The following is a 107,162-nucleotide window of genomic DNA, read 5'->3' on the forward strand; positions in this document are numbered from 1 at the left end:
AAGGGTAGCTATTGCAAGCAAAAGATCAAGATCCCTCCCATCTTTACTACAAAGATGACCTCCCTGCCTGGCCTGTGCACCATGCAGGAGTTATCTGTTATCTTCCTCACTCTTCCAGCACCCTGAGTGCTTTCCTGGGGTTTATGCACCCCATACTGCTGTACCCACAAGCACGACAGCAGCTGGTCCTGTGTGCTGCTGCTCTCTGCTGAAGAGCACTTACCTGAATGCCATGCTCCTGAAGGCCAGTGCACAGCATGGCCAGGTGCTCTTTGGCAGACTGTGGTTGCAGAGCTCCCCATCTCTCCTTCTGCACCTGAAATAAAGAGCAGCTGGGCTAATTTCATCCCTGCACTTACTCTGTGGGGCAGCCTCAGGAGGCTGTTTAGTCCTCCCTCGCTGAGATTGGATTCAGCACTCTAGATCCTTCCTGACTTACTTCTAATTTCTTCCCTCACAGCTCCATCAATGGCACCCTACAGCTTACTGCTGCTCCGGGGGGGGCAGATGGCTCAAACTCAACTTGTCTTTAACACCCTAGTGAACACAGAGGGTCATTACTCCTCCTTTTTTCATAACAGCCATCCATATGAGTAAGATTTTGCCCTCTCGCCTTTTCCTTTTGTGCTAGACTAAGCAAACCCTTGTTTTACTGTCTCTAGTCAAGGCTGTCTGTACAAGGGTGTATCCACAGTGTGGATGGGGAGTGTCTGAGCATAACTGCTTCCACTTGTGCCTCTCCATCACTCCAGAGTCTGTGTCCTTTCTGTGCCCCGCAAAGATGCTGGGATCCCCCACCATCCTCCCCATTTTAGGAAGTGTCACCAAGGGCTCTTGGAGATGTCAGTGAAAAAGTTTCCCATTTGCTGTACAGTTGAAAACCCAGAGGTTAGGCAGCATTTGTAAAACTGACCAGAGAAGGCAGGATGTCACGTTCCTCTTCTTTATGGGCATGGAGGCATTAAAAGTTTCTGAGCTCTGCTGAGGACAAGTTAGATGAAGTCTACAGCATGTTCATAAACGGCTGCACCATTGCCCTCATGTGCATGCGTTACCTGTAGCAACTCAATACTTTGCAGAGGGCTTTGGGAAGTGTAAGAATGAAACAGACTCTTTTTAATCTGCTTTATTTCCTCAGGCCATCTGGATTGAGTAAACACTCAAGACATCTGACAGGACAAAGTTGAACCTTAGCACTAACAGGTTCATATGTGTGTTAAGAGCCAGGACTGCTTGCATTCGGAATGCTGGCTCCAGCGCTGGCTCAGAATGAAACCTTAATAGCTTTTCTGCAGCTTATGTGTCTTAAAGTAGGGCCAGCTATGACTTCTTGCCTCATGGGGTGTTGTGAATGTTTATGACTTATTGCTGAGAGCGGACAGCATTACTAAAAGAAGCTATTGGTCTTATTTAAGGCTCATTAAGATCTTGCAAATTTGGCTTGTACAAAGTCATCCTCAGGAATTACCCACTGAAGTCACTTTACACTTTCTTGTGTAAGAATAGCAGAGCCGAGCCTTTAAAATGCTTTTCAAATGAATCTGCTCTCAACGTGGTCAGGAGAATCTTACAACTGGCTACAGTGGAAGCATGGGATATGGTCCAAAGTAAAAGAATCGACACTCTGGGAGTTTGAATGAAATCTAGTAACTAATAAATGAAAAGTACTTTTGTTTATCCTTGCTGGCAGGCAGCCTGTCCGTAGTGGGAACACCAGTGCCCAAGTATGTTCTTTATCCATTTGGATTTATACGATGCTAAAATGGGAGCCTGGCCAAATCATGAGGTGCCCTTGCCACAAAAAGCAAGGACAAAACAGGAGCTCAGCTCTGAGAGCTGTTCATGAAATCCATGTGAAACAGCTAACTCCATGAAATCCCTCCCTTCACAGCAGCATATAACCATAGCGCTATGTGTATCGTCCCTGTTTGCGTCTGTTCTGCACAGGGTTCCATTAAAGATGCTGCTAAGTTGCTGGCCCCTGTGCAATGCTGAGAGTATGGTGGTTGTATTCAGGCATAAATTGTACCAAATGCAAGTTAGAGGCCTGAATGTTTTATGTTTTAGTCCTTCATGTCCCTGCACATGGAGGACTTTCACATGGTTTAGCCAGCTCTTTTACTGCCTTGAAGTAGGACCAAGCGCCCAAGCCACTGGCACTTGAGTGACCACCTGCCTCTGTACTCACTGGTGTCAGGAAGGGGATGAGTAAACCATAAGTCTTCTTTCTAGGGTTTAAAAAGAAAGGTTTTATCCTTAATTTATTTTGGTGGGATGGTCACAAAAGGAAGGTTAAAGAGCTGTTCTGCCAGTATTGCCAAGCTGTCCAATGCTCACCCTCATCTATAGCCCTGCTGTGAGTCCTGTGTACTTTTATCGAGGTTTCTATTGGTGGTCTGTGTCTATGAGAAGGGAGTATTCCTATTTATTGTTCCTAATCCAGAAAACTAAGAATCTACTTAGTTTTCAGAAGGTATTTTAATATTGGGCATTGGAGTAAGAGCCAGCTGTTAGATATGGTGCTTTTTCCTGAGCTTTTACACTCAAGATACAGGGTACATTGGTAAAATCTTGTCTGATTGTTGTGTGGATGCAAAGCTGCTGGAGGGAATTTAGAGGAATCTTTCCACTGAGCCACACCTTAAATATTTGCTTAATTTTTCTGTGTAAATATCTTTCTTTAATATGAAACCCTTCACAACTAAAACCTGTGAAAGACATTTTATTCAAATCAGGCCTATAATAATGAATGATACAGCATAACGCAGTGTAACAATAAGACAATCTCTAGCAGCAGCTTCATGGAGCGGCTTTTTAAACCACAGTCCAAATAACCTCACCTATCACTAAGCATCTTGGTGGGCTGGTTCATGCCTTCCGCTGGAGGGGGGGAGTGTGTGGTTTCATCTAGCCTGGTAAATCTGAACCCCTGTTTGACACCACTGCAGCCTGAGGTTGAGCCATTTGAATTTCACCCGTATGCAAAATGATTGGGATGGAAGGTGTGGGGGAAAGAGGCTTTTAGCTAGTTAGAGCTTTACACTGTTCATGGTATGATGCCTCCTGATGGGAAGCAGTCTAATAAAGCTTCCATTTTCAACTTGAGATAAAAGCATTACCTATCCAATAGATCTGTGTGTAGACACTAATGCCTCTCTGCTTTGTTTTCACGTATTATACGTACAACTGGCATTAATTGTTGCATTTTTCTTATGTTTTTCCAGTATGTTTTTAATCTCTGCAGGCTGTATTGATTTTTTTCCTCTGTTGCTTCTGCACTTGCCACCAGGACCTCCTTGTAGATAAGGTGTTTCAATTCAGTGTGTGATATTTCTTGGGAAAACACTCTAAAACACTTTTTTTTTTATGTGTTAGTTTTTTCTTCTTTCCCCCCCTTTTGCGATGTATTAAAAGGAAGATGCTGGAAAAGAATTCAGAGCACAAAGCAGGGACTTGCAGTGCCCTTTCTCTTTCAGCAAACTCTTTTATTCTACTGTGAGGAATGAAATGCTTCTGTTACAGCAAACACAGACTTGTGTTTTACAGCAAAAGCCGTTTAAAAGGTTATACACAGGCTGTACACAGGGTTGAGCTTGGTAGCGAGAGTCTTTCTGTGTTGCTAATATTGAGAAGAAGAGACCACTTATTCTGAAGTCACAGTTGTTACAGAAGGACCCTTCTTTTTAGTGCTGTTGTCATGTCTTTAATTCAAAGCTGAAGGGATGCTTTCTGGAGAGCTAAGAGTTAAGGAGAAATATTAAGCTGCCACAGAATTAGGCTTGGTGACTAAGAAGAGGGTGTCCTTGGCCATTCCTCTAGCATGATGGATGATGACAGGGAGTAACAAAATTTGACATGGGGTGGGCAAATCCAGTGACTGCAGATAGATAAATCACAATATTTTTGAGGTTGATAAGGCTTATGATGCATTCCTTTAAAATAACAAATATTATAATTCTTCATTATCTCAGCATGTGCAAACACCATAGAGCAGTCTGAAAATACTGGGGAGGTGGGCTCAGCCACCACCTCCAGGCAAGCAGTGCTGCCAGAGATGACTTGCAGTATATAGTGATCACTAGTGTTGTGCAGATGTGATTTATGTCCCTGTCGCTCACCTCCCACCATACCACTATCCCACCATGCCAGGTGCTGTAAGTGGTTCTGCCAGAAGGCAGCTTTGCTCCCCATCATATCTGCTGCCAGCCTCTACGTATGCCTTCGCCTCTCTAACCATAAGCTCAGTTGCTGAAACGTGATGTGAGCACAATTAATGTTGGCTCATCAACCTCTTAACTTTTGGCACATCCAGATTTGTACCATAAACTCTAACCACAAACCAGCCCTGGCCATGGAGGTCAGACAGAAGGGGAAAGGTGTTCCTGTTCCCCCACTGTGGCTTTGGCAAGCAGCTGCTGTGGCAGCTCTGGTCCAGGGGAATAAGATCTGCAGTTGTTAAGTGACAGGTCTTGCAGAATCCAAGCCACTGCCAAGCCCTCTTCAATTAGTCATAAATGGAGTGCTTTCACTTAGCTTGAGAGGCAGAGCCTTTTCCTGCCCTGTGCCTTCCCTTGACCACACTGGACATGCAGTGTTGCTGCCTTCTCTCTTTTCCCAGTGTGGACCTTGTGAACCTGCTGCCCAGAGTGTGTCCTGCTGGCTCCTGGATATGCCACAAACACACAAACCCACGTTTAGCAGCTAACAAACGGCACTCGGGGATCATGCTGGGCACTTCCCACAGCCTGTGTGTATGATGTGCGAGCTGGCAGCATTGTCTGCCTCAGCCACGCATCATTATCTGGACCTTTCATATCCACTGCTGCTCATTAGGTACCTTTCTATATTACAGCAATGTCCGTTTGTGCACCCCCAGAAGTGTCAGGGCTGATGTTGCTGGGGTGATGACACTCATGCACAACCACTGCTTGCCAGAGACAACTTTGGCAGACTGCTAGCTGCTAGTTCAGCCTCACGTTGATGCTGCTCTTGGGAATGGAGGACAGGGAAAGACAAGCTCCTCTTGTTTGAGTCCTTAATGCGCCTGGTAACATGCTTCTCTTCTATTCCTCTGCTCTTTGACCTGTTTGGGTGTGTTTGGCTGCTTACAGACCCTGCCATCAACAAGTGATGGGGTGATCACACTGCATCCCTCACTCTTCCCACTATTTAAGTGGTGGGGTGGCTGATTTGGCTCAGACCTTGCATCAAGCTGGAGCAGAAGCATCTTTCTTTTAAAGCTCAGAATTCAAAACCAGCCCAGTATCTCCCATAGCATTTTATTGCCTGAGAAGCCTTCTCTTAGCTGTGCCTATGTACCATCAACCTGGGATGCTCCAGCACCCAGCCTCCCCTGAGCAGGGAGAGGTGGAGGAGATGAACCTCTCATTGAGGATAAGGGAAAGAGCAGCAGCCTGAGCATCTCCCAGCACATGCAATGTAAGAAAATGCCACGAGTAGGTCAAAGAGTCTGTTGTCACAGGCTGTACCTCAGGCAAAACACAGCTGAAGGAAAAATCTGAAACCTTCCAACCTAGTTAACTTGGATCCTAAGCAGAGTGAGCAACGCTAGAGCAGGACTATCCACTTCCATCTGATGTCCCTAAGCGAAACAGCGATCAATTCAAAGAAGAATTTAATATTAAAGATTCAGCCACCTTAATCAGAAATAAGCCCTGATTCAACACAGATGTACAAGAAAGAAATGTTTTGAATTTCAGGTCTACACCCCAGCCCCAGAGAGCTGAACGCTGAATAGTCACCGCTCTGCAATGCACGCTGTCTCTCGGAAAGTTCTGCAAAAGGTGAAATGTGCTGCGGCTTGTTTTGCTTCCAGACTGATCTAACTAACTGTTCAGGCTTTCAAAGGCACTGTGTAGGAGGCTGACATTTAAAAGAGGGAGGAAAAAAGGAGGGGAGAAAGAGTAATATTCCCATAGAATTTGAACGTGTATTTCCCCCCCTTTTCCCTGACGGAAAGCATGCATCTCGAGTGCTGCTGGGCTGGTGTTTGCTCCCTGCAGGCAGAATATTGCTGCGTGTGTTTCCCAGTGGTGCCAAAGGAAAGTGTGTGTAGATGGGTGTGCTGACTTCAGGTTTGCTTCCCTGGGTCATGCAGTGGGAGGAAATCAGTCAAGAGACGAGCTCTACCTGCACCGTGAGGTACAATAAGAAATACTTGCAAAAGGCTTTCATGGGCTGGGGGGAAGATTTAAGGATGGAAAATACCGAGTGTGCCACAGATCGGTCATCTGCCCAGGAGGCAGAGAAATCTCTGCTCTTCTTACTGTAACCAGGAATTTACCAAACTAAACTGGGATGCAGTTTCAGTGTGTTTTTCCCCCTCTGCAGCAGGCAGGATTTCCATGCATGCACATACACATGCAGATATAGAACAGAATCGTATAGAATACACTGTTCTAATACATGCAAGCATTTCCCTTATATGTTTATGTATTTTGAGATACACTGTGGATGCGAATCAGCTCCATGGGAGCACAAGAAATAAATTTCCACATCATACACTGAAGCCACAAAGATGTGTCCCCAGTGTGGTTTTGTCTTGGTATGAGCTTTCTGAAATATAGCACAAACCAGGGCAAAACCTACTTTTTCCTTGGAAAAACATCACCAGGCAATACAGATTCTTAGAGGATTTTTTTCCCCTACCATACTGGCACACACACACACACACACTCACATAAGTGATCTGGGCTTAGATGTTACTAAAAACCCAAGGTCTAAAGGTCTGACAAACAAATGGCAAAACTCCCTGTAATCCCACTGAGAGTGTCTGAGTTACTCAGTGCAAGCTTCACTCCCAGGGCCCTTGCAGATGCTAAGGGAAGCTGCAGGTCTATGCTGAGTGCTAGAACGATGCTCTTATAGTCGGGAAGGATTTAGCTCTCAGAAGTCGAAATAAATGCCTCTTTCAGGCTGAATGTGGTGGATGTTACTGAGGCTCGTGGTAGCAAGATGTGGAAGTAACCCATTAGCTTATTGCCAGCATCGGATGTGGACTGCTGTCCTGCGAAACCTTGTTCACAAATTGTTCTTACTTATGTGATGCTTCCTACTGAAGTAAAACCCAGCTTCGATGCTGTTCCTTCCTCTGAGTTTCCCTCTATGTCCTGTCTCTTTTCTTTCTAACAGAGATGCAAGCTCTTTGGGATAAGGGATTTCAGCACTGATTTTTACACTGTAGATGGTGTCATATAGGTGAGATGACAGACAACGAATATCAGAGGTTTAAAAATATATATCTGCAGGGATTTCAGTAAAAAATGCACTCATAGGAGAGCATTAATTGATATAACTATCTGCAGAACTTGTGTTTTCACTATGTTAACATACTGGCATTTTTGGACAAATGCAAATCAAAATCTCTTTTGTAATAATTTTAATTTTAACATTTTTCTTTCATACAAGAAAGCTGTGAATTTCTTGTTTTTTGGGTTGTTTTTTTTTCCTCCTGGTTTTATAGTAAGGTGAGCTAAGAATGCTTAACATAAATTTTGAAAGAAACTTAGTTTACATGAAGTAAAAGAAAATATGTTCTGTAAAAAAAAAAAAAGACAGTAACGGGTCCTCTTTTCACTCCTTTTTTTTTATGAGGTTGTCTCTTATAAATTTTAAAGGCATATTTTATTAAAATTATTTCAGTATTTGCATCTTGCATATTCCAGTATCATTTTAATATATATTATATCACTGGTGCATTTTCAGTTCTGAAGACTGACAGTCTTTCAGTGCCGCACGTTTTTCATGTTGGGGGTTTCTTACATCTGGTTTATAGTTTAAAGGAAAAAAGAAACCCTGTGAACTGATTTGCACTAAATTCCCTCATAACAGTGAGAGTTTATGGTAAAATGGATTGTGAAAGTGAGGGGGAAGCAGGGAAGAATGAAAAATAATGGCAGAATAATTCTTGTAATCACTCAGGATAGGATAAGCATGAAATGCAGCTATAATATGAATGATAATCTGAAGGGGGAAGTAACAGCTGAAAGACTTCCAATTAAAATATACTAAGCTTAACTGATTGTGCAGATAAAGCACACTGATACCGCAATGATGGACACTACACAAATGCCAATGCAGATTCCTAGAGCCCAGCAAACAGTTTAATTAAAAATGAATTTCAATACAATTATTGTTGTAGCCTCACAAACAACTACAACAGAAAGTCGCATTTTGTCGCGTGAGCTCCCGACGCATGAAGCATTTCATTGTAGGGTATTTATGAGCCCCAGTTTCGTTTCAGACCTCATAATGGGCAGTTGAAACACGCAGCAATGAATCTATCCTTGTATCGGTCCTTTGTTCTGGCATTTTATCCGAAGCTCTGATAGAGGATGGGGGGACAGGCGGGAGCCCCCTGCTCAGCACATTGCAGCGCTTGGGTTGTGTTTCAGTGCCCTCTCGTGGCTCGCACGCTGCGGGGACATGGGGGACAGCCAGCCCCATGCAAGGACTTCATACTCGGGGGTGCTCCCATGTAGTTATATCTTACCCCATCACACCCTGCATTGCCTTCCCGTGCTTCCAGCGGTGTCAGCCCCATACACAACCCCATGTGGGCATTGCTACCCAGGAGCAGAGGTGTCCTTTGGGGCCACACAGGCTGATGGGGGTGAGCCAGGGCCACCTGTGCTGGCAGGGACAAGTCTCACTGTCACCTGTACCCTGGGAGGAAGCACAGACTGCCATCACAGTCAGCAGGGGATGGATGCTTGATGCTTGCTACTGACCCCATTTCTGGACCAGGTCTGACCTGTCCGGTCCCTTGCTGTGTGATGATTCACACTTTTGTCATGTATCTGGACATCAAGGGATGCTGCAACCTGAGCAGTTCCTGCCTGCGTGGGTTTCTGTAGCAGTCAGGGGTTATGGAGTGTGCAATGGCCACTTCAATACTTAATCATGCATTTCAGAGTTCCCCTGTGATCTACATGTGCACACTACTTAAAACGTCTATCTGGTTTGTTCTTCTAACATTTTATTTCACCAGCTGCTTCTGTCTGCCCCTTCCTTTCCTCCCAAATCAAGCAGTGCTTCACAAAGCGCAGCTCTCAAAGCTGGTGCAAGGGGCTACAGGCTGACGCATAGGCAGGTTACAGGCATCTGCCCAGGGAGCATTCCACACACATCACTGTCTACAGCTTTCTGCCTGAAAAAGTGTTTTACTCCCTTATTCCTTTTCCCCTATTATTGTTTTCTTACTATTCCCTTATTGTTATTGTTTATTCCCTTTATTCAATTTCCCTTTATTCCCTTACTATTATTATCTTCTTCCCTTATTATTATTGTTTTTTTCCTGATTGTTTTTCCTTATTCCCTTATTATTATTGTTTTCTCTTACTCCCCCAAATGGTCACACTCATTGGTACCAAATGGTGCAGTACACGTGTTCTGGTACATAAAGCCCCATCTAATTCTAAATCAAAGTAACTTATCTAAGCCTGGATAGGCATCAAGCTGTGACCATTCCATTCAGATCATTTATGACACAAACCAGATTTAAACACCTATCTCCAGATGCATAAACCTATGTCTTCTGACTTTACTACAGTTTTAGGTGATGGTAAAAGTCAAAACCACCACCATAATTACCCATCAATTTCTCATTGTGTTTTCTGTAGTGCCCATCACTGTAAAACTTAGGATATGATGTTTGGAAGTTAAATAAATAATGTGAAACTTAGATCTTTGTTTCAGCTAGGTGCTTTTTACAGCATCAGGACTGAGCGCAGGCTGTAAGTCTTGTCTGTGCACCGTGTCTTTTATTGCTTCCTTGCTTGTACAGTGCAGCTTGGGAATTATAAGACAGAAGACGGTGTATAAACTACACAGCCCTGCACTGCAGATGAAACTGATCCCTGCTGAAAGTAGGAGAGCTGCAACTGAGAAGGACTTTTGCTCAGTGTTTTGTACAACCATTTCACCAAGCAGTGAGTTGCCCAGCTCCTGAAGCCATCTGCTGGGAAAGAGACAGTGGGTGGAGAACACTGGTTGGCTTTTAGAAACATTTAACTGAGCAAGAATCATCTTTCCTTTCTCTGTTTTTCAGGTCTTTGTGAGACTGTGCAGACATTGCTTTTCATTTTGAGGGACACAGCAAATCAAAGCCAAACCAGGCTCAGTTAGAGTCTTTCGTCCGTTACTGTTGTCTTCCAAAGGTGGGGGAATTTCTCCATAAGATGCTGTTGTATCACTGATATAACATGATAAAACATGGTTTTATCTTCCAATGTTCCTGGTATGGGGAGGTTTCTTATAAAGGAGTTGTAAAGAGGAGGAGAGGTATCAGGACTCTCTATGTCTGTACTGGCTCCTACTGGCCAGGGATTATAAAGCCTCAGTAGAACTGAGGCAGGGTTTGAGGCGTTCTTGCATGGTACTGACAGCAGCAGTGATTTGTAGGTAGCTGCCACATCTGCTGGCCAACAAGCTTGGCCAGACAACTGTGCTGCAACCATTAATAATAGTATTGTGCACACACAGTTCTCAATCCTGTGTTTTGTGAATCATGAAGCAGGGAGATACCCATCTGTGTACGTACGAGGTTACCTTCTTTTCAGACCTCAATATTTCACATCTCTAGTGCTGAGTGTGAAGTCTATGTGGCTGGAGAGAGGAGTTACTTCCCTGCTTTGTGAATAAAATCCCAAAGGACCAAAGGCTAAGAGATGCTGAGCACCTTCCTGGCACAGGCCAGACCAACATGCAGGTCATGCCACTTGAATGTCAAGTATGTGCCCAGTGGTGGGAAGAGCAGAGCGACCTTGTGGCCACAGCCCAGTCCTGTGGCTGTGGGTTGAAGTGCAGATGTACCATTGCTCTGGCAGTCCCTGTGCATCCCCCATCACACAGATCAAGCCAGTGAGACAGAGCTTCTTTGTTTGCCCAGACTGGAGTGAAGTCTGTGTTGCCATGACCTTGCTTTTCTGTGACTCCTATTCTAGTGAGCCCTATCTTGTTGCTCACTGACATTTCCTTGAATGCAACTGTTATTTGCAGAACAAGAGGTGAATGCTCAGAAATGTTTCTGGAAGCCAGCAGCAAAGGCCAGGTTAATGGTTACTTGTGTGCTAACACAGACTCTGACCCACGCGGTGCAGCCAGAGTGGTGGAGAGCGTTGCTATCATCTGCTCACACAGCGCAGGATGGCACAGCACAGAGATGACCTAGAGCAGAGCTGTCTCCTCACTTTGCCTCATCTCTCATTAGCAGCAGCCTCTACAGCAAGAGATGCTTCTTTTGGAACTTAAAAAGTGAGCATTGAATGCTGTTCAAAAGCCTGCTTGTTAGAAGACTAGAAGCGAGTGGCAGCCTGAGCTGCAGAGATATGGAAGACTTAAAATGCATATATATGAATCATATATACCAACCTATAAGCCAGGGTGTATAGAAACTGACCTTTCTGTTTCATCACTGCAGAGTAAACAAACTGCATAATTTGCGCTGTCCCACAAGTACTTGCCCCCTCTCTGCATTTGGCAGCCTCACTCACTCCCTCTTCCCTTTTCTGTCTTCACTGTTACTTCACCAAAAGTGTGGCCAGGTTCATTTGGGTGTAGGGATGAGTCCTGATCGATTGGGCAGAGGCAGTGCAGATGGTGAACAGGGCTACCTTGTTTTTACTGTATGATACAATTTAGGCAGCTGGATGCTTATATAAAAAGGAAGAGTTCCTGCTATTGGGGGAGGAAAACAAAGCTGTGTCTGAGTAGAGAGATGAATGCAAAGGTCTGCCTCTCAAAAAAATGCATAAGAATGGAGCTCAGACGTGGGCTAATGCGTGTTCAAGTACTCAGCTTTGAGTTCAGACTCAACGTCATTCCATTTTCATGGTCTTTTCTCCGTATGTGTCTGCTCCAGCTTGAAGGAAGTCCTCGAGTACATATTTTTACATTTGTTAGCTAAATTGCACAAAAAGTTAATGCTCTCCGAGCTGAAGATCTGCATTTAGTTTGTCCTTGAGGTAGGCAGTGTCCATCAGAAAATGTGTATTCTTCATTTGCTGAAGCAAACAACTGTGCTACATGAAGTTGATGTATAAAATAAGCTAAGAAAGCACTCTCTTGTGAGTGCAGCAAGCTGTTCAAAGTCCCAGCTAAGCAGCACTAGAAATCTATTACTTCATGGAAATGATTTGCTTAATATTTTTATCCCAGTTGGCATTTTTTCTCCAACCTCTTTCACATTTGAACACGTTTCATGTAAATTTTTTTCAATAGTGATTATATAGAAACAGTGTGGTAAAGGAAGAGGGAAATTTAAGAGGAGCATGTGAGACTGGCAGAGCTGGAACTGGGACCTATCATATAATACCAACTCTGCAGCCTGATATCCTTTGGCTCTCTGGTGGGTTTCTGCACTGAAAGACTTTAAAGTTCCCCTGTGTACAAATAAACCTGATATCCCCTGGGCTGCACGCACATACTTCATATATAATAGCAACACACAGTCCATCTCAATGCGTTTAGCTAGGAGCCCTCTCCCCCTGTGGTAGGTACATGTCCCGGAGACACGGACCTCAGTGGTACTTCTGAGCATCAACCCCATGATGCCTTTTGTGGCTTAACTCTGAAGGGCCCAGGTACCACTTAGTATAGCTGACTTCGATGTAAAACTGAGACCTAGTCATAAAACAGGAGTATGAGCTCTTTATTTGGGCTTGACTGCTTACTTCAGGCATTCACTGAGGAATTGCCATCCTTCTCAGACATCCTGAAAATTGCATAGATTTTTTATCCACCTTTTTCTCATTGTTCCAGAAGACATTTTTCCCTATAAGTTTCCAGGTAAAGGTGAAACCATGGCCACTGAGAATTACATATTATAGTAAGGTCAACCTGCAGGAACACTCTCACCTGCATGCTCTGAATCCTATGCAAAGAATTTCTCAAGCTTAAAGAGCAGGAAGGACAGTCAAGACTCGTTCTAATGGAAATTTTGAACATGTACTAAACGATCAGGTACAAAGAGAGCTTTAGGTGATGGGACTGAGGAAAAGCATCATATCTATGTCATAAGTAGAAAAGTCATCCATGTCCCTTCTTTTACATTTAAGTCTGGCATTATGGCATTGCAGCAAGACAGGTGCTAGACGAGGCTGTGCCAGGAGGCTGCAGCATCTCTGCCATGAAAGGTCTATGAGCTAGATAGAGATGGCTAGAGGAGATGCTGGCAGTGCTAGGGCAGGGGACAGATTGGTGAAAACCATGTGAATTTGTGTGATATTTGCTGATTTCTGAATTCCAATTACCTTCACTTCTCTGCCTTCCTGCACTGCTCATTTGATGGAGGTTATGTGACCTGGCATCCTTTATTCATGAAAGAAGCCGTGTAATATATGTACATTTGCCCTATGTTCATGGGGTTAATTCAGTTTTGGCAAAAAGTGCAGGGAATCAGCCTTGAAGGCAGAAATCCTCTATTTCCCTTCCCCAAAAAGGATGATGTCATTCATGCTGCAGTCACTGGCCTGCATGCTTGCCTCCTGCTTCTCCTTGAACAGCACAGGCTCTTTCAACCTGCTGGTCCTTGTCCTTACTAGATCGGTATAACGCTGCCAGCCCAGTAGTAGACTTTACAGCTTCTTTTACCTCCTTCTAGCTATAAATTTGTCTGGGAGAACCACAGTTATCTCTGGGGAACCACAGAACATCACAAGTTGGTGGCTCATGTCCTCCCCTTCTTGCTGCCAAGCTGTATTACATGGGTAGGGGACTTGCTGGCTTCAGTATGAAACTAAAGGTCATTTAAAAACTGGTTATCTATCCCTCTTATAGAGAGAACTATTTAATTGTGTTTAATTGTGAAACTTAACACCATCAGAAAATTCCTGTTTATCCCCCTTGAGCTATTATGCAACTTCTCAGAAACAAACCACATTTGCCACTGGGGAATAATAAGTCTTATTTATAGAGTAGCCCATGCATGAAATCCTCTGGGCAACCAACAAAATACAGTCTGGCTTTAAAAAGAAAGAAGTCTGAAAAAAGCATCTCCATGTAGTCCAATAAAAGCCAAGAGGGGTGAAATAGTTTCTTAATGGTTTTAGACCAAACGTGGTCAGCGGTAAATGAACGTCAAAGGGATTTTTAACAGATGTTTTCTGGAGCTCCAAACAGTTGGTAGCTGTGTGGGATGATCAGAAAAAGAAGAGAGAATACAGTTGAAGAGGTGACTATGCCTTGACCCTCAGCTCACCAGAGCACCCCTTCTGCCTCTGAGAAGCTTTCATCTAAAACTACTGAAAAAACTAATATGGAGGTGGCTGTGTAGAGCACCAAGTGACATTAATTCTGCTCTCAGATGCAGCAAATTAAGAGAAAAGGCCTCCTGTTTAAAAATAGTTCCTGTTGAGGCCTCGAGGTACCATCCCAAGGGAGGACCTTTTGGTTTACCCCTCCAACCCATGTGAGTAGGGCAGTCTCCCTCCTCTGGAGAGGCTGAAGATACAACGGGACCTGAGAGCTGCTGTGCCACCCTGGAAGATCCATTGGTTCCCTGTGTCAAGGGTGGATGTTGTTGAGTATTAATGAGACATAGCAGTGGGGAGAAAGTATGAAGAAGGACAATAATATCCATGTCCTTTTTTGCCCCCCTGGCAGAAATATGTGTTAAGTCCAGAGAGGAGACTTGGGACCAAAACCAGGGTTGGTCTCCATGCCAAGGCTCTCATCCGTACTTGCATTTTTAAGAGTGAATTCAGGCTGCTATTGAAAACCAGCTGATAATTTATGCAGGTACAATGGATCTCTTAATATCTTCCTTCCAACTACATTTCCTGTATGTTGCAGCTTTTATTTTAATTATTGCATTCCAAATGACTTGCCTTTCAGTCAGCAAGACTGAAAGATCTTGAAAGACCCCAGAAGTAATTTATGAGCAATTATCTGATTTTCATTTTTAGCAGTCTGCACTGTCCCCATTTCTGTCACCTTGGAATATTCTTCGCCACAGTCTGGATAATTTAACTAATAGGAAGGACACTCATTTTAAAAGGGGGCTTTCTAATGACAGGCCCTGCTGAGCCTGCTGACACTGGTGAGGGTAGTTGGAATTATTATGGTGATTCTCAGCATTTTCATTAATCTCTTCTGCATTCTCTGGGGTTTCTGAGCTGAAATTTGCCAGGCAAGGTCTTAGAAAAGTAACATTTTTTATTCTCTTTCCTTAGGGTCTTTTTTTTTCCTATTGTGAAAGTCTGTTAAATAAGTTAAAAGTAGTTCACAAAACTACAAATGAAGATGGTGACAACAGGCTTAAGGCATGTATAAGGAGCGCAATGACTGTCCGCTGGAGTGGTGAATTCCCTTTTTCTCATTCCTTCCACCTGAACATCAGGGTCCAGCAGGGAAAGACAGGGTAATTTTGGGTGCTGAGCCACTCCTTGCTTAGGATTATGGGTTTCCTGAGGATTGCTCTCCTGGCTCCATGGAAAGGTGGTGGCCACCAGAAGGTAAACGCAAAAAGGTCCCTTGGCCATATCCCCATGTGTGGCTTGTGTCATTGTCTGACAACAACCATGCTTACCTCTGGGGTCCGCAGAGGCAGAGGGAAGGAATGGAGCAGCAGTGCATGGGAAGAGAGGAATGGAACACATGCAAAATGCCATGTTGAGGTCCCATCAGCTGTGGGACCCACCCCACAGAACATGATACAAAGCACAATCCTTTCTTCTGTGCTTGCCCAGGCACAGCTGAAGAGTCTTCCAATATGTGTGGGAGAGCAGGGAGTAACAGACTGCTGTGTGGATTGACACAGCCAAATGACCATCCTTTTTTCCCCTCTCTCTCTATCCATTATGCAAATTGTCCAGTTTGACTGTGCTTGATCTCACAGAAGAGCTGGTAGAACCAAAGTTCTTGCATTCCTGCAGTACAAGGTCTCCAAAGTGGTTCCCTCAGAGGTTGTAGGACCCAAATATCTCTTGTCACCCTAACACCGTATGGGGAAAGGGTGCCTATAGTTCATTTTTGTGTGGAACGTTTGGGCTCTACCACCGTCTAAATCACAAATGTCATTTTTGTGTTTATATTCTCTTCCCTTTCATCTCTCCCCCACTATGATTGCTGATAGATTCAGCTAGCTTAGAAACAAATATATATTGCAGCTATGCTCTTCCATAAATAGCAGTTGCGGGCTTTTAATCACAGCAACTCTTATTCCAGCATGTAAGTGGGAGTGAAGGGAAAGGAAAGCAAAACCATTCAGAAAGGCACAGGATGTGGGCATTGCATGTGTCCCAGTCCTCTGCGCTACAGTGTGTGGAGCTGAGCACAAAAATGACTGCTGCTCTCAGCAAACATCAGAGTCTTTAGACATTTAAACATTCAGCATGCAGAGGAAGAAAAGGTATGGCAGCTACCAGTTAACTGGGAGGTTTTGTTTTATTTCTCTCTCTATTCCTCTTGAATGCACTTAGAGGGGATGGCTCAGAGGATCCAAACTTCATCACTTGCTTGGGGGGGGCTGCAGGGGGAGAATCATCCCAGCTTTGGGAACCCAACTTCTCTACCCAAGAGGCAAGTCACGGGTGTAGCACATCAGTGGGTAAGAGAAATGCTCACCTTGCCCCCACCCCAACACCTCAGAAGTGAAACCTGGGTCAAATCTTTTCATGTGTTGCTCATAGCTTCTTTAAAATAGTGCTTCCACTGATGCACGCCAACGTGATGAACATTTTTCATGTATTATTAATGCACTTCTTTGTACCATGCTCCAAAAAAAAAAAAAGTTTTGATTTATTCCACACCTTAAACCCGATGTGACAAACCAGTGAGATGGCAGCGGGCTGCCTCTTTCTTTCCCTAAGATTTGAAAACTGAACTTAAAAGTCTGGAATTATACTCAGATGCATTCCACTCTTGTAATATTAACATTTTTTTTATTACCTGAACTATTTTCCCTGTCTCCCTTGACTCCCACAGCAGGGACTCTCACATTATTTCCTGCAGTGTTCCACCCCCACTTTCAGAGACCTGGATTTGAGGAGCTGCCCTACCGTTTATCAAAGCTTTTCCCTTGGTCATCAGAGAGAGTCTTGTCTGGTTTGGGCTCTATGAAATTGTCTGCTTCTACTTTTTTCCTTGCTTTTTCTTCCTCTTCTTTGTATCGAGTTATCTGTTCACAGCTGAGTAATCTCAGTAGAACTGCGGGGATGGAGATCTTCTTGCCTCACGTCAAAGATACAGAACCTTTTTCAGCTGAGCCAGGGATTGGTGATACGGACGGGTATTTATAAGTGCACACACAAAGTAGGAATGAGGTGTCCACTGTGGCGATTCCTGTACAATATTGTATTGATCGTCTATACCTCTGACCTCTCTCTCTCTGCCCTCTAACCATACAGCTCACCTCCACCAAGACTAACAACTTCCAGCCGCCTTTACTGCTCAGTGCCTCTCGAGCAGCAACCATCTTTCTGGGAAAAGCAAAACCAAAGCAAAGAAACTCCTCACCAATCAGAAAAGCAAAGTCTTTGTTTCTTTTCTTCTAGATGTTGGATTTTCTCCCAAACCAGACCTGTAGAATTTGTAATATCTGTTCTTAGATGAGCTGACATGTTTAAAGCTCCATAGACTGTAAAGCAGGTTAAATCATTACTATATTTATCCAACAGAGATTTGGGAATCATTTGTTTGAGAAGAGAGAAAAACTCGGTTTTAACCTTGGGATAGGCTGTGAGATAATAGACTTCAAATTGTCAGTGTTGTTGCACAGAGAAAAAATCACAGATCCTTTCTCAGTGAATCCCCTGATACCAGATTTCTGGACTGATTCTATGATCAGCAGATACTTGAATTATATGGTACTAATACAACTGCAGAGTGGAGTGATACAACTCTAAGTAAACGTTTTGGTTGGACTTGCTTGGGGATTAAATTCTTTGTGCTTTCAGCCGTCCAATAGTGCTTTTTTCCTGACAATACGAAGCTTCTATCCTGCCTGTGCTTTACTTCATAAGCTCTTTAATAACATTTCTCTCTGCAATCCTTTTTGCAGCACTGTTCACATATGCAGAGACTGTCACATGTTCCTAATCTCTGTCCATTTGTGTGATGGTCCTCTGCGTAATAACCTCTTGGAATGGGACTGAGTTTCTCATTCCTGAGAGTTGGGAAATCACCTAGTCCAAATCAACATCTATGATAAAGATGCTGACACCAGTGTTGTGGACAGCTATTATTTGTTTATGTTATTATAACTGGGTAACGGAGTTCTCTTACCTGACATCAATAGAAATACCTTTTTACAGCAACGTTATAAGTAAAAATGATGTGGAGGTTTTAAACTTCACTAATCAGTTCCATGGTTGTTTGCTTGAACAGCAATCTAGATCTACTTTCTCTGTATTTATTTTTCAGTTATTCTGGGGGGTGAAATCAAATTTTTTTCCAAACATCATTTCCTCACTTTCCTTCCAAAAAAGTGTGTGAGAGAAGACCCCTCTTCTGCTGTATTTCTATGTTTCAGCCCTTTCTAAACATATGCACTTGTGCTAATCACTTTCTGTAGCTACTGTAGCTGACAACTGCAATCACAAAAACATTGATGTCTGCTTAAGATCCAAAGCTATGCACAGAAAGCAAATTTTGAATGTTAAAGTGAATGCAAGGAAATGAAATCTCATTCTAAGTGTCAACAATCAGCTGATCAGGCAGTGAAAAGGAAAGCAATGAGCTCTATACACCAAACCAAGACTTACCAACCCAGCTTAATCCATCCTTACCAGAGGGCTGTGGGAGAATGTTTTGTTAATGGCTGCAGGATACAAAAGCTGTAAGCTATTAATGCAGATTTTGCAAACAGGAAAAATGGGCAAATTTATAGAATAAATTGCATATAATTTTCCCCCTCTTCTTTTGCCTGCCAGCATAACTATGCCCATAGTGTGCTGAAAAAACATTTTCACAGATTTGTGATGTTAACTGTTGAATCTATATTTATGAGTTTCCATGATGTTTCTGTAATAATAAGATTATTAACATCTTTTTTACTTAGTATGAGGCACTAGGGCAATCAATGCATGAAACTCACCTGCCTGTAACAGTAGCTGGCTCATTAGCAGGGAATGCTGTAAAGACTGTGGTGAACATTAAGGAACATGCATTCATTTTTAGCAGGTACTCTATTCTGTGCAATCCAGCATGGGAAATGGGGAAGGAATTTGTAAACTTCTCACTGGCAAAAAAAACCCTTCCCAGAACGGTGTTGCTCATACCTTTTTATACCTTTTCTGTCTAGTCCTGCACCCTAAGGTGCCATTGGAAAAACATGAGTAGCACAAGTATTAAGGCAGACCCAGAGAGGAGTTGCTGGTCATACTGGTCCTCTATTTTGAGTGCTGTCCTGACTGTGGTTCTGCCGACAGTTGTGTCCATGTAATATTTTAGAATCATAGAATAGTTAGGGTTGGAAAGAACCTTAAGATCATCAAGTTCCAACCCCCCTGCCATGGGCAGGGACACCTCACACTAAACCATGTCACCCAAGGCCTCGTCCAACCTGGCCTTGAACACTGCCAGGGATGGAGCATTCACAACCTCCCTGGGCAACCCATTCCAGTGCCTCACCACCCTCACAGTAAAGAACTTCTTCCTTATATCCAATCTAAACTTCCACTGTTTAAGTTTTATCACTTGTCCTATCACTACAGTCCCTAATGAAGAGTCCATCCTTATCTAGTTCCTGTTGTCACAATCAGCTCATGAGAATATCATGTGCTAATGTTATTTTCTTTCAAAAGCCTCATACCATCTTCAGACATACCCTGTGCATGTTGAATTCTGCTCCATCTTCAGTATCTTTTTCTTTCAAGAGAGACCAGGACAGATAGGGAGACAGCCCTTGACATGACTGGCAGAACCTAGATCTTGCAACCTTTTGAGAATCACCAAATTTGGTGGCACCCATATCCTTTGTTGGGGAATTGGTTGCTTTACCATTGATGCATGGTCAAAGAGGCTGACTTCAGCACTCAAATGACACCTTAGCACTGTGAGGAGCAGTTGCACACTGATGACATGGTGCTGAATGCATCGTTTTGACTAGGACAGAATTCGAACTTATGTCAGTTGTTAAACTTTAGTTGGATTGCAAATCTCCATGCTCAACTGAAGAGCTTGCAACAGCATGTGAAAGTGACAGCTAGAGAAAATGCCATCATTAGGAGTATTTCCATAATGTCTATAGCTCTTCATCAGCAAGCAGATGTGCTGAAGTGATGCACACAGTGCTTTCTTATTAATATGAAGTGTGTATGAGTGGCCTTTGTAAGTTAGCTGTGTATTCAGGGGAAGTTCAGACTTGAGCATCTGACCTGAATTTGGAATTGAGTGGTCCCTTCAGTGAAGTAAAAGCTCATTTTTCATGACAAGAATTCATTTATTAGATGAACCAAAAACCCCATAAGCAGGCAGTTTTAGGATTTCAAAGTGCCTTCATACAGGTTCTAGGAAACAACTTGCAAAACATGCAGGAATTTATACGGAGATGTTTAATAAATCAAAGAGACACTTACAACAATGAACATCACTCAGTTTAGGTGATTAGTTCTTTACAGTCATTAGGATTGGAGACCAGAGTGTGTGGACTAGTCTCTTTTTATAGATGATTGATGGGATGAGAGAGATCAGAAACAATATTGTAGACAACAGATGAACAGAGAATATTAAAAAAGCAATGGGGGGAGGATTGAAGCCCTGCTGAAAGATTAAAGAATAGAAAGAAGTACAAATGAGCAAATCAATTATTGTGTGAAGATTTCTAGGATGTTGTTTAATTCATATTGGCCTGTTCTATATTTAGTTTCCCCACAGTTTCTTTTTTTATTGATGTTTCTTATAGTTCCCTCTCCGGAATCTAAGATGCATCATTGAATGATCTTTTGAGGGGAAATGTTACAAAATGAGACCCAATCTAGCAAACATTTTCTGACATGAGCCGTCTTGCCTTAACTAAGCAAAATTCAATGATGCTGTTTCTGTGTATGAAAATCACTGGAGGAAAAGTTTGCAAATGCGGGCCATAAAGTGGGCACCTCTGCTTGTGGAGGGATGGGTAAAGGAGGAAAGGGAAGGGGTAACTTCACACATGCTTCTTCCTTACCTGGGAATTTATTTTGGCACCAAGTATATGGGGCGGGCTGCTGGAGGGACAGTCCCAAAGCCACGCAGAATGAAGGGGGTTTATGTGCAATGTCTAGCTGTCAGACCCCTTGATGGACGTGACACCAGGAGTTGGGCAGCTCTCCCATGGGAACCTCAGCTTCAGGGGCCAGGATAGCTGGGTTTTCCACCTTCTCCCACTGCTAGGATCCTCTTTTCTCAGAACAGCCTGTGCATGGCTTTTCCATCATGGGGGTCACTTGCTTGGACTTTTTGTGTCCCACTTGATTAAGTGCACAAGTGAGCACTGGTACGGGCTACAACAATACATGACAGGCTTCCTCTGGGAACTGGAGAAGTGAACTGAAGCTGTTGTTTCCACTTAGTCATTCCTCAAGCTATCCCAGCAAACCAGGCAGGTTCAGGTCAGTGTGTGACAATGCCAAGTTAAACATGACATAAGTGCTAGATATCTTACATGTTTCATCACCTCCAGGTGAGGCAGTGGCTACAACTGTGTGCTGCTTTGGTTGAGCATCCTCTCAGCTGGCCATTCAGATGGCTAACTCTGTGTGTAGTAATGAACATTAGTAAATAAATGAAAATTGAAAATCTTTTATGTGTTCTCTTTCATAGCTTACACAAGGAAAAGTAAAGATTTAAAGAGAGTAAAGTAGTTGTACAGTTCCTATTCAAGTAAGAGTTGCTGGCTCTATCAGAACTGCAGAGCTGTACTTACATTTGTGAATCAATACGCTTGAAGTGATTTGTCTCTGTTATTTGAGTCATTTAGACAATTCATTTATTATTCATTTATTAAATTATTCTGCCAAAAATCACCAGATATCTAGTATATGTATTACTGTATGATCTCCTGTTTGATTTTCCTCCTGGAAACAGATGATATCTCACTGTCCCCCTGAACAGTGTGTGACTCCTCTTCAAAATAAAAACACTACAGTGAACAGAGAAAAAAAAATCATCAAAATTTACATTAATTTTTTTAAATGGCATATTTTGGAATCAAGGTTTTTTTAAAAAAACACATTTCCTAGTTTGCACTTTCCTCTAAATGCGTACAGAATAGCATAGGGGTCAGACATCATTATGGTTTTGCTTCTTCAACAGGAAAAAAGTAGTTACTGCAATGTTCATTGCATTCAGCTTGTTTTGGGATTGTAAAGATAAATTAGTAAGGAGGGTGGTGTCCTCTACACTGCAGTGTGAGAGGAATAATGAGACATGGATGCTGGCTGAAGTGGCAGCAGGCTATGTTGGCTTTCCAGTTGCTATGCGATGCCTGGTCCACCAGCTCAGGGTAGGTCCATGCACCTCTGTGCAAGCTGCTGCCTGCTGAGGCTGGCTACCCCACTGTGCTGCTGCTGCTCCTCATCCTCTAGTGAACAAAATCCTCATGGGTGCAGTGCCAGACCTTAGCATTAGGCTCTTTCAGTTCCAGCAGCACCACTTGGTCTGCTTTTACAGCATCTCCTTTCCTTCCTGCTCTCTTATTGCTGCCATCAGGTTAAAAGCCAAATGTTGCACCCTCCCTAAACCCTATCTTTTCCCGCAGAGCATCAGGATAGTACTGTCAGCTACCACCAGCTCTCTTCTGAGAGCTGCTGCCTGCTCCCACCTCTAGCTAACTCCCCCATCAGAGTACCTTATGGGGTTACAGCTTGTATGTTTTCCCTCTGAATAATATTCCCTGCTCTGCACTTTGTCTGGAGAAGGACAAACAGAGCCTGTGGAGGATGCGTTTGGTAACTGGAACAGAGAGACTATATTAGCTCTACCTTTGCAATGTAAAAACATATCTGGTTTAGGATGATTGGACACAATTTGTCCCTTGGGATTTATAGCCTAGGCAGGTTAAGTGAGAGCCGTGCACATTAAATGCAGACTTTGAGGTAGGCCGTTGCATCTTTCCCAAAATGATGTTACCCTACGGTCAGATTTTGTTTGTTTTTAATACTCTGTAAATTTAATACAGGGGCTTTGATGCATGTTTTTCAGCTTGAAAGCAAAACTGTCTTCCTTTGTCCAGCACTTTACAATTTTAATGCTTTTAGCAGGCAGCTCCAAGACACAAAACCGGGCTCAGGAAGCTGCACAGCTAACAAGAATATCTGGAGCGGTTATAGGAAAGATTTAAAAGAACACCCAAGAGGCCAGGAGGGGACAGAAGCCTTTTGGCCAGGGCATACATCAGTCTTTGACTGAGGACAGGAACAAAGCTGCACCATGGCAGGTTGTTCTTCAAGGGCTCAGTGGTGTTTATGCACCTTCAGAGGAAAAGTCTGGTATCAAATCAGCGTCAGAGAGAGGTTGCTGGCCCTGGTGTGTACTGCTGGAGCGGGATTGCCTCCCTCCCTAACTAGCTGAGCCTCTTCTTGCACCAGCTTTGAGCTTGCATAAAGCCTTTGAAGAGTTACTTCTGGGTTATAGCGGTGGGGACGAGGGAAAAGCCCTTTTGCACGTCCAACAGAACTTTCTGCTGCTGCACTTACTCTAGTTTTTGTTTGTTTGCTTGTCTAAATTTTTACTGTGCTTTTGATCTGAGCCCAGGAATTGAAACCATCGCTGGGAATGTGCTGCTAGAGAGAATTATGAAACAAAACGCAACCGCAACACTTTAAATGTTGTTTTAAGTGGTGTCTAGACCTCATGCTGGCTTTATGCACCAAGATGAATTTCACAAAGAGAATAACTCTCCTCCTTGCCCCCTCCCTTCCCCCCATTTATATTAAAAGTCAATTCCCTATATTCTCACTCAACTCCTGTCCTTCTGTATAAAGAGGAATAATAGGGCTTCTGCTTTCTTATTTTCATTTGCCATTTGTAAAAGGCTCGTGTTTAATGGAAGAGGAGGGAACACTAAAAAGGAAGCATGAACATGTATAGGGCTTTTGAGTTATTAGATTCATTAAAAAAAGCCACAAAATGGTAGCAGTGGAAAAGGCCGAAGTCAAGCATCAATCTTTGCATATTCTATGGCATTGCTCTGGAGTCTGAGGAAAGATGCGCTGACCCTTGAAGAAGCTGGCTCATGCTCTTGTGAGCACGCTGCTGTTGGTTGATGATAGCAAGTATTTCTAGAACTACTGGCTGCGTTAAATTTGCATAATAGATAGTTTTGGTTTTATTTTAGCTAAGGAATTTTCTCTCTTTACTCACAGCTGTGGTGATTTGTTTCTTCTGGTGTTAATAACTAGATCTGCTGTTAGTTTATCTGACACCGTAATAATCCACACACACTGGACACACATAGGTAAGACTGAGCACAGAATATTCATTAGTGTTGGAGGATGGAGAAGAGTTATCAGCCAGGATGGGCTTGAAATGCTTTCTGGTGTTGTGCACAGGGGCAGAAAAATGCCCAAGGGAAATATTTTTTCTCTGGAAATTCCCATTCAGGTTAAAAGGACAAAATAACGTTTCCACTGTTTATTTTGGCAACCAAAACTACTTGAGCGTTACAGAGAACAACACTTAGTAATAATCCCAAATAAATCATTGAGATTATGGTCATTTAGGTTATTCTTTTCTTTCTTTTATAGTAGACATCACAGCTACAACAGGGCAACTCTTGTGCCTGGAGCTGCTCATTAATACAGGAAAAAATACTGAGAAGAGCTTATTATCTAAACAGGCAACACATAGTGAAAGATGGGAAGTTACTAGCCACACTCTTCAGGTGGGAATAAAGAAATATTGAGAGTAAATAATTCGTTCAAGGCAGCATAGATGGCTATGCAGAACCCACCCCGTCCACCACAGTTCTGATCCATTTGTTTTCATCTATTCATCCACAATTTAAAAAGAGTTGCTGGTTCTTACCTACTTTTTCCTATATAATTATTATTTGAAGGCACCTGTACTGTCATAGAGAAGTGCTTCATATCTGATGAGCAAGCCGTCATCACTAGGATGGGCTTGGAGATGTAGGGATTGGGTTCATTCCCAAAAAAAGGAATGTCTGCACCCACATTCTACACCACCTTTGCTGTACACAACAGTACACTTAATGTTGGGCATTGCATCCTTGAAAGGCTTGGACGTATCCTGATGAACAAGGAAAGCAAGAAGGTATATATTGGCTCACAACTAATAAGACTCAAAATGGCTCCAAAGATTCTTTTCAGTTTCTTGAAGCTCTCTTCTGGCAACACGTTTCTATGTATATGGAAGAGGAAGGACTTTTACTTACTTAAATTTTAGTCCATCTTCTGAAATCAGCAGAAATTGCAAGCAGCTTTGCTGTTCCACAGGGTCTGACATGAGGACTTTTTTGCCACAAACGCAGGGGCAGAATGAAATGGATCCACAAAACATTCTCACTGGTCAAAATTCTTCTGGGTAAAAAGAGGGAACAGCAATCTTATTGCTTGTGTCTAATCATGTAGATTTATGTGACACAAAAAGGTACGAGCTTTGTGTTGCCTCTCTGCACATGGTGAGATTTCACTTAGCAGCTTGAGAAGGTAAATTAAGTGTTAAACAGCACCCAGGATAAGAGGGCAAGATGACTATGTGCCGTGTAACACTTTTTACATATCATGAGCTGTGCACAAGGGCATATCTAAATAAAATGCATAGGAAATAGCATCACACAAATATGATCTACATTTTTTTTTTCCTGATCAAAGAGGCTGAGGGGAAAAAATAATTAAAAAGTAAAAGCCTTATGCAATGAGATTTAAAAGAAAACTTTGGAGGCTGACAAGACGCATCTGGCACAACTTCAAAGTCCTTCAAAGTACATATAATCAATGTTTGTCAATAGCAGTTTTGCATCCTTTAATTTATCTTTCATGGATATAAAGCATGATGTTATTAGGATCCAGTCCATACCTTAATTCTGTTTGAGATTTGATGAATCAGGGCTCTATTAAAATTCAGTGCAAATCAGCTTACTCAAGGACACGTTACATAAAGTCGTGTGTTATCTAACTCCTTTTATCTTGCTGTCTTTCTAACTCCTTAAAGAATCTGGAATCTCTTATACTTGTATGTGTGGCCACCAACATACTAAATTTCAAACACATTTTGCTTGTAGGCACCTGCTTCAGTTATGCACGTGTGGCATAATTTGTATACTTAAATTCTTTGTGTATTTTGTGATGTATGAAATCCCTTAGGATGTTCAGGCTCCAAAGTGAGGAATTATCAGAAGTGAGGTTCCCTGGCATCCAAATTTCAGCACTTGTTACAGAGTCTGTGCTGAAGTGCTCACATCTATCTTCTTCACATGAATATCGCGGTCTGGATAGGAAACGAGGAAGCCCTTCTGATTTCACTGTTTTCTTCCTCATATTTCACCATGCGGACACCCCGCCCATCCATTTTATTCACTGTACACTATTTAGGTCCTCCTTAGCAGACAACCCTATTCATTTTTCTCCTGGTGGTGTTTAATGTGCTTAGCACTATCCTATTTAACTGTTTTATAACCACAGAGAAAGCATATTGCTAGGGAGTTCCATGTGAATTTGGGCTGTGATGTGAGAACACTGTGTTTCTATCACTCTCCTCCTTCTTCTACTTGGGCTCTAAACTATTTGGGGGAAAGAATGTCTTTTCACTTGTTTTCGTAACATGTAGCACAAACAAGATCTGGTCAGTAAAAGTGTGTCAGCATTTCTGCAATAAAGAGCTGCTTATACTTGCAATAATATTGTGATCTCCTCAACTCCTACTGTTGTTACAAATGCTTCAGCTTCTGGAGACTGGGAGTTACTCAAGAATATCAGCTTTTGCTGAAAAGAGATTCCAGGTTCTCACATCTGTGAACAAATGCTTGAGAGCATGAGCATCAGTATCTGAAATACAGAAAATAATAAAACCCACACTTTTTAAAACCTTATATTTTTTAGCTGGATCTCAATTTTTTTTTTCAGTTAAAGTTAGTCTAATTCATGCTTTTTTCAACTGACAATAATAGTAAAATTTATTCTATTACAAGGAAAATACTTTGGTTTATTGTCAATTTATGCTATTATCATAGAATCATGAAATAGTTAGGGTTGGAAAGGACCTTAAGATCATCTAGTTCCAACCCCCCTGATTTGAAGCACTTACCAGCGGTTAATGCAGTGACTATCTACTCAGGCTGCACTTATTTGATCAGGGTAATCTGTTGAACATTAAACAGTATTTGAAGCACGGTTAATTATTTGCACTGAATTAGCTCACCCTTGAATGGCTGTGGTTTGCCTGAAAGAGACATAGGCGAGAAGAAAAGGCGAGTTTCAAGAAAGAAACGAGCAATAAGGATGGTTAACAGTGCTCTGACCCTTCATGTTCTTCCACTGGTCATTCTCCTGGGGAACACACATTTGTGCGTGAGTATGTTTCTGAATTACTTTTCTTGCTGTATGCCAGCTATGTTTCTTGCTGACCCCGTCCTGGGCAGCTGGAGCATTTGTCTGTGTATTGGTATTGCAGGATACTGGGGTGCCCAAGTAAAGGCTGCACAAGAGAGAAGCCCCATGGTTTTTAGGAGCAGATATCTACATTGACAAGGAATATCCTGTCCAGGTGTGTTCGGTGGACACCCTGCACCCAGGGGTGTGCAGTGGCGAATGCTATTGCTTCCCCAGTCTTGGGCAGTGAAAGATGCTCCAAGCTGCTGGGCTGCTCATCTTCAAGCTGAAGGGACTTGAGATGAGATTAAACAGGTCAGGGTATGTGTTGACTTGGAAGTTTTGCAAGCTATTTTGTCCAAGGTAAAATTTACCACAGCCATAAGTTTTGGATGGTTGAATTATCATTGCTACTGACATGGAAGAAAGGTTAACAGCTAAATACTCAACACAGCTAGAGATGGCCTTTATATGCTTTCCCAAGCCTATTCATCTCTATTTTAGAGAAGACTGAAAGAATGACTTGCAACCAAAACAAAGTTAAAACCCAGTTTTCAAAACATTTCTTTTGTTCTTCCAAGCACTGCAATCAAGTAGGTTTTCCCACAAAGGAATCTGAGGTTCTTTCAAACTCTTCTTTCTTAATGACAGTCTGTATGTGTGCAGGTTTGTATTTGCTGAAATGCAGGGCAAAATTTCAGATGTTGGTATTTTTAAGTTGAGTTCTTTGGGAAAAATGTGTAGTGAGGGGGTTTAAAATGTTATAAGTCTTTTTTTAAGAACTCAGTGAATTTTTGATAAGGGATTTTTCAAAACACAATAGGGTATTTATTAATAATCATTTTACTAATTAATCAGGTCTATCTCTCTGCTGACAGCAGTGGATATGGCACACTTAATCCACCAGTACATATGGCCATTTACTGAGGGGATCAGCCCTAGGTAGTTCAGTGCCAGTTTTACAGACATTGTGGGAACCCAATCTAATATAAATAAGCTCATAATGAGCTGGTTGTGTTAATTCACACTCAGTGAGGAAGATGCAGGTGCAGTCTTAGACAACACAAAGTCTTGCACAGATTTTTCCTAACTATACCTAAGAGTGAGATTGATTCATTAGCTTTGACAATCCTAATCTGACTTTGCTCTAAATATTGCTGTGGAAAATGTAGAGCATATCCCCCCCTCCACCTCACCCCTGAAAATTCATTAACATTGCTAAAATGCAAAAGCAATTCTGCTGTCACTGAAAAGCAGCATGGCAGAATATTCAGCAGGCTAGTTTTTAATAAAACATGGTTTTTCTTCATAATTAATATAACAAGGTTTTCTGGCTTAGCACTTGGAGTGGATCCCAGGAATAAAAAAAAAGAGGGGAATGAGTAGCCATGATGTGACCATTTCATGACAAACATGTTATAAGAGGACGGTTTTGCCTTAATGATCTGTTCCAAAGAAAAAGTTTACTCTGAAATAGTTTGAATGAAAAAAGAACAGATTTGCACTTTGCTGAAACCATGGAAAACACCCTTAAATTCTTATTTCCATCCTTTCCCAGAACTACGCATCTTCATCATTGTCATTTTTATCTGAATCTGGTTTAGGGAGTTCTCATAAGTAACACTGGTTATTAATAAATGTTATTGGAGAAATACAGCACAAGTTGAACATAGACGCAGGTGATAGCTCCTATCAAGTCAGACAAACTAGAACAGGAAAGCACTTGGATGTTCATGGATCTGGCAGGTCTGAAGCAGGACCCTAAGGCAAATCTTTCTGTTTGATTCTTTTGTATTACCTGAAGAGAAACTGATTTCACCTGCATGAATCTGGACTATCTCCATAAAAGACATAAAGCTGCATGATGGGTGCTAATGAGAACAAATTTTGGTCCTATATTTATCATATATGATGCAACTGTGCCAAAGATTGTCTTCAGACATGACAGGTCTTCTCAGGTTGGGTTAGGTTATTTCCTGCTTTTAATTACAATTCTGCTTAGTAAGATACTATGGCAGAAGTGTGCCTACCATAAGGTATTGTATTGTTAAGTGTTCCTTATTTAGCCAAGAAGAAATCCAAAGAGCTCTATTGCAGCAGATTGTGCAATTCAGCTTTGTATCTTTCCTTAATCAGACTTGTATTGAAGCAGCTTTTCTGAAACACACACAGGTTTAAATGGCTTAAAGGTTGTGCAGTTTTGGGCTAGAGAACTCCGCAATGGGACAAGACTGGGCTAAATCCCACAACACTGCTGTGATGGAGCTGTTCAGGTGCGCAGCTGCAGCTCCCATTTAAATATGCTCTAAAGTGCTTCAGCTCATACTTGGAGGAGACAAAAAATCATCTCAGGCTTTTTCCTTGTATCAGAGTTCCCTGCAAACTCAACACCCCGGCAGCAGAGAGGAAGACATGGAGGGGCCACAGTAGCAAAGTGGCTCTTCACTGACTATTTCGGAGCTTGAGAAAGTTGATGTCCACTAAGTTGTGATGAAGAGCATTTTGAAGTCACGAACCAAGACCAGTCCAACAACCAAGCGCACTAAGTAGTGGAAAGGGAAGGGTTAATGTGTCACTTTAATGTCAAACAATCACAAAGAAAACTTACTATCAGTGCCTATCTCCTAACTGGCTCACAGCAGATAGAAAAATTAGCAGTACAGGTCTTTCCTTGCCTCAGCTCCTTGGAGAACAACATTTTAGGGTGCCCCAAAATCTAGTCAATCTGACATCTTTTTCCACCTGCTGATGGCTCTTTTCCCATGAGAAACTCCTACTCCTGCTCCCTTCACCCTCTCTCCAGCACTGCACCAGTCACACGAGGGCTTTATGCTGTGCTGTGTCATAGAGTAATCACTGCAAAGATTAGTGGGTGCTGTCAAGCCTGTCTCGGTTTGTGGCCCATCAGGTGTGATGCCCTTCTGCAGCGCTCGCCTAAATTTGCCTGATGCAGCAGGAAAGCAGCAAAGCCTTGGGAGTGCTCCCAGCTAATTTTGCACCACCCACTCAGAGAGGGAAATGTTCCTTGCTGACCCCTGAAGGCAATCAGCTTATGCCCTGAAGCATGCAGGTTGATATCCCCTGTAACTAAAAGGACTTAATGAGTTTGCATAAGCTTCAGGTCTAGCAGTATAACCTGCATCCCCAGCACTGGCTGCAAAAGCATTTGATAGCGCAGCTCACTTGTTAGTGTGACAAGCTGGCTCCTGCAGCCCCTGTGAAACGGATCTTGTAGCTTCCCTTTGCTGCGGCATCCGAGGCTGACCCCGTTTTCCACCTGGGAGCACAAGCACACCTCATCCACCAGCGAGCAGCTTTAGAAACAGCCAGCTGCTACCAGGCCATCTCTCACAGTGCAAAGATTAGTTTGGAAACTTTGATCTCTTGGAAAACAGGAGCAGGTAACTCCTGTGCAGGGAACCAAGCTGGTTTCAGCAGCACCTCCGAGGGCTCTTGCTTTCTTCCTGGATCCCTGTGGTTTTTGCATTAGGGGTTACCATGGGAAAGGTTCACAACTAAATAATCATCAAAATAAAGACTTTGAATGTAAACCTCTTTGGGTGCCCTGGGACCCGTCTAATGAAAGTGTCACTCACTCTGAGGCACATGTTGCAGTTCAGTGTGGAGGCAGGAGATGTCTTGCTAGCAGAGAGGTGAAGAGCTCAGAGATTCTGGTGGAATCCTTTCAGAGAATGGTTTCCCAGGCTAAAAATACAACATGTGTTGCATGTGTGCTCCAGATGATAATATGTCCCGCTTTCATTATACTGCAACCATGGCCTTGGCTGAGAAATACAATGTCATTGCTGGAAAAGCCACTTTCCCTTGAAGTTCAAAGACTGTCACTACCCAAGATGGTTGCAGGCAAAAATCTGGCCGATTGTAAGAGCATCAGAACTGTCGATTCCCTCCTCCTTTGGCGAGAAGCCCAGACAAAGGTTCCCACTGAGAGCTGTCAGCAGGATCAAGGGGTTCACTGTGAAAAGGCAGTAGTTGTGTCTGCCCTCATGGCTCCTTCATGCCTTATGTCAGTTGCGGATGGAAGTTGATCAAATATCCATCGTCGTCCTCCAGTTCTTCCCCATCCCACCTCCTTCTCGGCTGCAAAGCTGTGGCTGCACAGAAGAGCACATGAAAGGGGTAATATTTGTTTTTCTGCCATGGAGGCCACTTGGTGCTGAGTTGCAGGAGAATTTGCACAGCTTAGTGCAATTAAGAGAATAGGCCAATTCCTACCAATGCTGTTTAATATTTGGACTCCTGTAGTGCTTTGTTGCAGACTGTGGGTATGTGCAGATGCAGTTCTCATCCTTGTTGCTAGCCTGTCATACCAGCTTGAGTAGCTACAAGGTTTTCTCTGGAATTGCTTCTGGTTTGCACATATGTAAATGCACAGCCAAACCCTGGGTTGTTGCCTTTGTGCTGCCTGTTTCTCCACCTGCATTTGTGGTTTAATTATTCATTTTGATTGTAATAAGGGGTAGCGAATGTACCCGAGACACAATAAATAGTTCAACTGCAGAATGCCCTTGGTAGCTGTAAATGATTTCCCTTGGATTTGGGGTCAAATCTTCCTGGATTTATTCAGAAAGAACTAAGTGGACATTTTTGTCTGAGAAAGAGCTGTAGGATTCTGTCCTGAGACCAAGAAAGCTCGTGGTGCTGACATTACCGTTTGAAATCCATTACATTTCATTAGTCTCTCTTTCTTATTGAATTGAAACGGAAAAATGGAGAGTATCATGTATCTGCAGCATTTAACCTTGGAACAAAGCCTAATTAGCAAAGTTTGGATGGTTCTTCAGAGAAGTGAAGTTTTAGTGAAGTGCTAATCATTACGATGATGCCAACAGACAACAAAGGTCAGGTGAAATTAGGGTATTTTGAATTTCAGCCCTTTCTTCCACCATGCTTTTCTAAGAACCCTATAAAGGCAACCAGCTCCACACTCAGCAATGCACTGGTGCCCATATCAAATGTCTCTCTCAGGATTTTTCTCTCTTTTTCTGCAGTTTCTTTTTTTACGAGCCTAAAGTAATAACATTTAAAATCCCTCTCCACAAATTCTTCCATCTTCATCCCCCATCCCTGCGGACCGGCTACATACAGGATCCAGCGAGTTTATTCCCTCTTGAGAGAGCACACAGAGTATCGGTGTCGAACTGCAGCAAGGAGGCTGTTTGGTGAAACCAGCCCTGCAGCCTTAATTCCTTCTCCCAACCCCTTTTGTTTGAATCCTGCTCCTCGTTGGGCTCTGTGCAGCACCTCGTCGGAAGGACAAGATCCTCCTCTGCTGGCCATGAGTAAATACGGCACGGCAGGCAGGATGCCCTGCCTTCACTGCCCCTGCCTGCACCCCTCCTGGACCCCAGCCTCTGCCGCCTCCTTACTGCCTTCTGCATCCCATATCCAGCATCCCCTCATGGCAAGGAGGAAAGGGTGAGCTCAAGCACGGAAGAGAGAAGGAGGTGAGTGCTTGTCCCTCCTCTACTGCACTCCATCATCGAAAGGGAAGCAAAAGGCTAAAATCTGGCCTTGTACTGGGTAGCGGGAGATCAATGCTTCAAAACCAGTGTAGTCTGGTGAGTGGTGCAGTAGAGGCCAGAAGGGAGGGGAGAAGCATCCACACCACAAAGTCAGCTTTGCCTGAGGTTTTGTGTATCTGCTGCTGAAGCATTTGACAGGCTCATAAAGGGGAAAAGCTCCAGGGAGTTGCAGGGACACTGGAGTCTTAGGACAAAGATTGAGCTTAACTCTTGGACTCTCTGCTCCAGGATCTTTTGTTCCCAGAAACATTTGTACTGTGGCAGCAGATGGAGGCTTTCACCCAAAAGCAAGAAGCAAAGTTTGGGGCTCAGCCACCCTAGACTACAAGCCACTGCCTGCTCCCAGGGATGTTACTGGAAACCTGCACATGTCCCAGGCAGCAGTTATTGCATGGGTTTAGGGTATCTGCCCTTCCACAGTCAGCTCTGTCTATGGAGGAGTGCCCGGGTGCTATGAGAGGGGTAGGTGAGTAACCTGGAAAAGAGAGTAGTGTAGCAAAGTGCGAGGTCTCTGATCTTTCTCCTTCCCCTGGTGTGTGAGCAAAGCCTTGGGCATTGTGTGAGTGTCATCTCTGCTCTACAGCTGAGGGAAACTGAGGCAAAGAGGAGCAAGATGCGATCACATCTTTCACCTCACTTAGCCTGGGCTGAAAACCTCTATCATCCCCATGAGGTGCCAAGTGCTGCCCTGAATGTAGGGGCAATCCTGCTGAAGTCAAACCCTTCTGTCCCCAAAACCCCTTTCCAACTCCATCAGGGCACTACAGACAGCTGGCACAGAAAAAATGTTTCTTCTTTCATCCTGCTCCCATTGCTGCTTCCTTGTTCTTAGTTTCATGATTCCTCCAGCAGAAAGGAGCACTGTTGCAAGGGTCTGTTTTGGTCTGTGTATATGGATGAACACTACCACTAATTGTAAATGGAGCAATTAAACCTTTTCTTTATACAGGGTCTGGCAAAGGATCTGACAAACCCTGTTACCTGCACTTAAGAAACATACACCAAGGGCAGAGCTTTTACAGCCTTCTCATTTACCATCATCTCTGCACTCATTCAGGAGGGACAATTGTGTGCGTGTGTCCTCCCAGCTGCAAAGGATTTAGTTATGGATGTGTGTGGTTCACTTAAGTGCACCTGGAAAGGGGCTCTGCTGAGCAGTGCAGGGGACATTGCTCATTAAAGTCAGTGGGAAGGGGAGAGCTGGAGTCTCTGTTCTCCCTGGCTCAAACACAAGAGGGAAACAATCGTGCCTGAAGCAAAATCTCATTTATATATTTCAGGTAATGTTCACAAATGTAAATTCTGAGCTTTTTAGGTCCTGTTTTTTACTCATTGCTTGATTCATTTGTTCTTAGTCATAGTGTTAGCTGAGAATGCCGTTTCTATATACAAATCACAATGAAACAGGGTGTAGATTTACAGTTAATTGTACCTGTGGCAATATGTAGGTGCACATAGTAACTGCATGTGTGTGTGCATGTATGTTGTCTTTATAACATGTGTTCAGTTGTTTGGAAATACATTCTCTTCTGACAAATCATGTGAGAGATGATGAACAGCAGCTCTAATTCTCCTTCTTTACACCTGCTGTTAGCACGTGTATTCTCATCACAGGCAGGTAAGCCTCTCCATAGCTGGGGTTTAGAGCAAGAGGGAAAGCAAGCTGAAATCGTCACACAGGGGTTGCATCCCGGTGTGGAGTCAGTGTGTCTCATTTCAGACAAACCTCACTCACACCCTTCAAAGCCTGAGAGCTGTTTTCCGTCTTCTGTTACCTTTTGTTGCTCGCCCTTGATCATGAGCCCAACAGGAAAGGCTGGAGCTCCACACTGGAGGTCGGGCACATGGCATTTCCTAATGGGAAATGGCAGAGCTGTTCTCGATTCAAACGTTGTTGACAGCCTTCCAGCTCAGAGGTCCAGATCCCACTGGCTGCACCAGCACAGGCTCCCGGGGTTCTGTTGCACTGCCTGACCTCCTCTCTACCCTGTCTGAGCTTTGGCAGCCAGCTGGAGAGTGGCCTGTTGGTATCTCAGACACATTACACAAACAGTGCATGGTCACTTAGTGAGCAAAGAGGCAGCTGAACCCATTCAAGATAGGTTTTCCCCAAAACACAGCAGCCCAGCCACTTGGGCTGGATGCTCAGAAAAGCCAGAGCCCCCATGTGGGTTGTTGGGAGCAGTGGGCACTTGAAAACATTTTGATGATGCTTTGAAAATACAACCCAATTAGCTCCGAAGTGGGTAATGACTCCATCTGGATGCCCAGCACTGGGGCAAACAGAATCTTTGTGCTGTAAACCAAGCATTGTGCTGGCTTTTGTTTTTTTCAGAGACTGATTCTTTGCCCTTTTCTATCTCAAGCAGGTGGCCCATTTATTCTCCCTGGCTGACCTGCTGAACGGTAAGTGGTTTCACTTCATTGTAACTTCTGCATACCAAACTGAGGGACTGGTGACCTGGTCCTTCAAAGAGCCTTTTCTAGTGCCCAGTGCTGAATCTTATTAACTTCAGGCACAGCTTTGCTGAGCTAAAATAAGACCTATGATCAAGTAGAAAGTGTTCTTGTCTTCTGATGAGTAATATGGTGAGTAATATTCAGACCTCTGCATGTGTTCTGTGCTGGTCCAGGGGACAACGCTGCACCGAGTTCCAGGCAGGAGCCCAAACCAGATGTACAGCAGCAGTACCACTTTGCAGCTGATCATGGGGCATTCCTAGGCTGCATAGCTCTGTTCCAAGCCAGGACTTTTACACTGTACATAGAATCATATGATGGTTTGTGTTGGAAAGGGTCTTAACATCATCTATTTCCAACCCCCTGCCACAGCAGGGACAACTCACACTAGACCGTGTCACCCAAGGCTCTGTCCAACCTGACCTTAAACACTGCCAGTAAGGGAGCATTTACATGTCTTTGGGCAACCCATTCCAGTGCCTCACCACCCTCACAGTAAAGAACTTCTTCCTTATATCTGACGTGAACTTCCCCTGTTTAAGATTGAACCCATTACCTCTTGTCCTGTCACTACAGTCCTGTGGCTACATTTGCTCAACATAGCTCTGGGGACACATGATGCATCATGATGCTAGGCTACAAACCTCACATAAGCAAAGAGTCTAGCTGCACATGAGAACTGAAGGCCATATAAATGAAGGCTAACTTTCCCTTGCAGCATACAACAAACTGTGCAACTTATTTCCACAATGTTTTGTGCTAGGTGCAGGAAGGTTCAAAAAGTGTTCACAAGCTCAGGCAAGTAAAAAAACATTAAGGGCTATGCAGCATTAAGATGTTGATAAAGGTAAAGCTGTGATGAATGTTGTGTGTGGATGTGTAGATTGTATCAGGATTTGCACATCCTTTCGCAGACTACTTGTTCCACATAGAAGATTATGGTTTTATTGATAAGTTTAGTATTCTTACAGATAAGTTCTGCTTCTCCTTTTCTTTATTTCAGTGGCTCTTAGATCTGAGTTTATAATTTATAGCTAATAAAGTGTTAATATACTAATTTCCCCTACAAAATTACTTTACATTACATTAATATACTCATTTTCTACTGTTCATTCCAGTGGCGTTCTGGCTTCCAGGTCAAACCTGAAAGGTTCAGAAGCCTTGTAGTTCATATGGCACTGCTGCTTTCCCCAAATCAATGTTGCTCTTCTAAGAGGATGTGTATGGAACATAAATTTCCACATTCTTTGTGCATTCAAACATTTGGCTTCTGCAAGTACCTGGCCACAGAGCTATGCCCTTGGCTTCAGGCTTTACCCACAGGCCTTGTGCAAACTGATTTGCCTTTTGATGATGGAGTACCCCTTTCATGGTTCTTAATTCATTCCCTCCATTATGGTTATTATAACTTTCATTATAAGGCTTTATGGTTCTTACCTCTGTCTCTCCACTGCCCCTGCCCTCTTCATTCCCCATCCTTCTGCAAGTCCCCACTCTTTCAGCATCATCATCCACCTTCACCCAGCTCCCGACCTTCCAAAGAAAAGGTGCTGCAAAACCGCTTTTAAGTAGCAGCCATAAAACTATGTGAAAGGCTTTGTTGTTAACTGGTCTCTCTTTCACAACTTCTTTCTGGAGCTACAGATACTCCCAGCTATAGCCTCTATGGAAGAGAGGAAATACATGAGGTCTTGTCTCTGTAAAAGTAAACGGGGGACATCTCGTTATTTAAAATACAGTCAGGATTTCAGCCCCATAAAAATAACACTACATTATTCTCAGAGATGGAGACAAAAAGTATTTAGATAGGTGGCAGGAAAACTCATCCTGCTTAAATTAGGCCACATTTCAGTCAATCCCCAGAGGTTCAGAGAGCTTGAATAAATGCCGGGTACTTTCTGGCGCTCTTGATGTGTGTTGGCAATAGGTTTTAACTTTGCACATCACTCATCTTGACATCTGCAGTCCAACAAAGTTACCTCGCAATTCAGGTCACTCGATGGCATCCTAATGCATCACTTTCTCACTCGGAACATTAGTCATGACTTGATCCAGAGAGGGTTTTGAAAACAGTGTGACTGCTGGCGTTGGGATATCTGTTCTTTCTGAAACAGAGAGCCCATGTAAGCTAATGAACAAGGGGATATTGATCAGAAATCCATTGCTTGATTGACAGCTCTTGGCAATGTGAAAAACTGCAGATGAAAGCTTGAGCAGTTTAAAAGATCACCCAGACCTCAAAGCTGATTTGAAGCTTTAAAAGTCAATCTCTGCCTATCAATTATGGGGGGATTTTTTTGTACTACACAGAGGAAAGCTATTCTTTGAAAATTTGCATGCAGGATGTCTAATTTAATTTCGTGTAATAGTCACATTTCAGTGACAAATGTCAGATCACTGCTTTTTTAAAGTATGTTAAGGTTTTCCAGCACTTACAAAGAGTGAACACTCTGGTTTAGTAGTATGTTTAAATCAACCAGTGTATCAGACTTTGTGCATTAATTATGTGCTCAGATACAAAAAAGTGTTGTTTTTCCTTTACTAAACCTATAGTTTGTTATGAATAATTAAAAAAAATGGAATGGGAGCACTTCTTAAATAAGAAATGTAGAAGCCAAATAGTTATTTAGTGCCGAAGCAATGATAAATAAGAAGACATCTTTTAGTTTGATGTCATGTACCCAAGTCAGGGTTTTCTGTTCTTTGTTTTTCACTGCTTCACGCAGCTGGGGAGGACACAGAGTAGCTGGGAGATGGGAAACATCACTCATGTGACCCATAGAAGCACTTTCTGGTTCACTGTTTCATAAGAAGGGATGAGGGAAGTAGGGACATTCTCAGAGTGGCAGCATGCTCTCATCACGTTGGCTGGTCTGATGACCAGACAGCTCAGCTTCCTGACTCCCACTGTTCATATGGGAAAACCAGGGTACCCACAAGAGTTTGCAGATGTTTTTCAAGCCCTTTCTGCATGCACCTTTAACTGCACGGCCTGGCCATAACATTTCTTGCAATGGTAACTGCCAGCCCATGAGGGGGCTGTTAGACAACCCAAAGTGCCCTCCTTAAGAGCTGACAGGTTCCAAACTGGCCTCAGATGTGCATTGGTCTGTTCCATAACTGTCTGGGGGTCATCTCCCTGTCAGTGTGAATAGGGTTTTGTGCTCCTCCACCTTGCAGAGCTGTCAGAAGCAGGCATCCTTTGCAAACTTGGGGTTTGCCATTGAGATGTATTTAAAATAGTCCATAATGGGCCAACAAGTGATTTCATAGGTGTTGGTAATAACTGATTAATTATTAGCATTAAAAGAGTGCCAAGATATGACGCCAGTGCAACAAACTGAAGTGACAGTATTCTCATTTCTTAACACCATATTTACACTGAAGAGTTGGTTTAAAAACCATGGTAGATGCTTCTACAGTGGCTTGGCTATTTGAGCTCATTTGGAACACTTGTTTTTCCTGCGTCAACTCCAGAGAGTCCTCACCAGCCTCTGTAAATCATGCTGGGTATGTTTGCAGTCTGCTTCTGGCAGCCGTAACTCCCCTGTTCATCCTTCACAACTATTAGCAGGTATATATTCCTATTAAAAGGGCTCCCCCACCCCTCAGAACACTTCTTTAAAGCATCTGTGGAATAAAAGCCAACCTTTCCCCACTGAGATTTTGAAAACAAACAGGGAAACAGAATCAGCCTCCTTCAGACAACCCCCTCAAACTCCAGTCCGCTCGCACAGTCTCCCCTCCGACGCAGCGAGCTCGCAGGCTGCATTCCAGGCAAAACCCTCTTTTTGTTTTCCTTTCTCAACCACCTCACATTAAATTTAATTTTGTTCACTGCAGACGATGTCCTTATCTTCCAGCGAGATCCTTCTGTTCCTCAGCAAGGCACACACTTCTGCAACACTTGCACATTGTCGAGACTCGGCTCCTGTGGAAATAATGAGCTGAGGAAAAGGAGTCTTGACTTAACATAGCAATAAATGAGGTGAAACTTTCCTCTTTTTTTTTTTTTTTTGGTGAGAGTTGGCATGTAGGAAAAAAAGGAGGAAAAAAAAAAAAGACGGTTCTATTTTAATATGAAGTATAAAACATCCATTGTGCAAAAGTGGAATTTCTTTCTTTTTTTTTTCTCAGAAGCAAAGAAAGAATAAAGATAAAGGCTGCAAGCGAATGAATGAGGAGAGAAAACTAAGATAATGCAGTTGATAATCAGTTCAAGGCAGAGCATTATCCATGGGGCCATCGGTCCGGCCCTAGGGGAGAGCTTTTTAAAATGCCTCTGTACGGAGCTTAGCTTTGCTCATTACCATAGCTTGTCTTTGAAACACCAGCGTGGCTTCCCCTGGCAGAAGCCCTACCTGTGCAAGGAGCTGCCAGCCCACTTTAATCATCCAATCCCCCCCAAACATATGCTGGCAAAGCAGTGTGTCCCACTGGTGCCAGGCTCCCAAGAAGATGCTGGCTATCAGCTCAGCTGAGGCAAGGATGGGTTTCTTAGCATAGGTCTGCTGTGCCAGGCCCTCGCTTCTCAGAAGGGGCTTTGTGTATAGGGAGCTACACAGGTGTGCTGGTGCCTTGGGCCCTCAATCCCTTCCAATTTCCCTCAAAATGGGTTTCTGTGTCCCCACACGCAGCAGGTACCTGCATGTCGGTGAGGGTCTTGCCTTGTGCTGCAGCAGTGGTCATGCTGACGGTGATCAAAGTAGTTGGACAAGGGAAATCCCTTCTTCTTGTAGGAATATAAATCCCCTTTTCTCACGGTGCTTGTAGCAGCATCTCCCCTGGCTGTGAGAGCAGAGCTGGGGCCAGCAGTGCTCAGTGATGGCCATGCTGGGCGCTGAATGAGCTCTGCCCATACCAAGGAACAGCTGAACAGCATCTTTGGTACTCAAGATGATGCAAGCTCTGGACCCACTAACATCCCAGATGAGCCAAAGGAGAAAAGGGCTGTGTCCATCCCAGGAAATGACCTCTTTCATACCTTCTTTCCTTCTAGCAGTCCTAATTCCTCTGTTCTCCCACTCTCATCTCACCCTATCCTGCAGATGAGGCTGATGACTATGAGTACGACGATGAGTACCTTGAACTGGAGCAGGACCTCTTTAACCAGCAGCAGCATTCAGAGGACCCTGACTGGTTTGAGGCATATTTTGGCTACAGCGATGCTAGAAAAGGTACCTCTGAGGGGTGGGCAGGGAGCGGTGCAATCCCAGCCCTGTGCTTGCAGTGGGAGTGTGGCAGGCCTCGGCTGCCAGCCTGCTCTCGAAATGCCTGCATCAAAGGGATGAGTTAGGAGGATCGTTTGCTGTGTTCTCCTTTGTATTTCTCTTGTAAGGAGCCTGTGTTTTATCTCTGGGTTTCACAGGATGGATTCTGATCATGCAGAACATTTCTGATTGCTACTACAAAAAAAAGCACAGGCTTATTTGTCTATAGACACTGTAAGATGTAATTGCTGTTTTCATGGGATGTATGTTCTGTATTTATGATGAGAACCAAATGTAGAGCAGGTTTCTTTCTTTTTTTCTTTCATTTTTTTTTTCCTTCTCTCAGTTGCAGTCTTTTCTCTTTTCTTTTTCTCTTTTGCCAAACTTCAGGAGAGCAGGGAAGCATCCTTGAGATTCCTCAGGGAACACAACAGAGAAGTTGCTTGTAACATACCCTGGGTTATCCCCTGGTACAAAGAGAGCAGAGCTGGTACGTGGCTTGTCCCCAGTGCAAATTGCTCCTGACAGCCTGAAATGGAGAGGTTGCACAGTTCTAAGGAGTAGCACTCAAGAGCCTCTTGTAAGGCGCCTGCTCCCTTGAAGCAGCAGCCACCAGGGCTATTATAGAGCATCATGGTGGTGAATGGCTTTTCTAGGGAAGATTCAGTGCTGCCTTACAAACGCACAATGACAAACCCAGATACCTCCACAACAAGTGCATGAAAAGAGATGCTCAGGCACAGCTCTGGCTCTTCAGGCATCTGTTTCTTCTGCTGCCATAGAGGCAAATCCATTCCTGGGCAAAGGCAAGGACTTGCCCCATTACAGCTCCATCACAGACGTAGAGAAGGGAGTTGGGGACATCCCGACCCAAAGCTGTGAGCTGTTACAACTTGCAGTAAGCTCTGCAGCAGTCCATAGCTGTTCCTGTGGTTGCAGAGGTGATGCATAAGCACAGTGTCTGTTACACAGTCTGCTGTGCCTAGGAAGGCAGCCTTCTGAGGTTAGAAAACGCAACAGAAATCAGGTGATGGAGGTGGAGCAGCTGGAAGTAAAACTAAAAGGTCTCCATCCTTCCCCCAGCAGATCCATGCTCCTCCAATCCCTGCAAGAACAACGGTAGGTGTGAAAAAAGAGGGAGCAGCTTCAGCTGCCTCTGCCCCAAGCCATATGCTGGGAACACGTGTGAGAGAGGTAAGTGCTCCTTTGCTAACTTACACTCCTGATTTTGGAACCTGATGTTACTGTTACAGCTCTGCCAATGGGAGCAAACACAAGGCTTTATAAACCCACTGTTTCCTGGGCTGAGACTTTTGACAGCCCACCCCAGTCATGCTTATAGGTCTCACGCTTAGCTCCCTGTCTAGACCTAGGTCTGTCTAAAGCAGTATCCAGATTTTAGGTGCGCAGAAAGCATTCTATCTCCTAACAGGTAGTCAATGAGGAGCTGCTTGTTAGTCATAGTATCATAGAATGGTTTTGGTTGGAAAGGACCATAAAATCATCCAATTCCAACCCCCTGCCATGGGCAGGGACACCTCACACTAAACCATATCACCCAAGGCTCTGTCCAACCTGGCCTTGAACACTGCCAGGGATGGAGCATTTACCACTTCTTCGGGCCTCCAGATTCATTGCCATTGATACTGAGAGCATGAAGGGAAATCCCAAGCCCACATGGGCCAAGCTCTTGTGCACACACAATTGCTGATGAAGCACCTCATGTCTCTGTTTTCCACAGTGGAGGACGTGTGTCTGGAGAAGAGGTGCCATAGAGGAGACTGCCTGCTTACATTAACTCCACCTTATTTTAAGTGCAGTTGCAATCATCCCTACAAGAAACCTGACTGCCAACGAGGTGGGCACTCAGCCCAATCTGAGTGGATTGTGGTGGGGACAGCACGGGGAGGTCACCCCATCACTACTTGTCTGTGGTAGGAAATCACACACAACCCACTGCATAGTGTGGTCCTGCCCTCGTCATCCAGCCTGAGTCTGCTACAGGTCCCATCCTTGGGCTGGTCAGTGATGAGTGATGCTTGATGCACAGTGGGTGGTTCTGTCATTGGTAACCTGCCTGGTGATAACTGTTCTTCAGGAGTTCACAAGAACTCAAAGCCAACAGGCTAAGTGGGAGCTCTCCCCGCTTTCCATCAGGCATGTGAGTGGCTGTATGGTGCTCAGCACAGTGACACGGCTGTTCTGTCTCTTCCCCACTGACAGCATCTTCACCGTGCAGGCCAAACCCTTGCAAAAACGGAGGTGTCTGCGTTCGGCACAGGATCAGATCGAGGTTCACCTGCGAGTGCCCGGCACCTTTCAGAGGGAGGTTCTGCGAGGTCGGTACGTCAGAGCACCAGGGTACAGTGTAGGGGTGAAGCCTTTGGACAGACCCTAAGCCAAAGTAACTGATGCCATCACTGACTACATACAGGCACCCACCTCCTTGGGGAGATAGCTGGAGCAAGAGGCTGGCTTCTGCAGTCACCACTGGCAGAGGGAATCAAAGCAGTTCCAGTACTGATGTGTGCTTCAGCAAGGTCCCACTGGTGTATGATGAGTGAGCACATGTTTCCCAGAGGTGGCATATGTCCTATGCGGAAGGAATATCAGGCTTTCCTTAAACAATCAAAAGGCGATGTAGTGAAGATTCATTCCCAGTTGTCTGACTCCCCATCCTGAGGAGACAGGCACTAATACACGGATGGGTTGCCAAAGGCATCCCAGCCTCCATGAAGAGCCTTTTGCCTCTGTACCATGGACACCACAGCCCACACGTTTCCAAGAAGGAGGATTTGTTTTTTCTCTTTTAAAAGTTGATTGTGCTTCAAACTCCACATCACAGGTGACTTTTACCTCTACCTCACTTACAGGTCATGGTCACAACCCAACAATCTTCTTTTTGGCACATAGAATCATAGAATAGTTAGGGTTGAAAAGGACCTTAAGATCATCCAGTTCCAACCCTCTGCCTCTTTCCAGCCTGCCCTTGAACACCACCAAGGATGGAGCATTTACAACTTCCTTGGACAACCCATTCTACTGCCTCACCACCCTCACAGTAAAGAACTTCCTCCTTATAGCCAATCTAAACTTCCCCTGTTTAAGTTTTAACCCATTACCCCTTGTACTGTCACTACAGTCCCTAATGAAGAGTCCCTCCCCAGCATCCCTATAAGCCCCCTTCAGATACTGGAAGGCTGCTATGAGGTCTCCACGCAGCCTTCTCTTCTCCAGGCTGAACAGCCCCAACTTTCTCAGCCTATCTTCATACAGGAGGTGCTCCAGTCCCCTGATCATCCTCGTGGCCCTTTTCTGGACTTTTTCCAACAGTTCCATGCCCTTTTTATGTTGAGGCCACCAGAACTGCACACAATACTCCAGGTTAGGCCTCATGAGAGCAGAGTAGAGGGGCAGGATCACCTCCTTCGACCTGCTGGTCACGCTCCTTTTGATGCAGCCCAGGATACGGTTGGCTTTCTGGGCTGCAAGCGCACACTGCAGCCAGCTCATGTTCATTTTCTCATCGACCAACACCTTCAAGTCCTTCTCCTTGGGCTGCTCTGAATCTCTTCTCTGCCCAAACTGTAGCTGTGCCTGGGATTGCTCTGACCCAGTTGTAGGACCTTGTACTTGGCATGGTTAAACTTCATGAGGTTGGCATCAGCCCACCTTACAAGTGTGTCAAGGTCCCTCTGGATGGCATTCCTTCCCTCCAGCATATCAACCAAGCGTATCCACTGCCCTAGCATGTTAGCAGCTCTGTTCCCACTTCTGTCTAACCTTGCTGTGATACCATTTCTTAACAGGCCACTGGCAAAGAGATTCTGCTTTGCCATTAAGACACCTCTTAGCTGTTAGGTCTTTACCATGCAAAAACATTTCAATCATTTGAAGTCAATCAAGCTTCAAGCTGGACAGATATGGGACATTAGCCTGATTTCTGGCTTATGTAGGTTAAAAGGTACCATTACATGACCCAGCAGGTCCTTCTCCTCTATGAAATGAATGTAGAGCAAGGAAGGGAACAAAGAGGGACTTCTTTGGGCAAGGAGCAACATGAAAGCAATTTTAACATGGGCATTGTCTTCCTACAGGACTGGATGACTGTTATGAAGAGAACTCCTTTAATTACAGAGGAAGAGTGAACCAAGCAGCGAATGGCAAGACGTGTCTGCACTGGAATTCCTACCTTCTCTTGGACCACCCTATTAATGCCTTTATGGAGGATGCTGACTTTTATGGCATTGGTGAACATAACTTCTGCAGGTAATATTTTGAAGAAGCAACCTTAGAGGTCTGTATCAAAGAAAGCATTGTCATGGTTTAATCCCAGCCAGCAACTCAACCCCACAGCGCTGCTCACTCACTCCCCCTCCCCCCCAACAGCATAAGGGGGAGAATCAGAAGAGTAAAACTGAGAAAACTCATGGGTTGAGGTAAAGACAGCTTAATAGGAAAAGTAAAAGCCGTGCACACAAGCAGAGCAAAACAAGGAATTCATTCACCACTTCCCATGGGCAGGCAGGTGATCAGCCATCTCCAGGACAGCAGGGCTCCATCACATGGAACAGTTACTTGGGAAGACAAACACCATCACTCCCAATGTCCCTCTTTTCCTCTTCCACCCGGTTAACATGCTGAACACGTTGACTCTCTGTGTAAGCACTGCTCAGCATGAAACCGTCCCTGTGGCATCAACTCTGTTTTAGCACAAATCCAAAGCACAGCCCTGTACCAGGTTCTATGGGGAAAATGAAACTCTATCTCAGCCAAAACCAGCACAGGCACTGAGGATGAACAGGTCATGAATTTGGCAAACTGATAGTGTTATGATCCCACATCTTTTAAGACAACACCAGTCTACAAAACACCAGGACGTGACAGGTGCCTTCCCTAAGTCACTGATGCAAGGTTTCCAGAAGCAGCCCTCATTCCCCATTTTTCTTAGGGTTAAGATAGGTCTAGGGACAGTAAAATGGCAAAAGCCTCGCTCTCTTACCTCAAGCATCTTCTTTGTCAAATCTTAAGAAAGAGTACCTTTGGAAGTCTGGTTCTCATATGGGAATATGAGGCTGCTCCCTTGAGCATTCTCAGCTCCTTCCCTGGTTTCATGGAGATTTCCCAATTCCTGCTGGCTGATGGTCTGAACTGTTCCCTTCAGGAATCCCGATGAGGATGAAAAACCCTGGTGCTACATCAGAAAACATCACAAGGTGGAATGGGACTTCTGTGACGTTTCACCCTGCTCAGGAACAGGTAAGGAATTACAAGTGAGCTGTTTGCAGCAGTGCACATGACCCAGAGCAGCAGGTGACTCCCTGTTACTTAACTCCTCCAGTCGATGTTCTCTGCATTATGTATCTACTGTCTCTTTCAACACAGCTGAAGAAAGCCTACAATTAATAGACAGCCCAGTAGACCCAAATGAAATGTTCAAGACATGTGGACAACCAGAAATTCCAAGGATGCTTCAGAGGATCTATGGTGGGACTAAGACTACAACTGGCAAACATCCCTGGATAGCATCTCTGCAGAGGAAGTCTTCACCTAGGGGTGAACATTTCTGTGGTGGAGTGCTGATCAAAGCATGCTGGGTTCTTACTGCTGGGCACTGCGTTGAGTAAGTGCATGTCATGTGCCTAGGGTAGATAAATGTATAAAAATCAGGATGGTTATTAAAGTCAGTTTGGAATTCAATTTATTTGCAATCCAAATGATTGCTAGGAATCAAATAGAAAGGAAAATTTATATGTGAATAAATGAGCACATAGCTGAAAGTAGATGTATCTACTTGAAAATGGTGCTTGCTAGAATAACAAATTAAACTTATCCCCCACTCAACTAGAATGAGCTAAAATAGTTGTGTGAGAGGGAAAAAGGAGGAAAGTAACCAGGTTTCACAAGGTATAAAAGAAAGCCTCTATGAAAACTTCAGGAGATATTAGGATACCATAAACAACATCACATATTGCATCATAATTAAGATCTCTGGAACAGCCTAAATATGCATTTTGCTTTCAATTGTCTAGGTGCCAGCTACCTTAGAATATGAAATATCCTTCAATATTTTTGTTGAATAGGTTGGAAGCCACTACACTGGAAACTGGTAAATCACACTTTGGAGCTCGTTCCAGCACAGATGATTTTTAAGTATGTCCAAACTGCATATATGCAATAGTACTCTCCTGGCTATATGAGCAGGCACTCATCATCACAGCCACAGTCATACATGTGTGCCCACTGCTACTCTACCCTAAAATGCAAAGGAAACATCATGCAGCTTTAAATCACTTTGTTTCATGATTGCAACGTGTTAAGAGCACATGCATTGTCCAACACCATCACTTCCCTGACTAAGCCCTCCTATAACAATCTTGGGAAATCTATCCATGCTCTACAACAGGAAGGAATATCTTGACTTGCAGCTACTAGAGTGCAGGTTTTCACCACCACTGATAGACCATGACTGAATGTGATTTATTTTCTATTTCAGGCAATCAGCAAAATATCTCCAAGTAGCACTTGGAAAACAGAACCTCAAGAAGAGAGAGCCTCAAGAGCAAATATTTGATGTGGAGAAGATCATCAAACATTACAACTACAGAATTAAGAATGACATCCCACACAATGATATTGGTAAATCCCTTTTATTGAATAAGCACCTCTAATTTCAGTGGTTCCAACTAATGTCAATGTGAAATTCCCATTGAGCCTGTATCCTGCAGATAATTAGGCCAAACTGTGGCTTAGACCCATTTGAATTTTTGGGATGTGACTCTTGATGGGCAGGCAGAAGTGGGAGGAGCAAAACAACAGGGGTAGGTCCAGCATGGAGTGTAAATAGCACCATCAGGTACATGCAGCTTTGCCTGGGGTTGTGTCACAGCCTGGTATGATGGTTTGGGATTAAAATTAGCTCCAAATAAATAAAAGTTGTTGTTTCTCTTCTCTCCAGCACTACTTAAGCTGAAGCCAGTTGATGGTCACTGTGCAGTGGAAACAAAGTATGTGAAAACAGTGTGTCTGCCTTACGTCCGCTTTCCCGATGGGACTGACTGCTTCGTTTCAGGATGGGGCGCCACAGAGAAAGGTATCTGTGGTCTCTTCCATAGCAAGACAGGCTGGTTCTTGGCAGTAGCAATTGCCAGACCCAAATGTGGACCTAGACACTTAGTGAAACCAAGACATGGAATTCATGTCTTAGGACATGATGAATTAGATGAATTCATTCATCTTAGGGTGGCTAAACCCTGCCATGGAAATCACTCATTAGCAGAAATCTCCAACTGCTAAGACCAACCAAACCTTTCAGAGCTCTGCAAAAATCCCTCACACAGTGTTTTTTGCTTGCTACCTGACACGCCATGTCATGGTTTCATCTGAAGCCAGCAATAGAAGCAAGAAGGTACCAAGAGAGAGGCTATTGTATGTAGAGTTTGTGTGTTTCAAGACAGGACTAAGAAAGATGGGAACTTTCATACAGTTTTCCAGCCCATTGGGTCAGCAAAAGCTTTTCAGAAGCAGCATCTGGATCTTCAGATGTGCTGAAAAATAAGGAAGAAAAAAAAAATCCAAAGCTTTTCAAGTTCAACCAGCTCTGTCCCAAACCTTTCCTGCCCGTGGTAAATCCTAAGGGGAGAAATTACTATGCTTAAAGTAAAAGATAATGGCAATTTTCTGAAAAATGCATTTTCTCATGTTCTGATTGATGTGTTGCTGTAAAGTAGCAGAAGGAAAATGTGTCACTGAGGCTGCAGTAGGTGTCCTAGTGCTTTGTGACTGATACAGCCCGTTACGGTACATAGGACCAAATTCTCCCTTCTGATGTAGCTCTCATTGAAGTCCACAAGAGACAAGCGTGTTCATTTGATCAGAATGCACCAACAGAATTTAATGGACACGTTTTAAAAGTTCCAAATAAAAAAGGTACAGGGAATTTTATTTTTCTCTTTCCCCAACAAAGAGTCTCAGGTACCCTGTATGTGTTCAAACTAGATGGCTCCTTCTTTGAGCAGAGCTATTATTAGCATTGCAGGAAATCACTGCAGAAATGGAATATTTCCCGAAACTCAAGCAGAACCAAACTTATAAACCACCCTTAATTATCTACAGATGTAGTGCTTTGAAATCCTGGCTATTGCCTTTAGATGTCAAGTTATGTCTTTAGATTCAGTGTAATTAATCATCGCCCTTAAATATTGCATGATTTCCAGTTTTCATCTGTTTCATTAGCTCACGAGTTAAAACATCTAATGGCAGCAGGCTGAAAAGTGCTGAGCCGCTCGCAGTCCCGCTCTGGGACCCGTGGGAGCTGCAGACAACCATCACCTCTGATATGCAGGATTACATTGGTAGAGCTGATGGGAGCTGAATTCTGAATACCTGACCCTAATTCTACTCAGGCAGCAACTTGGTGTCCTGAGCAAAGCTTCCAGACTCCAACTCTAACCCGTACCATTTCAGACAGATAGGTCTTTCCTTCCCAGGCTAGCACATGCTTCCTCCCCTGCTCCTCCCCCCTTCCCATCACAATGGCAAGCAAGCTCGTGTTTTAAACAAAGACAACATATAACAAGATTGGGAGGAAGGTGACTCCATTTTTTTTGGTGCACATCCATAGATGACTTATCCCATCAGCTGTTAGATGTCAACGTCAAGCTGATTTCGCAGAGGAAATGCAATGCACCCAGAGCATATGATCAGAGACTGGATGAAAGCATGTTTTGTGCAGGAAACTTTCAGAGACCCGGAGCTGATTCTTGTCAGGTCTGTTGCTTTTTCTATATTTGAACATTAATTTTTTGTGTAAATAGTCAGGCTGTGCACAGTAATAGCTTTGGCAGGGTGCTGCATATGCATCTGTTTCTCCCATCAGCGTATTTCAACAGCCATCGTCTTTTCTTCAGTACAGTTTGAGATGTAAATCCCTAGAGCTAATGTTGTCACTGTCAGCCACAGGCAGATCTATGGAAGTTAGAGACTAGACTGGAAAGTTTGGCTTTGAAGGCAGCTTGTCATAACCTGAAAACTTGCCTTTTTTCCTCTCTGTTTTATTATGGCCTCTGCCATGAGCACCAGCTCTAATCTGATTTTCACTATCACGGCTAAGACTTGCAAGGAAAGTCAGGATTGGTATTTCGTCTCATTACAGTCAGTGTAAACTTGAAGCAAGTTCACATTTATACTGCTTAAAGATAGGGAAGAGTTTGAACAATGCTTCCTAAAGTACAAACTACCGCTGCAAGCATACTTTGCAACTGAAATCACCAATTAAACAATGAGACCAACCAGCTCAGAATAAAGTTATGTTGAGGGGTGTGGGAGAGATAAGTTTTTTTATTTAGGCCATTTGTCTTTCTGAGCTCAGGCTCTTGAATGCCTTGTACTTTCATGCCTAGGAAATTTCATGTGACCTTGTCAGATGTATGTCACAGACTTGAACAAACAAGAACTTACACCCAAAAAGTCTGGCATCATTTGACCTGGTTCCAGAACTGCAAGCCTACTCAGGCACTGAGCAGCATCTGGTGGTACATCTGATAGGGAAAAAGCATCATTGAAGATTCAAAGTGTTATGATGAGAGAGGAATATTCTTATTTTGGTTAACATCTTCCTTCAGGTTTTGAACATGTGTGTTTCTTCCCATCAGGGAGACTCCGGAGGCCCACTAACTTGTGTAGAAGATGGCTTCTACTATGTATATGGCCTTGTGAGCTGGGGTGAGGGCTGTGGGTTAAAAAACAAGCCAGGAGTTTATACCCAGGTGACAACATTTCTCAGCTGGATTAAATCCACAATACAAACTGAGTCCAGGTCACTCCATTAGGAGACAGCTTCGGAATGACAAATGGTAAGCTTGAGACATTTACTTATTTTCACTGTTTCCCCAAACATCTCCTCTTTGACCAAAAATGTTATTGATATTTTCTCATGGCCTACGTGGGGCATCCGTCAGCACCATCTTGAAAGCAGCCTTAGAGCGTTTGCTAGAATGTCAGTGGCAGTTTTTCTGTTGGGGGCTTTGAAATAAGCCCATGTTTCATAGCAAAACAGAGCAGAAAGTAAAGCAACTCCAGTTCCTCCCCAAATCAATCAGAGCTGCAGTTGCCAGTGTTTCCAGTTCCGCTTTTTAAGCCTTGAAAAGGCTGCAGGCTCAGCTGCTGCCAGACATTCTTTTTTCCCCTCATATCCCTCCTGTCTAAGGCATGCTTTTTCTGCACTCATTGGACCCCAACACCTCAAAGCTATTGGTGTGTGATCAATACTAAAGCCAGTTCAATACTCAAGCCAGTACCATTTTTTACATGCTTTAAAATCATCTTGTGCCTATGTCTGCAAGACTGCAGCCATTGGAATTATCTGAGGACGGAGCATTAGGCAGGAGAATTATTTTTATATGCATTTCTGTAGGGCAAAAAACCACAAATTCCATCAGTGATTTATTCCAGATTGAAAAGAAAAATAAAAAATCAATATGAGGATTACCCACTTTATTCCTGATTAGAGGATCATTACTTAATATGCTACAGATCTACAGTGGTATGTGTGTGCCTAACTTCAAATACAGCGAGACCTAGAGGGTACTAAATCCCATTTAAAGATATGGTTGTAAAGCTATTGGATAATTCTTGGGCTTTCATAAGTTTTGCAAGTCAAACAGTGTCATTTTTGCCCAATGATTCTGCACAGAAATTTGAAAATCAGGGGGTTAGTATTAAGTCTATTAACCTGATACAGTTGAAGATGTCCCTGCTCATTGCAGGTTGGGTTTGGATGAGGTGAACTTTGAAGGTCCCTTCCACCCCAAACCATTCTATGATTCTATGATTCTAAATCAGGATATAAAGACTAGATGCATTTGTGAAGAGTCCTTTTCATCTGAATTCCAGGGTTTACAACCTGCCCATAGCAGCTCCCTAATTTATCAATAGTTACCCCTATGGTGAGAATTTCTAACAAATTCATTCTGATTTTTTGCTTTGGAAGATTTGAAAAAGACTTGAAGAACTAATTGTGACCTGAATGCATCCTGTTAATCAAGACCAAATTCTCTGATGTCCACAAAGGCCTGCCCTTGGTTAGTCAATGATCACTTTGCTTTCACTGGCCCTTCTCTTGTCTATCTGTTAAGCCACCTGAATCATGCTCTTGTATTCTCTTAGGTCAATGGTGCTAATAAACCAGGAACAAAAAAACCTCAAATTACTACAAGTATGGAATGAGGTTCATCTGATTTATTCATTACAAAGTATTTTATATTCTACCAATCAGGTTAATCCATCTGTAGTACAAAGCTGAGCCTGCCAGTCACCTAGTATTAGTTTCATTTACAGCTTCAAATAAATATCAGGTTCTGTAATACATACAGTGATAAATCACTGAGTAGCCACACAAAAATAAAATGCTCAGTTATGAATTGCAATGTTCACGTTGCTTTTTAAAACAAGAAGTTTTTAAACACCATTTATTGTGCTTCCCAGAAAACCAGTAAAACTATAGGATTTGCAGGACAAGATAAAAATCTATTTGTGTTATGTCATGTTTCTGTTTACTTCTGATACAGCTGCATTCTTCTTCTCTTGAATTGCAGAATTTCTGAAGCATCAGGGTTGACTGTGGCCTGCTGAGATCCTTCTGTCCCCAGCTGGTCCTGTAAAATGAAACCCAAGTGAATTGTGAGGACAGCCAGTCGACAGCAAAAAGATTTAGCTATTATTCCATTAAAATATTTGTGTATTAAAAATTACCATAACTGGCAAACAAATGAGCAAAATCCAAATCACTGCTCTGCACTGAGCAAGCCTCTACAGCAGAGAAGTGCACAAAACAGAGGAGTTCATGGAAGTTAAATACTACACAACTCACAGGACTGAATGTGTTCAAGTCTTAATTTCTCGTTTGAGCCCTAAACCAAGCAAACACCTGAGCTCCTGGTGGATTGCAGACCTGTAGTTTTCCCTGGGATGATCAGATCATTATCATACCTGGGGCTTAAGAAGATACTGCCTGCAGTCCCCATTGCTTGCATTAGTCAGTCATAGCAGTAACCTATTTCCTGCGTAACTTTTCAGATGGGAATGTAAATCATGTTTCTCTTGGCCTGGATTACTGTTTGACTTGTTGCCAAAGTTAAAACTTACATGAAATGAGTATTTACAGTGCTGATATTCTCTTCTATTGTTACTTAATCTTTCCTAACTGCAGGGGCTACAGGGTCCTTGTATGGACTTCAGCTCTCTTGTGCTGGAATGCTGGTTATGGGGAGTTATCCCTGTGGAGGTAGGAGAAGGAAAACCTGGAAGATGATGGCTTGTAATTTCTTGCATCTTGAGCTGGACAGATATGGAGGAGGCTGGAGTATTCCTCCTTTGCAGAGAGCCTCCCACAGATATACAGCCATACAGCACACATTATACTCTCAGGAGTCTACACTGAGCCTGTCCATACAGCTGCCAGTGGAGATTACATGTCAACACACAAAGCAATACATGGTGCCTTGCTGAGATTAGGAAAAGAGAAGGAGAATTTTACAGGAAGTCCCTTCCACCTCTACTTCTGCTTTCTGTGGAGGTACCAGGACACTTACAGAGCTGACATTTACAAGTTAGAGGGAACATATAGAATCATAGAATAGTTAGGGTTGGAAAGGACCTTAAGATCATCAAGTTCCAACCCCCTGCCATGGGCAGGGACACCTCGCTCTAAACTATATCACCCAAGGCCTCGTCCAACCTGGCCTTGAACACTGCCAGGGATGGAGCATTCACAACCTCCCTGGGCAACCCATTCTAGTGCCTCACCACCCTCACAGTAAAGAATTTCCTCCTTATATTCAATCTAAACTTCCCCTGTTTAAGTTTTAACCCATTACCCCTTGTCCTGTCACTACAGTCCCTAATGAAGAGTCCCTCCCCAGCATCCCTATAGGCCCCCTTCAGATACTGGAAGGCTGCTATGAGGTTTTCACGCAGCCTTCTCTTCTCCAGGCTGAACAGCCCGAACTTTCTCAGCCTGTCTTTATATGGGAGGTGCTCCAGTAGTCCCCTGATCATCCTTGTGGCCTCCTCTGGACTTGTTCGAACAGTTCCATGTCCTGTTTATGTTGAGGACACCAGAACTGTACACAACATTCCAAGTGAGGTCTCAAGAGAGCAGAATAAAGGGGCAGGATCACCTCCTTCGACCTGCTGGTCATGCTCCTTTTGATGCAGCCCAGGATACAGTTGGCTTTCTGGGCTGCAAGCGCACACTGCAGCCGGCTCATGTTCATTTTCTCATCGACCAGCACCCCCAAGTCCTTCTCCCCAGGGCTGCTCTGAATCTCTTCTCTGCCCAGCCTGTAGCTGTGTCTGGGATTGCTATATCCCATAGTATAAGTAAATCCTATCCGTGGAACTTCCTAGAATTACAGGAGTTCCTCAGCCATGAAAGTACTGAATTCCCTTGAGAGGTTCCTTCAAATTAAGGTGTACACAAAGCCACAAAGCTTTGTGTGGGAAATATACATATTCTGTTGAAATAATATGGAGAACTGTAGACTCCGGGAAGCATTCAGAAGGATTCAAGAGGCTCTGTGCCTGCCTGCTATCTGGAGAGCAGAGCTGTTGGGATTTGTGAGAAAAACAGTTTACTCTACTTACAACTCCATATCCATACTGGGCAGAAGAACCCTGCAATGCCATTTCCCGAAGGTATGCCAACTCGGCAGCTCTTCTTGCCATTTCGACTTTGTGAGAACCTGGGGGAGTCCAGCCAATGCCTCTGAGCCAGTTCAAGTCAGATTTGTATTTTACCTGAGAGAATGAAACACGCACCAGTGCGTATTATTTTCTTTGGCTTTGATCAAACCACACACTGTGTATTCAAGAGAGAGTATATAAAGAGTCTCCAATAAATAGAATATTCATTTTCAGCAGACTGTAGTTCTTTCAAGAATGTGATTTTGTTGATAGGTAAGGTCTGCAAAGCACATTACCACAGACAGCTCTTAACACTTGGTTAACACTCATTCAGCTATACTTACATCACTCTGCAGCTTGTAGGCCTGCTTTGCATGCTTCACATTTAGCTGCTCAGGGTCACAAGTGTATTGGTGAAAAGGCTGCTTGTAGTTAACATTGCTTGCAAGCTGCTGGCTTCTCATAGCATGGAGGAATCCTGGCTGGTTGAGGTGACTCTGGAACTGTGTCATGTTTTGCGCATATCCACTCCTGTATTGGTTGTCACTCTGGAGTTTCCCCACTCTGAGGACATGCCTGATTTTGAGATCATCATTTGCACTGAGGAATCCAATCCGCTGGCCTCTGTCTCTCAGGAAGGCTTCTCTGTATTTGTACTGCAGGAAGTGCAGAGAAAAAAATCTCATTTTCACATTCAGAATGCCTTCATATTCTGTAATGAAATAACTTACCCTCCCCTAGTTCCTACAGTGCCCAAAGATCAAGGGTTGGTTTGCTAACAAACTACATCTCCTAATCTAACAAGACACTTTGGAAGAACACCCTTTGTGATAATCTTTAAAGATTTAGGGACCCCAAAATACTCATCTCTGAAAAGCAACAAGAGGTCTTCTTACTGTTGCACTCTCGGGTGCACTCAATACACAGCTCAAGCAACAGCTCCTTCATCTTCAAGCTCTTTTGCCAGCTGTGGTCTTCTGTGTTCAAAGGTGACCCACTTTTTCCAGACCATGCTTTATTCATAGCCTAGTACCTGTTTTATTTAACTACATCATAATATGCCTCCTTCTTAAGAATAACTCTTCGAAGTGAAACAGAGCAGCTTGGTATTGGACATTATTAATGGGAGCCTTTAGCTGGAAATCATTGCACATAACTGGCATTTGGATTCACTGGATCACCAATTTTCCAAACCAGAACAAGGTTCACTTACATCAGAACTCACTCCTTTTTACAGAGTGGGGGTGGCATGGGAAGAGGGTTGGGAAGTGTTTAAAACGGAACGATGCTTACATCACTAGCAATCTCTCTTGAAGCCTTTGCTGTCTGGAATGGGATGGCGTCAATCCTAAAATCATAGCCAGATGCCCTTGTCTGTTCCCAAGATGTTTTATACAATTTCTGTGTTGAAAAGAAAGAAACAAAAGAGTCATTTCCCCCTGCAGTTTCCTAAATGCAGTCCCATAGCTGCAATAATAAATGTTTTATCCTACTGGGCTTATTTGTATCAAGAGTCATCAGTATTATCTCCAAGGTTTTGATCCAGTTCTATAGCACTTCAAATTCTTCTCTATTCACCATAATGATAAAATGCCTCATCTGAAAAGTGCCACCAGGGTTTCCTTTTGTACTTGAATGGGGTTGTTTTTGATGTGATTTAATTTCTATTAGAATCTGTGATGCATCAGTCACATCAATATTGCATTGATATTGCCCTTATTCTCTCTTTTGATGGTTCCACTTGCAGTGTCTTGGGTTTCATGGCATCATAATTTCAATACCAGTTATTTCAAGCTTTTCAAATGATCCCTGTCTCTATCCCCAGCCACATGTGGCTTCATTAACTCATATGGAGTAACAGCCAGTTCTAACATATTTAATGTGACTTTGAGGATGTGAAATACATTTACATCTTGAAGAGAATTTGCTCTAGATTTCGTTCTTCTTCTATCAGTAGCTTTCTTAAAATAGCTTCCAGGTTGCAGGTCCTGCTACACAGCCATAATACCTCAACTGACACTACTGGCTGTCACTTTCTGACTTTATTCATTTGCTTTCAGTGTTTGAGTCACCCTCTCTGAAGTTTGTGACCACATGAAAACAAGTGCAAAATCCACTTCACATTTTAAAAGATATTCTTCTGTTTCACTCATGAATTTAGTGCTAGGTGGTGGTAAATTTGAAAGTAAACTGAGATGCCAGAAATCCTGCAAGTCAGCCTGGGCAGGAGCAATGCAAGCATTACTGCACACCCTGCTAACAGGTCTAGAGCTGACCTTTGTGTGCACACTTTTACCTTCTTCTCTACCACTTCAAAGAATGTGAATCCTACTTGTTTCTTTCACCTATAGAGCACATATCACCAAACTAGGAACTCAAAGCTTCTTATCACTGTGACCCTGCAGTTAAAGACAAAAGTATTTAATCTGGGAACAGTAGATTAGGAATAGATCGAGTGCCTCTGTCTGGAATAACATGGAAACAAAATCCCTTTAAACCAATTCCACTCACTGATTCAGTTGCATTCAGGTTGATGACAAGTGTGCCTAAAGGATCAGTTCAACACAGTGTTGTACAGGTAGATTATAGAGTCAAGGAAAGAGGATTCTCTCTTCTCCCCCATCCTAACATACGTAAAGAGATTTAAATTTGTAACTAAGCAGACCTATACTGAAGGACTGAAATCCTTAATAATAGTTTCCTGCCCTGTAAAGTAGAACTAGCTCTCAAAATAAACATCAGCAAATTTCCTGATCTTTCCAGCCCAAACCTAGCAACATGTTGGCTGTCCACAGTCTCTGGCTTTTCCAGTTTTTGTCAGGCTCAGAGAACCTGGCTTCTACATATACATGGAAGTTTTGATTCCCTAGCAAGTGTACCAGGTGAACTCCATGATGTAAAAGGCTTACTTACATCACTGAGGTGAAGGGCATTCCGGCGGGCTCGGATAAAATCTGGATGGTCAGGAGGCAGGGTGTACCTGTGCCTAGCTTCAGAGTCTCCAGCCTTGTATAGTCTCTGTGGAGTCAAAAGTCATTGAATGCAACTGATACTGGAGGTAATGTTGAGATCAATTCTTTTATGCACTATAGTACAACAAAAGTTAAGATCACTTATAGTAAAATGAAACCTACATCACTGCACTGGAGGTAGCTGTTTTTAGCATGAATCAAATCTGGAGAGTCAACCACAGCAGTGAACTTCAAACTTTCTGGCTTCTGACGGTACTTTATCTGAGAGGGAGAGGAGGCAACAAGAGCAAACAAAGAAAAAATAAAACACAGGATGTTTCTGTTAATGATATATCACAATTCCAAGCATGTGATAACTGGAGTAACACATAAAAGTCACCTTCCTTAAGCCACAGTATTAAAAACATATTGTTCTGCTATAGTCTCAGTTGCTCTTTCAGCTAGGGAATGGGCATACCACCATATCCTTAGTGTGGTGCCCAGGCACTAAACTTCCTTTTGTGTGTGTGCAAGAAGGACTTCCCACTGAAAATTCACACGCAAAAAGCTTTTGAACACTACACTTTTGACAGCTCATAATTTTTCTCCATTAATGTATGATACCAAACAGGCAAATGCCCCTTCAGTGTGGTTGTCAATGCTGTATCTTTCTATATCACTTCCGTAACCACCTGCTTAGAATTTCATAATGGAGTTTACTGCATTTATTTATTGCTACATATTTTGTTTATACTCCTGCATTTCACTCGGAATGGAAAATATTCAGCAGGTGTCACACAGTGGACTTGCATCTCCCATACTGCTTCTTGGTAACTTACACCTTGTATAAACAGGCTCCCACATCAAAAGGCAATGATAAGCTACATTCGTAAGTGTCATGTAACGAGGAGCCTTGATGGTAAACAATTCCTACAGACGTGCTATCCCATGAAAGATTTATCAGTTACCTCGCTGATGAGCTCTCCAGCCTTCTTTACGCTTTCTATGTGCGGAGATCTCAGAGCCATCCAACCAACTCCTTTCATGAAGTTCAGGTCTGATTTATAGCGGTGCTGTTAAAAATGAAAATCGTTAGCTATCAGCTTTGTATCCACAGCTATTAAGGTTTCTTTAAAAGACTCCCTGATTCCTATTAACATTTTGTGGGTTTTCATTTGCCATGCACATATCACGTAGGAAAGCCAAACTGTTTGCATTTGTTCATTCCACCAGGAATTAAATAATGTATCATATGCAAGTTACAAGAGAAGGCCCCACGAGTGAATTAGTATGACTCAAAGCAGTAATAACCTGTTTGTACTGGGCGTAAAAGAACCCCTTTTGAAATAATTTTCTGAGGTGAGTTCAAGTCAGGAATACTAATTATTTTATCTGGTGTACACTTCCTCATTAACCCCATTTCTAGGAGGACACATTACTCTTTCTTTACTCACATGAAAGGCTTGCTCTACCTCCTAATCCAGTAAAGAAAGCAAGGCAGACCCAATAAAAGGTGAAAGCCAGTAAAGCACCCACACTCCCAACAATTCTGACTTCTCCTTCAGAGTGACAGTGGCTGACTGTGTGACTTTAATCCAATCATCTGTTTTTTCAGGGTTGTTTTTTTTGCCCTATATGCAAAAAGACTTAACAGCCAGCTAGCTCAAGCATGCTGTACATCATTACATACTGAAGGTAGCAGACAAAACTACCTTTATAATTTCTCTGGATTTCTAACCTGTGGGGTCTAAAGGTAAAGAGCCAGGTGCTGAGGTTCTTACCTCCTACCCTGTCCGTCTTTAGGCAGAGCTTCCTGCTACAGAGCAGCTCATGACACTGGACCCTAAACTGTTACAATACAACCGCCTGCATCTATGCAGCTTTATGCATGCACTCAACATCTACATCTGTTTCAAAGCACATATAGCCAATGGCTTGTCCCTGAACAAAGGGTCTGAGGCAAAATGAGCATAGATGTGGCCCATGCTAAGATTCCATCATTTCTGTCATCCAAGTTTGTCTGAATTTATCACAGAATCATAGCATCAACTAGGTTGGAAAAGGCCTTTAAGATCATCAAGTCTAACCATTACCACATGACAAGACCACCACTAAACTGCATCACTGAGGGCCTCAAACTTACATTTGCATGTGCAATTTCTGCAAACACATCTGGGGAACTGGTTATTTGATATGAATATTTCTGTTTGCAAAATGACTTTCTAATATATCCCAAATCAACTTCTGAGCATCTAACCTTCTGCTCCAAGAATTCTGCATGTAGATCATTAGCTGTCAAACGACTGACTGGCTGTGATCCAAACAACTGAGAGATGATTGTGTAGATCTCTCAGCTTTAGAATAAATGACATGGACTACAGTGATTTTGTGTTATGTTCATAACACAGAAACTTCTAACTCACATATATTCCATATGTGAGGAGCAATCAGATATCTTGCAGAAGTTTACAAACAGTCTTTCTAAACACATTGCCCAATGTCAATTCACAATCATCCATGCCAGCCAAAGCTGTGTTACTCCTAAATTCAATTTGCTGTTAAGAGAAGGGTTAGCCTTTACCTCACTCTGTAGCATGTGGGCTCTTTTGGCCCACTTCATCTTCATGTCTTCTGGGACTGCTGTAAATTCATGGAGTCTCCGTCTGTAATCTTGATCACTCGCTAAGGCCTGGGCTTTCCTGGCATGGACAAGGTTCACCATGTCCATGGGCAGATGGTACTGAGACCACACTTCTTGGGACCTCTTCTTATACTCCTGTTCACTCTGTAATTTGGCAGCATGCAGGCAATGCAGCAACCTGATGTCGTCCAAAACACTTCTGGCACCAATATGCTTTCCCCTCTCCATCACAAAGTTGTGTTTATACTGGTACTAAAAATAAAAAAGGGTAAAAGTGAAAGAGTGCCAAACTTAGACTGGCTGCTGTAACTAAATTAGGATAAGTCACTGAATCATCTATGCTGTCTGTAAAAACAGCCAAAGTATGCAGCACTAGAAACTAATTCTTTGAATCTCTCATTGTTCTCAATTTAAATACCACAGTAGTTGCAACATTAAACACACCTCAATACATTCTCTGAATATGCCCAAAGCATTGATCATGTTTAACCTCAGTTCATATACTTCTATTATCTCTCAGAGTTTTATTCCTATAGCTAGGAATGAGAACATAAGAAAAACAAACACAAGGCAGAATAAAAAAACCTATACCAAAGAGAAACATCATGCACTCTGTAGCCTTCACATTTGCAAATGCTACCCAGCTATTTTAAAGAGTAAATTCAGCTTTCCTGGATCAATAACTATGTTGAGAAGCCTAAGATGGTGATCTGAGCACAAGAATAAGCACCAGCAACCCCTGATTCTCATCTTAGCTGGGACTATGACTCTCCCTATGATCTTGCATTTATCCTCTCTGTGAAATAGTGATGATGATGATAATGATTATTTATACAGCATCAACAGGGTGCTTGGAACTTTAAAGGGAAGGCCTGGGCCCTGAAGAGTTCATAATGTAGTTGAAATGGGATAATAACACTTATCTACCACACAAGAGAGTTGTGGGGATTAAATTACAGTAGCTAATGTTTATAAAGTGCTTCCAAGATGAAGGGCCAAATTCAGATCTGTTGTAAGTAGATGTAATTCTATTATGGACTTGTACCCTTTAGAGCAGATCTGAAGCTGTAACCAAAAGCACTCTGCAAAATATGGTTAAGTATACATTATAAATGACAGCTAGAAACAGTTGCTTCATAAACCAAATATACATGCAATATATCCATATTTTATCACATTAGACATTAGATATACAACTAAATATTACATAAAATGAAGATTTATTTAACCAAATTTAGCTCATATGTCAGTTTTTCCTAGAATTTATTAAATTTCTTCTGGGGAAGGGATGAACTTAGGCTTTCTGAGAAATGGATACTGCCATGTCTGAGGGGTTTGCAAACAACAATCCAGATGAGAGGATATTTTTAAGGGTAAGATTTGTTTCCTCTATTTCCTAAATTAAGAGAACAAATATTTATAGGACCATTCCCTGATTTTCACTTCCTAACCAGACAGGCAGCTCCTGATTTTCAGACATTCAAAGAACGCTCAGCTTCTTCTAACTTTGTTTCAATTCAGGAGCACTAAGCACTTCTAAAAATAAGCTCAAAGCAGGGTGGACAGAATTAGGGGGCACTTAATAATATGAGGAGCTGAAAACCTGGAAAGGAGCAGAACCCTCTGATTTGTCTGTCTGCAAATACTTTAATTCGCTAGCTATTTCCCACTGGAAGATGTTTAACCGACCTTGGTTCCCGATTAGAGGCAATTCTTCCTCCTCTTTATTTTTTTTAATTCACACAAAGAATCTCATTCATAAGTAATATATTCTGTCTCACACTTGTCTCATATGGTTATGGAGGTGCTTTAATTCAGTAAAATCTGCTTTAGACATTGTTTTACATGAAGTTAACAAGAATTAGGCAAGAAGGAAGGTTGAATCATTCAACTCACATCACTGGCAATTTCTCTGGAGGCCCTAGCAGTCTGGAACGGGAGTGCTTCCGTTGTCAGCTTGTAGCCTTGAGCACGCAGATTATGCCAAGATTCTCTGTATTTTGCCTAAAGTAGGAAAGGCACATGTAGATTGCTGTTTCACTTTCAAATGCACAAAGGAACAAACAAAGGAACCCTCTTTCATTTGTTATTCTGCATTACAGTCGCATTCTTCATAATCAAAGGATTTTTTTAAATTATCTTTGGGAAATCCTACTAACGCAGACAAAACATGTCTCGTTCTTTATGTAGATTTAATTTACTCACAACCTTATATATGCTAATGGAGACAGATATCATTATAATCAAATCAAGGAAAGAAAGAATAGAATAGACCTAAGAAGTCCTCGACTTACATCTATCTTTCCTGCCACTGTACAATTCATCCTCCATCCCAAGAAATGTAAGAAATACAGAACAAATTCTTACATCACTGAGGTTAGCTGCATTTATTCTTGCCCGTGTGAACTCAGGCAGACCCAGTGTTGGTGTATAGTGATGTTGACTGTCCTCTCCCGCCGCTTTATACAGGCGCTAGGAAAGAGATCAAAAAGGCAATTGCAATTCATTTTCTTTATTGTTTCACTAATGTAACAGCAGGATGTAAGTTGTTTATGATTATGACAACTATAGTCAACCAGCACAAAAAAACAGCTAAGAATATACCACTGCAGTTGCAATGGGGTTTTCTTCTGGACAGAAAAAACTTTGACATTCATTTTTATACACAAATCATGTTAGCCTTGCACTGTTAGGTTCCCAGCAAGCCCGAAGTAGACCTATAAACATTAAGCAAATCATGAATGTGTGTTAAATAAAAACATAGGCATTTTTGTTGTACTGGCCATATTTTCTAGCTTGGATTTTTCTTCGTGTTGTTATAGATGATTTTGATAACTTGCCTGTGGGCTTTCATCTTGCATTTTTTTGCCAAATTAGAAAAGCGATTATTTTTTTTAGGAGCCCCTTAAAGTGGACCATACTATGCAAATGAGCTCCCTCAAGAACACCCCAAAGAGCTGATCTTTTGAGGCTGTTTCATTTACAAAACCTGACAATGGAACTCTATTGTATGGGTACTATTTAAGCTTTTTAAAAGAGATTGAATTGAAAATGGTATTAAATGTTTGGAAATAATAAAATATGATCTGACCATGAAAAAGAACGAATCAGTGATGCTTCTTTTCTTTTTTATCCATTTTCCTTTCAGAACAGGATTGTCTCTTTCCCACTCCTCCATCCCTAGCTTGCTGCATTTTGAAAGGCATATTTTCTCACTCACGTTAGGAGAACCTACCTCATTAGCAATCATATTGCTGAATTTTGCATGAAGGAGGCCAGGAGAGTCTGTCACCGATGTGTACTTGAAGGAATGTGGCTGCTGACGATATTTACTCTGAGTTCACACACAAAGAAAAAGGAACAGAATAACTAAAGTGTCTTGTCAGTTAAGGGATTTTTCCAGTACCAGTGGTCTAGTATTCCTTCTTGTGCCTAAAACTTGGAAAGGGTACGTGTCTGTTGACCATCAAACTAATTCACCTTTTGCTACTCTTACTTTGGTGCATTCAAGTCTCACAGGGGAAATGAAAAGTACATAAGAAACAAGGTGTAAAAAAACCAAAGTGCTGCTATGCTGAATACAGTAATGAGGTTACTTCACTCCTTGGTGTCATTAACCCTGGCTAGTGGAATTGCAGTAAAGGCAAACCCACTCAGGGAGAAGGTGCTGCACAAGCCTGCTGAACTTTTTTGGGAGACAAACAAGGTTGCACCTGGCCTGTGGTCCTATGTCAGAATTGTGAGCAAAATAACTGCAAGATCACTGCAAAATCAATATTGAAAACAATAGCACACAAAAGCATCAAGTGCAAACCAGACTAAGACTGTAAAGCAGCAGCAGAGCTGAGGACAGTGTAATTAATATATTGGGCCCTCCACAAGTCAGCCTAGTTTTAGAGACACAGTACAAGGTACTTACATAGGCACAGCCTGATTTTTAGTTGAAAAAAATAAAGTCAATTCTAAAATACATAACATAAAATAACAACCTCCTGAGTCCGAAACACAGGAGAAAAGATTTATGAAAACAATTAGCAAAGTCTGCAAAACCTTGAACTCCTTCAGATTCACCCATCTGCAGTTAGGACACGCATAGAATGATCAAACGTAAGGGGAGGGAGCCTAGCATTATCCAGTGAGTCGCTTTGCCAGCCCAGTTTAATAGAAAGACATCTGGCAAATTCTTGTTTGTAGTGGGAAAATCAAACCCCTCTTTTGTTACCTCGCTGATGAGTTCAGAAGCTTTCTTCTTTCCTTCAATCTCTAGAGCCCCTGGAGTAATACATCCAACTCCTCGCATAAAGTTCAAGTCAGACCGGTATAAATTCTAAGGAAAACCAAGCAGAAGTAATCACAAGTTTGCATTTGAGATGCCCTATATTTATCCATCCAAATATATACACTATTCAAATAAATCCATTTAAAATTAGTATCTACCACACCGTTCATATGCATTACCTTGCGTTCTTGTCTTTCTTCATGTGTCTGTGTGCGTTCAGCCCTGGCAGATCTACAGTACAGAGGCAAGATTCTGAGGACTACTAAGTCTCATGAACACTGAATGATACTTGGACTCCTAACTTCTATTTGTAACTTTGAAAAACCTTTTCCTAGATACATGAAATTTCTTCATATATAACATCTAAATCATATATATTATTTATTTATAAATATATATAAGACCAGTTTAGAAAAGTATATGAAAAGACTTTTAAATAAAAGCTGGAAACCTTTAAGTACATGAAATCACAGGCAAAATAGCCTCAGGTTTTAATAGCTCTGAATAGTCAAATATAATTAGGGAACCTCCTTCTTTGGAGACATTCAAAACCCGCCTGGACACGTTCCTGTGTAACCTTATCTAGGTGTTCCTGCTCCGGCAGGGGGATTGGACTAGATGATCTTTTGAGGTCCCTTCCAATCTCTAACATACTGTGATACTGTGATACTGTGAACATTAAGGAAAAATACCACTATAAGCCACTATACAGACTTTGTTAAAAGGTTTTCCAGACCACCAAACCCAGCAGGGACTCCTTGTAAATTCTACTTTTTCAAAAGTTACCAAGAGGTTACTGGTAGATACATTAGGACAAATATTATTTCATTTGATGATGATAAGTGTATGGAGGGGGATTTTCTGCTTAGAAAAAAACTATACAGACCAAATAACTAGGAAAGCACAGATTTGCCTACTTGATGGATACGTGGAAACTGCTACTGCTTACTGTGGGAAGAACTAGCTTTAGTTAATGAGGTGTTTTGGTTCAGCTACCTACTCATAATGGAAAAGGACTATGCCTTCATTTTATTGAGAACCAGCTACCCTTCCATCCAGGTCTAACCTCCAGACTCAAAGACATCATGGTGCTGCATACAGGAAATACTCGTCATGAAATGAAAAGTAAGAGAGAACAACACTAGAACGTGGTCTCTTGTCTAATTTCAGCTATTAGCATGAGAGAGCACATTCTGCACTCTGAGATGTGTTGCTGCCAACCAGCATTTCACTCCCAACTCAAAGAAAGGCATGGATGGAAACCTGCCCCAGAGTCTCTGATTACATGTGTTTTCATCCAAGTTAGGGCAGCACAACTGGCAATTGATGCTTATACTTGTTCAGACACAGTCTGACATCTGTAAGATTGCTGGCTGAAAGTGTTAAATTGATATAGGGTAGGATTTTGGAGCCAGATACAGCCCCTCTTGAGGTCTCCAGAGGCAATGTAATCTACTAAAAGCCCTTTGCTCAGGGCTGTGCCTACAGACACAGCCTACCCTTGAATTTGTAAGGCATTATCCACTTAATTTATTCAAGATTATGTAGGGAGCTAAACTCATCCTTCTTAGAATTTCAGTGGTTATGTTTTGGGGCAGAGCTTATAAATCTCTTAAAAATCAGATTTTTAACAATAGGCATGTTCCTTGTGGAAGTACAGATGCGTATCACTCAGATGCAAACCAACTCAAATACTAGATGGCAACCAGTCTGTGTGGTTAGAAAGATTTAAAAAGAGTATGTTACCAACAGTGCAATCATCATCACTTGCAAACACTTCTCTGCCAGATCATCTAAGATTACTGTGCTTTACCTCTTGGTATAGCGTACACACACACTGCACAACTGCCCAGTAAGATAGATGTCTCATTCCTGAATGTAATCAAGGGGGAACAGCCACTGTTTATCCCTCAGCTGCTGCTCAAATACATACTGTCAGCTCTCTTGATTTGGAACAGAACTCTCTTGCATCAAAACCAACAGGGAAATATTGCTGGGATACTTTGCAATTACCTCACTCTGTAGTTTGTATGCATTCTTGGCACACCGCAACCTCACATCGTCAGTCAAAGAAGTGTACTGGTGTAGCAGCTGTCTGTATTCTTGTTCACTGACCAAAGACTGGGCTTTCTTGGCGTGTACCAAGTTTATCATATCCAGTGGCAGGTGGAAGTGAGTCTTTGTATCCTCAAAACCTTGCTTATATTTCACCTATCAAATTAAAACCAGATCACATAGATAGCACAGCATGGTAATTAGAATTCAGGTTTTGATTAGAAGACACATTCTCCATATTTCTTCCATTATCCAGTATAAATTATTCTTTCTAAAGGTAAGTTCCCAACTTGTTTAACTATACTGTGCATGATCAATACTTAGAATATGTGGCAGCCTATTCTTAATCAAAATAGTAGCCATCTACATTATAGTCAATTAAGCTGAGATATCATTTATATTTTTTTGCTAAAACTGGATACATTGAATCTATAGAATTACCAAGCTGATAAATGAAATTTTAATCCACTGCATTTCTTGAAAGCACAAGAAAAAGGTGAAGCTACTGCCTGAGGATAAAATGCAAACAGCCATATTTATATTACAATTAGCATGAATCCTCAATCAAATTATTTGTTAGTCCCCATCGATTCAGACAGTTTCATTTCATAGTTTTAAATGTGATTTTTAGTGGTCGTTTTTTTCCCATTCTGTCTCTGTTCAGGAAAAGAAAGGTGTAAAAATCTTCAAAGAACTTTTTTCACATGACATTTCCCTATCAGATTATGCAAATTTGAGATGTTCAGGCTGTTCATCCAGCTAATGAACATCCAGAGTTATTGATGATCATCAAACTGATTTAGAATAACCTGACAGATGGATGAATTCTTCAGACACTTAGGGTTACCTGTATGACTAAACGTACCATCACACAAGAGAGAATCCCAGTACAAGCCCAGCACTCACTTACTGAAATCCACGAACACTCTCCCATCTATATCCACAATCAGGCTTACTATGGACAATTATGGTAAGATATGTAGTTCTTAGATTATTTATATGTTTAAAGTCAGACAAATATTTCACTACTTTCTGACCATGCCACAGTGTTTAAAATGCACTGAACAGTCACAATTCTTTTACAGACAAGGAACAAATAATGTAATTCTTAGCATATACCAAGACCAAGTGGGAACCATTTCCCAAACAAAAAAGGCCAACTTGAAATTCCATAAACTTATTCATCCTTCTGTCTTTCAAGAAAACAGTAAAATGAAAGTAGTTACTGAATAACTTTGTATCTCTACCAAATCTAACTTACTTCTGTACAAAACACACTACTAACACTCAGTTAGATCAGCCTCTGAGTGACACTTTCAGTACAATATTCTATGCTAGGCATTAGTGTTATGCAGGAGGAGTTTGTGCAAGAATGCACAATCTTCTTTTATTTTCAAATTCATGGAATTTTAGATAATGTAAAACAATGCCAAGAATATCATATCAACATATCTGGAAACTGGGGAAGAAAGCCCTAATTCTTAAATAGTAAGCTATTCCACAGAGCTAAGCGCATCTTCCATGAGAACCTACTTACTATTAGGAAACCAGTTCCAAAATCCCCACATCTTCTTTCTTATACTTACATCACTCTGCAACGATGCTGCATGGACTGAATGAGCAATATGAATATCACCTTCCAGGCCACGTGAGCCAAGCATCTGTCCTTTCATTTTCTGAAACACCTCCTTATACTTGTGCTACAAAGGAAATAAGAATAGAAATGTGAATAGAAGTATTAGTCAGATTGTTAAAACCTGAATAAAAGGGTTTTCATGTTATAGAAAGAGAGTTATGCACAATAAATTCTGGCTACACCCAATATGATAATAAATCTGAATGGACCTTTAGTGGATACTTGGAAGATGTCACCTGTGCAAGCATTTTAATACCTTATCCTATTGAGAGAAAAACACACAAAAAATACAATAAACACTTACAAACAGCTTGGGTTAGTTACCTGCTATTACACAGGTGGTGGAAGACAAGAATCTGGTACAGGTTCAACCTCAGAATCAACCTCTGAGGAGCCTCTCCCCATCAGCTCTCTAGCAAAGTCAGAACAACTAACTGGTCTCCTATACTTACCTGTATATCTCTACAACCTTTAAAGGACACTCAAGACAAACGTTGAAGAGTAGAACTTCCTGAATAAGCAATCTCTTCCAAAGCTTGCCTAGCTAACAGTGGCTGACAGCTCCTGAACAATCCCTGTGATAGTCCAGTCACAGCAGATAAGTTAGTCAACTTTGCTAGGGGACGTTTGCTTTTGCAAACCTTCCTTTGCTTAGTTACCAGTAACACTTCATTGTGGTTGCACCTTCAAAAGCACAACTAACTAGACCAAGGCCATATGTCTCCCAGATGTAGAGTTATCAGGACATGCTGTTTCCATCAAGTGTCACTCAGCAGAGCAGAAACAGTCTGGAGTGACTGACATATCCTACTGGACAATATCGGCAGTAAGTTCACGTACATCACTTATGATTTCACCCGAAGCCTTTGCTGCCCGGAAGGGAATGGCATCAAGTTTCAGTTGATAGCCACCATCTTTCATCTTTTGCCAGGACTCCTTATAGCGAATCTAGGAAATACAGAACAGGAATAAAGAAGAGTTGCTGTTCAGAGGGTTGACACAGCAATGCTATTGCTATCCTAGCAATGTTACCACATCAGTTTAATTCTACTCCGACACAGAGGGCTAACATAAATTAAACTATCAATATACAATAGGAATAGTCACATTAAAAATGTCCACTATAAAAATTAAGATTTGCTCTTAATCTAAGCTAGGAGAAGTTTGATTTCTCATATTACTTCAGAAACCTTTAGACCACAGAATGATCATATACTAGGGAAAGGAAAGAAACTTAGTTTGCTTTCCTGTGAAAGACTAACATCAAAGCACTATCAACTTTTTCACTTCCCTTTAAAATATTAAAGGTCAGATTTATACCTCGCTGATATTCATAGCATTTAATTTGGCCTGAAGGATCTCAGGAAGATCTGTTGTGGGTGTATACTGATGCTTTACACTCTCTCCATGCTCCTTGTACAGCCTCTGCAAGTAGAGATGAATTTCAGTAGTGAGTACTTACTACACATGCACATTGTTCAGAGACAAAAACATTGACAAATAGGTCTATGGAAAGTAAAGACTACAAAAAAGTGACAGCAGCATTAACAGATAAGGGCAAATTTATCAGTCAAAAAGTATTCAAAAAGGTTTGAGTCTGATACACCTATCAGCTGGAGTCTGCTAGAGAGGGACTCCTTTGAGTGTATATAGCAATAGAAGGAAAATTCAGATATGTGAATACTAATTTGATAAGACTTCCAACATATGTGAATTAGGAGAAGGAGCATAAACAACAATTGTTAAGGATGTGCAGCCATAAGTGGCCTACGAAAACTGAAATTCCACAGAAATATGGGGAGTTGAAGTTCCCCAAACACATCTCTCCAAAGTTGTTAATTTTTAGCAGATAAATATAATGGTAATTAGCTGTGCAAGTACTCCAAATTTAGTTCCAAAGCTATTTGTAAGGGGGTGCTCAACAGTCAAGGGCAGGAGAATAAAAATACTCAGAATGGTGAGTGATCCCATCATAAAACAGGTGTCTATATAAGCTATTCATATCAGTTCTTGGAGGAAGAATATAGCCCAGGACTAGCTAGCTTTTGGATATCTGCAGACAGATGAGAGGAGTTCTGTGCAGTTAACTGGAACTTCCCCTACAATGGCTATGCACAGTTCACCTCTTTCACATCATCTTTCTTTAGTTTAGTTTCTTCTTACACTGACACCATAATTTCAGATGAGCACACATCACCACCATTTGATTTGCCCTTAGATATGACCCCTGTCTTGACCACCTGACTTGCCATTCCCAGGCTATAATTCCTGTGTGAAGGTTTGAAATCAGGATGAAACTCTCCATTTCACCCTGCTGCCACTTTCTTTAGCAAGTAGACCCACTTGTATTACAACTCTAGAAGAGGAAAATTAATGAGAACTCCACATGTGAAGTAGAGCAGCAGACTGATTTTGACTGTGGCACAGCAGAACAAAATGACTTATATTTATCCTGCCTGAGATGTAAGCCTTTTGGATCTTATTAATTACACCAAAGGCATAGACACTATAAGTATTACAATAGCATGTGTTTTACACAAAGTCTTTCATCTTCTTCTTCACTTTAAAAATATCTGTTTTCAAAATAAAACATCCTCTCATGTTTGAAACTTGTCTTTTTTGAGTGACTTTTGCTTACTATTCACTTCTGCATTATCCCAGTTAAGTCTACAATATTTTTAAATCGCTCTTCTATTAAAAATAAACATGTTTAAACACCAAACAGCCTCAATTCTTCCCTTTCAGGTTTCCCCTCCTGGATTTCTCTCTCAGCAGGATGACAGCTTGAAATTATTTATTTTTATTTCCTTGTCATGCTGCCTTACATTTTGTTTTGAAAGAAGATGCAGAAACTGAAATTTGAAAGATCTGTTTGAAAAGGGGAAAGGACCCCAAATGTGTTCTTCCTCAATGAATTTCAAGAGGCCAAAAGACTCTGAAGAGCCAAAGGTCAGTCTCACTCTTAAATTTTACTTCTGGAAAAAAATCCAATTGGACAGAAAGACCTTTTTTTTACATGAAACTCCCATTCATTTTACTGGCATCTCTACAACTTCCCATTCCAAGTTAGAAGCATGCTTTTTGTGAGATGCACCGCACCAGAACACAGAAGTTTCATGGTTCCCAAGGATAATCTCAGAGAAAGAAAGAAAGAGAGAGAAAGCCAGTGCTTCAATCGGGTCGTTCAAAGAGGATACCACTCTTATAATCATAATGTATATACATTATAACTTACATCCACAGCCTGGTTATAACTAATTCTAGCCTGGATCATCTCAGGAGTGTCTTTAATACTGGTAAACTTCAAAGCATATGGATGCTGACGGTACTTCTTCTGTTGAGCAGAAAAAGATCAAAGCTGTGAATTTTGTGCTGCTCTTTCATGCTATTTGAAAGAGAAAAATCATAGGTTGCTGGAGATTAGAGTGAATTTGTGAACATAATTATTATTCCTCTTTCCTCATCTTTATGTCCTAGGTACCTTCAGATTAATATTTGTTTCAATTTAACAATAACCTTTTGCTGATTAATATTAAAGTATTTCTCCCTAAATATAAGGAAAACATTTCAAAATTGGATTTTGCCTACCCAAGTACTCCAGAACTCAGGATTTTAAAATCTTTGTCAGATTATTTCAAATACAGTATGACTGATTATATTTTTTATTGACAGTTTCTTTAAGCAAGAAATCATATACATTTGCAATGCGTTAATAATGGCAATCATTTAGTTTACTGTTCCAGGGTTTAGGTTACCTCCTTACATTTACAGCAAACCAGTGCAGCCATTAACACCATGCCTACATGTTATGGTATATCTTCTAGATAATTATATTAATTCTGCTTGCTTGAAAGGACCCATAGTAGTTTCTGAGATATGTTGTTATACATACATACATAAGATGAATGCTGTTTGATGGCAAAATGTCACTTTTTCTACATGGCCAGGTCTCTAAATGCTCCCCTTCCTGCATTAGCTGTCCTAAACCCATCAATACTCTTATCTCTTCTCCAAATAGTGCATACTGAATTTTCCCAATGCCTGTGATGAACTCCCAAGTCAATAAATGTGTTCATCAGTCTTCTGGAAATTGTTTCTATCTCAGTGTTTGAGTCTAAAGGCATGTCATCCTTTAAACTGAGCTATGAACCACGGAAGTTTATCTATCTGAGGCAACATCTTGATTCTTTGGGAACTCAAAATACCCGTAAACCACATTAACTCTTCCAAGGTATTACAAGCTTATGAGCAATGTTTCATTTCAGAAAGCAATCCCTTAAAAATGAGCAATCCTTCTAAGTTTAACTGGGGGCAAAAGTGGTTTATTCTTAATTCTGATCAGATTTAGAGCCAAATAAGAGTTGACCAGAACATGTCTACACAAAACTCCTAGATATATTCTAGTAATTGCTTTTTAGCAGTACTACAAGGGCTAGTCACTGTGTGTATGTAAGAAAGGAGGAGGCTCATAGCCATCACAAGAAGGTTGAGATGGACAACTAGCAGGTCAAATTCCTACCTGGAAGTTTTCACTACTATAACATCAAAATGGTATACCTCTACAGATTCAGAGTTACCATTCCAGCCAGCATTGCTGTACTAGCTTTTATGAAATTACCTTGCTTGACACTAGCTGAGAATCAAATTTATTGTGCCTAAAAACCCCATCCTTCTTCACTGTAGATGATTACATGGGGAAAAAAATTGTGTTTGCAATCAGCAGATGTGAAAGGATGACTGTATTTTCTGAGACACTACAGTAGTGGCTATACTGTTATTCTCAGTGAATGGACAGATGACTCCTGCCTTTCCCATGGTTATCTAAAAAATCACAGGATTCAGTCTCCTACTGCAGCACATTTGGCCAGTAGGACTTCCTATAAGACAATAGAAACAGAATACTAGGGACCTTTTAACCATTTCCACCAGGCCTTAGAAGGTCTCATGGGACTGGTATGAAGGATTTTAGAGTTTGCCTTTTCCTATAAGTCATATCGGTTACAGGGAGAAATAAGGATGAAAACTACTTGGGCCGATAGATAGCTACAGACAGAGATATCTATATGAATATCAATAGCTAGCATGAATATATATGAAAAAAGAACAAGAAAGAACGTGTATCTGTTACAAAAGAAGGTCCTGGGTCCAATGACTGGATCTTTTCATCATCTCTACTGTTTTGCTTCATTAAAAAGGTAGGCTAGTGGGTAGCAATTGAGCACTGTTTGATTGCCATTATTATTCATAATATCATTTGTCACCTACTTTGTTTTTGCAAAGGCTATATGGACTCCTACTGGTGTGTGTTTGGTATCTGGTTTCCCTCTAATTACCAGTCCTATCCCTGGTTTTGAGGGCTTTCATGTGCTGTGCCTTTTTCTTTCCCCTTTGAGTGGAAATTATTTTAATTTTATACAGACATTTTGCACGCATTATGCAGCAAATTCTGTTACATGCTGTCACGAAATCTCACCTCACTAATGAGTTCTCCTGCCTTCTTAGCCTGCTCCACATTTAATGACCCAGTGGCTATCCATCCAGCTCCTTTCATCCAGTTCAAATCTGCTCTGTATCGGTTCTGACAAAGAAAAAGAAAAAACACTATTGTTGGTGTTCATACACTTAAAATGCCATTAAAGGATTCAGACATCTTGGGGACAACAACCAAGTCAAATTAGTGCCTGCTTTTGTTTTATTCACTATTGTACAGTTGCAAGGGAAGCAAAAACTGAAATTGAGAATTAAATAGAAGTATCAGGACTCGCCAGCACCTGTGCAATATGCTGCACAAGGTAATTTTTAGAAGTGGTCTACACTTTACTGTCATTTGTAATTTTTAAACTCATGTGGCAAAAACTTCAGTTTTGTTGTGCACAGTGCACTGTTTAAAAGATCATTAATGGTTTGCAATGATAAAAAAATGATATTTAATATTTCCCAGCCCCTATCATTTTGTTATACTGGAGGGGAAGCATCTAGTTTTTCACTTTCCAGGTGTTTTTAAGGAGGAAGTGTACAGGAGTATTTCTCATTTTCCTCACGAAATCTCTCCTACCAACAGTCTACTGAATTCCAAAAAGCTTATACAAGTACTACAGCCACCTTTCTCAAAGAAGCCAGATGGGTTTCAGTGGTTAGACCTCAACAAGACCTGTACAGATACCTAACTTACGTCTCCTTGAAAAGTTCTGACTTAAAACCTCAGAATGGAAGGTCTAACTTACAGTAACCATTTACAGTGTTGACCTGATGGTTACAGCTGAGCATGTAACCTGTATGAAATTTTACCACCAATTTCACAGTATCACAGTATCACAGTATGTTAGAGATTGGAAGGGACCTCAAAAGATCATCTAGTCCAATCCCCCTGCCGGAGCAGGAACACCTAGATAAGGTTACACAGGAACGTGTCCAGGCGGGTTTTGAATGTCTCCAAAGAAGGAGATTCCACAACCTCCCTGGGCAGCCTGATCCAGTGTTCTGTCACCCTCACTGAGAAGAAGTTTCTTCTCAGGTTTAAGTGGAACCTCTTGTGTGGAACCACTATCACTATACATTATTAACCACCCTGCATATTAGGTAAAAAAAAAATAATTTACATCATATACAAACCCTAGTGTTTTATTAACATCTGAAGTAGACTTTGAAGAAGCCATGATCATAAAACAGGATTATAATTCTCCTCAAAATTGTACTCCTTTTGCACTGCATACATCTTTTGAGCAAATACATGGTTAATATTTACCAGTTTAATATTAACTGCTTAATAGTTGAAATATTAGGTGCATAAATATTGTGGCATTAAAAGCATAAACATCTGAATAAACTCAGCCCTAAGTGTCTGCATGGGTTGAATGAAGGAGCACTGAAATATATTAACAGTGGGACTTACATCACTCTGCAATCCATAGGCCCACTTGGCCCATGCCACTTTCATGTCAGTAGGCAGGGCTGTGTAGTGATGGAGAGCTGTCCTGTACCCTTTATCTGTGGCCAAATTCTGAGCCTTTTTGGCATGGACAAGGTTAATCATATCCATGGAGATATGGAACTGATTCTTTGTGTCCTCAAATCCCTTCCTGTACTCCAGATCACTCTGCAACTTTGACATTTGAAGGGAATGAGCCATCTGGGAATCTTCCTCCACAGTCTTTACTCCAATCAGCTTACCCTTCATCTTCTCATAACCTTCCTTATATTTAATCTGTGAAGAAAAAAAATAGACCATGAGTTATTGATCTAAGTTGCCAAACTGACAGCTCTGCTAGTAGTAAAGCTGTCTATCAGTACTGTGACATGCTTGGTCCTTGACACAAGCAACTAAGAAGTCAATTTGTAAAAAAGAACTGTAATGCTTTAGAAATTAGTAAGTGTTTGTAAAGAATAAACCCTTTCTCAATAATAATATGCTCACAAAAAGCTTTAAGAACTCTTTTCTTTTTGTTTCTTTCTAGGAAAAACAACATTTTCTAAGCACTGAGGTCAGAAAGTTCATTTGGGAATTTTCTGGCCAAGCATAGATATACTAAGTTATGATGTTTCACAGGAGATTTCCACTTCATTTTGAGTTCTAAAATTCACCCTCAGGTCAAAATGAGAAAAGAAAACCACAGTCAGCATGTGGGGAAAAACTCTGAATTGCTTGCAGCAAACCTTCTGACTCATTACAGAATGCCAATCACCCAGTCAACTTCTCCATTGCTCCTTAGCCCAGATCAATTGCGGGTGGCTCAGGGCACTGAGACATATGTGACACATCCCCAACACTCTGGTAGCAACCTGGATTGTCAGCTGTCCTATAAAGAAAGAAGGCTGATGGAGTCCATACTCACATCACTTGCCAGATCCCTCTTTGCCTTAGCTGTCAAGAATGACAAAGCATCCAGACGAAGCACGAATCCTTTTTCCTTCTGCTTCTCCCAGCTACTCTTGTAGAGTTTCTAGAGATGACAATAACACAGACTCTTTATTGCTATCAATATATTGTTTGTTCTATAGTCACAGTGAAAACTCTCAAATAACATCAGACCAGCAAGCACTCCATGTCCAGCAACCATATATTTAAATAAGAGATGTGGTGTCTTCACTGACATAATGTAACTGTGGATACTGTGGGTACTGTAACCCCATTATCTCACTGCTTCCAGTGAAATTGTCAGTATGCCATTCATCTGGAAAATATACAGCTTCAAACTCTAAAGGTGACAAGCTTTCAGAACAACAGATGTGACTAGTATTTAATTAAGAGAAAGTAATTAAATTTAGGTATAAAGTTTTTACAGCTAAAACATTTGGACCTTTACGGAGAAAAAAATCTAACTTTCACCAACAGAACAAACATTACAACAGCAGCTGTAACTATTCACAGGAGTTAAACCAAGTCTATATCTTACACAGTACCTCACTGATATTGGCAGCATTTGCTTTGGCCAGCAGAAAGATGGGATCATCTTTGCTGATGGTGTACTGATGAAGATACTGCTCTTTTCCTGACCTGTAGGCAACCTGTCCACAGAAAGCAAAGCATGGTTTAACAAGCAGTAGTCCACATTTAATACTGAAGGAATATTGATTAAAACACCCCCAATATTATGGGATTTGTTAGGGTTAATTTATTTGGTGACTTTAGCATCATGACATTTTTTGCAAATATGAATTTAAAAGCTGACCCACAGAGTCAGGTTGACCAATTACTCATGGAAGCAGTGACACAAAATATGTACCAGGATACTTTAATTCTCTTTCCTAAAGTTAGCTACTTAATGGACTATAAAGCTGTCAGCAATTCATAGTCCGTACAAAATGTATGCAAGAATACTTTCACCCAATATTAAACTGCAGCTACTTTTTGGGTAGTCTTTCATAGGGCACAGAAATAGTGAATTTTAGGCATGAAATGAAGAACACTATGCAACTGAATCTGCAGAAAAAGTTTGTGACCTAAATGTAATTGCTGAGATAATACTCCAGTGAGGAATAACGTTCCAACTTTGAATGAAAATATCAAGGACCTTTTTGTGATCCAAGTAGCAAACATCTCCATTTTATATCCCAGAGCAACATCAACAGAGAAATAAACGACTGTTTCAGAAGCCCATGAAGCTGTTGGAGGAGCTGTTGAAAAGCTGCAAAAGGATGCCCATTTCACAAAGCGTTGTATTTCTTACATCTCAAAGAAAGGGGGGTAAGAAATGTCCCTACTATGAAGCAATAAATCCATGGTTACTATTCTGACTTACACACACAAAGAAAGGCAGCGTTGTCCAGTACACAGGAGATAAATAATGGGAGTCAGGAGACCAGTGTTCTCCTCTGATTAAATCTTGTGTCATATTTGAGACACACAGCGCTCATTCAACTAAGTGCTGTGTTTTTATTGATGTAGAAAATCAAAAAAAGGAAACATGGTAGCTGCCTGAAAAAGGCCACTCAAGAAGCAGTAATGCTTCATTCGCATAACAGCCGAGAAGCTGACAGCATCTTCATTTCAAGGTACAACATATTAAATGTAACTTAAAAAAAGCCTATCAAGTCACTACTGTTCCAAAATCAGTTGGTCAGCAATTATAACAACAGGTTCCTTTCCTTTTGGAAACTTACAAGTCAGTTCCTGTCATCTAAGTCCTGCCAGAGTTCTGAAGTACCATCTCAGCCCTGAAGTGGTCAGGCAGTTGCACATCTGACCATTGCAGGTCCCTTCATACTGAAATATCCTATCCTATCCTATCCCATCTGCCAGTGTGGCCCACCCCAAGGAAGAATAGGGAGCATTCAGAAGGCACCCAGTTGGGAAAATATGTCTATTTGAGCTACTAAATCACAGAATTACAGAATCAAAAAGTAAAGTACTTCAGTAAAATAAGTAAAGCACTTTAACAGCCACAGCTGAAGAATGTGCTGTCTAACAAGGCTGACATATCTTGTAGTCTGACAGGGTCCTCAGTGGAGAGAACCACAGAGCCTGGAATAAATGTGCGTCAGTCCCTGAGCTAATGTCTACCTTGCTTTGAAGCATTGCCTGAGGATCAGTTAGGAATACTGTGATTCTCCTACAGCTTCCATCCTAACTTTTGTTACTTCATGGATAACCAGTTTTCATGCAGATAACATTAATGCCTCAGGAATAGCCAGGTATCCCCTCATGAATGCATTTCAGCCACACTTAAATTAAGCCTATCACCAAGACTGCCTTGTAGAGGCATCCCCAGCCTTTGACACAATTCATGAGAAGCCTCGCTTGTCTATTTCCATTCCCACTGGCATTTGATTTTTGTTGTTATTGTTCTAGTTCAGAGAATTCAATGAGAGAATTCATCAAATAAATAAAAACTCTTGGAAATAAATCTCAAGAAATTTCACATTCAGAAATGTTTCATGACTGGGTTTTCTTCCACCCACCACCCCAGTGTTTGTATCTCAGGAATGACCACATTATGAGTAAGTTACTTGCAAAGAGACAAATTCAGTCAAGGACTCACATCACTTTGCAGTTCCTGGCTTTTCTTGGCATGCTTGATCTGAGAACTGTCAGCCACACTGGTGAACTTCAGAGCATCAGCCTTCTGTCTGTACTTTTTCTGCATCAAATTACAGCAGGTTACACAAAAGTTTCTACAATATTTACATTCCCCCAAAAATGTAGCACTTTCAAAAAATACACAACTGATAGAGACAAAGGTCCCCTGCAAATTCCAAGACAATTTTAGCAAGGTATCAACAACATAAGACTCCAAATACTACCCAGTCTTGTATCCTTTATATATAGTATTGTTATATTACTGTATATAGGTACTAGTATTTCCAAGGTGAGAAGGGTAGTGCAAGAATATGCCAAACGTACTGTTGCTGACACTGCAAGCATGGACACTCTGGTGCCAGATGTACAAGCTAAATGTCTTACAAGTTCTAGGTTGCACACCAACCAGTGAGTGTCCTTCACAAACTGGGTGTGGCAAGTCAGGACCCAAAAGATCTCATAAGCTACAGGATCAATATTGCCATATCATTTTCTTATGGGAGACCTCTGAAGCATATGCATGTTATCAAAATCACTGAACGTGTTACTGAGGTATTTTTAAGTTACTAACATACTTCTAAATTATCAATTAAATTAGAAGGGGCAATTTCAGTGTCCTGAAGGTAACTTAAATTCAGAATCTTCCCCCATCTCCCAGCTCTTTTCAAAGCAGAACTCAGTGCAGACACTGCAGTCAAGCCTTCCTGGGAGCAACAGCTGTGAGAGGACTCCACAAGGCTCAAGTCTTGGATGTGGGGAAGACACATTGTGCTTCATTCATCTTCTGGTACCAATACCTATATAAGATTTATTTGAATGGACAAATTTGCATAGAGACTAATGTTTCTACTTTGGTAAACAAGATTGCCCTTACCTTTATTCCATCTTACTTTTTGTTTTATATTTGAAACACATGTAAGTGAATGGAAAACTTCTACTAACTTCCTCAGGCTTTGGATCAGGCCTGTTTTGTACCAATGCCTCTGCCTCAGTCTTTTATATCACTCATTTGAGAGCAAGCTAAGTATTTCTCTCTGTCTTTGAGACAGTAGAAGGAAATTCAGCACTGTATTTCAAGACCACAGTATGATAGTGGTGACCAAGCATACTTCTTGTATACTTTAGTCAAATTCTGATTCTAACAGTTCAACCATGAAGTGGGGCATTCCACCTAGGAAGGGCATAAATGCATTTTTTTCATTATCTGGCATTTCAGTAGAGAAATCCTCCTGTTTGAACTGATGGGTGAACAGATCAATTTATGCTGTCTCTGCTATGGGAACACAAAATAGAAGTTAAAAAAGCATGCAGCACTTCAAAGAGGTGCTCATCGCTTTATTTTAGGAACCTGGAAGGAAGGGAGGCAGATTAAAAACAGCATGTTTTGTCACATTGCATGGAACACAATACAGTGACATTCTACAAAGAAATGACAAAATGCCAGGCTCTGTATGGCAACAGAGATCTCTAAAATACTATCCACCAGTCTCCAGTTCAGGTGACTGTCAGCCTTCTCTTGGCCTTATGCAGCACTAGAATGAAAAGGCAGATCATTATGGATTAAATATTTGTGGAAGTGATTATTACCACAGCACACGACAGCAGCAGATGTCAGTCTATCCCTAGCAAGACAGTAGATCTGAGAGTAGCTGCTCTTCTTCTGTTTCTCAGATGTATTTTTTCCCCTCGCAGAAGTAGTGAGAGGATGTCAGAGACCCAATGTATTAGAGAGTGTGATCTCCAGTAACTAACTGGCTTCTGTTCCTTTCCCCAGCCTTAAGTGGAATTTTACCCTTCTTGTCAAACTTCCCCTAATGTATTCTTCTATATGTCCTCTAGTTTTCCTAGCTCTAGTGAGATGATTGAACCATAGCTAAGCAGATGAGGAAGTGTACTTCCAGAAGGCTAATGGCAGTGCAAAACCAAGTGAAAGCAATGAAAAGCAGCACAGGCTGAAGCTGCCAATGAAGTCATACCCCTTATTTGCCAAAGAGCAGGGAAACTCCACACATGGCTAACAAACATTCGATTTTTCAACACTGTTCCTTAAAACTCTATGCACTTCCTATAGCATATGTCATAGAAACTTTAATTCCTTCCAATGCCACTCTGCAAAATGAACAGGTGAATGAAAAGAGGTGGAAGCACAATTATGGGCTCTTCTGCCTCACAAACTTAACACAATAATCATATAATGGGAAACATATTTTTAACCTCTAACCTAGGATCCCCTAAACTGTCGAGTAACAAAACAACATCCATCAGTTCTTCCATTTCTCAGGTGTTCCATATTAGGATTTACTTACCTATTCCACATAATTTTGTGGAATAAATGCACATAAACTTTTGAGTAAACAACAGACAGAAGCCTGAGTACTTTTCTTACCTCACTGACCAAATCTCCTGCTTTTTTGGCTTGTTGTATATTAAGACTTCCTTCTGTGATACACCCAGCTCCTTTCATCCACATCAGATCTGACCTATATCGAAGCTGTAGAGGAAAATGACATTTATTGGCATGTGGAACACATGTAAATTTTTTGCATGTGAACTTTTGCACCCTTTCCAGTTTCAAAGACATATAAAATAAGTCATTGTGCAATGTATGCATTGTATGAATGAGAATTAATGTCAAACTTAAGAGGTCTACAAACATTCATGCTGCTTTTAACAGTTAAGCTGACTATACATCATCTTACGTCACTCTGGAGACCATAGGCCTTCTTTGCCCATTTGGTCTTCATGTCTTCTGGAACCACTGTGTATTCATGAAGTCTCTTTCTATAGTCTAAGTCACTAGCAAGTTCCTGGGCCTTCTTAGCATGTCTCAGGTTTATCATATCCATAGGCAGATGGAAATGGGTCTTACTCTCCTCAAAATCTTTTTTGTAGGCAATCTAGAAATAGAAGAAATGAAAACAAGTTGTCTGTATCAGTACACTGCAAAGTCAAAGCTATCTTAAATTTCCACTCTTGTTTGGGTCTTATAAGGGATTCACAAAACAGATGGCAAACTCTGGAAACATCTTCTATATTATAGTACATATGACTTTTATACATACTTTAATCTGCTTGAAAGTTCCATGTAGAAGTGTTTATACTGGGGGTTTAATAGGATGTTATTTTCCTGCCCCAAAATATGGATAGCACCAGCTCAAAATTCCCTATGAGAACAAAAATATTGTGCAAGCATTGCAGAGCCACAGACAGAGGAAGGAAACCAACCTTTGTCTTGTTAAAAGCTTCCAATAATTTCTTATAGTGAAAGCAGTAACAGTGGTAGATTGCATACTGTTGCTGAAAGATTCACAATTATGAATAACACCTTCTGACCCAGAGAAATAAATAATTTACCTCACTACTCATTTTGGCCACCTTCAGAGAGTGTAAAAGTCTTGAATCTTTGGCTCCAATTGCTTTTCCTTTTGTTTTTTCATATTCTTCTTTATATTTAATCTGTTAAAAAAAATTAGTTTCAGTCAAATAACATTTCCAATTACCTAAAAGATAAGTAATATGGTTTTCACTGGCAGTTTGGATGGGCAAAATTTAGAAGGGTTTAGTCTGATTCTCATGTTGTCACTTCAGATTTCCCAGATTTTCTAAGAAATCCCCAAAGGTGCAATGTTGGTCTCATTTATGTTGCCTTTAACTTAATTCCTTCAGGCTCATTCCTAGGAGGTGGATATGTTTATAAGCTGATTAGCTAAATTATCTGGTTCTTAAAGCAAAAGATAAAGAATCAATCATGTAAAAACAAGCAAGGAATGAAAAATTTTATTTTCTTAATGAGGTGGGATTTTGCAATCACCATCATTGCCAAACACTTCCCACTTGCAGGAAAAGTTTCTTCTTTTTTTGCCTCTCCACAGGCTAAAAATCATGATGTAAGTTGTTTAAAGTGTTTGGAAATTTCTTTAAACACATGTATTTATGTTAAAGCAGCAAACTAAAGAAATATGCATTCCCTTTGCAGGGGATGGTAACAGTATTTTTGAGGCTTTAAACAATTTAAAACACTGTATTTTACTAAAGGGTTTGTTTTGCCTCCTTCTGCACACTTGTATTTAGAAAAAACAATTTTCAGAGAGTGAAGTTTCATAGCAGTCTGAGCAAGTTTCCAAATGTTCACCAGTCATTGAGAAAGATGGACAGCCAAATGTAGGACTTTAAAATTCAGATGAAGTGAGTTAAGCTCTATTTCCCTGTTCTATAACAACTTATATAAATAAGAATAAATAAGAAAAAAAAATAAAAAATAATAAAGAATAATTCCTAGGTAATTAAATATAACATACATCACTGGCAAGATCCCTCGAAGCTTTGGCAGCAAGTAGAGGCAGAGAATCAAGTTTCATTACAAAACCCCGGCCCTTACTCTTCTCCCAGCCTTCTTTGTACTTAATCTGAGAAAGGAAAGACAGCAACATGTTACTAGGATCTAGCAATGAGCATGCATCCCAGCACATTACAGCCACAGAGTGTTGCTCCGTAAGACTCCACTAATGCAACTCCAATAAAACTTAGGGGAAAAACAGTTACGAACACTTGCAGTAATGCCAACTCACAACCACGAAAAATTATGAAATTGTTTCAAAAATAAAAGTCACACCAATAATAAGACTGGAGGTTTTGCACTCATTTGTCTTGTTGAGCTTTTTTCCCTTCAAAACTACCTACAACAATGGAGGCCTGAAAAAAATACTTTAAAAATGAAACAGAATTTAAACTTTTCCTGTAAGTTCTTGATTTTACACCCAGGTGTCAAAGTAAATCCATGTATATTCTCATGAATTCTGAATAGCAGCAAGAGTGGGCTTGATCCAAGTTCACTGAAGTCACTGTTTCTTTCCATTGACTTCAGTAAGCTTCAAGTTATCGTAACTATGCAAATGTTGCTTCTTCATATAAATACCACCTCAGTGGTATTGTTGTGAAGTGAACACTGATTTACTGGACAAAGTCAAATCATCTGAAAAAGTCTAGTGGTTTCATTGTACTTGAGATAGTATCTCTACCTACACCAGAATATCTATACCACATTTCATGCTGTTTAGTGAAGACCAATGATAAATGATAAATGCTTCCAGAAACAGTATCATGATTCCTACATTCATTTCTGTCTATCAACAGCATCATGAGTAACAATACTTCCACACCATGTGACTTACCTCACTGTATAACTCGGCATTCGCTTTCGCTTTGACTAACTGAGGTACGTCCTGAGGTAGAGTGTAGTTTGTTTTTGTCTTCTCATACTGGGCTCGGTAGTTCAGCTGCCATATATTGAAAAAGTCAACAACAAACTCAGTTATTTTTAACTCACCCAAAATATGACTGTCAATTAACTGCCACTGAATTTCAGGCTCTTAGTGCTGTGTTGTAGATACACTCATAGCTATGGCTGAGATAAATATGAGGGCAATAAGGCAATTGTAACTTTTACTTAGGTAGTAGGAAGTAGAATAAATATTCTATAAATAGAATAGTTACTGATTATCTGTAAGTAGAAAACATCAAAAAACATATTACATCTACTGGTATGCTTCCCACATTTTTTGAAAGGATGTAACTCAATTTTTATCCTTGTTTTGGTTGTAAATCTGTAGATGAACTATCAAGAATAAAAATACATGAATGCTACAAGTGATATGAAATAGAATTATCTCATAATTGTAACAAACAATGGTGGTTAATGATGACAGAACTTACATCACTGAGCTGCTGCGCATTTATTTTGGCTTGAGCTATTTGTGGAGTGCTGGCAACAGAGCTGTACTTCAGCTTGTCTATGCTCTGCCTGTAGTTTACCTAATTTAAGATAAAATAAAAAGATTTAATAAAGGAAGAAATGGCCAGATCAGAAAATGAGAGAATGAGTAGACAAAGGTTTATTAGCTAATATTCTAGATAAATCATGACTTAAACCATAACAAGTTGAGGTGAGGAAAACATCAGGATCTCTTGGATGAGATGTGAGTTAATGCTCTAAAAATTTCCTAGTGTAAGATTACAGTTTGTATCTCACTTTGAAAATGAACCTCATTTATAACCCCTCTCCTTCAAAACAACAAATTCTTAAAAAGTTGCATTTTCAGATGGCCCTCAAAAGCATTCCTATAAAGCCAATATTCTTAACCATCACTTGGACTATTTTTCTTTATCAGGCTGAAGAGCTCATATAACCACAGTACACAAATTTCTTCAGTGTTCCATCAGTAACTCAACCCCAAGCACAGAGAGCACCTCTCTCACACAGATCACAGGTATATAAGGAAGGTTACGTGACCAATTTGCTCCCGTTTGTATGTGACCAACTAGTTCCCCTTCAAAGGGGGACACCTATCTTCAGAGAACTCACAAAGGACGAGAAGCCTATTTAAGTCTCCTCATCCTTTCATTGCTTGATGCTGCTGCTGAAACTGTCCAGGACGGTGAGATGTTTTGCAACACAAACCAGGGATAGGTCAGAGCTCACTCATTTCACATCAGTGTACAACCTGTGTTGAACTGAAGCCAATGACAGGAGGTGGTAGCACTTTCTATTCCTCTGAGCTCCCTTGGCTCCCTGCGCTTTTTTTGCTTTAACTTTGTTATCACTAGCTGTTTGCTCCCATGATTAAATCATCATTTGACACATGCAATCTATCACAAGCTCTCCTACAGGGACAGGATGAGCCATGCAAGTCATAGGAAAATATTATTTACATCTTTCAAAGGGACCAACTTCCTTGTTGTCTGATACGAAGGAGTGAGAGTAGCTGGGTAATTGTAGTCAACACCATCATGTTTGTAATCAGACTTATAGGCTATCTGAAACACAGGGAGAACAAAAAAAAATCATCTTTTTTTTTAAGCTGTCATTTGCGTGAATAATTATCAGTCAAGAGGAAAGGAGAAACAATAATATTAATATTAAATGCAGAAAACAAAGTAAGTTCAATGTCATGAGTGACAAAGAAAATGAAATTATTTGCATAGTTTAGCCACTAATTGATTCTTTTTCAGCTCCTCAATTAATCCAATGCCAACAGTGGGAGCATTAACTTAACTTCCACCTATGACACATTTCTTTTATCTTTCTGCTTAGTTCTCAAGCTTCTTACAGATTTGTAAATAATGTACTTGAAGGAATGGTATGTAATGAAATAGCTTCTTGACTAACCCAGTAAATTAAATTGGAATCCAGAAATCTTCATTAAAGACTGTTTTTTCAGCAGAGGTCTGACCCTGGGGGTGGTGGCAAGAAACCTTCAGCATCCTACTGATGTCAAAGAAAACTGAAGGAGCTCAGTATGTTGCCAGATAACTGAATTTGCTTATTTTAACTTCTTCTACACAGTGAGCTATAAATCAGTACAAAAAGGTTTCTACAATTTCTCCTTTTCTCAAGATACCTATCCTTTAGATCCTCGATACAATATGATCTAAAGTTTTCTATCAACTTATTCCTGGAAAAAAAAATATAAGAAAGCAACAGCTATACAAGTGGGATTAATAAAGACTTACATTGCTTGCCAAGCTGCCAACCTTCATGGCATGTAGCATTCGCCTGTCCATGCCAATACCCACATAATGACCTTTCATCTGGTTCTGGTAGGTTTCTTTGTATTTAAGCTGTACAAAACATAGCAAAAATACTCTGATAAAATATACCTATTTTTAATATGAGTTTCCATATGTTACATCAGTGAAACAAGTAATTACAGCTGTGGTCTACTAGTGTTGCACCATTACAGAAACTCACAAGTCCACCACAACCTTGGTACTTTAATAAACAAAACCCTCTGTGAGTTTTCTATTTTACAAGATGCCACTTACATGTTCTTCATACCACCTGGATGCCACATAAAGGAGATACCTCCACATTCTATTGCTGCATATTTTTTTCATCAGAAACAGATACTAGAATTAAGTTGCATGGAAGCATTATTTGTACATTAACAAATGAAATTATAAACATCTACCAAAACTGGACTGTTTTGGTGCAGCTTTCATGAAGCCCAGAGTAAGGAGTTTGACTAGATAAACTGCTCAACCATCTCATGCATGTGGCAAAAGATTTACTCCTCCTAGATTTCAGAGAATGGTAGGAAGCAGTGTAAAAATTATACTTGAGTATCATGTGGTGCAATTATTAACACTGATTACTTCCACACAGTAAACATGTTCCTCTCTGACATTAACTCTGGTAAAGAATCTTCTGCTTACCTTCCCAGTCAGGAAATGGGTATACAAAATTAAATAAGTAATAATTACAATAGATAACAGTAACAACTGGCATCTTCTTGCCTAGATTAGCAACCTCTCTTCCATATATTGTAATACGTTTTTTCATAATCCTACATAAATGAGCCCCAGTTATATGTCAGGATAACATGAGGTACTGGAAACTTACATCACTGGTGAATTTTGAGATCTTGCTCACATTCTTGAATTGTGGAGTATCACAGTAGTTCATGCTATAGCCTCTGTTGTTTTCAAGATCCTTCTTATACTCCACCTTAGTGACAAAAATGCACAAGGGGTAGATACAGTAAAACCTTAACATGCTCTGTCAAGTTTGTACACATACTTTTCATCAGCCAGACCCACTGTTCAGAGATTTTGATATGTGGCTTTCATGAGATGGCATATGATGAAAATTAAAATGATTTTCATATACTCAGTTCTTGCTTAATAGGCAAAAGGAATGCAATAAATTTCATCCATTTGGACCTCAGCAAAGTGTATGAGACAGTGCCATGAGGAAAATCATTAACAAAACTAAGGATCTATGAAGGAATTTTAGGGTGAGTGTGGAGTAAAAGAAAGCAAAAAAAGCAATGGGTGTTTTCCACCATGAAGGATTGACCAGGGGAAAGCTTACCAGCAGTATTCTTCAGAGTAAGTTTAAATACAGAACTTGTTTAATGTTTCTATTAAGTATCTTACTCTGAAGTAGGAATGTTGAGGGTGATATTAAAGGGGGTGTTAATGGAAATATGACTAAATTTAGCCATGTAGAGCTTAATACATGTAGGGAGGAATCATAAAAATTTCAGCTATAAGAGCTCATCACCTGGAAGGGCTAAGAAAGAGAAAACTGTTCATCTGTAGGCTGACCACAGAAAGATGGCGAGATGACAAAGTAACACAGCCATCAAAAAGATAAATGTAGTCCAAGGCTGAAGCAAGAGGAGACTTTTGAGCTGGCACTGGAAAGTGCATGTGCTATGTACCAGGATCCAGCAAGATCTCATCAAGAACTTATGTACTTTTACAATCATTCCTGTTTAAGGAACATGCACTCAGCCTCTAACAGCTGCAATGAAAGACTGTGAGAGAGGAGGAGAATTTGGCTTGCTTAAGTCTAGGAAAACAAAGGCAGAGAGAAGAAAATTATACCCGTTTGTAAACATCTCAGAAAGGCAATCATGCAGGCAGAACCTTTTAAACTAAAGGGCAATGCTGGCACAAAGCACAGTAGTAATAAAGTGGACAGGAATAAATGCAGGCTAGAAATTAGAAGAAAAGGATTATACGATACTGTGCCGAAACAGCAGGATCCAGGAATCACTGGCCCAGGAGGCCCCTTCCAGTCCTGCTTCCAGGGGTTTTTCATTATTGAAGGTTTTATATTTTGACATCTCAAGAGTATGAGTTTTTAAACTGCCATGGGGAAATCTCTAGAAACTCACATTTATTAATATCTTTATAGCTGATATGACACTATAAATAAATTAATAATTCAGAATCTACTGAGAATTCCCTAGCAATCTTCTTTTGCCAAGCAGAAGAATGCATTAGGAGTAACTCACAGTCTTTCACATGATGGAAGAAAAGAGAAACCTGCATTAACAGAATGGTACAAATTTTGGCTGAGTTGGTGTTACTTCCTGATTACCAGTAGAACCTTCTTTGAAATGCTCTAAGTATCCTAACACACCCAAGTTATCCTAAAGCATTTATGTTTATAGCTTCACAGGACATGAAGAGCACAATTCAGCGTGGGTTTTTTTCAATTTATATTCTTAATGTAGCCAGAATTAAGGTTACTTTTCTGAGGTTAGTTTCCCCATACTTCCATACAAATCACTGGAAGTGTCAGATAACAGCACCTGAAGATTGGTTCTTACACCTTTCCTGTTACTAAGCTACACACAGATCATGTTTGTTACACTCAGGGTAATAGGAATAATATTTGTAGTACTTGCCCATCAGACACAAATGTTTGTATGAGCTGCATTAACTTGTTAACAGATAACTGAACCCCTTACCTCACTGACAAGCTTGTTAACACTTTGGGCTTGCTTAAGGGCTAAGTTGTCTTCAGCTGTTAGGGAGTGAAAGTGAGCTGCACCTTTCATCTTGGAAAGATCTTTCTTGTATTTTATCTAAAAAAAAAAAAAAAATTAGGAAAAATTATAGAACAGATGTCTACCTTTTCACCATTGCTATTGAGACTGGCTTCATGAAGTGGGATTAGATTTTTCTTGTTCTAGCCTTGATAAGCAAATTGAACTTGCTAAGCTGAAACACTGCAAGTTGCTCCTGAAATAAACCTCATATAAAGTCACAGCCCCAACAATCCCTATCAAGACACTTCACTAGACAGCAATTTTTAGAATCCAATTTTTACATAGATTGAACAGCACTGGTGGTTCATAGCTTGAACAAATAACTAGTAGATTCTTAGCTAGTGACTGATTGAAGCTATTTACTGCCAGTGTCTAGTATAGGCTAGTACATGCTGAAAGACTAAACAGAAAACAGCCTCAGCCCATCAGCCCAGATAGCACCACAGGGGATAACTGTCCCTACTACAAAGGTTGTCACTAGCAGGAACCCTTCACAGCAGCCACAGCGTAGTGACCTACAGACTGACCCAATTTTTGTCACTACACACAATGGACTCCGCAAATAGGACTGAGGCTCTTTAACCCATGGGATGCTTGCAAGAATAACACATCACCACCTTCCTTGCCAGTTCTTTAGCTTAGCACCCAGAACTGAAAATCCCCAGCCTAGAAATAAGCTCAGTCTTGTGAAGTGACAGTGTCATACTCTATGGTTTCTTTTTCTCCACATGACTTGTTTTGTGCTACAGGCATGATACATCAAAATATCAAAACCAGTTCAGCTCATTCATCCTCCATTTATTCACTACTGGGAATACCACAGTAGTCCACAGGATGATTAAGGCAGTTGAAGGTTTCATTAATAATACAGGTGCAGATTTGCCAGGAGGGTTAACCTAACAGTAGGGATCCCCATTAGTTGCTACATCCATCTCCCCCCTCATGCAAGTTGGAGCTGTGTCCTCTTGTATTAATGGATATTATTAATCCCTTGAGGCATCCAGTTCCCAGCAATGCAGTGAAATGTCATTGTTGTTTACTTCTCAAGTGTAATTTTAGCATTCTCCTTCCAGGCACTGCTCTGACAAACTGCTGTTTTTAATTGTTTATGAATTGTATTGATTCAGGTTTCATACTTACATCACTTGCCAATTCATTTGCTTTCTTGGCATTCTGATAAGCTGGGGTGATCATAGCAGGAAAGCTTCCTTTCCCTCTGCGTTCTTCAAACTCATCCATATAATCCTGAAGATTATATACAGAAAAATGTATGAGTGTTTACTCATCATACATGAGCAGGTGAAGCCATGGGTGATTTCATGAACCCCATAGTCCTTATTAGAAGGAAAGTTCATTGCATCATTTTTACTTTTCTTTTTTATGAAAAAGAAAATTAAATCACCCATTAGATTAACTGTGCCTGCAACATTACTTGTGTTGCATTGCAAGATAAATTCAGGTGGCAATTAGCTGAAGTCAAGAGAGCCTTCAAATATACAGTAATACACAGTTCATACAGAGATGGTATCTGCTATCCGTTCTCTTTATCAATACATTTCCTTGTAAAACTATAAACACACCTAAGGGTTTGGACAGCCAGAAAATTTGCTTAAACTTTCCGAATTTAGCATAGGGTCAGCCTTTCATTGTGATGTGAACAGAAGGCTCTTGATCTCTCCATAGCCATATCTCACATCATAGCTGATCAAAAACACTATTCCTCTAGTGCAGTGATATATTCTGACAAAGGATTCATTAATGAAGCAGAAATACCTATCTATTAAAGTGGAAGCAAAACACCTTAGGGAACAAAATCACAAAATTCCATTTGCTTGATTTAAAAAAAAACAATTATTGCCGAATTAATACTCTTAAATCCATCAACAGGTGATTTTATGTTTGACAATTTGAAAAGCCTTTAGATAATTTGATAACAAAAACCTGGAGCTTCTTTTAAAATGGTAATACCTAATGATCATCCTGAAGCTTTCTATGTCAAGATCTGGGGAGAATACGGTAAGTATACAAACAAGTAAGATACAGTGTAATGTGTCTTCTCTGAAATCTTTCGTAAATTCTTTGTAGTAAACAGCTAGTTTAAATGAAAAAAGAATGTGTGGCATGCCAAGAATGTCATGGAGAGCACAGACAGAAAGAACTATAAATATCTGGGGTATCTCTCTTGTGAATTCTCAATGCAAAAAACCCCACTGTAGGTCACTTTATGCACCATCAATGTTACATTGTAAGATAGGTCATGTATTGTAACCAGTGTGATGCAATTACAGTTATCACATCTAAATTATTCTATGAACAGATACAGAAAATAAAAAATAGCCATCACTAATGAGCTGAGTTAGTTTCTTAAAATGCCATTCGCGAGTCTGAATTCTTCACAGCGGCTTGCCATTTTCTTTCTCTTCTTTCTCAAATCCTTTCTGATATTGCTCATATCACAAAACAGTATTTTCAAGGTTCCAGAGAATTCATTTTAGCTACTTCTAAGATTTTAAAACATGAACAAAACAGGTGCTCAGCACACAGGAACTTTATAGCAATGTTCCTTAAATTGTCTCATGTCATATATACATTGGTATGATGTGTCCCTATGATCTTGACAGTTAGAAATCTAATCCCTTTACCCGTGTTAAGTCATGCTTCACTCAGAAAGATCCATTAATTTCAGTGGTTCTATTTTATTTGAATATCGAAATCCAATCTATGTAGATTAAAACTCAAAATTTGAAGTCTGTGACTGAAGTTTCAAAGATACTTTCAAAGAAAAAGAGCCCTTAATTCTAAAGAGAGAAGCATTCTATAATGCTTGAAAACGCAACTGGTGCTTTTTTAAAATAATTTTACTTGTTTATTCTAACTAAAACTTGTAGTAGTTCAAAAGATAGAGACTAATTGAAGGCTTCATTGCTACATGTTTCAAACTCATATTCCTCAAGAATGATTTTCACACATTACAAGATACAGGTTTGAACAGAAGGGAAGAAACATAAAATCTCAAATATCTTAGGACAATACAGTCCCTTTTCATTCATTTCTCTAAAGTATGTGGGTCTCATGAAGAATAAGGATGAAAATCCTGAGACTAACCATATAGTTTTGTTTATACAAAACCACTATTCAATTCCTTTCAAATTCCCTTCAGCTGTATGCAGTATTATTTAGCTGTACTATTTTCCTAATTTAATTGAATGCATTTTGGGAGACCACACAAATAATGTAATTCCCTTAAAAATGAAACAAAGGCAAAACAAATGCCACAGACCAAAACAGAACTAATGCCTAATTGGTTCCACAAATACAGAACTACAACTTGTCAAGCACCCAAGACTATTTTTTTAGATGTTCTGAAATCTAAGAGGACATGTATGATCTTCAGTGCTATTCTCACATGTTTGGAGCTGCAAAGTTTCTAAGATTTCTAAAAACATTTGCAAGGGAAAAGATGCTCATCCATCTACTAACTTGGTACCTATCATTTCACAGCCCTTTCAGTTTTTCTCCTAACTGAATTTACATTCTCTTTCACATGGAATTGGACATTTTCCACAAGTAAACATGTTTCAGTGTGAGACATAACAATACCACAATAGAAATGTACAGTGCATACATGTACACAGATAAAATTTGCCAAGGTAGGCCTTACCTTTTTGAATGACCCTACCATAAGGATCATGCAGTGACAGTGTATGCACCCTGCAGTCTCATCTTGTAAATACCAGTGCCAAAATCTATCACACATTCAGAGCACGGTGCTGTTGCACACCATGCCTTCCTTTCAAACCTTACATTTGCATACAGAAATGCAAAGTGAAAACAGGTCTCGCTGTAGTTTCTAAAGTCTTCAGCAACTGGACATAGTAATGGTCAACATCAGCGTGGGTATCTCTCAGATGCTGCATACCTGGCCATATTGATCTACGTGTTCCCTTGCAATAGTAGCATCTGTTCCAGCTGTATGGGTGGCTTTTCCCTTGATCTCTTTTTCATATCTTTGATGATACTTTACCTAAAAGGAAAGAAAAGGAAACGAGTTTACTCTCATACACAAATGTTGCATAATGATTAATAATCAACCACGTGCAATAAAGGATCTTCAAAATTCCCACTGCCACCAATCTACAGAAGTCAAATATGTCACTTGAAAATATAAAACCAAAAATAGCAGTGTACTTTTTAATAATGCACTAGGAACATGGGACTTGCCATTTCAACCCAAACCATTAGCTCAGTGTGTTCAATACCATCTGCTTGTCATCAGCTAATTCCTGATGCTCCAGCAAAGAAAATAGAACGGATTGTAATGTAAATCACAGTTACCACAGAACACTTCTTTGACCAAAGGGTCATCTAAATACCATTAATAACTGGACTTACTTCTGAAAGATTCTGATCTCCCCAATGATCAAGGGAATTTTAAGCAAGGAACCTTCAAGTTTAGACAAAGATTTGCACTACCTTTGCTAAAGTCAAAATAATGCCTGTAACCTGATGCTGCCCTTTAATCACCATGTGTTTTTACTGACGCAAATCCACACATCAAAGGCAAACAAAAACGTTTAAGTGGTTTAGAGGCAGTTGTATTTGCCTTCAAAATTACAGATCTCCTCTTTTTTTCCTCAAGGACTCTTAATGTTTTAAATCCGCTTCCACCAAGTTAGCACTATATGTTATCATCTTCTACAGCAAAAAGAGCTTTCCTTTCAGTCGCCAATGACAAAACCCAATCAACTATACATTTGATGACCTTTCACAATGCTTTTTAAAGCATATGGGGGTGCTGTAGTTTTGCCATGTTTGGAGAGGAACAGAAAGCCAGTAAAGATCAGAACAGCAAGGAGTTCAAAAACCCCACAAACAGTAAGGAGAGCAAAATGAGTGGAATAGAAAGCTATGTTTTATAACTCTATACCTATGTCAAATGTATGCACGTATGTGTGTGTATATACTCAAGAAGCTAGTTTCTTGAATTCATAAAAGCCTTATCCTGCAATAGCACAAAAGAAGGAACAGGAGAATGAACTGCAAAGATCCACTGGGAGTGTGGAAATTCATGGCAAAGCAGATCTCTGCAAAAACATCTTTCCCCTGATACAACATCACCTAGAAATATTGTGGCTGTGTAAATTAGAGCTGCACTTTAGCCCCTCTAACTCATACTGAGTTGGACAGAATGAAATCAAAGACCTCCATCTAACTCTAATTGTCTTCCTTCTCAGTTGTATGCAACAGGAGGCAGGGTAAAAGGGACACTTTTGCCCACAAAAATCAAATGCTGATTCACAAATAAAATGCCTTTTATGTCCCTGAAAAGATAATCACTTGAAAATTTGTGCATGAAGTGCACTGCCAGTGTAACTCCACAATGCTCATGGAATTTCTGCTGATAAACATTTTAATAGAAAACTTGTGTGACAATTCTTTTCTTCCCCAAAAGAGACTGCTTTGGACACTTACATCACTGGCTAATTCATTTGCTCTCTTAGCTATCTGATAAGCTGGAGTGATCATAGCAGGAAAGCTGCCTTTTCCTTTTCGTTCTTCAAAGTCTTCTGTGTATTTCAACTGTAAAAATTCAAGACAGTTCAGTAGCAGTTAGATCAAATGTATCTTGATTGCACACATAATCAATTCTTAAAGTTGCAAAGTCAAGCATTCGATGGCTGTCACCTGCCAGAAGGAAGATGAATCATGAAGTATGAATCTTTACAATGTAGTCTTTAACGATATGACTGTGTATCTTCTGCAGGATCTCTGTGTCTCATTCAGAGTGTAGGATGGATCACAGCTGTTTAAAGAAAATCTGAAGTTGTCTGCAAGATGCCTGCTTTATTTATATTAGAGTCAGACATCTTCCACTACTTTGCATAGCACCCAGTTGCTGGGTACAGAACAGACTAGTTCTCTGCCTTCAATTCTGACAGCCAGCTAGTCCCTAGAAGTGAATAAGGGCTTTAAAACTGGAATTATTAAATGCTTAGTAGTAAATGAGTTTGCCTTTAAAATATTAGTATTTTATTTTAGCTTATGGTCATATTTTTAAGTGATTTATAAACATCCTAAGAGGCACCTGAGAGTCAGAAACAGGTCAACATATTTTGTTTCACTTACATCACTTGAAAGCTGTCCTGCAACTTTTGCATGAAGTATATCTGGAGTGTCTACAACAGAGGTGAACTTCGAAACTCTCTCTTCATGTCCCCGCTTATATTCTACCTGGGAGAGAAAACATAAAAAATACATATTACAAACAAAAAGTATTTTCTATCAGAAGGCTTCAAGAGAAAACAAGCAACAGCAGTCATGACACTTCCCAGTGCACACTCAAGCTATCACTATATTTCAGGCCCTATTTCCTTGAAGTGAATGCCAGAAGCAGACAAAAATGGACCCAGCTAATCAAATTTTCAAGTAATACTAGATTTATGTGAGCCATAAATTTGATTAAATATCATGAGAATAGTCATTAATGCACCATCTAAGATCATACTGCATTGACAATGCAGTGTTTGAAGAAAACAACGCAATACTTTAAAATCACTTCTACAGGATTTATTTTTACTTGATCTTTTTCAGTTGAATTGTTATTTCTCTAAGTAAGTGATTTTCTGTCCATATATTTGAAGTAGCTTGTATATGAATTCAATTCAATATTACAGGTACTGAAGTTCAAATAATAAAGTGAAAAAAAATCAGAGCAAAATAAATAGATTAATAAAGCCATAACATGAAAATAAAGGAGGTAATTAATTAGATAAATATTTTGGAGTAATTCACAATCACAAGCGCAACAAAAGTTGCTACATCTTTCAGGAAATACCTATAATGTATGTCATTTATGCTATACGATTGTCTTCCCAAAGCCAAGTAGTTTACTAGTACAATGAATATTCATCATAGAACCTAGTGTCTGAAGTAAATGGACTAAACTCAGGATTCTCCAAATCTAGCAGTCTAAAATAGGATTGAAAACCCCACAACTTACATTACTGCTTAGTTGGGTGGCTCTCTTAGCAACCTGATAACCTGGAGTGATCATAGCAGGAAAGCTGCCTTTGCCTCTCCGCGGCTCATATTCTTCTGTGTATTGAAACTAGAAAATGAACATTTTTTGTTTGGATGCTACAGAAAACCCAATGTAGTTCAATATGATTCCTCTTTTAATGCCTGCTTTCTAAAAGTAGGTATCACTTTATTCAAAGGTAAACAAATTAACTTCTGCCTTTTTAGGTAGAAATACTTCCTACATATAACAGAAAATATTCCCAGTCATAACAATTATTCACTGCTAACTGGCTCTGTTGGCTGAGTCACTAACCCACTGTATGGGCGTAGATGATCAGTATAATTCAGAAGTTATTTTCTTCAGCCATGGAAATACAGTCAATGAAAGGTCTACTCTATGGAAAATAATGTGTTTTCCATCATGAGTTCTGTCCTACTGGTGTAAACAGCACTGACTTCTAGATCAGGTCACCTCGGATATCACTGGTCAGTAGCTGAAGTGGTTCTCACTTACACAAATACTTAAATGTATGATTTCCAGGATGGGCAATAGCGCTGTTACATGATTTTAATCACTTACATGGTTAAATATCATTACTGACAGAAGTAAACACGTGCTTTGATGCACTGGTAGGTCTTCAGAATATGACAGACTATGAAAAAAAAGCTATTCCAAACATCACCCCACTTACATTGCTCAGAGCCTTCTGTGCCTGTGTTATCTGGACCATATCAGGATCTGGGATAGTTCCAGAGTACCACGATTTTCCTTCTGCATAGGCAGCATAGTAAGCATTCTACAAGACAAAAATTAAATAACTCCTAATCTTTACCTTTGTTTTCATACACAAACAGCTGATCTGACAGAATAAAATAAACCACACACAGTGCTGTGGAAGCGACACTCGCTCTGTGAAGACATACAGCACATGACCTACACTCCACATACCTTCAGAATTGCCAGGGAAGAACTTGTATAACAAGAACTGACATCAAGATGTCAGGATCTAGGATCCTGGAGTTAGACTCAAATAACTTCCCCTGGGAATCAGATCACTTGTTGTGAAGCCTCAGTGCCAGTAGAAAGAAGACATATTGAGTATGGCTGTACATGCAGAGGTCCAAACAGCTAACTATATAGATACACTATTCCTTCCCTGTATTCTGATTCTTGCACCCTAAGCTGTAACTGAGCTATGCTGCCTTGAAAAGTTTAGCCAAATAAGAAGCAGTGTTGGTTTTACTATTGAAATGCTACAATTAAAACCCTAAAAATCAAGTTTGCCAGGGCAGATCCTTGGTCTCCTGCAGGCTAGTGGCTTGGAGACTTGAGGAATATTTCTTACCTGGGTGGCCAGCTGTTGGGCTTTATAGACAGCTTCAATTTCTCTGGATCTTGCATCCCATTGAAAGACTGATTTGAATTCTTGCCCTTCTTGATATTTTGTCTAAAAAAAAAGACTTGGTATTAGTAGTTTGTTAGTAGAGAATAACATACACCCCTCTTACGAGAACAAGAAGAAGGGAGACATACAAAGTTGAGAGTCTCTTAGTCCACAGTGTTATGGAGTCTGCATGAAATGCAGTAACAAAAGGAAATGAATGCAAGATGAAACAACAAAAACAGTGCAATTCCCACCACAACAAAATCATTTCAGCACCTGCTAGTTTTTGCTGCACCTTAAATCAGTCTAAAGGAAGGTTACTTCCAAAACTCCTCAGACCTACTTGACAACCCTTCTTGTGTATCACACACTAACACCATCAAACAGGCAGCTGTGGGACAAATCAGCTCAGGGAATTAGTAAATAGACTTTTGCTGTGTTACCTTTCAGCAATGTCAGTTCCTCCATTTGCCTCACTGCAAAAATCTCCAACACCAACAGAAGAGAAGCAGAGGAACAATGTGACTGCACAGAACTAATATGCTGGGTGGCAGCATCAACACAACTCAGTTTAAGATGATTTACTTAGTCACAATGTTTACCTGTGTCTGTGTGTTCAATCTTCAAATGCTATAGAGCAGCCTCTATGCCAACTACTAATTTCACCCTGAAGACACATTTTTATACAGTATTGATGCAGAAAGCAAGGGTCTATGACAAGCACACCTATCAACCAAATCTTCACAGCCCACAAGAAAATACCAACCATCTTCTGACAGCTTGCAAAATTCTCCATCTTTTCCACCTTCTCCCTCTTTAGATCAACACCACTTACACCTGGTTATATACAAAAAGGCTGCATAGCCTGCAGCTCTATGCCATGCAAACGCTACTAAAGTACTTCCTCCATGCCACCCATTCTTGGCAAAGGAGTTTTCACAGAAGAGAAGACTGCATTTAGCCCTAAGGTCAAAACTAATCCACACCCAACTTCTAAGTAAGTTGGTTAGTTACTAAGATTCCTACTATTATTGGAGATGCACATCTGTAAAAGAGCAGCATATTACACCTGAAATTTGGCTTGAAGCTCTGAAAGAGTAATTCAGTCTTTAGATAATAATTTTGGGGGAAGTAATCTATAAGGATTGAAATCCCTAAGAAATTTTAAGCAGAATATATCAATGCAGCATTACATGAAAGAACTATTACCTGTCGGGCAATATTCTAATCTCTTATTTCCCTGCACAGTGTCCACAAAGTATCATAACTGTATAAATGTAAATGACTACTATATTTAGTCCTGGGTCATCATTTTCCTACTGCTACTTTTATCATGACAGCATACAGAAATCCAACTGAAATCACATCTCTGTTATACAGCTCACTCTACAGAAGCAAAAAATAGCAGTCCCTCTCTTGAAGAGTGCAAAATCTAAACTGACTGGACAGAAAAATCATTGAGCATGTGTAACATTATTCCCATCTTTAAATGAAGTACAGAGCTACAGAGAGATGAATCTGCTCACATTTGTCTGCTAACACAGAAATTCTGTGTAGAGGGAGCGAGCTGAATTTTTATGTCTGCATTCAAGTCAGTGTCTTCACATAGGACTCAGGTGAGAACATCATGTTAGGATTGAAGAAACATGTTACATTTTCTGCATAAGGAGTAATATAATTGACCCGCACTTCCCTTTCCTCCCCCCAACTTTTTCCCAAGTTAGGATTATTTTACACACTTGCCAATGAAAAAGTTTTCCTGCACTCAGAATTTCCTTTAAGTAAGTACTGCAGAATCAGCTTCTTTACTACCCTTAGCAATTTTATCTCTGGAGCAGAACCTCATTATGTGATTGAAAAGGACAGAAGGTGCTTTAGGTGTAAAAAACAAGGGAAAGTGATCTTTGAGCTATAATTTGTCTGGCGTGTATATTCACATGCAGTGGAAGTATCAGAGTCTCATATCACTGCCTAAAACCAGAAATAGAACCTGAAGTAATCCCAGACTCATTCCTGACCAGATCTGTCACACACAGTTTAAAGTAAGTGCAATAGTCACTGCTGAAATAGCTTCTGCCCATGATACTGCAAAAACTGATGCATAAGAATACAAGAATGAAAGAAGGTAGAGTCTGATAAAGGCTATTAGTGTACATCAAGTTTCTACATCTGATACAGAATCAGAATTAATCCAGGATGCTGTAATCTAAGAAATGCAACTTTCTTCTTCTGTTTTAACATGGCTAATCATATCAAAACACATTGGTTTGCCTACTAAGTATAGTAATGCAATTAATAGTACTATTAGACATGACATTCGAGAAACTAGTATTATACACAGAAGTGAGATAGCTATCAATTATTGGCTGCTTCTGTATTTCTCATTCCATGAAATTCTAAGAAATGCAGGTTTGAAACAAATTTAACCAGAGGGAAACAATGCAAGGCAGAAAAGAATGGCATCTGAACAGAAAGAAGACTTTGAGCACCCCTAGAGGTCTGCCGGGCCACAGCAGCCTTTGAGACGACATGCAGTTGAAAGTGCTGGGAAAGCTGCTCCATCCTCAACTCTTTAGCAAAACATTTCCAGTAGAACCATGCAAAGCTCCCTCGACTTGAGTGTTTTCTTATCTCAAGTTTGCCAGAAAGACTTGACAAAGTATTCAGAACTTTTGCCTACGTCCCACTGAGACAGAATTTATTTTCTGTTTCAGGACCTGTAGTATCAATTTCAGAACAGATCATAAAGCAAGTGGGTCATTTTTGTGTCCAATGGCAGCGTAAACCCCCCTGATTTAGTTACCGAGTTTACATTTAGTTACTCAGTTTACTTAGCTCTGTGCAGTTTATGTGAACAATGCTTCTGTGTAGATTATCAGATATGGCAGGTGAGGAACTGCTATTCAGTTTCCTTTCAGAAAGTGGAAGCAAACTCAGATCTAACCTTTCTTTCTCATGAGTGAGTGCATTGAAAAACATGATGATTCAAACCCGAGTTGAGATCTTATTGCTTTAAAAGAATACAGGAGGGTAAGTAAAGAATACGTGTTTATATTTCTGAAGACAGATATGTGATATCAAAATGTAAAGCAAAGCTAAATACACTTGGCCCTCAAGCTTCTTACCTCACTTACCACTTCCGACAGCTTTTTGGCATTCATATTTATTGGTGATTCAAATACACTTGTGAATGCATTGTTTTTTGGATTATGCCTAAAAAAGGAAAGTGTAAAAGGAGATCAGGAATGTACGAAACACCCCACCAGAAAGGTTCTCTCTGAGCACTCAAAAACACAATACCAGCTTCCACCCCTCTATACATAACTTTCCCCCCACTCACACATACATCTCAGATTACATCTAAGTTATTATTGCATGGAGTAGGTGCCTAGAGCAAAATTAATTTTAATGATCATCATATCAATGCTGTGTTTCTAATAACAAAAGAGAATAATAGAATAAAAAACAACTGTCATCTCTCCTTTTTTCTGCTGACAAATTTGACAGGAATTGATCATTATAAAATAAAAACTTCCTAGAACCGACCTACTCCAAAATCTGCATTTTTTTATACATTTTCCTGATGATAGCTCAACCCTGTTAACTCTTAACCACTGATTTGGAAAGCACTGAATGTTATAGTTGGGTTTATTTTCTTCCCACAATACTGAAATGGAATTTAATTTGGTATTTTATAACACACTGGACAAATGAAAAACTTTATATCCAGTAACAAGAGTTTCCCATCATTTGTGATTCACAAAAACCAAAGATATGCACAAAGGCACTAACAAGACATAATTCCACGCCACACACGGGACCAGGCTGAGTCCAAATGGTGATCTATTACATTAAAATGACTTGGCATTTAAAATCTTTGCTTTAAAAAAGAGAAAAGGAAACACACTTACGCTTGACAGTAAGGCTTTTTCTCATGGCTAACAAAGTTGTTTACTGTTAACATCATCTTGCATATTTCACAGTGAAAACAGGCTTTGTGCCATGTCTGGAAATACCACAAAACAGAAACCAAACATGATTCGTATTTCATTATTATTCTGTTGAGTTTTAAATCTCAGTATTGATCCTTAACATTCATTTAATGTTTCTTCAAATATATGCTTATTATTAACTCAGTTCTGAACCCAGTTATGAGTAAAGAACTTTTAAAACCAAGAGATTTGCACTGTGTTAAAAGTGCCAATCTGAGCATTTATTATAGTCCAAAATAATAAAGAAAAGAACTGACCTGATCTATACAGTTAATCTTCTCAGCAGGGTAAACCCCAAAGCCACATCTAGCACACGGCTGCACATTCATCTTGAAATCCAGAGAGTGAAAAATATATAGGTTTATACAAAAGGTTCAAAGAGTATGAAAGTGACTTTTTGGCCTGTGCAAAGCACACTCTAGACACTCCAGTCAGGGCCTTTTGCTGTGGTCAATGGCTCCCATTAAAGCTCTGAATTGAAGTCTGTTGCTCCGTTTGCTGACCTTCTGTTTCAAAGTCAGCTGCAGGCTGGCTTTTAAAGCTGCCAGTTAGTAAGAGCGGTTATTTTGGCAACTGTGTCAGTGCGTAAGGGAGGGTAGCAGGATCCTTCTCTAAATAGAAGAATGAACTCACAGAAACGAATCACGTCCATGTGAACGACAGAGTCTGATCATTTAGTATTTCAGTTTTGCTGTAAAGCCCGTAGTCATAAGCTCAGGATGAAAAGTCTATACAGCAGCAGCAATTTATGATACTCTCCTCACCCTGATACACAGCAAGTGACCTCATGGAGGACTAGTCTGTGTTTAGGAACAGCCTCGTCTTAGGAGGAGGTAACACCAGAGACACAGGCCAGAGATGGGTTTGGAACTTCCCAGCCCTTTGCTAGATCTAGAAGTATTACACAGCCATTGCCACAGCCAACTCATTGTTTTATTTCCCTTGGTGCCAGCTCATATTCACCTTGTATCTTTAGGCAGCAGAGCAGAGCACACTCATTTCTCATGTTTTTCTGTTTCATCAACCTATCACTTCATCTCTACATGTAAGAGGATGCATAGTGAAATGGACAGGGCCTCTTATCACAGAGTTCTAAACATGATGGGTACAAATCCAAACATCTGTCTCCTACAGGAAAAACTTCAGAAAGAGCCATTTACTTTTGAATAGAATGAACAAAGCAGCAGTATAACAGTGTTCACAAAGAGCAGGCTGGCATAGGAATATAAAACTTCCTTAGCCAAATAATGATAAGAAATTATAATGCCAGATAGTAGGATTCAAGCAAGTTATTAGGTTTGTAAAGTCTGCTTTGAACAAAAAAAGCTGTTAATTCTACCAGCTATTTGGTTCAGATTTGATATTTACATCTTACCTAATCACAACACCTGGAGGGCTCCATAACCCTGAGACACAGCTAAGAGTGATCCCAATCCAAGCAAAAGTCTACTTAGTCATCCATGCATCTGAATAACTTCCCGTGCCTGCAGCAGTCCTGAGATATCGCTAAGCACTTACCTTTTCTATAAATTACAGTTCTATGGAAATATTTTTTGTCTAAACCTTCTGGGTATGCTTAGAGAGCCTCCTATTCACCTCTCCACAGAGATATGCAGCTTAACTTATTATTACTACTTTTAGTGAATGCTGACAATGTACTGGCACAACACACTGTCGGCAACTGGTGTGCCGAAAATAGAGTCTCTAATCTGAAGAGCAATGGGTATGGCAGAAAGTCCTGAAAACACTGGAGTCCTTTCAAAGTAAGTAATTAATATCAGTATAGAAACAGAAGTATTTTCATTAAATTAAAAAATACCCACAGGACACACTTGCTTGCATTAAATTAACTGCTGAGTTGCCTCGTGTTAATCCTTTTGGGATCAGGAGCAATTTTATGTTGACCAAGTTACATCACAACAATATTTACCCTGCTCACACCTGTGAGCCAAAATAGTTTGGAAGCCTTTCAGTTTCTTTCTCAGACAGCTTTCCATGTTGTCCCAGACTGCCATTCTGTTTATGCAAGTGACCTGTATTAGGGTCACAGTGGCCAGGCTATCTCCCCCTTATTAAAAGTGGGCACAATACCAGCTGCTGCTTCCTTGTATTCATCTACTCCAAGAGTCACCATATTGTTCATTTTCTAGATACTCATAGTCATCTTCATGCTATCTGAACACATGTCTATCTGAGCCTTTGCCTCAAACTTTGACAAGAAAAAAGACCTGCTCCTGTCCCAGCACAGACATTACATTGCTTGAGGCACTCCTGAAATGAGTTCTGGGAGGTGCTGAAAGCAGGACATCCCTGAACTACACAAAGAAAACAAAGACGTGGCAACTAGAGAACAAATCATTCACCCAGAAGTTACCTGAACAGCAATTACCTGGACAGGACTCCAGCCTGGACCATCAATGCATATAGCCCATACGCACTGTGCATCCACAGAGCATACTAGAGATCCCTGAGAAGAGGCCTGTGAGACACCTAGAAGCCCTTTATTTCACAGATAAAACTTGCTTCATGTCAAGATATGCAAAGCCTGTTTATTTCTTTTCACAGCAACACATATTACTAGCTTGGCTGGAAGTCAGCAAACACATTTTCCACGTTCTCCTGCTTCTCCTAAGTTAAACTATGTTCAAGAAGAGAAGGTCAGTAAAGCCACAATGCCCTGTACAGTTATTGTCTTTCCCAACCATGCTACTTCCCTCACATCCACTGTGCACTGGTTCTGCTGAAGTCTACTGAAGATTTCTCATTTCTGAGCTCCTCAAACCTGTCCTGTTGCATGGTCTGCTCTTCACCACCCTGGATTAAAACTGAGTTGCTACTAGAAAAGAGAGTTTATTGAAAAACAAGAATTGTATTCTTTCATTACAAAGTAGATACTGAATTATGATCATGCAAGGAATTAAATCACAAAACCAGCACAAGTTTGTTACCTTGACAAACCTTAGCAAGACATTTTCCCTTCAGTTAAAAGCTCACTGTGGCTTTTTTCCTCCTTTAGTAAGGCCCCATAAAGGCTTTTTGATATCAATGAAAATCTTAAAAGGCTTTACTTAACAGTAGAACCTTAATCAATGTGGTTTAAAAGTACTGCAGTTCCGGGTAAAGTACAAGGAGACAGTACCTTGAAAGTGCAAATTAGTAGAAAGAAACGTTGTTACCTCTCCAACCTCCTTAAATTCATTGAATTAACTGTGTAGAACCATGTCTGCATCCTTAATCTGAATATAAAAAGCACACATTAGTTACACAAAGTAACCTTTTACCAGACATTCAAGCCAGGGCCACCTTCTCTATCACTCCTGAATAGCAGCTGTGCCCTTCCAGCCCCTGAACAGTGGGAACCAGACATCACAAATTGTGGCAACCCTATCTTCCCTCTGTTTGAAGACAAAAAGGTGCTGCATCCCTACAAAAACGGGGGGTGTTACTGTTAAAAGCTGCCTGAAAGAGTTCAAACACAAGACCAGCCTCATCACAACCTTCTCCAAACCACTTGGTTAATTACTTATCTGGATTAAGGACTTCTGTCTCATTCAGCTTCCCCACGCTAATCAAATCAGGCATAGCAGCAAATCCAGCTTTCAAAAATACAGAAAGAAAGGTGGAAAAGATTTATCAACACCAGGATCTCCCAAGGCTTAAAGAGAAACCTCTAATGGACTGCCTTCCAAACTTTTCACATTTTTATTGTTTTGGAAACAAACCAATAGCTGTTTACATTTCATGAATAAAAGGATTTGTGCTTACACTTTCAGGGTGAGGAAAACTTGCGAGTGGTGGGGGGGTTGCAAATGCTTCTAATAGAGCAAGAGAAACTGAGAGCGAATAGAGAGAAATGGAAAAAAGAACCAACAGGCCAAGGCAGCATCACTGTTACAGAGCAGAGAAAGAACTAGTGAGGATGTGCTACAGCTTCAGCTGAAAGCTTGAAGAAATGTGTGCAAAGCATACATAGCACAGTCTGTGTGTATACTATGAGACCTCCAGTGTCCAAGTATGCCCATTTATCATGTATCACAAGCTATAAAAGATTCAGGCTTAAAACTCATAAAACATGGCATGTGCAACAGATCACCTCTGCCTGATTACAGAGAGATCCTGGCCAAACACACACACCAAGCTGAGATGCATTATTCTACTGAATTTCATACAGTTGTGGTGTGCCAAATCACACCCCACAGCCTCCATATCCCCACACCATATCAAAACCATTCATCCTTTCTTGCAAAATGTATCAAATTCTAACAACTGCCATTTAGGAGGAAGTTGCTCAAGTATCCCCACCCTTGACTCGCAGGCCTCAGCAGAGCCCCATCCTTGTTTTCACAGATGCTGTGCAGAACACAGCACACAGTTATTATTCCAGACAAGTACTATTTAGTTGCCTCAAGCCTTCTAATTTGTACCTGCCTTCTACCTTCCAATTTCCCAGTGGCATGCTCCATTGTCATCCTGCAGCTGCTTAGGTGGTACTTAAAACACTTATTTTCTACAATGCAAATAATCCAGTCAAACGCTTCATTATTAATGTTTTTAGGGAGTGGAGTGAGTCTCCAGGGATAAGAAAAGGCATGCTGATGCTATAGGTATCACATTGCTGGTTCTTCCACCTGCCCAGTAATGCATACACCCAGCTGTTCAGTTATACATCAGAACCTTTTTCCTTCCTGACCCTTCCCCAGGTAGCAATCACTCTATGCCTGAAGCAAGATACTTCCTTCTCCTATCCTTTTAATTTCTCCCTTACTCATCACTGAAAACAAGCAAGGTTTTCTGAAAGATCTAGCACCTTATACTCCATTAAAATTAACGTAGCATGCAGTTGAGAAAGGTATCGCAGAACACTGAGGAATCAACTTTTCTTTGTGAATGCCAGCAACCAACATGAAAAGCAAATAGAAACAGGGGCTCATCAACAGTTTGGGTTAGAAATTTCCCATGCCAGTTCAACTAGTAAACTCTCAAAAACCGGCAAGCATTAGCAGATACAAAACCACTTTTTCAATAGGAATACAATGACTTCTAGAAAAAAAAAGCCATTTCTAGGTCTGCTAATTCAGCTGTGGGGGGCAGATGGCAATGGATAAAGATTTTCATCAAGATATAAAAGGTCACAGCTGGCAAACAGCTTCAGGATTTCCTAGGTACCTCCCCACACGCCACCATCAGGAACGCACAATGGGATGTTGTAAAGTTCTGGTGACTCTGCCAGTCCTTGCTGGTGATGGCGGTCTCTCTCCTCTCCATGCATTTACTTGAAGAGTTATACATTTCTAGTGTCTCTGTTGCCCATAATGATCCACTATGGCTTTGGAAGCCTTGAAAAGAAGCAGCTAACAGATGGCATGAGGGAACCATGGGATTTTTTTATTTTTATTTTTGTTAGTTTGATTTTCAGAAGAAAACTTTGGCTACGTCTCAAACCAGGAGCTACAGGCATAACCCCATGAAGCAGACACCATCCCCAGCATGCAGACACACAGTAAGGGCCATTGTGCCAGTCAGACGCTCCTCCATCAACACTGGAGCAGTGACCTGTTGTGAAGCAAAAGGCTGTTACCATGCCCGTGTTTTGTGCCAATTATGAGGCAGTTACACTGGAAAACGTCGCTTTGATGTAAATCTCTTCAGGTAGTGAATGTTAAACACCACACACTGCTGGGTAGGTGTATGATTTTGCAGGATTGGAGCCTGCATCCAGGAGTAATTAGCAAGACTGTGCCAATCTGCAGTCCATGTACTGGACCGCTGGGCCTGATGCAACAGCTGCGCAGTAGGAGATCGTAATTAGCAGAGATGCAACACACTGAATAACTGGAAAGATAAGGAAATGCCACAGAAGTTTATAGAAGGGAAAAAAATTCCTTAGATCCAGACAATCTCGTGTCACCATGAAACTTAAGGCTCTTCCTTCGCGAAGGTGTGACAGAGCACAGCCATTA

General features: G+C 40.9%; 2 protein-coding genes across 6 annotated transcripts; one reads left to right on the forward strand and one right to left on the reverse strand.

Annotated features, from left to right (window-relative positions):
* Nucleotides 1–27,346: 27,346 nt before the first annotated feature.
* HABP2 (hyaluronan binding protein 2) lies at nucleotides 27,347–53,319 on the forward strand. Of its 3 annotated transcripts, none has more exons than XM_061372736.1 (14): nucleotides 27,352–27,467; nucleotides 35,401–35,440; nucleotides 40,543–40,671; nucleotides 41,788–41,898; nucleotides 42,446–42,562; nucleotides 42,928–43,047; nucleotides 44,802–44,973; nucleotides 45,869–45,963; nucleotides 46,090–46,327; nucleotides 47,201–47,343; nucleotides 47,663–47,797; nucleotides 49,328–49,473; nucleotides 50,358–50,558; nucleotides 52,913–53,319. In XM_061372736.1, the coding sequence occupies exons 1-13, from the start codon at nucleotides 27,399–27,401 to the stop codon at nucleotides 50,532–50,534; spliced, it is 1,692 nt and encodes a 563-aa protein (XP_061228720.1). In that variant the 5' UTR covers nucleotides 27,352–27,398; the 3' UTR covers nucleotides 50,535–50,558; nucleotides 52,913–53,319. The 3 variants fall into 3 exon arrangements, with proteins under 3 accessions (XP_061228721.1, XP_061228720.1, XP_061228719.1); XM_061372735.1 differs by lacking the exon at nucleotides 52,913–53,319 and adding an exon at nucleotides 52,299–52,873; XM_061372737.1 differs by lacking the exons at nucleotides 35,401–35,440; nucleotides 52,913–53,319 and adding an exon at nucleotides 52,299–52,873 and having other exon boundaries at nucleotides 27,347–27,471.
* NRAP (nebulin related anchoring protein) lies at nucleotides 51,928–101,932 on the reverse strand. Of its 3 annotated transcripts, none has more exons than XM_061372732.1 (42): nucleotides 101,460–101,932; nucleotides 101,122–101,216; nucleotides 100,345–100,423; nucleotides 97,172–97,273; nucleotides 96,518–96,622; nucleotides 95,806–95,913; nucleotides 94,932–95,036; nucleotides 94,278–94,385; nucleotides 92,725–92,829; nucleotides 89,946–90,050; nucleotides 88,725–88,841; nucleotides 86,864–86,968; nucleotides 85,975–86,082; nucleotides 85,174–85,278; nucleotides 84,178–84,276; nucleotides 83,637–83,741; nucleotides 82,764–82,871; nucleotides 81,820–81,921; nucleotides 81,165–81,362; nucleotides 80,852–80,956; nucleotides 78,428–78,526; nucleotides 76,350–76,454; nucleotides 75,782–75,889; nucleotides 74,842–75,153; nucleotides 73,423–73,527; nucleotides 71,185–71,283; nucleotides 69,270–69,374; nucleotides 68,790–68,897; nucleotides 67,900–68,013; nucleotides 66,272–66,469; nucleotides 64,202–64,306; nucleotides 63,215–63,313; nucleotides 62,347–62,451; nucleotides 61,876–61,983; nucleotides 59,920–60,231; nucleotides 58,307–58,411; nucleotides 57,522–57,620; nucleotides 57,301–57,405; nucleotides 55,681–55,788; nucleotides 54,732–55,043; nucleotides 54,349–54,501; nucleotides 51,928–52,358 (listed from the first exon to the last, which is right to left on the reverse strand). In XM_061372732.1, the coding sequence occupies exons 1-42, from the start codon at nucleotides 101,529–101,531 to the stop codon at nucleotides 52,257–52,259; spliced, it is 5,202 nt and encodes a 1,733-aa protein (XP_061228716.1). In that variant the 5' UTR covers nucleotides 101,532–101,932; the 3' UTR covers nucleotides 51,928–52,256. The 3 variants fall into 3 exon arrangements, with proteins under 3 accessions (XP_061228716.1, XP_061228715.1, XP_061228717.1); XM_061372731.1 differs by having other exon boundaries at nucleotides 100,336–100,423; XM_061372733.1 differs by lacking the exon at nucleotides 71,185–71,283 and having other exon boundaries at nucleotides 100,336–100,423.
* Between the last annotated feature and the right edge of the window lie 5,230 nt (nucleotides 101,933–107,162).

The sequence above is a fragment of the Neopsephotus bourkii genome, unplaced genomic scaffold (assembly GCF_033783945.1).
Source record: "Neopsephotus bourkii isolate Nb327-2 ecotype Australia unplaced genomic scaffold, CSIRO-AGI_Nbou_v1 NB_1615, whole genome shotgun sequence".
NCBI classification, from domain to species: domain Eukaryota; kingdom Metazoa; phylum Chordata; class Aves; order Psittaciformes; family Psittacidae; genus Neopsephotus; species Neopsephotus bourkii.

What these genes read in the sequence shown, in the direction of transcription:
- NRAP (XM_061372731.1), bottom strand. Translation starts at nt 101,531, where the DNA reads ATGAATGTGCAGCCGTGTGCTAGATGTGGCTTTGGGGTTTACCCTGCT. An exon ending in AGAGGGATCTGGCAAGTGAT is followed by an intron (nt 75,154 to 75,781) that starts GTGAGTATGGAC and finishes TTTTCTTCACAG; the next exon opens with ATTAAATATAAGGAAGGTTA. An exon ending in CATACAAACTACAGAGTGAG is followed by an intron (nt 64,307 to 66,271) that starts GTAATTGCAAAG and finishes GGTTTTCCTTAG; the next exon opens with AATTTATACCGGTCTGACTT.
- HABP2 (XM_061372736.1), top strand. Translation starts at nt 27,399, where the DNA reads ATGGTTAACAGTGCTCTGACCCTTCATGTTCTTCCACTGGTCATTCTC. An exon ending in CTACAGCGATGCTAGAAAAG is followed by an intron (nt 40,672 to 41,787) that starts GTACCTCTGAGG and finishes TCCTTCCCCCAG; the next exon opens with CAGATCCATGCTCCTCCAAT. An exon ending in AGGGAGGTTCTGCGAGGTCG is followed by an intron (nt 43,048 to 44,801) that starts GTACGTCAGAGC and finishes GTCTTCCTACAG; the next exon opens with GACTGGATGACTGTTATGAA.